Source organism: Hibiscus syriacus, unplaced genomic scaffold (genome assembly GCF_006381635.1).
Source record: "Hibiscus syriacus cultivar Baekdansim isolate YM2019G1 unplaced genomic scaffold, ASM638163v2 tig00112383_pilon, whole genome shotgun sequence".
NCBI lineage: Eukaryota > Viridiplantae > Streptophyta > Magnoliopsida > Malvales > Malvaceae > Hibiscus > Hibiscus syriacus.
In genome coordinates this window covers 3033003-3177181 of record NW_024063319.1, presented here as the reverse complement: position 1 = coordinate 3177181, position 144179 = coordinate 3033003, and the positions used below count along the sequence as shown (strand labels likewise).

The 144179-nt window shown below is 35.8% G+C and overlaps 2 protein-coding genes across 4 annotated transcripts; both read left to right on the top strand.

Annotated features, from left to right (window-relative positions):
- Positions 1-69117: 69117 nt before the first annotated feature.
- LOC120178932 (THO complex subunit 2-like) lies at positions 69118-132312 on the top strand. Of its 3 annotated transcripts, none has more exons than XM_039184690.1 (33): positions 69120-69459; positions 69546-69671; positions 70380-70421; positions 72437-72496; positions 72698-72760; positions 73042-73122; positions 77655-77726; positions 77803-77850; positions 77973-78041; positions 78140-78273; positions 78718-78793; positions 79100-79293; positions 85938-86018; positions 86231-86441; positions 86541-86783; positions 86873-86953; positions 87043-87162; positions 87249-87308; positions 87871-87998; positions 111684-111780; positions 111874-112002; positions 112605-112708; positions 113992-114172; positions 114289-114470; positions 114591-115197; positions 115363-115467; positions 116336-116491; positions 116581-116661; positions 129454-129897; positions 129985-130186; positions 130294-131132; positions 131511-131806; positions 131925-132163. In XM_039184690.1, exons 1-33 carry the CDS (start codon positions 69325-69327, stop codon positions 131962-131964), a joined length of 5487 nt encoding a protein of 1828 aa, XP_039040621.1. In that variant the 5' UTR covers positions 69120-69324; the 3' UTR covers positions 131965-132163. The 3 variants fall into 3 exon arrangements, with proteins under 3 accessions (XP_039040623.1, XP_039040621.1, XP_039040622.1); XM_039184691.1 differs by having other exon boundaries at positions 129985-130147; positions 131925-132162; XM_039184692.1 differs by lacking the exons at positions 85938-86018; positions 86231-86441; positions 86541-86783; ... (2 more) ...; positions 87249-87308; positions 87871-87998 and having other exon boundaries at positions 69118-69459; positions 131925-132312.
- A 4279-nt stretch (positions 132313-136591) lies between these two features.
- On the top strand, positions 136592-137932 carry LOC120178864. Its single transcript, XM_039184644.1, has 3 exons — positions 136592-136894; positions 137248-137406; positions 137506-137932. The coding sequence occupies exons 1-3, from the start codon at positions 136688-136690 to the stop codon at positions 137749-137751; spliced, it is 612 nt and encodes a 203-aa protein (XP_039040575.1). The 5' UTR covers positions 136592-136687; the 3' UTR covers positions 137752-137932.
- The last annotated feature ends 6247 nt before the right edge of the window (positions 137933-144179 follow it).

Sequence of the window (144179 nt, the reverse complement as noted above, 5' to 3'; positions counted from 1 at the left end):
CCCAATAAATTTTAATCTGATACCCATAAATATTCAATTAATTTTAAATACAAATAAAAAAAACTCAAAACAATTAAATAAAATATAATCCTAAAATTGTTAGAAAAGAAAAAAAATTCATTTACGTTCATTTATGTTCATTTATTGTGTTCGTTTACGTTCGTTTATTGTGTTCGTTTACATCCCTTTGTTTATGATCGTTCATTTGTGTTCGTTTATCATATAAATAAAAGAACATGAGCGAACACGAACAAGTTGAATTCCTTAATGAATGAACACGAATAAATTTTTTGTTCGTTTATGTTTGTGTTCGTTCATTTGTTCCATTAAAGTTAAACGAACGAACATGAACATAACCCGTTCGTGTTCGTTCGATTCGTTTATAGGCCTAACTACATGGTTAAACTCAACATTTGATTTTAAATTATACAATGTTTTATTTATCTGTTTTAAATCACGACATAAATTAAAACAAATCTAATAAATAAAACATGTCTGCTCCATATCTTGTTGGGATTAACAAGAGTGGTTTTTCTAAATCCTCTAGAAGTGAAGAATCCCCTGAAGATATGTCCTTGATGTATGCAGAACTACGAGGAATACAACAAACATAAGTACCCAAAATTATAAAAAAGAGTTGGAATCCTCTTCAACGTGATTATTCTCACCTCCTAAAAGTTGCATTTTATTGAAGCCACTAGGAGAGAAACTCCCGGACAACGTTGGCACTGATCATCACATGCCTACCACTGGTGCTTTAAATTAACAAGCAGATGTGGGTTTCTCGAAAGGAAATGCTTGTCGAGAAACCAATATGTTGAACCTATTTTTATACAACAAATTTAAAGGTAAAATGTTTTTGGATTTGATTGAATTTATTCAAAAAATTCAAAAATAATTCAAAGTCCATAAAACTTGAATTTGAACACAAAACCATTTTTCTGGGTGAATAGTACCGATATTGTTCTTATAATATCGATACCGCATGAGCAATATCGATATTGTTCTTGCAGTATTGATATCAAAGGTAACACAGGTATCGATACTCTCATGACAGTACCAATACTTCCTTGTGTCTTCAAATGTGTTCAGATTCCAATAAGCAAAAATGGTACTAATACTCAAAGGAGTATCGATACTAGTATCGATATCATAACCACTTTATCAATACTCACTCAGCCCAACGATAAAAAATCACTAGTTTTTTAAAGGTTGTACCGATACTCATTACCCGAGTACCAATACTCTCTGTTCTAGGTAGTTTTATTTTGCAGATTTTTAATCTCCAACGGCTAGAAATGGCTGCAAACTCATTCCAACATATAAAAACAAGTTGAGGACACTTTAAGAAGGTTACAACACGTATCCAAGCAATCCGCATCAAGAGAAAAGTTTTTTCAATCTTATTTTTTATTTTCTCTTGTACATAGAGTGTTTTTGTGAGCTTAAATTATAAACTCCTACTTTTTAGAGGTTTTCTTATTTACATTTCTTAATCTTTTTTAAAAAGAAGAGTGATTCTATCTTAGCCATTGAAAAGATAGGGATTTGTAAAAGGTTACTCTTGAGTCTAGGAAAAGAAAGAACAAATTAGTTAATTTGTTAGAAATCCTTAGTGTGGAGCCAAAGTAGTGAATGTAGACTTCATTTGGGGAAGTTAAACTACTCGAAAGACTTGGGCAAATTTTTCTATCATTTTTCTCCATACCCAAAATTTTCAATTGGCCAATTCACCACCTATTGGCAACTTATTCGATTGACCTATAGAACAACAAAAATCCTAACAACTAGTATTAAAAAGGGTCACAATCGACGATTTAACAATCTTGTGAAGATCCTTGAAGCTCTCTATTAATTTTCCTTTCAACCGAGAATACGACTTCCATATTCGATGCGTGCAATCTCGATGATTCATACTCCATCACTAGGCCACCTATTTCAATAGAGAAAATTATTTCTATTTGAAGAATATGATGAGTTTGTTCATCCAAGCCACTTATCTTACGGTATGGGATGCCATCATCGACGGTTCTCCCGTTCCTCCAAGAAATCGATCTGAATAGACAAGTGAAGATATGAAGTTTTCCCAACTCAATACCAAAGTCGTGCACATTCTCTTTTGTGCTATTGGCCCAAATAAACATAATAGAGTATCTTCATACTCTAATGTTAAGGAGATATGGGAGAAGTTGGAGGTTGTAACACCCAAATCCGATTAAAATGAAACCCGGTGGGTTTGAAAATTATATAGGACCACCGAAGTGTCTAACCCAAAATTTTTCTTAAAACATTCCAATTTCCAAATCTCAGTCCATCGCATTTAAACAAAATAAGATAAAATAATTAGGTTTACAAAATCGGGGAGCTCCCAAGAGTTATGACTCGAATACAAAAAATGGTTTATAAAATACATGCCCACTAAATAATCAAGGTATACTCTGCAACTACTGATATCTGAAAATCTGATTGGCTGGCGATAAGCTCCCAAATTCGACACCTACTAACCTACGTACAGAAACAATTCTGAACGCTGAGCTACAAGCTCAATGCCAAATAAACAACTTCACTGTACTACATGCATCCATTAACTACTAATGCTTAGCAAGTTAAGTCATGTTGCAACAAAATGCATCAAGCATAGATCATAGCATAATATCATGAAGCGATACATCACATGGAAGCATAATATGGGCTTGCTACTTAATCACAGAAGTGTCTTAGCACTAATACTAAAGTGTCTCAACACTAATACAAAAGTGCATTTGCACTGATACAAAAGTGTTATAACACTGGGGAGAGAATCTGGATATCACTATTTACATATTCGAACAGTACATGCATACGCTCAAGTAACTCGAGTGTCCTCGTCGTTTTTTGAGTGTCAAATAAAGACTAGTTTTTTGCCACATAATTTAATGTTGATGTTCATAAGGGTTTCGAATAATTCACTTGTAGTCGTATTTAAGAAGTCTTGATGCCCTCATTGTTGGAGAAAAGTCAAAAATGATGGGCGTAGAAATGGGGGGCGCAGGCAATACATTTTCAACAAAGATAGGAGAGAGGGGCACCGCCTATGCACATTTTCAACAAAGGGGGACGCACGTTTTCAACAATTCGGTGCCCCCAATTTTTAATTAAAATATAATTGGCATAATTGCTTTTTTAGTCGCTGCATATTTTAGGGTATTTACAAGATTAGTCCCTAAATTTCAGCTATAAATACCCTAGCTCATTTAGCTTCAAAATCATCCCAAAATCTTCCAGTTCTCTCTCAAGTGTGTTTTGTAAACACCTGTAATTTTTACTCTTTAGTAAAATATCTGCAGCAGTCCGGAGACATAAGCACAATTGGCTGAACTCCGTTATCAATTTTTCGGGTATTATTTTTCCGCTTTTATTTCGTTTTCTCACTAATCTGGCTATAGGGAAATTACTTGTTACTCATTTATTTCCCAACAACTAGTAATCAGAGCTTTTGGGTTGTGAATTTTGTCAATTTTTTGCGAGGTTACTATTCGGGTTACTATTCATATGAATAGTGAATTTCGTGAATAGTGAAATTTGGTCGGCGATACGAGTTTGTCAATGGAGGTGTTCTAATACACGACGGTTCGCAGAAATTGTCAGAAACGATCCAAACGAAGCCAGATTCGAGTGGGAGCGATGGCTGCAGACGAAGGGAATGTGAAAATTGAAAAGTTCGATGGTGCAGACTTTGGATTTTGGAAGATGCAAATTGAAGATTTTCTATACCAGAAAAATCTATATCAACCCCTCTCAGGAAAACAACCAGAGGGCATGAAGAATGAAGACTGGGCTCTTCTCGACAGACAAGCCCTCGGAGTTATCCGACTGACGTTATCCCGCAATGTTGCTTTCAACATAGCAAAGGAAAAGACCACGGCTGGTCTTATGACGGCTCTATTCAGTATGTATGAGAAGCCATCGGCCTCAAACAAAGTTCATTTGATGAGGCGATTATTCAATTTGCGGATGACGGAATGGGCATCGGTGGCACAACACCTAAATGAACTCAACACAATCACAACCCAGTTGAGTTCAGTGGAAATTGAATTCGATGATGAAGTTCGAGCTTTAATTCTCTTATCATCTTTACCAGACAGTTGGAATGCTACTGTTACAGCAGTCAACAATTTGTCGGGAAACAACAAATTAAAATTCGACGATGTTCGGATTCTGGTACTGAGCGAAGAAATTCGACGGAGAGAATCGAGTGAAGTATTAACCTCCTCAGCCTTGCACACGGAGTCCAGAGGGAGAACTTCATAAAGAAATTCAAATCGTGGCAGATCGAAATCTAGAAGGGGAAAATCAAGAACATGAAATAAAGATTTTACCTGTTATAATTGCGGCAAGAATGGACACTTCAAAAGAGATTACCGAGCACCGAAGAAAAATACCGGCGTACAGGAATCTGCCAACATGACGGAGGAGACAGGTGATGCCATGATTTTAAGCGTCAACAGTCCGATTGAATCATGGATTTTAGATTCAGGGGCATCTTTCCACTCCACGCCATGCCAAGAAATCATGGAGAACTATGTCAGTGCTGATTTTGGGAAGGTTCATCTTGCTGATGATGAAACCTTGAAGATCGTCGGAAAAGGAGACATCCGACTAAAGCTGCCAAACCAGACCACCTGGAAGCTGACAGGAGTGAGACATATTCCTGGTCTCAAAAGAAATTTGATTTCTGTATGACAGCTTGATGGAGAAGGATAATGTACAACCTTTTCAGACTGTGAATGGAAGATTACCAAAGGGGCACTCGTCATTGCTCGTGGTAAGAAGACTGGTACTCTCTATGTAACCTCAAATTTAGAGAATATCATTGCAGTAGCAGATGCTGATGGAAAATCAAACCTATGGCACCAAAGGCTTGGCCATATGAGCGAGAAAGGAATGAAGATACTTCTGTCAAAAAGGAAGTTGCTGGATCTAAAGAATGTAGATGTCGGACTATGCGAGGATTGCATCTTTGGCAAACAAAAGAAAGTCAGTTTTGAAAAGGTTGGCAAGACACCCAAGGCAGAAAGGTTAGAATTGGTTCATACTGATGTATGGGGACCATCCCCAGTTTCATCTCTTGCAGGCTCACTATATTATGTCACCTTCATCGATGATTCAACAAGGAAGGTGTTGGTTTATTTTCTGAAGAAGAAATCAGAAGTCTTTGATACCTTCAGAAAATGGAAGGCCATGGTGGAAAATGAGACTGGTTTGAAAGTTAAGCGGTTGAGGTCTGACAATGGAGGAGAGTACAGAAACAGTAGATTCAGAGATTTCTGCGCAAATAATGGGATCAAGATAGAGACAACAGTTCCCATAACACCTCAGCAGAATGGCATAGCAGAGCGCATGAACAGAACTCTGAATGAACGTGCCAGAAGCATGAGGATACATGCCGGATTGCCCAAATTTCTATGGGCCGAAGCTATCAACACTTCTGCTTACCTAATCAACCGTGGGCCCTCAGTTCCCTTGGATGGTGGAATACCAAAGGAAGCTTGGAGCAAGAAAGAAATAAACCTTTCACACTTAAGAGTGTTTGGTTGTATTTCTTATGTACACATAAACTCTGCTGAAAGAAGTAAACTTGATGCTAAGTCCAACAAATGTGCCTTTGTTGGTTATGGCAGTGATGAGTTCGGTTATCGGTTTTGGGACTACGAAAATCAGAAAATCATTAGAAGCAGAGACGTCATTTTCAATGAAAATGTGATGTACAAAGACAGGTCAACCGCAGAATCAAGTAATACCGAAGCTGAAACAAAGGAATTTGCTGAGTTCGAGGAGATTTCTGGAAATGATGTTCAGATAAGTCCTGAAGCAGTTCAAGAGGAAGAACCAGGCACACCAGAACTGAGATGCTCCTCCAGAATTCCTAAACCAACCCAACGGTATTTGCCTTCTTTGCACTACTTGTTGCTGACTGACAATGGTGAACCAGAGTGCTATGATGAAGCAATGCAGGTGGAGGATTCAGTCAAGTGAGAGTCCTCCATGAAAGATGAGATGGACTCGCTTATGTCAAATTAGACGTGGGAATTATCTGAATTACCACCAGGCAAGAAAGCGCTCCATAACAAGTGGATTTACAGGATCAAAGAAGAGCACGATGGGAGCAAACGCTACAAAACAAGATTGATAGTCAAAGGTTTTCAGCAAAAAGAAGGTATTGACTACAATGAAATTTTCTCTCCAGTCGTAAAATTGTCTACAATCAGACTGGTGTTGAAAATTGTAGCTGCAGAGAATTTACATCTTGAGCAGTTAGATGTAAAGACAGTTTTCCTTCATGGTGATTTGGAGAAAGAAATCTATATGAGGCAGCCAGAAGGCTTCATAAAGGCAGGCAAGAAAAACCTGGTATGCAGGTTGAAGAAGAGCTTGTATGGTCTAAAACAAGCTCCTAGACAGTGGTACAAAAAGTTTGATAGTTTCATGGGTAGCAGTGGTTTTACCAGATGCCAAGCAGATCATTGTTGCTACATCAAGAGGTTCGACAACAGCTTCATTATTTTATTGTTGTACGTTGATGACATGCTCGTTGCAGGCTCAAACATGCAAGAGATCATAAACTTGAAGCAAAAATTGTCGAAGCAGTTTGCTATAAAGGATATGGGCGCTGCAAAGTAGATTCTTGGGATGAGGATCAAAAGAGACACAAAGTCGGGGACTTTGATGTTATCACAGGCTGAGTACATCAACAAAGTACTCTCCAGGTTCAACATGCAAGATGTTAAACCAGTAAGTACACCTTTAGGTGTTCATTTCAGACTCTCCAAATAACAGTCACCAAAGACGGAGGAAGAACATGCACACATGGTGAAGGTGCCGTATGCCTCAGCAATTGGAAGTCTGATGTATGCCATGGTTTGTACTAGACCATATATTGCTCATGCAGTAGGAGCTGTTAGCAAATACATGAATAATCCGGGCAAGGTACACTGGGAAGCAGTCAAATGGATCCTCAGATATCTGCGGGGTACTACAAACAAAGCACTTTGTTTCAAAGGTGGAGATACTATACTAACAGGCTATGTAGATGCTAACTTAGCCGGAAATATTGACATTAGAAAGAGCATTATAGGGTATGTCTATACTCTAGGAGGTACTGCAGTGAGTTGGGTTTCTCAACTACAGAAGATAGTTGCTCTCTTCACAACTGAAGCAGAATATGTCGTTGTTACGGAAGCCAGCAAGGAGATGGTTTGGCTCCAAAGTTTCTTGGAAGAGTTAGGCAAGAAACAAGAAAACAATGACTTGTATTGCGCCAGTCAAAGTGCTATTCATCTAGAGAAGAATCCGTCTTTTCATTCCAGGACGAAGCACGTACAATTGCAATATCATTTTATCCGGTCTCTTCTAGAAGATGGGATTTTGAAACTTGAAAAGATTAGTGGAGCTCAAAATCCGGCAGACATGTTGACAAAGACAATGACCACAGAAAAACTGAAGTTGTGTTCAACTTCAGTTGGCATGCTAGAGTAACAAGACTAGAAAAGCTGATGCATTGATCGAGGTGTGAAGAAGGATTAAAATCAGTCTTCAAGTGGGAGATTGTTGGAGAAAAGTCAAAAATGATGGGCGTAGAAATGGGGTGCGCAGGCAATACATTTTCAACAAAGATAGGAGAGGGGGGCATCGCCTTTGCACATTTTTAACAAAGGGGGACGTACGTTTTCAATAATTTGGTGTCCCCAATTTTTAATTAAAATATAATTGGCATAATTGTATTTTTAGTCACTGCATATTTTAAGGTATTTATAAGATTAGTCCCTAAGTTTCAACTATAAATACTCTAGCTCATTTAGCTTCAAAATCATCCCAAAATCTTCCAGTTCTCTCTCAAGTGTGTTTTGTAAACACCTGTAATTTTTTCTCTTTAGTAAAAGATCTGCAGCAGTCCGGAGACGTAAGCACAATTGGCTGAACTCCGTTATCAATTTTTCGGGTATTATTTTTCCGCTTTTATTTCGTATTCTCACTAATCTGGCTACAGGGAAATTACTTGTTACTCGTTTATTTCCCAACAACCCTAGCTCATTTAGCTTCAAAATCATCCCAAAATCTTCCAGTTCTCTCTCAAGTGTGTTTTGTAAACACCTGTAATTTTTTCTCTTTAGTAAAAGATCTGCAGCAGTTCGGAGACGTAAGCACAATTGGCTGAACTCCGTTATCAATTTTTCGGGTATTATTTTTCCGCTTTTATTTCGTATTCTCACTAATATGGTTATAGGGAAATTACTTGTTACTCGTTTATTTCCCAACACTCATAACCCTATTTCCAAGCTTACGAACTTAGTAAACTTTTATGTCCAAATCAGGACATTAGTATCGATATTGGGCCTGTCAGTATCGATACTGGCCTTAAGATATCGATACTGATCCTAATATCGATACCAAATTTAACTTTGAAGTTTCAAATTAATTCCTAGTATCGATACCCTGATGGAGAGTATCGATACTCATCATCTAATATCGATACTCCCAAGAGTATTGGTACCAAAATGGTATACTGGAATCCTTAATTTGTCACCAGTATCGATACTACCCTTTGAGTATCGATACTGGACCCCGAGTATCGATAACCCTTAAAAGAGTATCGATACCTTCTTCATAAACCCTACGTTTTTACTATATACAAAAGGGAAATATCGGTATTTTTCTTTGAGTAACGATACCTGCTCAAAAATGTTCTATTTAGGCACGAAAGTAACTTCCAAAGGTTCGTCACAAGCCCCTTAAAAGCTACCAAATGTTTCTTAAGTTTTATGGTGTTTATTAGAATCATATAGACTCATTTAACACATCAAAAACATCAAATAAACATGATACCATTAAAACGAACCCATTAACACAACAAGCAAACAAAACATAGTTTCATGACCTACATATGGTAAAAAGAAGTTATCTATGTGTTACCTTAGCTCTAGTTGATGGAAGAGTCCACAAGGGTCACCTTAGCACAAGCTTCTCCTTATTCTTACTCTTGGAGCTCTTCCTCCACCTCTCTCACTAAAACAAAGCAAAGTAAAGGATTAAAACTCGTTTCAAAACTTAAGAGGAGTTAGAAACATGTTCCCAAATTCTTAAAAATGAATTAGGAACAACCTAGAACCATAAAAACTTAAACCCTCTAAAACCACCATTTTGACCACCATAACCAAAGCTTACAATGGTGAGCTTGAACTAAAGCTCTAAGGAAGGTGCTTGCCTTTCTTACCTTCAAAATCCCAAATAAAATTTTTAGAAAAATAAAACTTCCACCTTTGAAGCTTACAAGAGTGCAGACAACCATGTCCATCCGGATTGAATTTCATTTTATTTTATTTTATTTATTCTATTATTTTTATTTTTATTTTTATTTATTATTAACATAATATTGTTTATTATTACATTAGTATTTATTATTATATATTAATAATATTATTATGGGTTTTACAGGTTCAAATCATAAGCAAACCAAGGTGATCCTTCAACTGCTGCCATTGGTCTTCGTGTTGGAGGAAATATGGCATGTGCGAACTTCGCGCCTATAAACCACGTTCGACACATATGCCAGATGCACCCACGCGTTGATGATGTCATTTCTTCCCAGAAGTTTTTCAGCAAATTTGGCAAGAAGATCTATATTTACAGCAAAGCCGAAAAAAGGGAATCAAATATTTTAGAGAGATCTTTGAATCTCTTAATTGATTTGTAAAAAAGGATGATTTTACATATAAATCAGCAGCAAAAACACAAAAAATGAAGGGAGGAGGAATCATCGGCACTGTAATTCCAAAACTAAAGAAATAAAATTCAAGTTTGAATTTTTATACTTTCCATTCTTTTAGTCTTGTTTTCTTTACTTGCATGCTCTTCTTAGTTGTTCGAACACACTTCGGCGAAGTTTCCACTAACGAATCAGCAAAAGAAAGAAAATAAGAGTGTGAGTGAAACGAAACAAATAAAGTAGAAAAAGAGGAGGGAGGGGTTCTCAGTTTAAGAAAAAAGATAGAAAATAAGAATGATAATATTTTTCTTTAGGCCGGTTACATTTTCTGGCGATCGGAGTCGTTGTTCGTTAATCCGAATGGTGAGAAGCTTCATTACAGTGAGATGAGCAACATACTTTGAAACCGAAACGATCCAACGAAAAACAACAGTAGTTCGGAGTAGAAGAATCCGAACGGTTGATGACCTTTTTCAAGAAGTTAAAGATCGTTCCTCACAAAACGGAGGTCGGATTCGTATTCTTGACGTCAATACGAAGCTTTCCGTGAAATTTGGAGTCGAACGGTGACAGATGAACGGTGATTGACGGCGGCGTGTGGCGTCGGATTGTGATTGGTGACAAAATTGTGGCAGCACCATTGCCAGTTTCTTGGATTTGGAGCAGAGGAACAGAGAGAAAACTCTCTCTTCATCGACTTAAGAGATAGAAAGAACAAATGACCAAAATCAAATTTTTTTATTTTCAATTTCATTAAGCGTGTGTCAGACAATCTCAGGGCGTAACCCCCCTAATTTTGGAGAATTTTGGGTTAAATCATCTCTTCGGTCCCTACAGGTTTGGTCTTATTTTTTTGGTTCTCATTGCTTGAAATTCAATTTGATTTCTTGTAATTTGACCCTCCAATTATATTTTGATACTTTTTGTCCCTGATTCCATGATAATTATTATTTTTTATTTTGTTTTATATATTATTGTTTAATATGATATTTTTTGGCATGTTTAATTAATTTAGTTATTTTAAATTGTGTATCTCTTAGGTATTAAAGCATGATTGTTTAATTTTAAATTAATTCATTTCATATAGTATCTTTTTTTTATAGCATGATTAATTAATTTAATTCTTGATTGAATGATTTTATGAATAACATATCATTTTATTTTATTTTTTCTAAAACCATGATAATCTCATTTACATCATTTGACCTTTCAATAATTTAAAAGGCAATGCACATTTAATTTGAATTATCAAAGTAAATTACCCTAATCCACCTGGGTAGTTTAATTGAATAATTTAAATTGAACGAGAACCCCACAGTGAAACTAATAAGAAGGATTACTTTTAAAATTAATCAAGAGGGTAGAAAGGGAAATGTTCCTATATTTAGACTTATCAAAAATGAGCCTTTTGACTTTATTCGAAGTTTTAGGTTCGATACTTTTAAATATGTGAACATTCTCTATCTATCTTAAAGGATCGGTAATCTTATTAATAAAAATTTTGCTTGTTATACAACTTTAGGTAAGTAAATACCATGAATAATATATTTCTTATTTCCTTATAGGGAGTTGTCACTTTTCCTTATATTAGGTGGTGATTCCCTTTTGATTTGATACATTGGAATGTCAACTAAAGTTTTTGATGAAGGGATTAGTGATTGATCGATTTAATTAGGAATGAAATTTATGTCATTCTTCCTCATATAAGGTGGTTAACTTTCCCAGTTAAATGCTCGTTAATCCTTTTTCTTGGATTTTAAATATCATTGTATTTATTTAAGAAATAGGAGATCATTAACTAAATTAAGTACGTGTCCAAAAGTTCCATTGCAAAGATAATAATTAATCGACTAGGTATCAATTTTCGTGCGTTGTGGGGGTGCAAACCCTTCCCCAAATGTAATCGACTCCCGAACCTATTTTTATGGAAAAGCATAACAGAAATTTATTTTAATAAAGTAAGCTTTTGTTAAAATAATAAACCATTTTTGGGTGATCCAATCACACCCTAAACAAATATTGGTGTCGACTCCCTCGAACTATCATGATTTTTAGCCTAAAAGGAACCCCTTAAATTAAACCCTCGATTTTTTGAGACGTTGCGACAACATGACAACTCCGCTAGGGACTTTAGAGAATCAGACATTTAGTTGATTAATTATTGTCTTTGCAAAAGAAATTATGAATTCAGTTTTTTAATTTTTTTATCCCTTTGTTGTATTGTTTGTTTGCATTCATCCTTACAAAACCCTAGTGACATGTGTACTCTTGTGATTGATCGTACTGACATGTGTAGTCGTGAACTTTCAGATTATTAGGTTATGTAGATCTATTTTGTTCAAAGATTGTATGATTTTTGTATGTTACAGGTTGGTAGATTTCTCCTCACACACTCACTGCATATGCATAACATAAACCCTATATACGAGTTAACCCTTTTAAGTAAGGGTTAAAGCGACGTCTTCCTAAGATAGGTTTCTTCGTGTCAGGCCTAGCAAGTAATCTTTGGGGTTTATGCCTTATGCCTTCGTGGGATATGTTTCTCCATGTCAGGCATATGGAGTTGCATCATATCGAATTTAACTTGATCTATACTAGCTTATAATATGTCTAGGATCGAGGGTCTGGCTAGCCCAAGGGGGCACCAGCAAGGATAATTCGAGTACCTTTAACCCTAGAGTCGAAACCAATCATGTAATATACCTTATAAATATATCCAAATCGAAACCATGTCAAACCTATAGGAATTCCCAATTAGTGTACACAAAGGAGAAATTGACCTCTATCATTTCATTTTTATTTTTACAAGCACAAAACATAAAAACTAGAAATCTTACAGTTAGGATAAAGCATGGGGTAGAAATCATGTGTGGGTAAGATTTCATATTTACCATGACAAGGGTAGAAAACTTATCTTCTATTGTTTTACTAACTCATTTCCTTTTTGTTTCATTTGATTTGATTTTGTGAATTGTCTATTGCATCACATTAACATACTATAAGAGGTGTTGATCCATGAATATTCCATCAAATTAGAAAGATTTTGAATCAAGGGTCCCAAAAGCATCTAGTTTTATATTTAGAGATACGTGCTTGGTCAAAAATAATGCAACATGAGCATATAGATAGCCTACTACTAGATTGATTCAAAGGAATCCCCTCTTACAAAAGTGGCTAACATACTCAAAGAGAAGATTATGAGACCTCATATGATACATGAATCACTTGGCCCGATGAACAAGAAGGGATAAGTCATATCTGTAGTTGAGTAATCTGTGATATTTGGGACTTTTTTTTCCAATGAAAGTTATTCTATGATGGGGCATAGATTAGCGTCTCTTCTTGTATTTGCATCTTTGCATTCCATATTAGCATTTACACATGCAATTGCATCCTTGCTTTTACATTTTCACTTGCACTTGCAACTTTCCATTTGACATTTACATCTTTGCATACAAAACATTAAAAAAAATTATGAAGGAATTTCGTCTAGTGAATCTTATCACTCAATTCCTCACCTTCCTTATCCTAGAGATTTTGACACCACCAATAATTATAGGGCTTTGAAAACATGAGGACCAAAATTTGATCGAACCAAATATTGACCATTTAACGGGCCAGATCCAGAAGATGCCGATGTTCATTTGCCTTGAAGCTTTGTTGTAATTTTGTTCGAAAGTGTTTCCTTCTTTTCTTTCTTAAAAAAATTGTAAGTCACTTGACGTTCAAACATATCAAATAAAATTCTACCCTATGAGGTTATAAGCAATAAGAAAATTTTAATCTTTAAGTTCCTTAAATATCAACTGAATTAAAGACACTTTAAGAATTGAAGTTATAAACCTTTGACAAGTAATAAGATTACAACTCTCCTAAAAATAGATCCATTTGCTCTTTCACCGAAGACAAGATCCCTTGATTCTATTCCCAAAAAAACAAAACACTTGATGACTTCAAAGTTATAGTCCTAGCCTTCTCAGGAACAAATGAGGGCTTCATCCGATACAAGTTACAAGTACAATACATATCTTCCCGCAAATATGTAAGGTGGAGCATTAGACGTATACAATACTTCTAGACCATTTAGACTGTAGTTCTATTTAGGACGTTTAATGATGATTCATAATCCACACAATTGGAATGGTAGAGTAGATAATTTTAACTTAGGCCAGTTGGTTAGAAATTAAGCTCTACAGATGAAATTTCCTGACTTTCAACGACACCCAGGCTATAACAGATTCTTTTTGACGAGCTTAGAAAACCTTGAAATCAAAAGCTTAGGGAATAATGTGTGTAACACCCCCAACACGTATCCAACCGGATCTGAGTCCGAGGTGTCACATTGACTTTTCAAAATGTTTTTCTAAATTCCTTCAACTTATCAAACTGCACTCGTATCCATACACGTTACGATTCCCCTGTTTCAAATTCATAACTCTAGCTTCATATATCTGATAAACTTATCATCGAATACTTATTCTTGAACTTTTCTAAACTAATAACCACATCACTGAATCTTATATCATTCTCATGATAACATCTGTTCACTATACTTCAACTCATCCGCTTAGTAACTAAACTACTTCATCTAACTTCTCCACTTCAAAATAGTGAAGACCCTATAACATTATTCTAACATGTTTTCAATTTTTTGAAAACAACCTTTATTTTTCCAAAGCATTTCCTGAGGTGTCCACTCTTAATCCTGCTTGGCCAGGGCAGGTGAATTGCTACCACCATCAGGTTCACCTCTCACTTTCCTTCAGAAATTCTCATAATCAGATTTCTAATATATCATACTAATCTTATTCTATTAGCGATACAATATACTCCTTACACTATCAGAATAAATTTTCTACTTTGTGTTGGCATGTATACATTTTAAAACTCCTTTGACTTCATTTTAAGCCTAGAACCAGCTAAACCTTAGCTCTGATACCATTAAATGCAACACCCCAACCCGTATTCGACCCGGATCCGAGTCTGAGGTGTCACATTGACTTTTCAAAACGTTTTTCTTTATAAATTAGTTAAAATTTAAATCCATAATTCAGGAAAATGAATAATTTTCATTAATTAAGGAATTTGGTTTTACAAAACCTATCATAGCATATCCAATACAATTCTCTTAGTACATGACAACTACAATTAATATAACAATATACATAAAATTCAAAATACTTTTCTGATCTGAACTTCGTAAAGGAGATGTTGACCTGTCTTGCTCTTCTTCTTGCTTCTCAGAACCTATGTGTGAAACACTCACACGCTAAGTCGATGACTTAATGAGGCATAAATAAACTTACTATAACATATCATTATTAATTCCTACTATACACACAACATATAATCATATGCAACTATAACACAAATTATGCATCAAAACATAAATACATACATATACATATAATTTCATTGTCTTTATTATTATTCTTATCATCAATATCATTATTTCGTTATTAATTCTTAGTCATATGCTTTTGTATCGAACATTCTTAACCAAAACATATATATATCATCACATCACTTATATCATTCCACAATGAAACAAACATATAATCATACTAAATTTATTTATGTTATCTTTTTAATTAGCCCATGTACACTTGTAAGAACTAAAGATATGTGAGTACATTGAGGTTGTTTCACTTATTTCACATTATTTATATACTAAGTTAATCTATTTATTTATTTCAATTTCACATGACTTATATATCATAGTTTCCTTTAAGTATATAAATATTTCCTATATCACTTATCTTATAGGTTCGTATCATCTATTATGCTCAAGTCTCCTCATTAATATACTATTATCATATTATCCTATAGTTTAATCTTATTTAACTTATCTCACTTCTCATTTAGTCATATAATTCTATTATATTGGTTCATATAATTGATCACATTACTATAAACTTGTCCAACTCATGTTCATGTTGTTTATATAGTTTTTACACATGTTTACCTAGCTCATAATCACATACTTTATCTCATAATCATGTATTCATATAATCTCATAATTTATTATCATGTGGTTTATAGATTGTCCTCTTATGTTCACATATATCATATATCATGTATGGTCACCTATCATATTTTCATACAATTCCTTATGTCCCTATGGTCATATATATATATATATATATATATATATATATCGTATCGCATATATTCATCAAATTAACATGTATTCTCCCAAATCATGTAACAAATATAATCATATATATCACATATGCTCATATCAAACACATGCTCATGTTAATGAATTCATGCATACTACTATAAGAAATAGACTCATTACAAGTCCTATTTCCATTAAACATCATATACTACTAGTATGTGCTCACCTGGCCTCATTAGTTAATACCGTTCTCTTATCTTTTTCTCGATGCCTAATACTTGTCGACTTATCCGGACTTTACTCTCGATCGATATCTACACAATCATATATATTATATATATATCAGCATTCCAGTTATCATAATTCGATCCTTAATTTCTTATACCAAAAGAAAGGCTTAATTCCATTTCCACTTGGAGTAATATCGGTACCCCCTGTAGGGTATCGATACTTCCCTAGCTGTGGTATCGATACCAAGCCTGAGTATCGATACCCATTTTGCATTCGAAGTTCTCATTCCAAAAATGGTACCGATATTGTCCTTCTAGGTATCGATACCCCCTTGAATGTCTTTATCAAATTCAGAATTATGGTATCGATACTCATTCATATGGTATCGATACCCCTATACCCAATATCATTATTTTACTCTTGAAGTATCAGTACCTAATGAAGCAGTACCGATACTCATATCCCAAAATTCACTTCTTTAACCCGAAAATCTTACCAAACTCACTTAAATCCTCTACCATAACCTCTTTTTAGCCTTTTAAGCTTAACTACACTTATTCTAATCAACTTAGATCACTTTAATTCATCCTAATATCCAATATCCCATATACACTATTGAATTCAATAGTTAAGCCAATAATTCAACATGTTTCAAATTCACTCCTATTACTTCTAACTTCTATATTAGACCATTGACATCAACTTCAAAATCTATTAACTCATTCTTTTTCAATAATTCACTTTAAAACTCCTTTTACTTAATCTATCATAACTTGTTCATCTTTGAATTTTAAACCATTTAAAACTTCCCTTTAGCTTTCTTATCACTCTAAGAATCAAAACAAACCTTAAAATTAAAGAAACAATCAAGTTGAATCCAACTCACCTTACCATTGAATCCACGGGAGGAAGAAGATAACAAGCCTCCAGAGTTTTCTTTCCCTTCACTACAAGAAATTTCTACTATTGTGACAAATTTAATTTTCTCAAAATTAATTTTGTCACTATTAGTAGTTTTTTGGTGACAAAATAAATAATCGTCGCATTAAATTAAAAAAAATATATACAATTATGACAAAAGCTAAAATCGTCATAATAATTTGTCACAATTAACAAACATCTGTAACATATGGTGACAAAATAAATTGTATTACTAATTTTTGTCACAAATGTTTCCCTTCAATTTTTTGGTGCCAAATTGAAGGCATATAGTGACAACTTTTGTAACTAAAAGTTTTAGTAACTATGACAGAAAAAATTGTCACAACAAATAATGAGATTTAGATTTATTGTGACAAATTTTGTTTGTAATTATATATTTTAATTATAGTGACAAAATGTATACTCACAAATGATTATCTCCACTTTTTGGTAAAAAATAAAAATCATATAGTGACATGTTTTGTAACTATAAGCTATAATTATTTTTACAAAAAAAATTATCACAACAAATAATGAGATTCAAGTTTTTAGTAAAAAAAACAATGGTTGTCGTTATATGTTTTAATTATAGTGACAAAATATATTGTCACAAATATTTTCCTTCATATTTTTTTGCGCCAAAAAAATAATGATATTCACGTTTTTGTGACAAATTATATTTGTAGTTATAAATTTTAACTATAGTGATAGCATATATTAATTGGCATAACTATTTTTCTCCACTTTTTTGTTTCAAAAGTTATATTGATAATTTTTATAATTATAATTTATAGTTATTATTATAGAAAAAATTATCACATCAAATAATAAAATTCAAGTTTTTTGTAATAAATTATTTTTGTACTTATATATTTTAATCATTATGAAAAAATATACTATCAGAACCATTTCTTCATATTTTTTATTGTCAAAAATGTTATATAGTAACAAAATATATTGTCATAAAGATTTTCCTCTATATTTTTTTACACCAAAAAAATCATATAGTAACAATTTTTGTAACTATAAGTGTTTAAAATCATTACAAAAAACATTGTCACAACAAATAATGGTATTCACATTTTTGTGAGAAATTATACTTGTAGTTATAAATTTTAATTATAGTGATAACATATATTGTTATAAATATTTTTATCCACTTTTTTATTTCAAAAATCTATATTGATAAATTTTGTAATTATAATTTATAGTTATTTTTATAGAAAAAAATTCAAATCAGATAATAAAATTCAAGTTTTTTGTAATCAATTATTTTTGTAGTTATATATTTTAATTATTATGAAAAATTATATTATAAAATATTTATCCCTATTTTTTATGCCAAAAATGTTATATATTTCAGGGGCTTATTTATTTATTAAAAAATAATTATTCTAAATTTAAAATTTAAAATATACAAAAAATAAATATAAAATAATGAAAAGGAAAATTAAATTTCTAAAAAATTGAGCAATATATATTAACCAAAGTAGGACAAATTTCCTATTATGTTTTTTACATTAAGTTTAGGTGAAGTTTACTTCCGTCAATCATGTTATATTCACTACAAAGCTCTTCTTAGTTGTGTAATTACTTTTTAATATTTTTATTACACAGTTTCATAATGGTTAACGATAGAAACCATTGATTAAAGGGTCACATTAATTTGTTTTTCTAAATTCGAGGGTCACATTAAATGCAACAATAATTCGATTGTCCAATTGATCTTTTCACAAAAGTACAAGAGCTTTAGGTATCTTTTTGTTGGAAATTAAAGAAATAAAATAAATATTAATCGGGTATCGATAAACTGAAAAACAAATAATGGTACTGGTTTTATGATTACTCGACTTACAGGTACCCGCATATTACTGGCTAAGACATGGACCAAGTTTTTGGCACTCGAAAATCTCAAATACTTGAAAAGGCAAGCACATAAATATAAACACCCCTAACTAATACGGATGATAAGAAATTATGTATTTAATAAAATTTATATTTCATATTATTAAGTATAGTCAGATATTTAAAATTTATTATGATTATTTTTATTAATTATAAGACATCGAAGTTTAACCATAAATTGTTTTTAATACATGAATTTGATATATTATTTTTTATCATTCCTATTAATGTTATTATAAAATGGTTATTTATTTATATTTTAATATTATATGAATCTCATCATGTTCTCTAGACTAGGGATGGGAATGAGACCTGAACCCGACCCGATCGGGTCAGGTTTTTTTTTAAATATTCGGGTTCGAGTCAGATTTTTTTATGTAATGTTCGGGCTGGGTCGAGTTCGGGTTTAGGGTGAAAAATACTCGACCCGACCTGAAAAAATATATAATTTTACCTTGTATATTTAGGAATAATTACAATAATACCCCTCTATATATTATTTTTTCCAATTAAGTCATTGTTTTTATTGAATAAAAATAATATTTTTATTATTATTTTGGGTCGGGTTGGGTTTTTAAGTTATATATCGAGTCTGGTTCGGGTCGGGTGGAATCTCGTTTTGATCGGGTTAGGTCGGATCTCAGGTGGAGGGTTTCTTGTTCTCGAGTCGGGTCAGGTGGACCAAAATTCCGACCCAACCCATGCCCATCCCTACTCTAGATTATGCTTTAATTATTATTATTATTATTATTATTATTATTATTATTATCTTAAGAAAATATCCAAAGATATTTTAATTAATAATAATAATCGTATAACACTCTTAATAGGAGTCTGATGAGTCTGATTTTGTTTAATATTTAATCTATTGTTATAGCAATCACCGAAACGTTTAAACCCTACAAATTTCATAATTTACAAGTGTTTATACGAATGATAAAAATAACTGTTATTTCAAATAAAACTTTGGGATGATGGGTCAGTTAGGGTTTTTGACCTTCGCGACAAGGAGCACTCCACTATTATTTATGAGAGTTCGAAGCCCAATACTCCGCTTGTACGGTTGGGGTGGAACAAGTAGGACCCAAGATACATGGCCACTATAATTATGGACAGTGCTAAGGTATTTATTTTGGATATCCGCTTCCCTACACTGCCGGTGGTTGAGCTGCAGAGGCACCAGGCTAGTGTCAATGCCATAGCGTGGGCACCCCACAACTCTTGCCATATTTGCACCGTCGGGGATGATTCCCAGGCCTTGATTTGGGACTTGTCCTCCATGAGTCAGCCTGTGGAGGGTGGACTTGACCCAATCCTCGCCTACACCGCCGGGGCCGAAATTGAGCAGTTACAGTGGTCAACTTGACCCAATTGTTGATGTTGTGTCTAAAATCTCGAAACTGTTTTGGTTCTGATGCTTGGATAGTTGATTGAAAACATCTTCCTTATGACTATACCAATCTATTTAACCTGGTCTATTTTTGGTGTTTGCCTTTCCTTTACATCCAAAACTTTCCATGTTTTATTTGTAGTTATGAGAGCAAAAGAGTTGCAGATTCATTTTTTTAGAGCGCTTAGGAAACAGTGATTTATGGACCGTGAACTGAAACACAAGATCAAGACAACCACTCTTTGTGGTTTGGTTTACGCAACAAGATCTCTGTTGTTCTGTTGGACAAGATGAGAGTGATTTCAGTTTCTTTGGTTTTCTGCAAAGTTTAATTAGTTACTATAAATGTGATACACAATGGGCACGAAGATGGGTGGGGGTACCCTGGGCTGCTTTGAGATGCTTGTGTTTGTGTTAATGTTAAACTAGTTTTAGCCATAGAATTGTTATGAACATGACTAAGTTCCCGACTGATCCATGGAGAACCAAATCAGTTATAACCTTGCAAGTGGAACTTGGAAGGATAGAAGCCGATATAGCAATGGCATCAATGGGAAACTACATGACAAAAAAACAATGAGTTTTTTTATATATATATATTTGATCTAATCTAATATGATCTATAGTTTATGGTTATACTTGTATTGTTTTTCTAGGCAATCATGTATAAAAGCAAGAGAGTGAGAGCTACCTCAAAGACTGTGGTTGATACCCTCAAAATCCAATACAAATGATGAGACAATTAACAATCAATGTGAGAGAGATGATGTTTTTATTTTATTTTTAGATATTAATTTCAGCTTTTTTACCATGTTTTTTATAAGTTATTGGCAATCATTTGTTTCATTATGTAGTTTATGGTTTATCTCGACCTTCGGTTCCATTTGTTTGCTAATAATTCGTGTTATTGTCGTTCGTTTCCTTGTCGTTTATTTCATTCTGTTGGATTTCGATATTTATTTAGACATAATAACAATTTATAACAATTATTAATTTCTCAATATAAAAAATTATGAAAAATTATTATTTCATAATAACAAATTGTAACAAATTTATTTAGTTACAATAACGTAATAAATTTATTCAAAATAAAAATTTATGTCAAATTTATTTTGTCACAATATTTTGTCAAAATAAAAAATTCTGACAAATTTATTTAATCAAAATAATAATTTATAACAAATATTAATTTCTCATCATAAAGAATTGTGACAAGTAATATTCTTTCACAATAAAAAATTGTAACAAAATGATTTATTCACAATAACACGTTAAATTTAGTCAAAGTAAACAGTTATGTCAAATTTATTTCGTCTCAATATTTTGTCAAAATAAAAATTGTGACAAATTTATTTAATCAAAATAACAATTTGTAACAAATATTAATTTCTCATTATAAAAAAATGTGACAAATAATATTCTTTCACAATAACAAATTGCAACAAAATTATTTAGTCACAGTAAAAAAGTTATAAAAAATATTTACTGACGAAATAAAAGTAGTGAGAAAATAAATTTTGTTGTAATATGTCTTTTTGTCACGAAAATCTTTTTTGTTTGATGTTATAATTTAACTTAATTGTGAAAAAAAATTACTTTTTGTGATAAAATAATTATTTTATTTTAACAAATATTTTGTTTCTGTAAGTTACATTTAGTGACGAAATAGCAACTGTGACAAAATAATTTTTCTTGCCTTATGTATTTTCGTCACAAAAATCCTTTATATGTGATGTTTAAATATAAGTTAATTATGAAAAAATGTACTTCTCGTGACGAAATGGTTAATTGATTGTGACAAATATTTTATTGCGATAAGTTAATTATAATAACGAAATTTCATTATTACAATAAATATTATACTATGGTAACGAACACAATTTTGTCACAATATACTTTACATGACAAGGTTGTTCTAACAAACATGGTAACAAATAAAATTGGTCATAATAAATATATCATGAAAAATTTAGTACTTTTAGTGATAAATAATTTTGTTGAAATAATTTAAATTTCTTGTACTTCTTCTCTTTTTCCACGTGATTCATTCTTTTATAAAGGGAAAATAAAAAATCTTTCCTTATCAAATGACCATTTTACCCTTTACTTCATTTAATAATTACTAACAATCCTTCACAAAATATTTCCAAATAAGTTCATGAACTTTTTAATCTTTTGAAATCATACCTCAAAGTTTCAAAACTTCCATTTTGATCACTAGCTCTGATTTTGGGATGTTACAATGTGGCATTAATGCAAGATAATTTTAACATTATTGGGGTCACTCTGTTGAAAGTAGTAACCTGTTAATCTTCAGAAGTAATATTTAAAGCAACAATGGTGGTAATGTCTGAACTTTATGAAATGAGTTCCATTCGAGTTATCAAGTCGAAGACTTTTTGAAACTTGAATCCTCTAACAAGGGGTATTCCGCTAAAGTAACGGGTCATGTCAATAGCCCTAACTTTATGAATATGATTACATTCAGATCATGGCACTAGTCTCTATATGTCGAGATGAATCTCCCAACAAAATTAAAAGTGAGGATATCAAAGTTAATGAAATATAATTTGAAGAAAAGTGATAAGGAGATAAATATAGAATTGAGATTGAGTTTCGATGAAATGTGGACTAAGAGAGTTAAGAAACATCTGTTATAGTCGACTACATAAAAGCACTCATAAATTTTTCTTTTAGATCGATATTTCTACACTGTCTTTGCTAAAAAAGTCTACAAAACCTGAACAAATAGAAGATTTCAGAGAACTAAAATATGAACACTCTCTAAAATGTCTAGCACTACAATGTTGAAAGCACTTACAGGGACATTTCAAGCAATCATTGGATATTCTCACGGTCTCACCGGGAGGTCAAGGGGGCATCTCAAAGGTATACGATCACCAAACTAATGAACCCTAAAAAAAAGACCAATCTAAACCCTTCCCAAATCAACCTTTACCATTAGTATTGACACTTGTCAAAGAACTATAACTTTGAAAGATTAATAGAGCATTTGATTCTTTGATATTTAATGAACTCATGTTTTACAATTTGCTTCAATTATGAGCCTAAAACAAGGGGCGTAATTTTTTTTCTAACTTTTCACATTTTTGGGGAAAAAAAGAAAAATATTTTCAAACAAGATAATCTCTCTAGGGATTTCATTTTGAAAATTGAAATGTTTCTTAGACATGGAAACTCATGGTCAATGGTGGGGTAAGAGTTTGTTGAAGCATGAAGAACAATTTCTTTTTGCAAGCCAAAAATTACGGTGATAGACTCGACCGAGAACATGAGGAAGATTGAAGATTCGAGAATGAAGACTTTCCACACACCTCTGTATCTTTATTATTCATAAAAGCATGCACTTGCATCACTGACATATTTGCATCAAACATTCATCATTCATTCCTTAAGATTATTTTTCTCTCATGAGAATAGTTTCAAATTTGTCTTTCTTAATATCATTTATTTCCCTCTCTTGAGGACTCCACTGAAAAACTAAAAAAAATGAGTATTTCTTTAGACCACAAGATTATTTTCGCTCTGTTGAGAATATCTTTTAAATATTTCAAAAAAGGCTTTGTCTTCCTTAAGATCGTTTTACTTCAAATTTTTGTCTTACTCGAGACAGTTTCTCTCGAAACAAAATTCTCACTGGATATAGTTTTTCCTCAAAAATAATTTTTGTCTCACTCGACATGGTTTCTCTCCAAAAAAAATTCATCTCCCTTGAGATATTTTGCCTCAAAAAGTTTTTAGTCTCACTTGAGACAGTTTCTCTCAAAATAAAAATTCATCTCCCTTGAGATATTTTCCCTTGAAAGTTTTCTGTCTTGCTCAAGACAGTTTCTCTCGAAACAAAATTTCATCTCACTTGAGATATTTTTCCCTTTAAAACTTTTCATCTCACTCTAAACAGTTGTCAAAACAAAATTGTATCTTACTCGAGATATTTTCTCTTGAAAAAATTCGTCTCACTCGTGACAATTTCTTGACATGACTCAACTACGCTACATAGGATCATTTTATTCATGACTTTACACGTATGTGTATGATTTTACAGATTGTTCGACTCAGTTTCAACTTCACAACGAAAAATATAGAACTTGAAGCATCTAGGATTGACATAGACTTGCGAAGGGGAATCATCTAAAGAATTAGGACCGATTTAAATCGCGAATGAAAGTCGTCTTGTTTGGCCTAAACTCGCGAAGGAAGCCATCCAAAGAGTTCTTCACGTGGAGGAATCATATACAACTTAACTTAAGTCAAGAAAAGTTATTTGTTCGACAGCGTATTGATCGTATGGTATCAACGAGGAAATATATGCTGGTCAAAATTCAAACCAAGGTCCTCAAGTCTAGAAGAAAACCTACATCGGCTACGATTTAGCAATGAGGACTACTTCTCAGCCCAAATTTTGACATAGCTTAAGTCCAAAAGAGTTATTTGTCGACCAAAGTTTTCAAGTTCAATTCCACTCAACTCGAGAGCACATTGACCGTATGTTGCCAACGAAGAACAACATTCCTGTCAAAATTCGAACCAAGACCTTTAAGTCTATAAGAAGGCCTAAGATTGACTATGATTTAGCAACAATGAACTACTTCACAGTCTAATACCAACTCGAAATAGAGAGGTCATTCACAACATAGCTTAAGTCGAGAAGGGTTATATGCCAACCAAAGTGTTCAAGTTCAGAGCGTATCGACCGTATAACAATAGCAAAGAACTATCGTCCAACCAAAATTCTCGAAGTCAACTCCGCGGTAGAGGATATTGAGTTTGAGGACAAAATAAACTGTAGTATAGCAACGAGATACTAGTCTCTAGTCATATATTCTCAAAGTTAGAAGATATCCGACTTTGAGAACGATCATTTACAATTTCGACTCAGATATCGAGTTTGAAGAAACCTCAATTCAATTAGAAGTTTGATCTGTTTCCTAAAGAAAATCTAGACATCCCAAGAGCAAGCTCGCCTTCAAAATTCCCTTATTTTGAGAATCAGATGAAAATTTGTGTTTTTTTATCTTTGCCATATTATCGTTGCACGATAATGGACAAAGAGGGGCAGCTGTAGACAACCATTTTCATCCGAGATTGAATTTCATTTTCATTTTATCTATTCTATTATTATTTATATTTATTATTAATATAATTTTGTTTATTATTACATTAGTATTTATTATTATATATTAATAATATTATTATGGGTTTTACAAGGTCAAATCATAACCAAACCAAGGTGATCCTTCAATGCTGCTAGTGGTCTTTGTGTCAACATTATAATAGCAGAAGCAAAAGAAAAGAATTATGAATAATGCCTCGATAGCTTTCTCATTTCAATAAGGGTACATATACACATGAATAAAAACTAACTGTTGTAAACTAATAAGCTAATAACAATAAAAACTAATTAATTTCTGTTATGTACCAAAAATGTTTCTATCACTCCCCCTCAAGTTGGTGGTTGAAAGACGTCTTTAACCCCCAACTTGTTTATTAGATGTTCATGTTGAGCCACTCCCAAAGCTTTGGTCAACACGTCTGCTTGATGTTGTTTGGTCTTTACATGTACTACTTAAACCAAACCTTCTTGTATCTTGTCTCGAACAAAATAGCAGTCAAAATCTATATGTTTTGTGCGTTTATGAAACATCGGGTTGGACGCGATTTGCAAGGCATCCTTGCTATCGTAGAATATCTTGGTTGTACCCTTGTTTTTGACATTTAACTCAGTTAAAACACTATCTAACCAAATTAATTCAGCATTCGTTATTTTCATGCTTCGATACTCCGCTTATGCAGAAGACCTTGACACTATACCTTGTTTCTTTGATTTCCATAACAACAAAGAATTTTCAAGTTTAATGTTGTAACCTATTACTGGCCTTATTGTCTCGAGACAAGAGGCCCAATCTGAATAAAAAAAATGGGACTAATTGAAACTTACTCGATGCATCCAATAAAATTCCTTAACCAGGCTCCTTTTTATGTATCGAACCACTTATGGGGCTACTTCAAAGTGAGATTCCGTAGGCTGGTGCATGAATTGATTTAAATATTGCACTGCATAAGAAATATCGGGCCTTGTATGCGTTAAATAAATGGGCCTCCCAACTAGTCTTTGATACATAATTTTGTCCTGCAATTATGTGTCAGTTTTGTTGCCTTAAACCACATCTCTATAGACTGTTGAAACAAGTTTAATGTTCTGCTCCAAGGGCATAGAAATCGGCTTTGCTCCTCCTAATCCCACATCTTCAACAAGTTCCAGTGCATACTTCCGTTGGTTCAAGACAATATATTCTTCTGATCGCATCACTTCCAGCCCAAGGAAATACTTGAGTTCACCCAAGTCCATTTTGAAATTGTGATGTAAAATACTTTTGATATCATCTATTAGCTCTGCATCATTGCCAGTGATTAGGTCATTGACATATACAAGAACAATCACCATTTTCCCTTTTATTTGATTTATGAACATGGAATAATCATTTTTACTCTGACTACAGCCTGCTAATAAAAGCACATTTGTTAACTTAATATTCCATTACCGAGAGGCTTGTTTCAAACCATAGAGCAATTTTTGTAGCCGACAAATTATACGCTCTCCCTAACTACAAAAATCATCAGGCAATATCATGTAAACTTCTTCTTGTAAATCTCCTTGAAAATACGCATTATGAACATCCATTTGCCAAATTGGCCAATCAAAGATGGAGGCTAGAGCAAGAACAAGGCAAACCGTTGTAAGATTAACGACAAGGGAAAAAGTATCAACAAAATCCACACCCTCACACTGATTATATCTGTTATGATCGAAAAAGGCTCAATTCGAACAACCGAAAAATGTGTAAAAATGGTGAATTGATAAAAATTTGTTTAGGGGGTAAGGAGAGTAAAAGATAAGACAATTGACATAAGGATTTATAGTGGTCCGACTTCTCAACTAAGTCTATCTCCAATACCTTAGCTCCTCACTAAGGATTTTCTAACAAATTCACTAATTTGTTCTTTCTTTTTCAATGATCAAGAGTAACCTTTACAACTCTCTATCTTTTCAATTGGTGTTTTCAATTGGCTAAGATAGAACCAATCCCCTTTTACAAAAGGTAAAAAGAAGTAAACAATAAAACCTCTCAAAGGTATGTTGTTTACAAATTTAGCTCACTAAACACTAATATTTACAAGAGAGATAAAATAATATTGGAAAAATATTCTCTTGTGTTTGATTGCTGGGATAGGTGTTCTTACTCTTCTTCAAGTGTCCTCAACTTGTATTTATATATTGGAATGAAGTTGTGGCCGTTTATAGCCGTTGGGGATGATTTGGAACCATTTGGGGATGTTTTCTTTGCAAAATAAAATTGCCCAATACAGAGGGTATCGGTACTCCTAAAGGGAGTATCAGTACTATCTTTGTTATTTTTAAATCAACTAGCCGTTACTAGCCATTGGAGCCTAATGGTATCGATACTATGCCTATGGTATCGATACTACTTTACAAAGTAGTATTGGTACCCCTTTGAGTATCGGTACCATTTTTGCATTATTAAATTTGAGCAATGCTGGTAGTATCGACACTACCTAGTGAGTATCGATACTTCCCTTACATTTGGTATCGATACCGTATGAACAATATCGGTACTGTTCATAAGGTATCGATAATGTAAGAATAATATCGATACTGATTGTCCAGAAAATTATTTTGTGCTCAAATTCTTTTGTTAAAGGACTTTGAATTATTTTTTAAAACTTTGAATAAATTTAATTCAAGTCCAAAAACATTTTTCCTTTAAATTTTTATATCAAAATATAGTTCAACAATCTCCCCTTTTTTATATAACAAAACATTTGAAAAATTATTTTTTGCAAAACTCCTTGTTAATAAAATATTTAATGAAAAATATCAATTGTTGGAAAACATTTGAAAATATTCAGCTCCCCCTTTATCATTAAAAAATAAATTTTTCAAACCATACTCCTCCCCCTTTTTGTTATATAAAAAATAATTCAACTTAAAAGTTCTAAAATAACATTAGAGAGTAAATGATAAACTTGACAATAAAAACATTTGAAAAATCAAAGCTTCCCCTCAAAAAGTGCATTCCAAATAAAAATTTGACTTTTAAGAACTTGACACTTAAAATAAAATTGAATTTCAACAAAGAATAACAAGCATGTTAGTAGCACATGAAATTCAATATATCCAAATCTAAAATACTTTATGTAATACTAAATGTTGAAATTAAGTGCATATGCACAAAGCTATCCAAAAATGTTATGCATTTGAAAATTTTGATATCAATTGTTAGAGAGATATCATTAGTATTTTTAAATTACATGCATAAACATTTAACTTTAGGTGAAAAACTTATATTTATTTAAAATCAAAGCATTTTAAAAATTGATATCAATTGTTAGAGAGATATCATTAGCATTTAAATCCAATCTTGACCAAAATTCATTATGATGAACTAAAAATTATGAAAAAACATTAAAAAAAACTTTAAAATGTTCATCATAACACCTTTTTAATATACATGAGATAGAAAATCAACACAAAATCATTTAAGTTTAAAAACTCAAGCATGCATAAACCAAATGAGCAACCAATTATGCAAAATTAAAAAGCTTTTAAGCTTAGAGGTTACTCATTCCTTTTTAGTGTGGCTAGAGCATCTCGATTTCTTCATTTTTATCACCATTGCTCCCACACTTGTACAAGAGACATTTAAGTAGATTTTGGTATCCAAATTGCTTTGGATCCTTGAACGTTAGTTTCAATGCCCTTTGTTCCCTTAGGAACCCATACTTGTGTAATTTAAAAAAATATATATATTTTCTTTATAGGACAAGCATGTTCCATGTGACCATGAAAATGGCAGTGTCAACATTTTGCCATTTTTAAACATAATGAGTTGTTTTTAGAAATTAATTATTTTTCTTTTGTTAAGCTCTCAAGCTTAACTTTTAAATCAAAATTTTATTTTTCTAAATCATGGATTTTGACTTTTGAAAGTTCTAAATCATTTTTCAAAATTTTATTTTGTTTTTCAAAATCAATTTTTGCTTTCAAAACCAAATCATTTTCAACTTTAAGTTTTGAAATTAATTTCTTATATTTGGAATTCATAGTCTCAAATTCCAAATACAACTCATTATATGCATCTTGTAACTCATCAAAATAATGTGAATTTAAATCATTTGAGTTAGAATATACTATTGAATCTTCTTCGATGGTCATGAGGCATATGTTGACTACTTCATCTTCATCATTGGAGTCGTCTTCATCACTCTAAGCTGCCACAAATGCATTTTTCTTGGATGATCCCTTTTTTTTAGGAGGGGACATTCATACTTGACATGCCCTGTTCTTTGAAAATTAAAGCACACTGGGGGACTATTCTTGGAAGTCACGAATCTCTTGAATCTTTTGAAGAGCTTGGTCATCTCTTCTTCTTCACCATCGTCTTCATCCACCTCTTCATTCGAATCTTCATAGCTCTCATTAGTGGATTTGAAGGCAATGCCTACCTCCTCCTTCTTCTTGTTTTGTTTCTCTTCATCTTCTTCCTCTTCCTTTACCATCAACTCATGAGTGAGAAGAGAACCAATCAACTCATCGAAAGTGAGATACTTTAGATTCTTAGCCTCAATGATCATTGTCTTCTTCGATTACCAAGACTTTGGAAGAGAATAGATCACCTTCCTCACAAACTTCTCATTAGGGATTACTTCTCCAAATCCCTTTAGACCATTGGCAATCACGAAAAATCTATTCGTCATAGCTTTGATATCTTCTTCTGATTTCATCTTAAAATTTTCATAGATATGATTGAGAAGACTTATCTTAGTTTCCCTCACTTCATATGTTCCTTCATGAGCGACTTGGAGCTTATTCCATATTCATTTGGGCCTAATGAACAAAAGAGAATGTGCATAACCTTATTGAGTTGGAACTTCTTCTTCTCTCCATCACTCCATTTGTCCATCTCACCGGTTGGAATGTCGTATCATTTCATGATAGAGTTACAAGCTCCTAGATCATTTGCTTGAAAGAAGAGCATCATTATATTATTTCAATATACATAATTTGCTCCATTGAAGTAGAGTGACTTGTTGACCGGTTGAGAATCTTCAATGTAATAGGCACCGGAGGTTGAAGCCATCTATTTCTCAGTTACAAAGGGACTCGGTAGAGCTTCTTTGAGGATTATCTCAAGGAAATGAAGCATTCTAACGAGTCAAGCTCTTATATCAATTCTTAGTACTGAAGAGGCTCAATTTAAACAACCGAAAAATGTGCAAAGGGGGTGAATTGATAAAAAAAAATTATTTAGGGAGTAAGGAGAGTAAAAGATAAGACAATTGACATAAAGATTTATAGTGATTCAATTTCTTAACTAAGCATACCTCCACTACCTTAGCTCACCACTAAGAATTTTCTAACAAATTCACTAATTTGTTCTTTCTTTTTCAAGGATCAAGAGCAACCTTTACAACTCCATATCTTTTCAATGGGATAAGATAAAACCAATCCCATTTTACAAAAGGTAAAAAGAAGTAAACAATAAAACTTCTCAAAGATAGGGTGTTTACAAATTTAACTCACTAAACACCAATATTTACAAGAGAGATAAAATAAGATTGGAAAACTTTTATCTTATGGTTGATTGCTTGGATAAGTGTTATTACCCTTCTTCAAGTGTCCTCAACTTGTATTTATATATTGGAATGAAGTTGTTGTTGTTTATAGCCGTTGGGGATGATTTGGAACCTTTTGGGGATTTTTCTTTGCAAAAATAAAACTGCCCAGTACAGAGGATAGTGGTACTCCTAAAGGGAGTATCGATACTACCTTTGTTATTTTTAAATCAACTATCCATTACTAGCCTTTGGGGCCTGATGGTATCGATACTACTATACAAAGTAGCATCTATAGCCCTTTCGGTATCGGTACCATTTTTACATTTTGGAATTTGAGTAATGCTGGTAGTATCCATACTACCTAGTGAGTATCGATACTTGCCTTACCTTTGGTATCGGTGCCACATGAACAGTAACATTACTATTCATAAGATATCGATACTGTAAGAATAATATCGATACTGCTTGTCCAGAAAATCATTTTGTGCTCAAATCCATTTTTTGTAAAAAACTTTGAATTATTTTTGAAAACTTTGAATAAATTCAATTCATGTCCAAAAATATTTTACCTTTAAATTATTATATTAAAATATAATTCAACAATACCCGTTTACCACCAAATGTGTCATCAAACGCTCCATTTCAACTGAGGTTCTATATTTAATCTTATAAACCTACTTGAAACCGATTGGAACTTTCCTAGAATGCAAAGGTACAACAGTCCACGTATTATTTAACTCAAGTGATAAAATATCATATTTCATGGCTTTAACTCATTGAGGGTGTTGACATGCTTCTTTATATGAAGAAGATTCAAACAAGTGAGAAATATAAGGAATAAATAATTGTGTACGGTGAGGTAAATGAGAATAAGAAATATGATTTGAAATAAGATACTGACCTGAAATAGACGAAGTTGAATGGTAAGTTCAAACATAATCATCTAACCAATTTGGAGGCTTAGAATTCCTAGTAGACTTACAGGACACAAGAGGAACCAAATCTTGGGACGATTCTGCTGAAACAGTAGGCAAAAAACCAAACACCGAAGGTATAGAAGAATCTGTCGAATGTGAAGTATTTGGTGAAACTAAAGGTTGGACTCGAGGTCGTAATACTAAAAACTCAGCATAAAAAACAGTAGGTTGTGAAGGAAATTTTTTTTTGAAGAAGCAACAAGAAAACGAAAATGAAACATGTCTTCGTGAAACACAACATCACGACTAACAAAAAAAAGTTTGGTTTCAAGATTAAATAGAATGTAACCCTTTTGAGTAGATGAATAACCAAAAAAAGACATAAGGAAAATCTTTAGCAAAGAATTTATCATGATAATTGGTCTTAGTGGCATAACACAAGCAACCAAAAACACGAAGATGAGAAAGATTGGGTACTTTATTATACAACTTCTGAAAGGGTGTTTTCCAGTGCAACACAGACGAAGGCACACGATTATTAAGGTAACAAAAAGAATTAAGGCACTCACCCCAAAACTTAATCGGAACCTTAGAATGGAAACAAAGAGCTCTAGTAACTTCTAAGAGATGACGATGTTTTTGCTCAACTATCTCATTTTGTTGAGTTGTACAGACACAAGAACTCTGATGAATAACTCCAAGGGAAGAAAAGAAATCAGAACATTCATTATTGAAAAACTACGAACCATTATCACTACGAACAATCTGAACCGTGGCTGAAAACTGAGTTTTAACCATTAAAAAATGTTTAAGGAAAATGATAGAATCACTCTTCAATTTCAGCAGAAACACCCAAGACATTCGAAAGAAATCATCAACTGTTAAGGAAAACCTATGACCCCCATGAGTAGAAATATGATACATTGCCCAAAAATCAATGTGAATGAGAGAAAAAGCCTATCATAAGAAGTAACAATATCGGGAAAATGGAGTATAGTCTGATTAGCCAAGGGACAAATAGGACACTTATGAACATTATCATGATCAACATGAAATGAAAATTTACTCAATTTAGACAAAGATGCGTGCCCAAGTCGAGCATGCCAAACATCATTTTATTCAAAGAAAAAAAAGATATACATCCAGCATTAAAATCAACCAGTATACCATAAGAAACATCAGAAACATGAGAGGCACTCACAACTGACTGTGAAGTAACTGATTGAACAAATAAAGACCATTTGATTCCTTACCATTCCCCTTCGTATTTCCAGTAGAGGACCCCATAGAAGGAAAAAATCAAGATAAAATGTCACGAAGCAATTAAGTTCTCGAGTAAGCTTCAAAATAGATAAAAAGTTATTGGAAAAATTTGGAACAAAAAGGACATTTGAAATAATATGATCCTTACTCAAAGAACAAGAACCAATATGCTAGATATGAACAGAATTTCCATCAGGTAGTTGGACAGAATGGGAATTAGAAGCATATGAAATAGGAGATATTAAATACTTATAATCAGATAATATGTGATTTGTCGCACCAGTGTCCATAATCCAACTAAGGGAGTTAAAGGCAAGCAAACAACTTGATACAATACCTGCAAGATTCACAGCGGAATCAACCGAGGGTGGAGCTTGCAACAAAGATAAAATTTGTGCATATTGTTCAGGAGTGAAAACATTACCAGAAGGAACCCCCTCACGATCCGATTGAACCAAAGGAATATACGAATCCTCAACAGTTTAAACAACAACAGCCTGAGTGTCACGGACTTAGCCTAGTTGGTTCGGTTGCTAATCCGTGTGGCACTCGAAAGGGACGCTTCCCAACCAAGTCAGCCTTAATCTCGTAGATCTGATCAAGCATAAACAAACATTGCGTTAGATCGTTATAGCCACATAGTCCTTCGACCAGTAATCCGAGCCCGTGGGGCATAGCGGATGCACACCTCAACCCCCGGACTTCTCCGAGAGAAAAATGTTTTATTAATAAAAGAAATATCGGGTTACAGAAGACTCACCCACACCACCGATTAGGCCGTAGGGGCGGCCCTCGATGGTGTTCACAAGACACATACCTTTACCTGTGGATCAGCCCAAACTCTGCCGGCTGTCCACCCCCTACATATATGCGAAAAAAAAATAGTAGAAATGCTACCTATAGACGTTGAAATGCTCGAACAGGGGACAGTAAGTCATACCCCTACTCCCTACCTAAAACATTAAAATGCTTGAAAAGAGGACAAGCTTATTCTACCCTGCCACTAGGCCCTATACATGGTTGGCCTTGGCGTACCTACCCGGTTGTGGCCCCATAAAAGGGACGGTCACGACAATCTCCCCCACCTAATTTGTCGACGTCCTCGTCGACTGCTTGGCCTGAAACTCTTCAATCTGTTGCTTAAATGCCCTGAGATCATACTCTCTTTCCCAAGTGTTCTCTTCCTGATCAAAGCCTCCCCACTTGACTAGATACTCCCGTCTTTGCTTTCCACCCACCTTAACAATTCTCCCTGCTAGAATCTCGTCAACATGACGCTGTGAGGGTGGTTGTGTGCCGATTGACTCCCTGGCAGACATACTCTGATTATCAATATTGGGATCGGTGTAAAACGGCTTCAAATTGCTCACATGGAAGACAGGGTGAACTCTCATCCAAGTAGGAGGGTCAACTTTGTACGAAGCATTCCCCACCTTTGCTACTATTGAGACTGGACCCTCGTACTTACGCACCAAGCGACGATCCCTCTGGCGTAAAAATCTAAGTTGTTCTGGCATCAACTTGACTAGCACCAAATCTCCAACCTGAAAGTGTAGGTCTCTCCTGTTACGATCTGCGCATTTCTTCATACGCTTCGTTACTTTCTCTAAGTAAGCCTTGGCAATCTCCATATTCTGCTTCCACTCCCCCACAAAATTTGAGGCACGAGGGCATCTACCTTGAGAGGTCTCATCCACAGTGTGAGGATGTCTTGGCTGCTGACCTATCACCAGTTCAAAAGGGCTTTTTATTAGTAGATGAACTCTTTTGTGAATTAAAACATAATTGCGCCACATCCAATAATGGAGGCCAGTTCTTCTGATTGGCCTGAATAAAGTGCCTCAGGTACTCCTCTAAGAGTCCATTAAATCGCTCAGTCTGACCATCTGTTTTAGGGTGGTAACTCGACGAAAAGTTGAGTTGTGTCCCTAATAACTGGAACAATCCTTTCCAAAATTTCCCAATAAATCTTCCATCTCGGTCACTGACTATGCTCTGAGGAATGCCCCAATATTTCACCACATGTTTGAACACCAACTTAGCAGTCTCTTCCGCCGAACAATACTTTGATGCTGGTATAAAAGTGGCGTACTTCGAGAACCTGTCCACTACCACCAAAATTGATCCAAGATCTCCTACTCGAGGCAAGCATGATATAAAATCCAAGGAGATACTCTCCCAAGGTCGGGCGGGTACAGGTAGTGGCTCGAGCAACCCAGCAGTCTTCTGTCGATCTACCTTATCTTGTTGACAGATAAGACATGTCTTGGTGTAATCCATCACATCTTGGCGCATTTGAGGCCAATAATACCCTTGTCCCAACAAAGCAACAGTACGCCTCCAACCCGGATGCCCGGCCCATGGGGTATCATGACATTCCTTCAACAGCTTCTGTCGTAGATTTCCAGCTCGAGGAACAAACATTCGTGGCCCCTTTGTCATCAATAAGCCATTTTCTATCCAAAAACATTTCGAAACACCCTTTTTAACCATCTCCATCAGGGCCTCCACTTGTTGATCTTGCTTGGAAAAGTTCACAAGGAGCTGACGAATTTCATTGGACACTCTACTAGCGGATATAGGGGCCACACATCGGAGTGCTGCCAAATCTGCCCTGCGACTCAAAGCATCAGCAACCTGATTCTTTTTCCCCGCCTTATGCTCAAAGTTGAAGTCAAACTCGGCCAGAAACTCTTGCCATCTAGCTTGCTTTGCTGTTAGTTTCGGTTGTGTAAGGAAGTGGCTAACTGCTGTATTATCGGTCTTTACCACAAATTTGGAACCCAACAAATAATGCCTCCAAATCCTCAAGCAATGAATTACTGCGAGAAGTTCTTTCTCTGGAGTCGTATATCTCGCTTCAGTTTCATTTAGCTTCCTACTCTCAAACGCCACGGGATGGTTGTCTTGTAAGAGTACGCCTCCAATTGCATAGTCGGATGCGTCTGTCTCTACTACCAGAGGTTTTTCTAGGTCTGGCAAGGTAAGCACTGGTTCACTGATTACAACCTTCTTTAAATCGTCAAAGGCCTCTTGACAGTCCTTGGACCAAACCCACTCGCAGCCTTTCTTCAGCAAATCGGTGAGTAACTTTACTCTACGAGAATAACCTTCTACGAATCGTCTATAATAATTGGCCAAACCAAGGAAAGATCTAAGCTCACTAACATTTTTGTGGGGTCGGCCACTCCTGGATAGCCTTCACCTTCTCTTTATCCATACGAATGCGCCCTCGTTCAATGATGTGGCCCAAAAATTGGACTTGCGTTTGGGCGAAAGCACATTTCTCCTTCTTTACAAACAACCGATTTTCCCGTAATCTCGTCAGCACCAACCGAAGATGCTCCAAGTGCTCTTCTATCGAATTGCTAAAAATCATTATATCGTCCAAGTAGATGACTACGAATTTATCGAGATAGTCATGGAACACCTGGTTCATTAAAGTGCAGAAAGTAGCGGGAGCATTGGTTAGTCCAAAAGGCATAACGAGAAATTCAAATGCTCCATACCGAGTTACACATGTCGTCTTTGGCTCATCCCCTTCGGCCACTCTCACCTGATGGTATCCTGACCTGAGATCCAACTTCGTGAAATACTTAGCATTACTCAGCTGGTCGAACAAATCGGCAATCAACGGAATGGGATATTTATTCCTGACAGTCACTTTGTTTAATGCTCTATAATCAACACATAATCTCAAACTCCCATCATGTTTTCTCTGGAATAACACAGGTGCCCCGAAAGGTGACTTCGAGGGTCGAATAAATCCTGCTTGGAGCAACTCATCCAACTGTTTCCTCAACTCTGCCAACTCCGGAGGACTCATCCGATATGGGCATTTCGCAGGAGGTTTTACTCCCGGAATTAATTCAATCTCATGGTCCACCAACCGTCTAGGGGGCAACTCTTTCGGCAATTCACCAGGCATTACATCCTCAAAGTCTCTCAGCACTTCTTGAACATTCCTGGGCACTATGCCAAGATTGTCATCCTCTTTGGAAATTGGAAAGACTAAGAAGGAGGGCTCCCCCTTTTTCACCCCTCTCTTAAATTGGATAGCGGACAATATCTTCTTCCCAGGACGAGGGAGAATCGTAGCTGGTACCACACATGGCTGCTCCCCCATGAACATTAAACAACTTGATGCCGGAACAGGAATCACCTGGGATGCCATCATAAAATCGAGCCCTAATACCACGTCAAAATCATCCATATGGGAAACAGTGAAATCTACACTTCCTTCCCAAGACCCAAGCTTGATACTGACCCTCTTCACACCTCCATATATCATTGAAGCGGCAGAGTTAACTGCTTTCATTTGTCCCACCTCCTTGGTGACAATTAACTTACATCTCTCCGCTTCCTCAGGAGAGATAAACGTATCTGTGGCCCCTGTGTCGACTAGAGCTTTAGAGGTTTTCCCATTTACTGAGATGTCCACATACATCAATCCCCTCTCTGGTTCTTTCCTCAAGTTACTCAACTGAGACTGTAATGCAGTTATGAATCGGATGGAGCCCATTCTAGCCGGCTCAGGCTCAGTATCTCCCATCGGAGCGTTCACTCTTTCTCCGTCCTTTGTTGTTGCTACTATGGCATTAAAAGCACTTCGTTGTGGACACTCTGCAACCCGATGAGGTCCATTGCAAAGAAAACACCTTAACGAGGGTCTATTCCCTCCATTGCTCGATCCAGGACCAGTAGGGACTTTATTTTGAGCTGGGTCCCTTCCAGGGACTCTTCTATTTGCTCCCCAACTCGATGTCTTCTCCCCTCGAGCCAACTTGTTCCCACTAACCTGTTGGGTGTTAGCTCCACTCACAGAAGGCGTCTTGCGCTTTCCAGGATGATCGTTATAATCATTAAGGCACTCGGCAGCAGCTATCGCTACTGTCAGATCTTGAACCTTCTGTCTCTGCAACTCGAGTCTAGCCCATGGCTTGAGCCCTTCAAGAAAATGAAACAACTTATCTCTTTCTGACATATCCTTTATATCCAACATCAAGGTTGAGAACTCTCTCACATACTCCCGTATAGTCCCAGTGTGGGATAATTCCCTTAGCTTCTTACGAGCGTTGTAATCAACATTCTCGGGGAGGAAGGAGGTCTTCAACTCCTTCTTTAACGCATCCCAAGTCGTAATGGAGCACACTCCATCTTTGAACTTGGACCGCCACCATAACTTAGCGTCACCACCTAGATACATCGAAGCCATTGCCACCTTATCTTCCTCAGACTCCGTGCGCATAGCCCGAAAATACTGCTCTATGTCAAATAAGAAATTCTCAAGCTCTTTAGCATCCCTCGCTCCATCAAAGCGTTGAGGATCAGGGATCTTGGCTCGTATGCCCACTCTTTCAATAGGGTTCGTGGTCAAACTAGCTACCGCTGCCTGAAGCACACTGACTTGAGCCTTCAGCTCATCATACCCAAGTGGTATCACGCCTATGGCATCTCTTGCCTCATTGCCCAAATCAGTCACTGTCTCAAGCAAATCTTCTTGGGTCTCCTCTACTCTCCTCATACGATCACCAGATATCATATGAGCTCTAAGGGCAGCTAGTGCGGCTTCGATCTCTTCTAGCTTCCGTCGATCAACCGAACCAGTCTCTTGCACAACTGGCTCGGTAGCTTCCTGCTCTACACCTCTGTGAGAGCTTGTCGATCCGCCATTTCGTGTGCGAACCATTCTTGGTGCAACCGGCTCAGTAACTTCCTGCTCTACACCTCTGTGAGAGCTTGTTGCTCCGCCATTTCGTGTGCGAACCATTCTTTGTAACTCGCTGGCACCTCTATGCCTACAACACAAATAAGCACAATCGTGCCTAAATTAGGAAGGAAAAGAGCACCGCTGTGCTGAATCCATAGCACCTCTGTGCTAGAATTAACGATTGAGCACCTCTGTGCTTCAATCGAGAGCTGACACCTCTGTGTAGCCAAAAGTGATTGAGCACCTCTGTGCTTAATCGAGAACTGACACCTCTGTGCAGTTAAAAAAAAATGACTGAGCACCTCTGTGCTTCAGCCGGGAGCTGACACCTCTGTGTAGCTAAGATGATTGAGCACCTCTGTGCTTCAATCGAGGACTGACACCTCTGTGCAGCCAACTATGACTGAGCACCTCTGTGCTTCAATCTAAATTCTGGCACCTCTGTGCATCGGAATGATTGAGCACCTCTGTGCTACAATCTAAAATCAAGCACCTCCGTGCTTTTACAAATGACCGAGCACCTCCGTGCTGCGGCCTGAGGCGAAGCACCTCTGTGCTAGGTTTAGCACTTGTGCACAGCTGTGCCACAAGCAGGTAACAAGCACTATCATGCTTTACTCAACAAAATGAGTACCTCCGTGCTTTTAGTAAATGAACACGCACCTCTGTGCTCTGATACCAAGTGTCACGGACTTAGCCTAGTTGGTTCGGTTGCTAATCCGTGTGGCACTCGAAAGGGACGCTTCCCAACCAAGTCAGCCTCAATCTCGTAGATCTGATCAAGCATAAACAAACATTGCGTTAGATCGTTATAGCCACATAGTCCTTCGACCAGTAATCCGAGCCCGTGGGGCATAGCGGATGCACACCTCAACCCCCGGACTTCTCCAAGAGAAAAATGTTTTATTAATAAAAGAAATATCGGGTTACAGAAGACTCACCCACACCACCGATTAGGCCGTAGGGGCGGCCCTCGATGGTGTTCACAAGACACGTACCTTTACCTGTGGATCAGCCCAAACTCTGCCGGCTGTCCACCCCCTACATATATGCGAAAACAAAATAGTAGAAATGCTACCTATAGACGTTGAAATGCTCGAACAGGGGACAGTAAGTCATACCCCTACTCCCTACCTAAAACATTAAAATGCTTGAAAAGAGGACAAGCTTATTCTACCCTGCCACTAGGCCCTATACATGGTTGGCCTTGGCGTACCTACCCGGTTGTGGCCCCATAAAAGGGACGGTCACGACAGCACCCCGTTTCTTGGTAAACTTAAAATCAGAGGGGAAACCAATGAGCCTGTAACAATTCTCACGTTTATGACCCCAAACCTTACAGTGATCGTATATCCCATTAAATTGACGATGATAAAAACCTCCTATTACAGGTGAATAGAAAGCAGAGGACTCCAGAATATGGGAAATGCCCGAAAGATGAGCACGTTGAGATTCTTCCTACACTACTATAGAATAGGAACTATTGATAGATGGGAGAGGTTGCATAAGCAAAAGTTGACTCCTAACAGTAGAATAGAACTCGTTTAAACCCATTAAAAAATGAAAAAAATTTGTTGAGCAAGATTGCGAAGAATCTGCTGGGAATGATCACAAGCATAAGAAAAAAAGGGACAAGGGCATCATATTCATCCTAAAGAAGCCTAATCTTGGTAAAATAAGTGAAAATCGTAGCATCACCTTGAGTTAAAGTCTTAATTTCACGATGAAGAAAAAAATATGTGAGAACCATCCACTTTCACAAAGCGCTCATTGAGATCCTCCCAAACTAACGTCGCATTCGAAGCAAAAACAATATCGACTGACAACTCCTTGCTGACAGTGTTGAGGATCCAACAAATGATGATAGCATTACAACGGTCCCATTTAGACTTTAAATCGGTAGCAAAGTCATCTCAAGAATAACTACCGTCGACGAAACCTAGCTTGTTCTTGCCAAGAGTACAATACACATCGAATGATGCCACACATTATAGGTATTGATTCCAGTGAGTTGATGAGAAATCAGAAGCGTACCAGGAGTATCAGATGGGTGGAGAAAGAGTGGGTGATTGAAATCAATCGAAGACACCTCAAGCAGAGGCATAATAAACCCTAATTAAAAGAAATTTGGGGAAAATATGCATAGAAGAAGCAAAAACAAACAAGATAACAAAGGAAATAGTTGGCCCAAAATCCGTCTAAGCATGATATCATGTCAACATTATAATAGCAGAAGCAAAAGAAAAGAAATATGAACAATGCCTCGATAGCTTTCTTATTTCAGTAAGGGTATATATACTCGGGAATAAAAACTAACTGCTGTAAACAAACAAGCTAATAACAATAACAAACTAACTAAATTATGTAATGTACAAAAAGGTTTCTAACACTTCGTGTTGGAGGAAAGATGGTTTGTGAGAACTACGCGCCTATGAACCAAGTTCAACACACATGCCAGATGCACCCACGCATTAATGATGTCATTTCTTCCTATAAGTTTTTCAGCAAATTTGGCAAGAAGATCTTCATTTACAGTAAAGCCGAAAAAAAGGGGAATCAAATATTTTAGAGAGATCTTCGAATCTCTTAATTGATTTGTAAAAAAGGAGATTTTACATATAAATTAGAGGCAAAAACACGAAAAAAAGAGAGGGATGAGGAATCATCGGCACTGTAATTCCAAAACAAAAGAAATAAAATTAAAGTTTGAATTTTTTATACTTTCCATCCTTTTAGTCTTGTTTTATTTACTTGCTTGCTCTTCTTAGTGGTTCGAACACACTCCGGCGATGTTTTCACTAATGAATCTGCAAAAGAAAAAAAATAAGAGTGAGAGTAAAACGAAGCAAATAAAGTCGAGAAAGAGGAAGGAGGGGTTCTCAGATTAAGAAAAAGACAGAAAATAAGGAGTAGCACTTTTCTTTCAGCCGACAACATTTTTTGGCGATCGGAGTCGTTGTTCGTTAATCTAAACGGTAAGAAGCTTCATTATGATGAGATGAGCAACATACTTTGAAATGAAACGATCCAACGACGGTAGATCAGAGTGGAAGAAATCGAATGACTGACGACCTTTTTCATGAAGTTGGAGACCACCCCTCGCAACATGGAGGTCGGATATGTATTATTGAAGTCGATACGAAGCTCCCCGTGAAATTTGAAGTCGAACGGTGACCGATAACCGGTGATTGACGATAGTGTGTGGCGACATATTATGATTGGCGACAACCATTATGGCAGCTCCATTGTCGGTTTCTTGGATTTGGAGCAGAGTAAGAGAGAGAGAGAGAGAGAAAGTTTTCTCTTCATCGATTCTAGAGAGAGGGGGAACAAATGACCAAAATCAAATTTTTAATTTTCAATTTAATTAAGCGTATGCGTATGTCATACTATCTCCGGGTGTAACCAACTGTTGAGATTTTTGGAAGCTCGAATCGATAATCGAAATAGTTTGTAAAGAGTGGTCGGAACGGTTTTGTTTTTAGGGAGTAAGGAGATTGAAAGATAGAGAATTGCACAGCGATTTATAGTGGTTCGACTTTCTCAACCAAAGTCTACGTCCACTACCTTAGCTCCTCACCAAGGATTTTCTAACAATTTCACTAATTTGTTCTTTCTTTTGAGGATAAAGAATAACCTTACAAATTCCCTAGTTTTTCTGGGCTAAACTAGAACATTTCCCTAGCTTTTACACGGGCTAAGCTAAAACCTTTCCCCTTTACAAAAGGATAAAAAGATGTAAACAAGAAAATCTCTCTAAGGTAGGTGTTTACAAGATTGAGCTCACAAGAACAAAATATTTACAAGAGAAAAATGAAATAAGATTGAAAAACTCTTCTCTTGTGTTTGATTGCTTGGATAGTTGTTCTCTTGCTTCTTCAAGTGTCCTTAGGTTGTATTTATAGCTTGGAATGTGTTTGAAGTCGTATATAGTCGTTGGGGATATTTTGGAGCCGTTTGGGGATGAGAAACAATTAATAAAACAGCTTGGAGCGTGGGGGGAATCGGTACCCCCTCATGGGGAATTGGTTCCCTAAGTGAAATCTGTTTTTGACCGTTAGACAGGGGGGAATCGGTACCCTCTGGGGGGAATCGGTACCCCCTGGACAATCTGATTTTTCTTGGCTTTGAAACGGTTCGAAATACTTTGTAAAATTGTTTTAAAAATAGTTTAAGTATAAAACACAATTTTACATTTTAATAAGGATTAAAATGAACTTTGAAACACTTGGAGTAGTATTTTGATATTCGAATAATTACATCGAATATACTTAGAAAATCATTTGCAAAATCTTAAAATTCATTTGTTATATCGAAACATCAAAATGTTTTCAACAATCTCCCCCTTTTTGATATAACAAAACATTTGAGTAATTTTAAGATTTTGAATTCAAGTTTGAAATTACTCCCCCTTACTTTAACATTTCTCCCTTTTTAAAACACCTTAACACTTCTCCCCCTTTTTATTAAATCAAAAAGACTCTAATCTTTTAAAGTTCAAAATAACTTTGGAGAGTAAGTAGTAAATTTGACATTTTAAAAATCATTTGAAAAAATCAAAGCTCTCCCTCAATAAATGCATTCCAAATAAAATTTTGCTTTTAGGATCTTGACACTTAAACAAAATTGAATTTCAACAAAGAATAACAAACATGTTAGTAGCATATGAAATTCAATATATCCAAGACTAAAATACTTTATGCAATACCAATTGTTGAAATTTGATATCAATACCAATTGTTAAAATTAAGTGCATATGCATAAAGTTTTCCAAAAATGTTATGCATTTGAAAATTTTGATATCAATTATTTAAGAGATATCATTTTCATTTAAACCACATGCATAAACATTCAAATTTAGGTCAAAAATTTTAAAATTTGTAAAATCAAAGTATTTGAAAAATTGATATCAATTGTTAGAGAGATATTAATTGCATTAAAACCAATTTTGACCAAATTTTTTTTATGATGAACTAAAAATTCTTAAAAATTAATATAACTTTAAAATGTTCATCATAATCATCTTTTCAACATACATGAGATTAAAACAATGATGCATAATCATTTAAAAACAAAACTCATACATGCTTAAAATCAAATGAGCAACCAAATAACCAAAATTAAAAGCATTAAGCTTAGAGGTTACCGATTCCTTTTTCATGTGTGGCTAGAGCATCTTGAATATCATCATTTTCATCACAATTGCTTCCACACACCTATAAGAGACATTTAAGTAGATTTTGGTATCCAAATTACTTTGGATCCTTGGACGTTAGTTTTAATGCCCCTTGTTCCTTTCGGAACCCATACTTGCCTAATTTTAAAACGTTTTCCTTTCTTCAAAGGACAAGTATGTTCCAAATGACCATGATAATGGCAATGTGAGCATTTTGCCATTTTTAAACATAATATATTGTTTTTAGAAATTAATTCTTTTTCTTTTGTTAAGCTTTCAAGCTTAACTTCTAACTCAAAATTTTTCTTTTCTAAATCATTTATTTTGATTTTTGAAAGTTCTAAATCATTTTTCAAAATTTCATTTTGATTTTCAAAATCAACTCTAGCTTTCAAATCGATTTATTTTCAATTTTGAGTTTTGAAATTAATTTCGTATATTTGGAATTCATGGTCTCAAATCCCAAATACAACATATTATAATCATCTTGTAACTCATCAAAAGTAAATGAATTAAATTCATTTGAGTTAGAAGATACCTCGGGCTCTTCAAGAGCCATTAGAGACACCACCTTTGTTGGTTCTTCTTTCTTGTTTCCATGGATTTCATCGAGCTTATTCCAAAGCTCCTTGGTACTTGAACATGAAGAAACTCCTTCATAGATTTCAGGACCAAATGTACACAACACCATGTGCATGGCATTAGCATTAAGTTGAGCTTTCTTTCGTTCTTTGTCACTCCGCTTCTTCTCCTTCTTCTTTGGAGAAGAGTAGTTGTTCTCGATTATCTCTCATGCATCAAGATCATTGGATTGGATGAATACCTTCATTAATTTCTTCCAATGACTATAGTTATCTTCATTGAAGTACGAAGGCTTATCCGTTGGTAGGGAGTTTTCCATGTGGAACGAGCCGGAGGTGGAAGCCGTCTTCTCGGTTGTGTCGGGAATTGGTAGAGCGTCTTCTAGGATCGTCTCATGGTGGTTAAACCTTCTTAACGAGTTAGGCTCTGATGTCAATTGTTGGGATTTTCAGAAGCTCGAATCTACAACCAGAATGGTTTCTAAAGAGGGGTCGGAACGGTTTTGTGTTTAGGGAGTAAGGAGATTAAAAGATAAAGAATTGCACAGCAATTTATAGTGGTTCGACTTTCTCAACCAAAGTTTACGTCCACTACCTTAGCTCCTCACCAAGGATTTTCCAACAAATTCACTAATTTATTCTTTCTTTTGAGGATAAAGAGTAATCTTACAAACTCCCTAGTTTTTCTGGGCTAAACTAGAACCTTTCCCTAGCTTTTACACGGGCTAAGCTATAACCTTTCCCCTTTACAAAAGGATAAAAGATGTAAACAAGAAAACCTCTCTAAGGTAGGTGTTTATAAGATTGAGCTCATAAGAATAAAATATTTACAAGAGAAAGATGAAATAAGATTGAAAAACTCTTCTCTTGTGTTTGATTGCTTGGATAGTTGTTCTCTTGCTTCTTCAAGTGTCCTTAGGTTGTATTTATATCTTGGAATGTGTTTGAAGTCATATATAGTCGTTGGGGATGTTTTGGACCCTATATACGACTATATACAGCTTGGAGCGTGGGGGAATCGGTTCCCAAAGTGCAATCTATTTTTGACCGTTAAAGAGGGGGAATCGGTACCCCATGGGGGGGAATCTGTACCCCCTGGACATTCTATTTTCTCGGAGCCAAAAGCCTGCAGGGGAATCTGTACCCCCTAGACAATCTGATTTTTCTTGTCTTTGAAACGATTCAAAATACTTTGTAAAATTGTTTTAAAAATAGTTTAAGTATAAAACACAATTTTACACTTTAGTAAGGATTAAAATGAACTTTGAAACACTTGGAGTAATATTTTGATATTCGAATAATTACATCGAATATACTTAGAAAATCATTTGCAAAATCTTAAAATTCATTTGTTATATCGAAACATCAAAATGTTTTCAACACCCACCCATTTTGGATAATTTTGGATAATTTTAGGTCAAATCATCTCTTCATTCCCTTCAGGTTTGATCTTATTTTATTTTGGTTCTCACTGCTTGAAATTCAATTTGATTTCTGGTAATTTGGCCCTTTAATTATATTTTAATACATTTTGGTCCCTGATTCCATATTAATTATTTTTGTTTTATATAATATTATTTAGGGTAAACTACACGGGATACACTAAACTATGGTCAAAAATCAATTTGACCACTGAAGTTTCAATTGAATCAATCAGACCATCTAACTATTTAAATATTTCAATCAAGCCACCAACTGTTAATTTTTAACGGAAGTGGTGACGTGACCGTTATAACATTTTGGTATAATTCAAAATTGATCCCTATAACTTATATATTCTTTTAATTTGATCCTAATTTTAATAAATTAAAATAAATTTAACCATTGAATCAAGAGGTGCCACATGTCATTGGCGACACATGTCATGACATGTGTCTTTATTCGATTCGATGACTAAATTTATTTTAATTTAATAGATTTATTTTTCTCCAATCAGAGGGTGACACGTGTCACCCTCTGGTTGAAAGAAAATAAATCCACACAAAAGGTGGGTGAGAGGAATTAAACCCAGGTTGCTTGGTTAGAATACAACAACAACAAAACCTTATTCCCATATATAATAGGGTAAGGGGGAGGTAGGGTAGTAGGCTGCCTCCAACGCCAGGTTGAGAGCATCTTCCGTGGAAGACCTCCAGCAGTAAGAAACTTAAAGATAGAGATAAAATGCAATGCACGTATAAATAAATAAATACATAGTTGAACATTCTACATATGCAGTCTTTATATGCGTATGTAATGAGAAGTAATCCCTGCAAATAAATCCCTGCGTAAAAATCTCTGCATATAGATAGAAACGTAAGACCCGACTAAATTTAAAAAGAGGAAACCTGAAGAGAATGATACACATAAGTCAATGATAGCAGCTACGAGAAGGAATAAAGTCATATGGTTTAAAACCTAAACTAAGGCAATACTACTTCGATACCGTAGTTCTAAGCCTTCATAGATTCCATAGACATAAACATATAAAAATTAGAAGCCATGGAAATAACTACAAAAACATTAAAAAGAAGACAGAGATGTAACATCCTATGGATGTGACCCGCACTACTCGGCTACCCTGGTCTTAAGTCACCATACTTTCCTATCAGAGGTCATGTCCTCGGTAAGGGCTAAATCTTTCAAATCAAATCTCAAGCAGTATTCCCACTTCCGTCTTGGTCTTCCTCTCCTTCTGGCACCGTCGACTGTAATCGTCTCTACCCTCCTGACCGTATCAAACGGTTGTCACCTAAGGACATGCCCAAACCACCGTAGTCTTCCCTCCCTCAATTTTTCGGATACATGCACCACCCCAAGGATATCCTAATAGCAGATTTTGGTGTCATGTCCCACAGAGTCCTACCACATGTCCATCGAAGCATTCTCATTTCTGCGGCCTCCATCATCCTTACGTGATCCTTCTTGATTGCCCAACATTCTGATACATACAACAGCGCTGGTCTTATTGCCATTCTATAAAATTTTCCCTTAAGTTTTAGAGTCACCTTCTTGTCACACAAAACTCCAGTAGCAACCCTCCCTTTTAGCCATCCCACCTTTATACGGTGTGTAATGTCATCATCTACACCCTCATCTTTATGTATCATAGACCCTAGGTACTTGAAACAATCCTTTGTGGGAGAACGCGTCCCTCTATGCATACTTCTACATATTCATCGTTTTGGTTCCCACTGAAGTTTGAACATAAATACTCTATTTTTTCAATATTGATCCTTAGACCTTTTTCTTCCAAAGCAGTCTTCCAGGTAGTCAGTCTACTATTCAACTCAATTTTTGTTTCAGCAACTAGGACAATGTCGTCAGCGAAAAGCATACACCATGGAACACCGTCTGGTGTCGCACAATAGATGTTGTCCATAATCAAGACAAAGATGTAAGGGCTAAGAGCCGACCCCTGGTGGAGTCCGATTTCCACCGGGAATGCCTCAATGTCGCCAACTGTAGTCCTGACGTATGTAGTTGATCTATAGTACATATCATGAATTGCCCGGATATAAGCAGTTGGGATCCGTCTCGTTTCCAAGGTCTTCCAGATCGTATCGCGGGGAACATTATCATACGCCTTCTCAAGGTCAATGAACTCCATGTGAAGATCTCTATTTTTTCCCTATATTTCTCCATAAGCCATCGAAGTAGATGAATCGCCTCCGTAGTAGACCTGCCTGGCATAAAGCCAAATTGGTTTTCTGAAACCCTAGTAACCTGTCTCAACCTAGCCTCTATCACCCTTTCCCATAGCTTCATGGTATGACTGAGTAGTTTAATACCTCTGTAGTTGCCACAACGTTGGGGATCTCCTTTATTCTTAAAGATTGGCATCACCGTAAACTCTCTTCACTCCTCTGGCATCTTGGCAGTCTTTAAAATAATATTAAAGATATTGGTCAACCACTTAACTCCCTCTTCTCCTAGGGCCAACCACACAGAGATAGGAATTTGATCTGGGCCGACAGCTTTGTCCATCCCCATCTTTATAAGAGCCATTTTGACTTCCTCAAACTCAATCCTACTTGTAGGGTAGTCATTGGCCGTTGTATGATGGTCGATTGACCCATCAACGGTAATGTCTCTACAGGGAGAGACACCGTCATTAAATAAGCCAAAAAAGTAACTACCCCAAACCCGCTTAATATCATGATCTTTCACTAAAAGAACACCATTGTTGTCCTTAATAAACCTAAAGCAACCTAGATCCTTTTTCCTATTTTCCCTGGATTTTGCAAGCCTGAAGATGTCGTTTTGTCCTTCCTTGGTGTCTAATCTCTTGTAAATTTCATCGTATGCCTTATCCTTTGCTTTAACCACTGTTTTCTTGGCTTCCCGTTTTTCCTCCTTGTATCTTTGTTTAGCTCTCGATCTTTCTTCGTCATCATTGCATTGTAGAAACTCCTTGAAGCAAGTTTGTTTTATCTTCACCTTAGTTTGGACTTTTTCGTTCCACCACCACGATTCTTTATGTTCCTTAACCTTCCCTATCGACAACCCAATGGTGTTTTTGCCCACATATCTGATGGAATTTGCCATATTTTTCCATAACATATCTGCATTATTTGAGTTTGTAGTTCCAAAACCTATATTAGACAAAACCTTACTCCTAAAGTCATCAGCTATCGCTCCATGTAAGTTCTTCCAAATGATCCTAGGTTTACCAATTTTAGCCCTCCTATGAGTGCTCCGCTCGTGGACAACAAATAATATATATATATATTGTACCTTAATATATAAATGTTTTACTAAAAATCAAAGCATATTTTATATATCTTAAATTTTAAAATTATCTTTTGTTTTTGTTTTAACTTATTAAATATAATTTATTTTTTCTTAACTTATTAACTATATTTATTTTTATTTCAGTGTAAAAATATATATTTTAACTTTATCATCACTTAAAAATATATATTTTTTAAATATTTTAACTTAAAATATTCATTAATTTTGAGTAAAGCATTTATAAAATATTCTTAAAATGGATAACTTAGCTCAATGGTTTGATTTCTAATATTCTAGCCAAGCAACTTGGGCTCAATTCCTCTCACCTACCTTTTGTGCGGATTTATTTTCTTTCAACTAGAAGGTGACACGTGTCACCATTTGATTGGTAAAAAATAAATCTATTAAATTAAAAATAAATTTAGTCATCCAACCGAATAAAGACATGTGTCATGACATGTGTCACAAATGACATGTGGCACCTCCTAATTCGATGGTTAAATTTATTTTAATTTATTAAAATTAAGATCAAATTGATGGAATATATAAGTTATAAGGATCAATTGTGAATTATACCAAAATGTTTTAATGGCCATGTCACCACTTCCGTTAAAAATTAGCGGTCAGTTGCTTGATTAAAACATTTAAATAGTTGGGTGGTCTGATTGATTCAATTGAAACTTCGGTAGTCAAATTGATTTTTGACCATAGTTTAGTGGTCTCCTGTGTAGTTTACCCTATTATTTAATCTGATATGTTTTTTGGCATGTTTAATTAATTTAATTGTTTTAAATTGTGTGTCTCTTAGGTATTAAAGAATATTTTTACATTTTTAATTAATTCGTTTCATGTATTATCTTTTGTTATAGCATGATTAATTAATTTAATTCTTGATTGCACAATTTTATGAATAGCATATCATTTTATTTTTTCTAAAAGCATGATAGCTCATTTGCATCTCTTGAACTTTCAATAATAAATTAAAAGGCAATGCACACTTAATTTGAATTATCGAAGCAAACTATTCTAACCCACATGTGTAGTTTAATTCAATAATTTAAATTGAGCGAGCACCATCTAGTGAAACTAATAAAACATATCACTTTTAAAATTAATCAAGAGGGTAGAAAGGGAAATGTTCCCATATTTAGACTTATCGAAAATGGGCCTTTGGACTCTATTCGGACATTTAGGTTCGATACTTCTAAATATGCTAACATTTTCTATCTATCTTAAAGGACTGGTAATCCTATTAATAAAAATTGTGCTTGTTGTACAACTGTAGGCAAATAAATACCATGAATAAGATTTTCCTTATTTCGTTCTAAGGAATTGTCATTCTACCTTATATTAGGTGATGATTCCATTTCAGTTTGAAACGTTGGAACATCAAATAAAGTTTTTGATAAAGGGATTAGTGATTGGCCGATTTAATTGGGAATGAAAGAGATGTCATTCTTCCTCATATAAGGTGGTTAACTTTACCAATTAAATGCTCGAATCATTAATCTTTTTTCTTGAATTTTAAATATAATGGTATTTATTTATCATTTATTAAATTAACCCTAAATCCATAAGTTCCATTACAAAGACAATCATTAATCGACTAGGTACTAATTTTCTGGAGTTGTAGGGGTCCTAACCCTTCCTCAAGTATAATCAACTCCCGAACCTATTTTTCTGGAAAAGCTGACCAAAAATTTATTTTAATAAATTAAGATTTTATTAAAATAAAAAAAAACATTTTTGGGTGATCCAATCACACCCTAAACAAAGATTGGTGATGACTCCCCCGAACCATCGTGATGTTTAGTCGAAATGAACCCCTAAAATTAAACCTTCGATTTTAGAGATGTTGCGACTAAGAGAATGAATATGAGGAATTGGGAGAGGGGAAGAAGACAAATGGTGAGGAAAATGAGAGAATAGAGTTTTCAGCTTTTACTCCCGTTTAAGTCATCAAATCTTAATGAATTTTAGCCTTAATTCAAACAATGGTCTAATTGCTCCCTTAGTCCTCGTCTTTTTGCCCCAAATCAAAAATGTCATTTTTATCACCTTATGGGTTTTTTTACAAGCCTAATCCTCTTTATTTTTGACCTAATGATTAATTTAGTTTCATATAAGCACTTTAAGCCCAACGTTAATACCTGAAACTATTAACCTGGTTTTTAGGGTGTTACAACTCTACCATTCTAAAAATTTCATCCTCGAAATTTACCTGATCTGAATAAGTGTGTGTATTGTAGTTGCATGTCCTCTTCGGTTTCTCATGTTGCTTCTTTCACTCCATGATTCTTCCATATGACCTTAACTAGCAGAATTGTCTTGTTTCTAAGCTTTTTGACCTCTCAGGCCAAGATCTCTAACGGTTCTTCAACTTAGGACATATCTGGGCTCACTTTAATCCGCTCTAACGGGATCACGTGTGACAGATATGACCGGTACCTTCGAAGCATGGACACATGAAAAATATTATAAATATACTCTATTTTAGGCGGTAAAGCTAGTCGGTAAGCTACGGGACCTACTCACTTAAGGATCTCATAAAGTCCAATGAAATGCATAGTCAATTTTCCCTTTTGGCCAAATCGAAGAACCATCCTCTAAGGTAACACTTTAATAAACACCTTGTTGCCTACATTGAACTTGATGTCTTTTCGCTTCAGATCCGCATAAGACCTCTGTTTATCAAAACATTTCTTTAGTAGACCCTGAATCATTCATACCTTATCATCTACCTCTCGGATCAACTCTGGACCAACCAGCTTCTTTTCACTAAGTTCAGTCTAACACAAAGGAGTTATACACCGTCGCTCATACAACGCCTCGTAAGGTGCCATCTGAATACTAATTCAGTAGTAGATGTTATTGTATTTGAACTCGACCAATAGAATGTGATCCTCCCAACTACCCACAAGGTTAATAACATAGCATCGCAATATATCTCCCAGAATCTGAATCACCCTCTTAGACTGTCCATCCATCTGAGGGTGGAAGGTAGTGCTAAAATGTAACATAGTACCCAAAGCCTCGTACAATGCTTTTCAAAACCTCAAAGTGAAATGCGTGCCTCTATTAGAAATGATTGATGTGGGTACCCAATGAAGTCTCATAATCTCTCTGATGTAAAAATGAGCTAGCCTTTTCAAAGTGAAGTCCATTCGTATTGATAAAAAGTAGGCAGATTTGGCTAATCGGTCTACTACTACCCAAACGGCATCATGCTTTTAACGAGTTCTTAGTAACCTAGTAACAAAATCAATGGTTACCTTATCCCATTTACATTGAGGTATTTGAATCATTTGGATTAAACCGGAGGGAACTTGATGTTCCACCTTTACAAGCTAACAAACTAAACACTTGGATATGAACTCAGATACCTCTTTCTTTATACCCGATCACTAATACAGTTGTCGAAGTTCTCAGTACATCTTATCACTTCTAGGGTGCACAAAAAAGAGGAATACAATGGGATTCACCAAGTATTCAAACCCTTAATTATATATTATTTGGTACACAAAGTTGGTTTAAAAATATACAACACGTCTCTATCTCTTAACTCGATCCCAACAGCTCCCCTCATCGGATTCACTCTGCCCTAGCCATGAATCATTCATTTGTTGCTTGTAACTCCTTTACCTCCTTAACAAATTATAGCTCAACTTAAAGTTTTGCTACTAAACCTCTATTTGGGGTTAAGCTCATCCTAGCTAACAATGCTCGTAGATCAAACATCGACTTACGGCTCAACGCATCAGCCACCGCATTAACTTTTCTTGGGTGATAATTTATGATGCAGTCATAATCATTAAGTAGCTCAACCTAACAACGTTGTCTCTGATTCAACTCCTTTTAAGCAAGCATATATTTGAGGCTCTTGTGGTCAATTAAAATATAGCACTTTTCCCCAAAGAGGTAATGCCTCCAAATTTTCAAAGCAAAAACTGTTGGGGCAAACTCTAAGTCATGGGTAGGATAGTTATGTTCGTACGATTTAAGCTATCGCGAAGCGAACACCACTTCCTTTTCCACTTGCATAAGGACACATCCTGATCCATTTAATGAAGCGTCACTAAACATGTTTTATCATTTTTGGGCTAGGATTGCATTAGGACTTGTGTCTGAGTAAGAATTTCCTTCAACTTATCGAAGCTTTGTTGGCACTTTTCTTTCAAAATGAAAGGCTTATTTTCTGAAGAAGTTTGGACATAGGATCATTAATCATAGAGAATTCTTTCATGAAGCAATGGTAATACCCGACAATTCTAAAGAAACTACGTACCTTGAATACGTTTTTCGATGGCTCCTACTCTAAGACAACCTGGACCTTTTGGGATCTACTCGAATGCCCTTGAATGTTACCATGTGGACTAAGACTGATACCTCAGACAACCAAAACTCACATTTGTTGAACTTGGCAAATAATCTATGCTTTTTGAGCATTTGAAGCATAATCTGGAGGTAGTGGTCGTGATCCTCCTCTGACCGGGAGTAAACTAAGATGTCATCGATGAACACCATGAAAAATTGGTCTAAGTAAAGGTGGAACACTCAATTCATCAAGTCCATAAATATTGCAGGTGCATTAATAAGTTTGAATAGCATCACAAGAAATTCATAATGCCCATATCTAGTCCTAAATATCGTCTTGGCCACAATCATCATCCTTAACCTTTAAATGGTAGTAACCCAACCTCAAATATATCTTGGACAACACTCTGGCTCCTCTAAGTTGATCGAATAAATCATTAATCCTCAGAAGCAGATATTGATTCTTGATCGTTAACTTGTTCAGTTGACGATAAGCGATGCATAGCCCCATCGATCTATCCTTTTTCTTTATGAATAACACTGGTGCTCCCCATGGTGATATACTTAGGCGAATGAACCCTCGGTCCAAAATTTCTAAAATATGTGCCTTAAGCTCCTTTAACTCAGTCGGTGCCATGATGTATAGAGCAATGGACATCGGGGTCGATCCATGTAATACTTCAATGCTAAACTCCAACTCACGATATGGCGGTAATCTTGGCAACTCCTCTGAAAATACCTTATGAAAGTCTCTCACGGTACAAATTTCTTCGAGCGTTGGGCTTAAAACTCGAGTGTCTATCACATGGGCTAGATATGCCTCACAACCCTGACTGACAAACCTCTACGCAGCTAAGTCTGAGATAATCCTAGAGGTACCACAAAACTCGTCATTAGTCATTATTACTTTCGTACCATCCTTTTGTTTAAGTTTATGTTGTCTAGTCGTACATTTTAACCTCGTATCATGCTCGATTAACCAATCAATCCCAAAGATTGCATTGAACTCTAAAAAATATAGCATCATAAGGTTAACGAAGAAGACTTGACCTTGAATTACTACCGAACACCTATGGTGGACCTTGTCTACAAGCACATCTAGTCCTAAAGGGCACGCAACTGTTATATTAATCTTGAGGTCATCGATCTAAATACCCTACTCTTAGATAAGCTCATAAAACAAATATGAATGAGTAAAACTATGATCAATCAATGTTGTAATTAGGGTGCCATAAATTGTAAAGATACCTGAAATAATGTTTGTTAGGTCGCAGTCCTCCCTAGTCTCAGGACCAGCTACGGATCAAGTAGTGCCCTACTCTACTACCCTACATCTGAGCTACAACCTCTACGGACAGATCCCCGACCCCTTTGAACTAAATGGGTAAATCTCTAAGCAGCCAGTGGCACTATGTTTTCTGCCTCAGGGTAGTCTCGAACAAAGTGCCCTAGTAACCCAAAAATGAAGCAAACCTTCGTAAATCAGTAGAACTCCCTAGAATGCCACTTGCCTTAATGCTTGTATTGTGTGGGATGTGTTCCTCTACCAGAACCTTCGGTGCTCATCACTGAAGCCAATGTCAAAGGTCTCTTACGCTGCTCTGATCTCTGGAGGTGTCTAAAACTCTATCCAGTCCTCCTGGACTATGATAGTGGGAACCTCTCTCCTCCACAGTAGTCCCTGACCCTCTTGGCTGAAGACTAAGATAGCCCAATGAAATCTAGTGCTCTCTAGCTCTAGTCTCTCGAATCACTCATCAGACTGGACCTCCTCAAAAGAACTCTCTCGATCACCTTATCCTGGCATGTCAGTTCTATGAAAACTCACGAGGATCAGCGACCAACTGTGTAAGTATATCTATATGAAGCCATTCTTTGAATCTCCTACATCGACAGTCCTCAGTCCCTACCAACTCAGGCATATAACAACTCAAACGAAGGAGGTCATGCTCATACTCTATCACCGATCGATCTCCTTGGACAAGATGGGTAAATTGGTCTCTCAAGTCATCATTATGGAAGAATAATAGTTAGGTTTAAAAAATCGAGAAGCTCCCAAAATAAATATCAAAATATAATAATCCAAGAGTTATGACTCGAATATAAAAGGGTCTATGAAATACATGCCCACTAAATAATCAAGATATACTCTACAAATGTTGATATTTGGAAATCTGACTGGCTGGCGATAAGCTCCATAATCTGGCACCTACTAACCAATGAACAGAAACAATTTTGAACGCTGAGCTATGAGCTTAGTGCCATATAAACGAATCCACTATACTACATACATACATTAACTATGAATGCTTAGCAAGTTAAGTCATGTTGCAACGAAATGCATCAAACATAGATCATAGCATAATACCATGAAACGATACATCATATGGAAGCATAATATGGACTTGTTACTTAATCATGGAAGTGACTTAGCACTAATACTAAAGTGTATCAACACTAATACAAAAGTGCATTCACACTGATATAAAAGTGTTATAACACTGGGGAGAGAATTCTGATATCTCTATTTACATATTAGAATAGTACATGCACACGCTCAAGTAACTCAAGTGTCCTTGTCGTTTTCTGAGTGCCAAAAAAAGACTAGTTTTATGCCACATAATTTAAGTTTTTGTTCATAAGGGTTTTGAATAATATTCTCACTTGTAGTCGTATTTAAGAAGTCTTGATGCCCTTATAACCCTCTTTCCAAGATTACAAACATAGCAATCTTTTCTGTCCAAAATAGGACGTTAGTATCGATACTAGGCCTGTTAGTATCGATATTGTCCCTAGTATCAATACCAAATTTAACTTCAAAGTTTCAAATTAATTCTTAGTATCAATACCCAATGGAGAGTATCGATACTCATCCTCTATATGGATACTTCCATGAGTATCGGTACCAAAATGGTATACGAGAATCCTCAATTTGTCATCAGTATTGATATTACCTTTTGAGTATCAATATTGGACCCCGAGTATCGATACATTCTTCATAAACCCTACGTATTTATTATATACAAAAGGGAAGTATCGATATTTTTCTTTGAGTAACGATACCTCTGCTCGAAAATGCCCTGTTTAGGCACGAAAGTAACTTCCAAATGTCCTTCACATGCCCCTTAAAGGCTACCAAATGTTTATTAAATTTTATAGGGTTTATTAGCATCATATAGAGTTATTTTTAACACAAGAAAAACATCAAATAAATATGCTACCATTAAAACCCACTTTGCACCCATGAACAAAACAAGCAAACAAAACATAGTTTCATGACCTACATATAGTAGAGAGAATTTATCTATATGTTACCTTAGCTCTAGTTGATGGAAAATTCCATAAGGGTCACCCTAGTACATGATTCTCCTTGTTCTTGCTTTTGGAGCTCTCCCCCCACTTCTCTCACTAAAATAAAGCAAGGGAAATGATTGCTTAACAAACGAAAAAGAAATAATTTCTAAAAAAAATCATCTATTTTAGAAATAAAAAAATGCTTACATTGTCATTTTTAGGTTCATAATGTACATACATGTCCTATAAAGAAAAGAAAATATTTTAAAATTAGACAAGAATGGGTTCCCTTGGGAACTTGAGACATGTGAACTAACTCTCTAAGACCCAAATTTGGGTACTAATATCCAAATGAATGTTTTTACAGCTGCGTGTTGGAGAAATGGTGATAAAGGTAAAGAATCTTAAGTACTCTAGTCACACAAAGAAAAGGATGGGTAATATCTAACCTTAAAAAGTTTTGATTTTGTAATTTGATTGTCTATTCTATGATTTTTATGCATGCATGAGTATTGAGCATGAATGAGTAAATGTTGTTTGTTATCTCATGTATGTTGAAAATGTGTTATGATGGGCATATTTTAAAGTTAAAAGCTTGTATCGTTATTTAGTTCATCATAATATCTTTTTTTGGTCAAGTAACATTTTTATGATTTTTTTGAAAAAATTATTGACCTAAACGTGCTTTTATTGAAAATTGTTTTCAAAACAAGTGATGTCCTAAATTTATTGAATATTTTTAACATTTGGAATCACTTTAAGCTCATGATACCAAGCTTGATAATGTTTTAAAATCTTTTTCAATTGGTATCATTTTTAAAAGTTGCATATGTAAGAAATCTTAAAAAATTTCTTTTTACTTGTATATGCATTCTATTGTCTATTTGCATTTGTGTTCCTAATTTTTTTTTACATTCTTGATATTCAAATGAGATTAAATGTTCATACATATGTTCATAATTTTAAATAATATATTTCTAATAATTGATATATATATTAAATTCATGACATTATGTAGTAGTACTTTATGCATGTGTAATTCATTGTACTATTTCTTGATATTGCATAAAGTATGATAGTCTTGGATTTATTGAATTTCATATGCTACTAATGTGTTTCTCTCTTATCTTATTGAAATTCAATATTCTTCTTAAGTGCATAAGCTTTTTTGTGCCAAAACTTTTCGTGGAATGCTTTTATTAAGGGGAGCTTCTTTTAAAATGGTTTATATGTTTGATCTCTTTATTTTTTTTTATTTAACTTATTATCAATTGTTGAATTATTTTTAATATAATAAAAAGGGGTGAAGTAAGTAAAAATTAAATTTCTCAAAGAAAAAGTGGAAGCTTAAATATTTTTCAATAAATTCTCTTTTTCAAAATATAATTTTCTAAAGGGGAGCTTTTGTCATAAACAATTTTTCAAAGAAGTTTTATTATATCGAAAAGGGACAGATTGTTGAACTTATATTTTGATATAACAAATATTTGTAAAATTAATTTTGGACTTAATCAAATATTTCAAAAATAATTCAAAATCCAAAATATCTTGAAAAATATGTTTTCTAAATTGCTTTATATATGTGAATTGTTTTTTGTTAATTAAAATATGTTTAAAGTGTTTAAAATGTGTTTAAAGCTTTTAAAATATGAAAAACACTATTTAGTCATTATTTGACACTGTTCATACACATGTATTGTTCATAGTTTCAAAACTTTTGTAAGAGTTTCAAAAATTTGCCCCCTGAAACTATTTTAACGGCCTGAATTTCTTAAACGATCATATTTTTATGTAAAAGTTTCAAAAGTTTCGATATTTTGACAATAGTTTTGAAACTTAAATAAAAGTTTCACAACTTTCACCAAAGTTTCGAAACTTAATGTGCAGGTGACCTTAATTGCACGTTTTAAAGCTTCCAACAGCTATAACTCATCCCCAACGGTCATAAAAAGATAGAAGCACATTCCAACTGATAAAAACAACAAAGGGACACTTGAAGAAGGTGACTACACCTATCAAAGCTTAGAGATCAAGAGAAAAAAAGTTTTGATTCTTATTTCATTCACTTTTCTCTTGTACATAAGTGTATAGAGCTTAGTTGCCTATCTTTTGAATTCATTTTTGTGGGGTCAATTCTTGTAAACACCTATCTTTGTGAGGTTTTCTTGTTTATATATCTTATCATTTGTAAAAGGATAGTGGTTCTTGCTTAGCTTTTGAAAAGGTAGGGAATTATAAATGTTACTCTTGTGTCTAGAAAAATAAAGAACAAATTAGTGAATTTGTTAGAAAATCCTTAGTGTGGAGCTAAGGTAGTGGATATAGACTTGGTTGAAAAGTCAAACTATTATATATCGTTATGCCAATTTTTATATCTTTTATTGCTTCCAAACCAAAGATTTTTAAATGTCAATTCACCTCCTTTTGGTGGTTTTCGGTTGATCGATTCAAGCCTAACAACGAGCAATACGAGTCAGTTTGAAATTTGTGGGTAACGACGAAGAAGGCAACAACTCAATTCTTGGCTCGATTTCTCTTGCAAAAATTATGTTGCCCAATTTTAAATCCCAACAAACCAATTTCATATTAGAATAATCATTAACAACAAATAAAAATTATTTCCAACTCAATCGAGAAACTGACAGTGAGTTTTTGATCTTTAACAAGGGCTATCGGTATAACATATGGGATTATTGGAGACGAGCCTGTACCGACAGCAGTCTCAGGGGTCGAGGACAACACGATCAACCTTTTTGTGGCCTAAAACGACCGACAGAAGGGTGGTATAGAACCGACAACAACTAAAAAGACTCCCACATAGCTTATGGAGGACACCCTGACGAAACATCGACCAAATAGGCCTTCCCCACGTGAACGAAAACATCGAAAAGGCCATAAATGGTTGGTAACTAAAGAATTATGACTAATGACTTACCTATGATCAAACGATGGTACAACGACAAGAGGAAACGAGCGATGCTTCTAGTGTTTGTTAAAAAGGAGAAAAATAAGAGAAGGGGACGTTAAGAGGGACTTTTAACATAGAATAAATAGTCTTGTATTAAAATATAAATTGGAATAATTATGGGGTTTGTACTCAGTATGGTTAGAGTTTATGAACTAACTCTAAACTTTAAAATTCTTACGATTTGGTCATTCAAATGGATTTAGGGAATTGGGGGGAAATTCACAAATCCAATGGTTCTAAGTTAGGGTAATTTAGGGGGTGTTACATTTGATATTTCCTCTAACATCGTAGCAACCATGTCAGCTTAGACCCATCAGAGAGAGCTTCCATCGAACATAGAGAAATGTACCGTAAAGGCGGTGATCAACGTTGTTTGAGTTCCTTCTTTGCTTCTACTTTTGAACCCAAGAGGGAGAAACATTATTTGCTAAGTTTGATGTTATTTTGTGGATGATGCGTTAAACTTATATTTTAAATTGTTTTTTATATTTTATGAAACACATGTTTGTTTATTTTATTGTGTTAATGGATTAATGTCTCTTGAGTTTAATATTTAGGGTTGTTTTTATAAAAACAAACTGTCCAATAATACGTTGACATACAAGTTACATCCTATATAACATTAGTATTGTGAGAGCATTGTGTAACACATTTGAGATTTGTGATCAACGAATGTTGTAGAATGTTGAGTGATTATATTTAGGTTGAGATGTAGAAATACAATCTGCCTTGTATGACATTTTAGAATCGTTCGACGCACTATTATGTCACCATAGAATTATTGACTTGCATGTGTCGTTTAGCACTTCGTGATTTTTGGTACCAAAAACATGCTCCATCGATGATTACTATAATCCTCGTTTTCTTTAATCTATTGTTAGTAAGGGTGTTCACTATTCGGTTTTAACCAAATTAACCGATCAAATTTAATTAATTCAGTTAAACAGTTGACCACCGATATTAACTCAATTGGGGAACAATTATTTTTTTTCTTAGAATTCAGTAAACGGTTGATTTGGTTCGAAAGTGGTTAATTAACCAAATTAATCAAATTAACCAAAATTATATAATATATATATATGAGTTCAGGCTTTATCCCATACCCGTTTAAATATTAAAACCCAAATGAATTTTAAACCTAAACCCATTAGTATTTTTAAGACTCAATGATTTTTAAACTCGAATAAAAAAATTGCTCAGATTAATATAATCTAATTAAAGAAAAACTAAATGACCAAACCATAAATTTCATATGGAAAAAATCTATCCATCGATTCTTCGATTTATGTTGCTAGGTTGGGTGTTTTCTCTTATTTTTCATGCAGGGCATTGAATTCCGGAAACTAAGCTAAAAAGATGAAATTCTACAATTTTTCTATTTTTCTAGAATCATGTTTGGATTAGTGGGCATGATTTGGGGCATGACTGCTGATGTGGCGATGAGTCAGCATCTTCTGGAAGGTCTAACTGGCAAATACGTGTGGACAGAACACTCAACACAGATCAGACTTGAATTTCGAAAATTACTTTATTTTGGGATTTAATTTGAACAATTATGGAATTTATTTTTTATTACATTTGTTAGGATTCAACCTTGAGAACTATAAATACACCTTTGGGGTATGCTTGAACACATCTCTCATATCCAAGATTGACTTTTTCTTTCTTTTCTCTAGTTTTTATAAAAGTTTTTCTTTGTTTAATTTATCTTTCTTTTACATTTCAAGTTTTAGTTTTTATAAAAAATTCTAAGCAATGACTGAAGCAATGACTCAATTCCTAACATGAGAATTTAAAAGCACCTCATACGCTCCTGAGTTAAATTTCTCAATTTTCTAAAAACAAGATTGGTATATAGTCTTTCTTTAAATCAAAACGCTTTTATTTCGAAAATAGATTTTGGCTTAGTTGTTGTTATGGTTTATCGTTGGGAATATAGAATCAATTGATTTGAATTCCCTCAGACACACTTAGCGATTGCATGCTAAGGGAAGATTGGGAGCGAGTTCGACTTTCATAGAGAAAGCATAATTCGAGTCGTCTTTTCAAGCGCTTTTAAATTGTTTTGAATTGACAACTATAGTCGTGGTTATTCTAAACAATGATTGAGATTTCTAAAATAGATTTGGGAAAATCAATCACGAAAGAGAAAAGGGAGCTACAATGATGGTAAGGACTACGTCAGCGGTGGTGGTCATAGTCGGAGAGGGCGGTAATTTTGGATTAAGGTTAGGATTTTGGATTTCGGGGTTGTTTTATAATATAAGAAAAGTTAGGTTTTTTTTTATAAATATAATAATAATTTTAATATTTTTTAAAAAATAAATTTCAAAATTACCAGTTATGACATTTGTCACTTAACGGAAAAAATTAACATCATTGACAGTCCAAACACTTAAAGTGCTAACGTTTGTAACGTTAGGCACCCAGATGGGCAAAACAATGTAGGCACTAATTTGGCATAAAATATATAATTTGGACACTTATTTAGGCATTAAGCCTTTATTTATTTAATAGTTTAGAATGATTAAAATATAATATTCGATAAAAATTCTTTTTACTAATTGATAATATTTTCTTCTATTAGTTCATTTAATGAGTTCAATTTTATTTATTTGATTTGAAGATATACAAAGTTACGTTCTTTATATGATCCTAACTAAATTAAAAATAAAGTATTATATATACATTTAAAGCGTAATTAAAATTTTCTATGTATAATTATATTAAATTTAAATTTATATAATAAATTACTTATTAAATCAAAATTCATGTGAAAAAATTATACTTGTCGCCTTTATACACTTATAAGTGCACCAAATATAGAACTAGCAGTTATTTCATTAATTAGATTATTTAAGAGATAAAAATATATTTTTAATTTAAAATATAGAAAAGTATATCTAAAATATGTAAAAAAAAATTTAGGGATGGTCCATTAAATGGTTTATTTTATCAATGTACATATGATTATTATAGCTTGACAGGTTAAAGGGTTTTTTTCTCAATATTCCAAGTGGGTAAATTATTTGGTTTTTTTGCCCCAATAGGGTACCCGAAATAATTACTTGGCCCAATAGGCACCTCAAAAATTATTTTGGAATCTATGATATTTTCTATAGTGCACGGTAAACTTGTCATCTCGAGGTGACTAGTTCCATGGGATATTATTTTTTATTATGGGCTTGATATTTTAATATTTCTTGTGCTACAAGTTTCATTAAAAATTACTATTATTTTTTCAAAATTTTAATATGAATTTAGTTTTAAAAAAATTGTGATGTGATCCTATCTAGCACCAACTTTTTGCATGACATACTCACATCATTGAAAATCCATCAAGCTCAATATAAGAGAGTTTTACCTTATTTTATATTATATTTACTCATTTATGCACTATATATTATTATGAGCATACATTTTCATATTAGACTATGCTTGAATTATCATAACATGTGCATTCATTCATTATGTCCTATGGTTTGCATCATTGATTGATATTCATGCATATAATCTATAGTTATAATAATAATATTATCATATGATGCATGAGTTATTATTATAATCTATAGTTCACATCTTTATAATATGCACATTCTTATTACTTTATAATAATTCATATACTTAGCTTATATTATGCTTTCTTTTGTAGGTGCATGTTCGACCATATGATGGGAGTTGACTTAAAGCTAGCATTGGAGTCCAAGAGCTATGGAAACTTAACTAGGACAACTCCGGGATAGCTCAAGAACATTTTGGGACAAAGTTGCCAGTTGACCCCCGAGCTCATAGCTCACTTGAGCTGGACTTTTGAGCTAGCTAGAGACCTCTTTTCAGCTGGAGAGTTGCACCGTCATCTTCACCACACATAACACTTCAAATACGGTCTATGTCAATTTTTGTGGATTCGTACCTTTTCGCGAATAGTTGTCATTCCAAAAGGTGCCTTTTCATAAGGAGCTGACCCATGACTCATCTTCATGTAATTCATCTATGGCCAGCTCATCTTCAGCTCAAACACTTGTAAAGTAGCTCAAATGATGAAAGGTTACCTTCCACATAATGTGACCTTTCATGACAAGTTGCTGCCCATTGAAGGACATGACACCTAGATGCATGTTGGAAGCCAAGTCACGCCTAGTTGCTGTCATATTCATTCCATGGACTTCAAGACACCATCCTATGGTTGTAACATCACCAAAGCCTTGCAAGAAGACCCATGTGCGTTCAAGTAGGCTGCCATGTGCATCATTCAAGCATGTGGACTCCATGTGACATCAAATTGGCGCCAAAACACCAAGGAATGCTTCCTATTTGGCCAAAGACTCTTTCCTCTTTATTTTGGCGCCCAAATAACTTCCAAATGCATTCAAATCAAACTTAGGGCCGAACCAACACATAACCATTCAGCCAAGAGCATGTATCTTCATTTAAATCATGTATTTTCATCAAAAAATCATGTATTTTCAAATGGGTTTCAACCTAGGCCGAACCATCAAGTATCTATTCGACCTAAACCCTTTGAAAACTATAAATAGGCTATTTCATTTCATTTGTAACAGAAACCTTTTGATCAATTAAAAACTCTTTGTGAGATATTTCTCTCTTCAAGTTATTTTTAGAACTATATCGATTAAGTAAACTTTCATAGTTTGTGGCGTCAAACCCCTTTCCTGGATACTTCTGGTTCCTAGTTCTTATAACTAGAGGGTCAAAGTCCTTACTACCATCCCTTATAAGACTTATAAGAAACGAGTCTTTGCTTCTTTATAGCATTGGTTCCTTCTTAGTTTTATAAGATACAATCTGCTCATCACCATCTTCCATCACCATTTTTCACGCCTATAACATCACCGTAGTCCATCACCTTCACGCCAATTCCATTGCCATCTTCATCTTTTCACCATTAAATTATCCTTCAATCATCATCAAGGCATTCGTCTATTAACATTATTTGGAGGCCGAATTCATCTATTCTTGAAGGATTCTTTTATAATACTTCCGCAGCCATCTTTGATAACATTTTTATCCCTTTCCTTTCCTTTTCTTATCATTTCCTTTCTTCTTTCATATTCTATTTTAATCATTTCTTTCTTTAATTTTTTCAGATTACTTCCAATTCAACGTGTAGCATTTGGTGTCTCTCCTAGATCGGGAAACAACAAGGTAACCAACTTCTCCATTATTGAAGAAGCCTGGTTAGCCTTACATCAAATTGGAACTTGTTCCTTTCGGTGTAACAATTTTTTAAGCTTCGAAATGTCAACACATTTCACTACATTGCCTATGTAAACATATCAAATTTTGGTATTGGGTAAAATACATGTTTAATATATAAACTATCATTTTTGTTTTCTTTTGGTACCTAAATTTTTATTTTTTTCCAAAATTATACCTAAAGTTTACTTTTTATTTCATTTTGGTACCTCGTTATTAAAATTAAATTTAAAAGATAGAGTGATTAAATAAGGAGTAATTAGAAAGTTATTAAATTTATTTTTTTTTATTTTAATTATATATTAATAAATTAATAATAAAAATATGATGTCACAAAATTTAAAAAAACTCCAACGACTAAAATAAGAGTGAGAAGATAGTTGAGTGATAAGTGATGTAATTTACTCATAAAAATGTCATGCTTGTTCCGCTAAGCTTTTAATAGCAAGGTACCAAAATGAAATAAAAAAGTAAACTTTAGGTATAATTTTGAAACAAATAAAAATTTAGATACCAAAAGAAAACAAACACGATAGTTTATATATTAATTGTAGTTTACCCATTAACAAAATTTGATATGTTTACATGGGTAATGTAGCTGAAAAAAAATTGTTACACTAAAAGGAACTCCTCATCTCGAGGTGATGATTTCCATTTAAAAAAACTAAATTCATATTAAAATTTTGAAAAAATAATTTTTTTAATGAATCTCGTTAGCTCGAGGTGACGAGTTTTATAAAAAATATTAAAATATTGGGTTCGGAATAAAAATAATAATATCCCATGGAACTTGTCACCTCGAGTTCGCTCTGCACTGTAGAAAATGTCATAGATCCCAAAATAATTTCTTGACACTCATTTTTCCCTAAGTTTTGGGGCCCAAGGTAAATGACCAAAAAAACAAATTATTTAGGGTGTTGGGCCTTCCCGTACTTTATTTTGGAGATACGACATTCTCTATAGTGCACAACGAACTCATCACATTGAGATGACGAGTTCCATCAAATATTATTTTTAAATGGTTCTCGAGAAGTGGGCCCTACATGGGTCATTATTTTATTATTGTTAAAATGACTTGTTACGCCGAGGTGACGAGTTCATTAAAAATATTTTTTTAAAAAATAAAATAAAATAAAATTATAAATTATAAATTTTAGAAAAAATAGGTGGAACTTGTCACCACGTGACGAGTTCCTTCAAATTCAAAAATATTAGTTGTTGGTTAACGGGCATATGAGCAACGTTCATAGGGGTAACAGTCACTTGAAACTCCTCACCTCGAGGTGACGAGTTTGGCCGAATATTCAAACACACTAGTCGTTTATAGTCGTTTGAGGTAAGGTTATAAATAGGATTTTGGGTTTTGGTTTTTCACCAAACCTATAATCCAAAAAATTACAAAAAAATCATACGTCCTGTCAAAAAATCAAAAAATGATAACTCGAGAATATATCTTGCGCCTGGATAACATCTATGTTTCATTGAACCAATGCGAGCTAGATGAAGAATGAAATATTCGTAAGCGGGTGATGACAACAAAAAGCTGCATCAGCGGATGATGACATATATATATATTAATCCGGTCTATTTCATGCCATATTTTTTGTGGCTTCAAGCTGTACCCGACGTTGATTGAGGTTCTGATCAAACGTTGGTGACCTAAGACACACACGTTCCATTTACTGAGTGGTGAGCGACAATTACTTTGGATAACGTCGCTTACTAACTCGATGTTCCTGTGGATGGAGACCTCGTGGTGAGGCAGAACATGTACGACCTCACAACGTTGATCTACCAAGTTTTGGGAAAATGACCATCATCTTACGTCATCAGGGGCTATTGGGTATGGTTGGAGTCCAAATTCAAAGTGATTGCTGAGTCGATAGAGGCAAATGTTGTTTTCGCGTCCCGAGCAGTATTTGCGATATTTGGAAGACTTTGATATGTGTCGTAATACCAGTTGGGGCTCGGAGATTCTAGCATTTCTATAGCGGGAGATTTGCAAGGCTACAATGATCCAGTCGGGTCGAAATGATAATGTAGATGGCTTTTTGGTACTGCTACAATCATAGGCTTGGTATCGATTCCCATTTTTTACGCCGATTGCATCAGCCCCAATCGAGTTTCTGTTTGGCTGCAAGGTAATTGTTTAACTTCATTTATTTAACTTTTTTGAATTTAATAAATGTAATTATTTTTATTTGTTTATAGTATTTTTTTATTTTTAAATACTTTAGATGACATCATAAAATATCCGAGACGAAGTTGGTGGGTATCACTTCACGAGACATACGGATGAGGGTCGATATTGCCAGTCGATATGCGGTATGACATACGAAATTATTATTATTTTTTGAATCTTTTTAACTTAGTAACTTTGATATTTAATATTTATAGTTCTCTTGGCTTATGTATGTTGACAACGAGATCAACCAGTTATTGCCGGCGTGATTTTTTGAGGGGTCCCACTTATGGTGTGTCGTGCCGCCGTTATTGTATTATGCGATTATTGAGTGGCACGCCGCTGATAGAGTGATGCGTTGGTTTATGTCGCACCAGTTGATTCCTACGCTTATAGTTGAAATGGACATGCTCCATACAATTGATACGTGCGGGAAACATACCGAAAATTGGCCGGTGAGGCACGCTTTCTACATTGAGTAATGTAATCAGCGTGACCAATCGTTTTCCCCGTGTCACGACATTACACAGTTGGAGTTAGATTTCAACCATTCTCCCTATCTCCAAACTTACAAATCAAATGGAAAACCATATATGAAGACACTGGAAGAGATGAGAGAATGGAAACATCATCATGCCACATTCACCAAGTCCAAGAAGAAAACATCGTCGTCGTCTTCTTCCGCTTTAGCATCTGTAGCTGAAGAGTATTATTATGCATCTCAGCCTAGTTTCGATTTCTATCATCCATTTCATACTTCAGCTCAGACTCGATCGAATTGGGTTAGAGGTTCATGGGATGCACCACAATACACACAAACATCTTCGACAGAACATGCAGTTGTGGGTAAGTGGGACCATATACTATATGGTCAATAAAGTAGCAACCAAGTCGAAGCAATTACGACAATAATGACGTCAAATGTCATAAATCCATCACTGCATTTCGAAGGTGGATCGCAAAATGTGTTGAGTACACCTCCTCTGTAAGACGACGACGACGACGACGGTGACGACGACGATCAAGGCGTACGACCCTGACGAACTTGACAAGCCCCGTGCCATTATCATTCGACAACTCCTTGGCATCGTTAAGAACTTAGGAAATATATATAATTTTTATTTTGTAATTTTTCTATAAATAATTTATTTTTTACAACTATTTATTTACTTTGTATTTTTTAAATATAAATAAAAATATTTTTCTTTTAATTTTATTTTTTAAAATTTTATCCGACTGTCACCTAGAGGTAACGAGTTCCAAGTGACCGTTGCTGACCGTTGCCCCGTCTACCTATTGACCAACAGCTAGAAAATGACTAGTATTTTTGAATTTGAAAGAACTCGTCACCTCGACGTGATGAGTTCCACCTATTTTTTTTAAAAAATTATAAATTTTATTTTTTATTTTAATTTTTTTAATAGAGTCGTCACTTCAGTGTGATGAGTCATTTTAATGATAATAAAATAATAACCTATATGAGACCCATTTCTCGGGGATCATTTTAAAATAATATCCGATGAAACTCGTCACCTCGTTGTGAGGAGTTCATTGTGCACTATAAAAAATACCATATTCTCCAAAATAAAGTTTGAGTAGAGCCAAAACCGTAAATAATTTACGCGCTTGGTGTATTGGGCCAAGAAAACCCAGATTAAACACTAAACTAGTAGTTCGGGCTCAACCTAAAAATATTTCGATCTAGATTGTGGATCGGACCGAGAAATGGAGATTCGGTCCAGAAAAACGAAATACTAAACCGGAAGAATCAGTATCATCTTGGAAATCCATTCCCCAAATCTCAAAACAGATGATTTTGATTTGAATTCTTTGATTTTCCTTTCTCCTCTTTCTCACATCCCCCCACGGAAAGCCCATTTAATTGCAACCCAGCCACTCCCCAATCCCCCCTCTTTCTCTCTGCGATCTGAAACCCTTCCCCTTCTTTCATTCTCTTTAGGGTTTGCATAACTTTTTTTTTGGGAAGCAAAAATAAAAAACAGAACAGAAAAAAAAAAGAATGTCTCTCCCTCCTATAGAGTGTAAATACATAACAGAGGAAATCCTTCGCGAGTGCAAAAATGGAAACTCAAACTTCTCATTCTCTTCACCCGTTCCCATGCTTCGCTGTCTCTACGAGCTCTGCTGGACCATGGTATTTCTTTTTTCTTTTTGTATAAATTTTTCTTGCTTTGTTTGTTCTTTTAGTTGAAAATTTTGTTGTTGCCGTTTAATTATCAGGTGCGCGGGGAGTTGCCGTTCCAGAAGTGTAAAGCGGTCTTGGATGCGGTGGAGTTTACGGAGAGAGTATCGGAGGATGAGTTGGCCTCCTGCTTTGCTGATATCGTCACCCAAATGGCTCAAGACGTGAGTTATTTTTTCTCTCTTTAGCTGGCGTTATACTGAAGCATGTGTAATAAGCAGGTAGAAATAGAAAAGAAAAATAAAGTTGGACGCTTGTTTTTGTTCTATTTAGCAAATGGAACGAAAGAGTTCTTTTTTATCCAGCTTGGTACATTGTTGAAATCCTTTTGATACTATTTGTAAGCATGTTTAGAATGATGGGTCAGTTATACTGTAATTCATACTAACCCATTCCGAAATCAAGTTTTTTTTTTTTATTTTTTTTATTTTTTTGAGTAAAATCCAACTAGTTTGCAAGTACAAGTGTCTTGTTTACACCCCTAGTTGGATGAGGCTCCCAACCTGGGACATAGAGACTGAGATTGAGTTCTGGGTTGTTCCAATGCTGTTGTTATTAATAGGTGTTGAGAGGAAGCAGGGGATAGAGGAAGGGATAAAGAATGAGAGAGAGTGAGGTGGAGTTCTGGATTTTGTTAGTCCTTCGAGTGTGGTTTTATTCTTATCTAGACTTCAGTTTTTATAAGTTGGGCCGGTCAGGCAGTTTTTTTACTGTTTTGTGTCCAACTTCATCTTTATGATCTGCAATGATGTTTTTGTTGATTCACTTTATACCTCATTTTATTGGACTTATTATAAACAACCAATTTATTTATATTGAATGTATTGCTTGACATGATTGATTGTAGCTTATGAGTTTCTTCTTATTTGCAGTTTACAATGGCCGGTGAACACCACATTCATTTGATAAAATTGGTCAGTATATAGTCTAAAATGCATATATGTATTTGTATGCAATTTGCTTATGTTTATTAATCCTTTTTTTTTCTGTTTCTCTTTACATTTGAATGTCATTAATGTTGTACTTCTTGATTTCATTGAAAATTATGTTTCTTGAATACAGTCATATAGGAGCTCTAATAGGAACTCTTTATAGTAAATACCTTTTTGATATATTGAAAATTTAGGCGAATAATTTAATCTTAAATGAATGCTTAATGCTGCAAGCTCTTCAGTTACTTAGTGTTATATAAGTGAGCAATAACCAATAAATAGGTTCTTCCAGAACTACTGTAGTGATTGATGGAACTTATTAAGGTTCCTATTTGATCCATATCCTATAAAAAGCATACACCTAAAAGGTTTAAATTTACCTGCATTGTAGAAAGGGTCATAACATGTTTTGCATGATTTTTCAATTCCCAAAAGATGTTGCAATTGAAGCTGCCAGCCTAGAAAAGGTTTCACTCTTGAAGAGTGCCAAAGGTGTTGAGAATTCGAGTAACAAATTTGGTGAGGGTGATCTAATTAAAAGCGGGTCTATCGGTGTTGGGTTAGGATTGCCTCCATCCCTTTATTCAGATTCAGGGTTTCATTCAACGGAGGTTTTGGATCATTCAGACGTAAATATTGTGGAGCATCTAGTTGATAAATCATTTGACCCTTCTGATGGAGTCAGCCCCCGGGCCTCGAAAGATGTTATTGTGATGGGTCTCTTTCCTTCTAATGGTCTGCCCGGTGATGCAATACAATTACAGGAAGATACCTCATCAATGTCCCCTTTTTCTGGGAAATTAAGTAGAAATTGTGTGGTGAAGAAAGGCAAGCAAAAGAAATGAGTTTTGAATAAAGTTGCAAGGACATATTGATTGTTGGGAAGGAAGTTTGGTTTTGTTCCATTGAAGATTTCTTTAGGAACTGAATTCATTTTGGTGGCATTGGATCGTGATGGTTCGTTTAGGGGAGTTCTTTTCAGAGGCAGATGAATTCGTTTTAAATGGTTGCAGGTGTTGTACTACTGTTTTGTTATGTCCTTAGGTGTTGGGTGGTTTTTCTTTTGCTGGAGGTGTAACTTAGGAATAGGGTGATTGTCTCTGGGGCTTCGTGGTTAAGGATGTGAGAGTTTTAGGTGATTCTGGTTTTTTGTACTGGTATCTATACCTGCATGAGGGTATTCTGTGTTTTCAAATGTACTGGGTGTTTTATTTAATGAAATATAAGGTACTCTTTTCTTCATTCCAATGTTCGTTAACTTACTTGTTAGTATGTGAACGAATACGAAGAAAGTTTTTAATGAGACCTCCAATTTTTATATAAAAAAAAATACTTGATTCTTATTAGTTATTATGTATTCTGTCTGATGAGGATGTGAGAAGCATGAAACTTATCATGGCAATGATTTTATTCTTCATACGAGGTTCTTTCACCTTTTGCTTAATTAAGTGAAGAATTAGTTGTTAGGGATTTAAATACTTGTGAAAGTTGACTTTGATGATATATCCATTGAATTAGGATAGATTTCGAAACTTAACTGAACCAAGACTAGGATATTGTAGAGTGAACTTTGATGTAGAATTGAATAAGAAAATAATGACTCTAATAGTTGAATGATTGATATGGCAGAAAAAAGTAGGCGAGTTGCCTATTTCTGTGTAAGAATTACTTTAAATATTTAAATTAAAAATATTAACTTTCAAATAACTTGGGACTTGTAAGGTGAAAATTTAAGGCAACCAATAAAATTTATTTTGAATTTATTATTAGGACCTCTGTGAACTACTTGAATCTCATATGAGTGAAGGAAATGATTTTTCTTTAATTTTTATCATATCTTATTGAATTCTAATAGTATTTTATTGTTTCACGTTCATATATTTGTTTCATTTATGATCTACAATCGAACATGTTTCCCATTTCATAAGACCTTTGTGATTGTTCATGAAGAGAAACTTCCTATTGCTTATTGCTGGGTTTATGGTCTTTTGTTGTAGGCAAAGTGGCTGCTGGAGTCTTCGTTGGTTCCACTGAGGCTTTTCCAGGAGCGTTGCGAAGTAATATTCTCTCTCTCTCTCTCTCTCTATATATATATATATATATATACACACACACACACATGTTATGTTGTTGGTCATTTGGCCACATGTTTATTTCTTGATATAAGACCTTTGGGTTTCTTTGAATGGGTAGATCTCTGTTGACATTTTAACTTTATAGTAATGCAAAAATACCTTAATTTTCTTGTTACATTCCAGGAAGAGTTCTTATCGGAGGCGGAGATGATCAAGATAAAGGCTTCAGATTTGAAGGTTAAAGAGGTAAGCAAATTTAATGATATGTACATAATATCTATTGATGTAGGGTTAATTTTCTGGTTTGATGTTGAATATTTCAACTATTGACTCATAACAAGTTTGGAAATACAGATTGTTTAGCTATGTGGATTGTATGTTTTGCTCCCAAGAGCTAGTCTAGGAGTCGTGTATCTTGGCTTGCTTAACTGATTAAATCATATTCTTGCATCAGTATATGTGACGAAGTCATGTGGTTGAGGTAATACTGACATTTCTCATTTGATTTTTTTCTGTGTTGATTCCAGGTCAGAGTAAATACGCGGCTTCTTTACCAGCAAACAAAATTTAACCTTCTTCGAGAAGAGAGTGAGGGCTATGCTAAGCTGGTAGGACAACAATTTGATAAGATTTTTGGAATATTTATTTTTCTTATGTATTGCCTTTGGTTATATTTTCTTGAAGATGTGGGTTCATTAATGTTTATAGCCCGTCTGTGGAAGAAGAGAAGGCCAGTTTCTTTGAAGAATTGGGACAGTTTTTAAATGGGTGCAGTTTGCCTTTATGTGTGGGAGGGGATTTCAATGCTTACTTAACAGAGGAGGAGAAGGATGGCAGGTCTCAAAACAGAAATTCAATGGAAATTTTCAATCTGTTCATTCAGCAAACGGGGATGATTGACTTACCTTTAATAGGGGGGAATTATACATGGAGCAGTAATCGGGATTGCCCCACTGTTATTAGGCTGGATAGGTTTCTGGTTAATGTTAGCTTCCTTTCTAAGTTTTTTGATATTACCCAATCGCTGTTGACAAAGTCCATTTCTGATCATAATGCTATTATTTTGGAGAGTGGGGAAGACAATTGGGGCAAGAGGCCGTTTAGGCTGTTTAGCTATTTGATGACTGAGGACGGCTTCCAAGAGAAAGTTGCAGAGTCTATTAATGAGTTCAAGAGGGTCAGAAAAAAAGCAGGAATTCTGAGCATTCTTAGAAATACTAAGTTTGCTATAAAGACTTGGTCTGGAAATAGGAATCAGTTTCCTAGTAAACAGATTTTTGCTATTGAAGACAAGATCCATCACCTAGAAAACTCTTTTCAGAAGAATCGAGTTTCAGGAGTTATTGATAGTTCATCAGAGCTGAAGTTACTGAGGGATGAGCTTTGGAGACTTTACAGAATTGAGGAGCAAATATGGTTTCAAAATTCAAGAGAGAAGTGGGTTAAAGATGGTGATCGGAATACTAAATTTTTTCACACTTGTGCTTCCATTAGGAGGAGGAGGAACGCTCTAAATGCTATTTGTGTTGATGGGGTTATTATCAGGGACCCGGTCCGGTTAAAGTCTGCTGTCAAAGAGCATTTTTTCAAAGCTTTCAATAGCCGCACTACCTTGGAAGTGGAGGATATTAATTTAAATTTCTCAAGAATTTCAATGGAGCAGAGTCTTATGCTAGAAAAGGAGTTTACGGAAGGTGAAATTTTTGAAACCTTGAATTCGTGTGATAGTAACAAAGCTCCGGGTCCGGATGGGCTGAGTATGGGTTTTTTCAAAAAACTTTGGTTTTCATTGAAAGCTGATATTATGAATTTTTTCAATAACTTTTACTTGGGAAAGGATTGGGAGCATGGCATTAATCATTCGTTCATAACTCTAATTCCTAAGGGCTCTAATATTGGGGGTCTAGATGATTTCAGACCAATTAGCCTAGTAGGTGGGATGTACAAGATTCTTTCCAAGTGCCTTTCGAGAAGGTTGAGGTGTTGCATGGATGATGTTGTTAGTGATTCACAATTTGCCTTCACTCAGGGTAGACAAATATTGGATTGTTCTTTCATCGCTAATGAAGGTATTGATTTGTGGAGGAAGAAAGGATTGAAGGGTTGTGTGTTGAAGGTGGATTTCAAGAAGGCCTACGATACGGTAGATTGGGATATTTTATTTAAAGTTATGGTTAGAATGGGATTCCGATTAAAATGGTGTGGCTGGATTCGGAAATGTGTGTCAACTGCCTCGGTTTCAATGCTAGTTAATGGGGTTCCTACGGATGAATTTCCTATGGCTAGAGGTCTTAGACAAGGGTGCTCCTTGTCACCTTTGCTGTTTAATTTCATTGGCGAGTTACTTAATCTACTGATTCGGAAAGCAGTATCTTCGGGCCTGTTCAGTGGTTTGATTGTTGGCAAGGATGATACAGCTCTTAATTTGTCACATTTGCAATTCGCAGATGATCTCATTATCTTCTGTATGGCTTCGAAGACAGATTCTAAATGTCAAGAGGGTCTTAAGGGTCTTTGAAGTCATTTCAGGACTGCAATTAAACCTCACTAAGTGTAGATTATTTGGGATTAATATCAGTGAGGAAGAGGTGTTGCAGTGGGCTAATACTATTGGTTGTGTAGTGGGACATTTTCCTTCGGAATATTTGGGATTACCGCTTGGTGCTAAGAGAAATTCTATAGCGTTGTGGGATCCGATAGTGCAGAAATTTAACAAGAAGTTAGCCAGCTGGAAGGCGAGGACTCTGTCTGTGGCAGGAAGATTAGTGTTATTAAAGGCTGTTTTATGCTCATTACCTACCTATTTCATGTCCCTGTTTAAAATACCCTCTTCCGTGATTGTTAAGCTAAATTCCATTATGGCCAGTTTTCTATGGGGAGGAGGGGCAGAGGTTAAAAAAATCCATTGGATAAACTGGTCGACAGTATGTTCTGCAAAAAGTGCGGGTGGTCTAGGAGTTCTAGATCTTAATTACATGAATAGAGCACTCCTAAGAAAGTGGTCTTGGAGGTTTGCGAATGATGGAGGGTCAGTGTGGAAAAAGGTTATTTGCAGTAAGTATAATCTGGACCCTAGCTTGTTGATTTTCAAGGAAAAACTACCTGCTTTTTCTTCTTGGATTTGGAAATCGATAGTCAATAATCATTTCAAAGAAGACCAGTTCGGAGCTAAATTTCGAAGTCTGTTAGATGTTCGAGTAGGCAGTGGGGACAGAATCAGTTTCTGGTCTGATAATTGGGCGACTGTTTCCCCTCTTAAAGAGGTCTTCCCCAGATTATTTGTTCTGTCTGTAAATAAAAATGGGAAGTTAAAAGAGTTTGGTGAGTTCAAGTCCTCAGTTTGGTGTTGGCATGTTCAATTGAGAAGGAGTTTGAGTGACTGGGAACTGGTTCAATTCTGCGATCTGATGACCTTAATTCACAATATACCTCTGTCCAAGGATCTGTCTAATGGGTGGGTTTGGAGAGGAAATGGGGATGGGATCTATTCTGTTAAGACCAGTGTCAAAGCTTGCAGTCCTGTGTTGTCAGTTGATTCTTTTTGGATGAAATTCATTTGGAGGGGTTTGGTGCCTCCCAGAGTGGAGGTCTTTTTGTGGCAGGTTGTGCATCATAGACTGCCAGTAAAACAGGAACTACAAAGGAGAGGAGTTTCAGCTGTTATAGATGTGTCATGTCCCCTTTGTAAAAAAGAGGTTGAATCCTCTTTGCATTTATTTTTTACTTGCCTTGTGGCATGGGCATTGTGGATGAAATTTTTGAAATTGTGGGGTGTTAGTTCGGTTTTGTAGGCCAATGCTCAAAGTTTTCTGATAGCATGGGAGCATTTGGTCCCTAATTCTAGAATTTGGTCATATATTCCGGGTGTGGTGCTATGGACTATATGGAAATATAGGAATGACATTGTGTTTGATGGGGGTAGGCTCGATCAGATCGATCTGTTTTTTATGGCAAGATGTAGGCTGGCGACCTGGTTCATAACGAATACCAAGGATGTCTCTATTCTAAAAGACTCTCTCATCTCTGATCCTACTATTGGGGATTATTGCTCTAAGTCAAGGTGTTCGATCATTGAAATTGTGTCTTGGTTTCCTCCTCCAAAGGGTTTTATTAAACTTAATGTGGATGCAGCAGTGACTGGTGATTGGAGGAAGAGTGGTGTTGGGGGAATTCTTAGAGATGAGGATGGCTCGGTGATGGGCTCTTTTCAAGAGCCTTCTGGTCCAGGTCCTCCGGCGCTGATTGAGTTGTTGGCAGTTAAGAGGGGCCTAATTTTTTTTGAGCCGTTTCATCAGCAGATGAAGGAACGTTTATTGATTGAATCTGACAGTAAACTTGCAGTAGAGTGGGTCAAGAATTTTGATCTTTGTCCCGGTGTATACTCTAATCTAGTAAAAGATATTGTTACTAAGTTAAGGGAGTTGAATGGTATTATTAGATGGGTTGCTAGGTCAGCCAATGTTGAGGCTGATAGTTTAGCCAAAGCTGGTATTGGCTAGTTTTACATTTGTGATTTGTTTTTGTAGTCTTTGGGGTGGATTATGTAAAGGGAGTGTTTATGTGTTGTTAAACATTATGTATATTGTGGTTTTTAATGAATCCTAAGGCATTCTTTTCCTCCTTCCGCTGATTGAGAAACACTTAGTGTTCCATTAATCATGAAGGGGGTTTTTAACGAGGCCTACATTCCTATCAAAAAAAAAAGATGTGGGTATGAAAATTTTTCAACGGCTTATCAGTTGATCTGTCACTGCCTATTACTAAATTTGTGGTGTGGCATGTTTTATTCTCTGACCTGTTTACTTGGAGGCCCTCTTATACCTATAGGAATTTTGATTATTTTTCCTAGCATTTTGATGGTTTTTTTAAATTACGGTGTGGTTGGAGTCAACATATCAGGTAGACCATGGCGACTTACATTTGGCATATAAAGAGAAATGCTTATACAGGAACTTGAATTGCTTTTAAAAGAACCAAATTAGTTCAGATAGGTGACTGAGGATCAACTTTGTAGTTTTCATAAGATTTTTATTAGGCTTGGATTTGGACAGTTGGATATCTAGCTTGGATTAGTGCTAGAGGCCCATGTCGTTACTTTAGAAGTTTTTGCACTGGGAATCATTTTTGTGCGCATCTGTAGGTTACTCTCCTTTGCCGAGGTTCTGAAGATTCAACTCAAAATTCGTCAACAGCTAGGATAGGCATAATCAAGGTTTGACTTGTCTCTATTTACTATTTCTTTAATTTTAATTGTGGCTTGCATTTTGTAATTGGTGTAATTTCTGCAGTCATTAATTGGGCATTTTGATCTGGACCCGAACCGTGTTTTTAACATTGTAAGTTTCTTTCCCCGATCACTGATGACAATCTTATTCCAATCTTGATTATTCATCCTATTTTGCCGTAAATTAATTCTGTTGAATGAATTTGTTAAGACAATAATTTGCTGATTCATTAGGTGTTGGAGTGTTATGAATTGCAGCCAGATAATAATGCTTTTTTGCAATTGATTCCCATATTTCCAAAGGTAAACATCACACAGTTCTAACTGTGACGAATGATAATTTATGTTATCCTGGATATCAAGAACCTTTGAGTTGCTTATTTATTAATGATTTCCTGCAGTCTCACGCTTCACAAATTCTCGGTTTTAAGTTCCAATACTATCAGCGCTTGGAAGTAAATACGCCTACCCCATTTGGGCTCTATAGGCTTACAGCAATTCTAGTGAAGGAAGATTTTATTGATCTTGATAGCATGTGAGTTATATAAGATCCACTGTCTAATCTGATGATTCCTTTTGTTCTAAGTTGTTTTGAACAATCTATAGGCTAATCTAATATTTCATTTTCAGAGCTGTATGTATTAAAGGAACATGTTTTTCTTGCAATGGATCAAATTGCTATTGTTTTTCTTGCGATGGATCCAATTGCTATTGTTTTAGTTATCATTTTTTCTTTTGATTTTCCATGTCTTTAAGCGGGAAATTGTTTTATTAAAGGCTTACATGCAATGTATAATGTGTTAACATTGGAAATTTGAAACTGATCTCATGTGATGTGACTTGTTCCATGTATTTTCGTTCTTTTTTTTTAATTTTACATTTTAACAATTTACGTTTCCCTATTGATGGCTTATATAGACATTTCAATTTGCTGTTCTTATCTACAATTTTTCTAGCTTGTCTTTATTCATCTGTGCAGCTATGCTCATTTACTTCCAAAGGATGATGAGGCATTTGAGCATTATAATGGTTTCTCTGCAAAACGACTTGATGAGGTAGTTTTATTGTGTTGTCCTCCTTTTCCCCTTCAATGATGATTATTGCAATTTTATGCACAGAATTTCTTGCCTGTATAAAAGAGTGGTATTTCCTTTTCTTCTAATTTTTTTATCCAAGTCACTCTCATAATGTTCACTATTATTTGTTGAGGCATTGATAGCTGATAATTCTCGTTTCCCCTGCCCCCTTCAGAGATTGGTGAACACCAATAAATTGTGATTAGAGCTGTATAAGTATCCTTCAAATATTAATAACATGTTTCATCCTGTAATTCACATATGATTACACCTTAATTTCTGCAGGCTAACAAAATTGGAAAAATAAATCTTGCTGCCACTGGTAAAGATCTCATGGAGGATGAAAAGCAAGGAGATGTAAAGATAGACCTTTTTGTTGCTTTAGATATGGAAAATGAGGTTGTTGATGAAAGATCGTCAAAGCTTGAAAATAGTCAGACTTTAGGCTTGTTGACCGGCTTTCTTTCTGTAGATGATTGGTAAGCTTGATTGTAGTTCACAATTTTTTTAGGTGGCTATTGTATTCTTTTCAGTGTCCGTCTGTTCCTAGCCCCTCTCCCTCTAACACTTAACTGATTATTTTGTTCTTGTAAGATTAAGACACGTCTTTACTGATTTCATTATTCAAGCATTAAAATACTGAAAAGGTGAGGCTGTTAAGATGAGTGAGAGAGTTAGAGACGTAGAGAGAGAATTTGAAAGGCAAGGTTTCTTTCGAGATAGTATGGTCAGTGTTCGTTGATAATCTAAGTAAAAAAGTGTCTCGTCGAGAGTTAAGGGAGTTCTTCTCAAAGCAGGGTCCGATTATTAGAGTGTTTATTCCTAGAGAAACTAGGAATCCAAAATACAAATTTCCACTTTCGCTTTTGTTCATTTTGATAATGAGGAAAGTCTTTGAAGAGCTATCTATAATCTGAATGGCTCTATGGTTGATGGCTGGAGAATCAAAGTTAGTGCTGCAAGGTTTAAAGAAGCTCGGGCGAGGCCAGGAGGGCAGATCAATTCGTTGGCGATGACTTCAAATATGATCTCTGTTGATCCATCAGGGTCAAATCAGAAAGTTGTTTTTAACAGGAGTGTCAGGGATGGAAGATCTTACAAGGATGCCTTATTGTCTAAAAGACTGAAGAATTATGTATCGGACCAGAAGGTAAAAGCAAATGAAGAATTCAATAGGAGGAAAGGGTTGAAAAATTCTTGGGAAATGTACATTCCCTTAGAGAGTTCCAGCTGGGTGAAGAGGTCTTTAACGGGAATCATTAAACATTCTTTTGAGTTAGAATCAGTCCAGAAGGCTCTATTGCTTGCAGGCTTTGAAGTCCAGATTGGCAGCTGGGGTTATGTCTGGAACTCTTGTGTTCTGACTTTCAAGTCGAATGCCCTTTCGATGTCCCTGAGGTGATATCTATTGATTCTTATGGAAGATCTTTTAAAGTTAAGATTAAGCTGGGTTCAGTGCTTGATTACTCCTAAGTGTTTCCTTGCAAGTCGCCGACAGGTAGTTCCGATGCAAGTCCAATTGGTGATAAGTTCTCTGAACAGGATGAAGATAAGTGTATGTCAGGTAATAAGGAAGTTGGGTCCTTGGTGGGCACGTGGCTTCAGCAAACACAAGATAGTGGGCGGAATATAGGTGGCGGGGAATATTCTGGGGAAAAGTCCTTCACGAAACACAACATGAATGGGCTGTCAGGAAAGTTGGAAACTGATTTAAATAATAACAGGGAGTATGCGGGTATTGGGCTGCGAGAGGTAGTGGCTCACACTTCTTCAGCCCAAACTGTTTCTAATTGGGAATCCAGTTCCCCTGTTTCTAATTCTAGTCCTGGGCCTGCTGTTAAAAGTATGGGGGATGGGCTAGATAACTCTAATAAGTTCCGGACTTCTTTAGAGTCTTATGAGGAGGAAAGAGGCTTACTAGATGAAAAGGAAATTGTGGGCACCCAGGAAGTTGATGGTTATGGAACAGGTAAGGAGGTTAATGGTAAGTTGTTACAGGAGGAGAGTGGAAACTGCAAGGAGAGTCTTAATCGCTGGAAACTGGGTTTTCCGATTTCAGCTGGTTTATCAATTAAATGTATTGGTTGAAAGAGGAGCAGTGGTCGCTATTTAAGAGTATACAGAAGATCAAGAGGTAGAAGAATTTGGCTAAGATCGAGGAAGGAGGATTCTAAAAGTTGCTGTCAGGTTATTTTGAATAAAGATCATAATGATTCTGAAGGTACTATTCAGCTGATTTCTTCAGAAATCAGGGGAACTGAACAAGATGTTGATGTCTCTTGTTCTGTTAATGATCAGAATACATTGTTGGTTCCTTTATCTTGTAATAATCATTATGAGGATCGGACTTCAATCTTACTTTCTGCTTCACAGATATGTAGGAATTACAGAAGGGAAATGAGAGTTTTAACCAGGGAAGCTGTGGACCTGATTAATATTTATACTGTCTTTTCTCAGTTTTCGAAATTGGAGGAAGCCATGGCAACTTGGGAAGTCTGTCAGTTGCTAGGAATTTCTTTCAAGGAGGGGAAGAAGACTTTCATTGAAAAAATTATTAGTCTTGAGTATGGCTCGGAGGTTGTTAGGGAAGGTTGATCTCTAAGGGAAGGTTGATTTCTCGGGGAAGATTAAGGGGGATTATTTTGGTTTTTCTATGATGAAGTTAAAGTTATCTATTGTGACATGGAATGTCAGAGGTTTAGGTAGAAAAGAGAAGCAAAGGGTTGTGCAGAGATTAGTGTATAATCACTGCTCTCATTTTCTGTGGTTGCAGGAAACTAAATTGAAGAAAATTTAGAAAACTTTTATTAGGTGTGGTTTAAACAACTTGCAAGGGTTTATTGAGTCCCCTTCGGTTGGTGCTTCAGGGGGTTTACTAAGTTGCTGGAATGACAATATTTTTGAGATGGAAAATCAGTTTATTTCCAGTAGATTCATAGCTATTACTGGGAGGTTTCGTGCCAATAATTTCAGATGTAGGTTCATCAATGTCTATGGTCCTTCTGTGGAGGAGGAGAAAGGAGGCTTCTTTGAAGAGTTAGGCATGTTCATTGGAGGCCACAGTGATCCTATTTGTGTTGGAAGAGACCTAAATGTTTATCTTCATGAGGTCGAGAAGATGGGTAGAGCCCAAAATAGGAATCCAGTAGAGATTTTCAGTCAATTTCTACTCATCACAGGTTTAATTGATCTGCCAGAGTGGGGGTCGGTTTACTTGGTGTAATAACCAAGATTCACCAACCTATGTTAGACTGGACAGATTTTTGGTTGATAGCCAGTTCTTGGTTGCATTTCCAGATTTAATTCAATCTCTACTGCCCAAGTCTGTGTCTGACCATAATGCAATATTTATTGAAAATAGTGGGGTTAATTGGGGTAAGAAACCTTTTAAACTTTTTAATTATCTGATGGATGAAGTTGGATTCGAGGATGTGGTCAGCTTCTCAATTCGAGATTGTAAGAAAAACCAGAGGAATGCTAGAATTTTCAGCATTCTGAAAAATACCAAAATGGCAATAAAAAATTGGGCAGGGAGGAGAGACAAGTTTCCAGGGGATATGATTTCAGATCTTGAATCGAAGATTCAAAAGCTAGAGGTGGATGTTCATCAGAGACTAATTGGTTACAATTCTGAGATAGCACATGAGTTGAAGGTGTTAAGATCAGAATTGTGGAGACTGTATAAGATAGAGGAGCAGATTTGGTTCCAGAACTCAAGATCGAAGTGGGTAGAAGATGGTGACAGAAACACAAGATTTTTTCACACGTGCTTCAGTTAGGAGGAAAAGAAATGCCTTGAATGCTCTACTTGTCAATGGCAACTTTGTTCATGACCCGAATGTTATTAAATCAACAGTCAGAGATCATTTTTTCAAGGCTTTCAATGATCAATTTACCCTTCAAGTGGAAGACATTGGGCTGGATTTTTCTAGTATTTCACTCGAATAGAGTTTGAGATTAGAGAAAGAATTTACTGAGGAGGAAATTTGGGAGTCTATTGAGTCTTGAAATGGGAATAAAGCTCCTGGACCAGACGGTCTAAATATGAGATTTTTTAAAAGATTTTGGAATATGCTGAAGGGAGATGTTATGAAGTTTTTCAATAATTTCTATTTGGGAAAAGAGTGAGAACATGGTATTAATCATACATTTATTACTCTTATCCCTAAGGTATCTAATAGTGGTGACCTCGACGACTTTAGACCTATTAGCTTAGTTGGTGGATTATATAAGATCCTCTCCAAGTGTCTTTCGAGGAGGTTGAGGAGCTGTATTTCAGAATTAATAAGTCCCACACAATTCGCTTTTATACCAGGTCGTCAAATATTATATTGCTCATTAATAGCCAATGAAGGAATCGACTTTTTGAGGAAAAATGGACTCAAAGGCTGTGTTTTCAAAGCTGATTTCAAGAAAGCTTATGATTCGGTGGATTGGAATATTCTGTTTTTAGTTATGTAGAAAATGGGTTTCGGTTCCAGGTGGGGAGGCTGGATCAAAAAATGTGTTTCCACAGCTTCAGTTTCTGTTATGGTTAATGGAGTCCCTACTGAAGAAATTCCTATTAGAGGGATGTCCTTTATCCCTTTTGCTGTTTAATTTTATTGGTGAACTCCTTAATTTACTGATTTTAGAGGCTGTTTCACAGGGGTTGTTTTATGGATTGGCTATTGGGAGGGATGAGGGGTCTTTTAATCTATCTCACTTACAGTTTGCGAATGATCTCATTATCTTTAGTGGTGCTTCGAATATGCAAATTCTAAATGTGAAAAGGGTGCTTCGAGTGTTCCAAGTTATTTCGGGTTTACAACTCAATATGAAGAAATGCAAGCTGTTTGGTGTGAATTTGAATGATGAGGAAGTGCATGAGTGGGCTAATACTATTGGTTGTTCAGTTAGAAGCTTTCCTTCTGAATATCTAGGGTTTCCTTTGGGGGCTTCTAAGAATTCTGCTGCTATTTGGAATCCTGTGATCAGTAATTTTTCCAAAAAATTAACAGGATGGAAGGCTGCCTCTCTTTCTTTAGAAGGGAGATTGGTCTTGGTTAAGTCGGTTTTATGTTCGCTTCCTATTTATTACTTATCTCTTTTTAAGATACCAACATCGGTTCTTAAAACCCTGAATTCAATGATGTTAAATTTCCTATGGGGTGGGGGAGTTGATAAAAGTAAGATCCATTGGGTTAGCTGGCCGAATATATGTAGATCAAAGATGGAGGGGGGTTTGGGTGTGCTGAATCTGAATTTTATGAATAGAGCACTACTTGAAAAATGGTCTTGGAGGTATGCAAACGAAAGGGGGTCTGTTTGGAGGGATTTTATTTGTTTTAAATATAATTTGGATCCTTCTTTGTTATTGTTTGACAGTAAGACTCCACATAAAGTATCTTGGATTTGGAGATCAGTGGTTGATAACCACTTTAAAGATGACCCTATTAGCTCAAAGGTGAGAATTATGTGCTCCATTTTAGTTGGAGATGGAAAATTTATTCGGTTATGGCAGGACATTTGGGCTTTGGATTATCTACTTTTGCTTATTTTCCTTGGACTTTTTTCCATTTCGATCAACAAAACAGATAAATTATTTGAGTTTGGGGAGTATAGCACTTCCAGCTGGATTTGGGATGTTCAGTTTCATAGGAATTTAAATGACTGGGAGATAGAGTAGTGGGCTAATTTGATGGCTGTCATCTCGGCTTTTGCTCTTACTATTGATAGTTCGGATGGGATGATTTGGAAAGGGTCTGGGGATGGGGTGTTCACTATTAAATCTGCTGTTAATCTATGCTCATCAGGTTCGGATGAGGCCTACTTTTGGAATAAGATTGTTTGGAGGGGTCAGCTGCCACCAAGAGTAGAGTCCTTTATGTGGCAGGCTGTTCTAGGGAGGTTGGCTGTTAAAACAGAACTGGTGAAAAGAGGAATAACAGGAATTTAGAACCTGTTATGCCCACTTTGCATGATGGAAGAAGAGTCCTCCTTAGGGGACGCTTGTTCCATCCATTCTAATATGATTGTGTCTACTATTCCTTGGCATCCTCCTCCTATGGGTTTTGTGAAAATTAATGTTGATGCAGCTACGTCTAAGGATTGGAAGAAGAGCGGTTTAAGAGGAGTTTTAAAAGATTCCTCTGGTTCTACATTAGGGTCTTTCAAGGAGCCTACTGGTCCGGGGCCTCCAACATTTATGGAGTTAAAAGCTATTCAAAAGGGGCTACTATTCTATGCTGATTTTCGAGAAAGGATACAAGACTGGTTGATTATTGAAAGTGATAGCAAGATGGCAGTGGATTGGGTTAAGGGGGTTGAATTCTGTCCTGATGTTTATGCTTATTTGGTTAGAGACATTGTTCACTGGCTTTATGTGTTCGAAAGTGTGGTTAGATGGGTAAACATGACAGCCAATTTAGAGGCTGAAGCCTTAGCTAAAGAAGGAATTGGTTGATTAAATGTTGATGTATATGGGTCACAAGGTTGACTTGTGTTTACCTGCCTGTGTTTAGTGCACTTATAGGGATGTATCTTATGTATATTATTGTTATGTTCAATAAAATCCTAAGGCACTCTTTTCCTCCTTCCGCTGATTAAGGAGCTTACCTACAAGCACCTTTAATCAAGAAGGAGGTTTTTAACGGGGCTTGAAATTCTTATAAAAAAAAGACATGTCTTTACTGCCTTTCAATTTGTTTTTCTTATAACCTTTTTCATGTTCGTTCTGGATGGCATTCTGGCATTTGGCTGAAGTTTTATTCTATTTTCAATTTGTTGCAAGTCAATATTCTGCTTTTCTATAACCAGCAGTGAGCTTAGGTCAGATATTCTCATATTTAATGCCAGGATTCACGCATCACCAGGTCATCCTGTGACAGTTTTGTTGCTAAAAGCTCCGAAAAGTTTACTTTGGCAGTAATTATGTTGTGTGTGTGGACAATATCATAATAGTGTTATTATTCTTGCCAATTGCCCACTGTTTGTTATTTATTTTAAAAAAATTGGAAGTGGCAAAGTGCTTACATAAGCAATAAAGTATAGAAAATTGATGCTGTTTTTGCTTGTCCTCTGTGTGTGAATTTTGTGACTTTTTTTATATTTAAATTTTTACTTAAGATGTTATATTTCTCAGGTACCATGCTCATATTTTGTTTGATCGGCTTTCACCTCTTAATCCGGTAGCACATGTTCAAATCTGTAAAGGGTTATTCAGGTAAATTCTAGGTCCCTTCTTTCTTTATCCTGGATGGCGGCTGGATATATGTTGTAAGAATTTTGTTAGCTGGTTGGATATTTGTCATTTTCTCTGAGTGGTTCTGATTAGACTAGTTCTAATTGTTTAGGCACTTCAGGAAGCTTACATTTCTTTTGTTTCATATTGGTTTTCTATTTGTTTGTAACTATCATATTCATATTCATATTCAGGCTCATTGGAAAGTCAATATCTTCAGCGTATGATGTTGTTCGTCAAACTCATCTCCAAAGCTTTGCATCTACATCGGGTTCTGGTATTGATAACATGGATACAAGAGGTTCAACAGTCAGCAACCCCTTTATTGATCTTCCTAAGGAACTCTTTCAGATGCTGGCTACTGTTGGGCCTCAACTCTATCGTGATACTCTACTGTTGCAGAAGGTATTATTGTAGTGTTTCCAATGTGCTCAGTATCTACTTTCAATTCTATTTTGTTCCTGGAAGGGCATTGGTGATTATATGAACCTTTTTTTTTGGCAGGTGTGTAGAGTATTGAGGAGTTACTTTTTATCTGCCCTTGAGCTCGTAGCTAATGCTGATGGAGCCTTGGATGGGGAAACGGTTGCCAGTGGATATCGAAATCCTCACCTTCACTTGAAGGAGGCAAGGACAAGAGTAGAGGAAACTTTAGGAGCATGTTTACTTCCTTCTTTGCAATTGGTACTTGCAAATCCAGCAGTTGGGCAAGAGATTTGGGAATTAATGAATCTCCTTCCCTATGAGGTTGGCTTTCCATCAGTTATTTCATGCTTCCCTCTGAGAATTTATTAGACATGCTAGACAATATTGCATGATGAACCTCATCTGCTTAGGTGCGATATCGGTTATATGGCGAGTGGGAAAAGGATGATGAGCGGAATCCTACCATATTGGGTGCAAGACAAACTGCTAAGGTAAAGTAGCATATCTTCTGAATGGTGTTCTTATTTCTTGTTGAAGTTTGGTGCCTAAAGATTTGCTTTGATCCTCTGCTTTTCTGTAGCTGGACACTAGAAGGATTTTGAAACGGTTGGCTAAGGAAAATTTGAAGCAGTTAGGTCGGATGGTTGCAAAACTTGCTCATGCTAATCCAATGACTGTACTGCGAACCATTGTTCACCAGGTCTTGTGTTCTTTATCATTGATTATTCTTGAGTTTTATGCATTGTCAAAAATTTACATGGGTCCATTACTCTTTTGAAGTTTCAGATTGAGGCATACAAGGATATGATAACTCCAGTTGTTGATGCATTCAAGTATTTGACACAGGTCTGCATCTATTGTTCCTTTTCCTTGTGGCTTTTCTTCTATTATGTTTCCTATTTTCCTTTTTTCCTTCTTGTTGTCATTAAAGGTGGTGAAAAAGGAGAAAAGAATGGAGAAAGAATTGATTGAAACATTGTAGGAGCAGGGGAGGAGGGAAAGGCGGAAATTCTGTTAGCTACATTTCCCCTTTAAATTGGATTTAATTCATAAATGATCAGTTTCTTTTGATTTAGCCAATGTATAGAAGGAATTTTATCAAAGGTTAGTAGTTAACCTAATTTTAATATGATTATATTGCAATATGAATCCAAGCTTAAATCTAAATCATAGTAATTCAAATGAAAATTAGTTTTGTTTAACCCTAAATTTCTAAATCTAGACTTTATTTAAACATTTCTTTGTTCAAGATTTTGAAACCCAAATTGCAATTTGTAATTCCATATTCAAGTACACAAATCCAAACTTAACTGGACCCAAACTTCGATTGGGATATTCTTTGGTCACCGTGCACCATTTATATAACATTGTTTCTTGATTTTGATTTTAATTCTTTTTTTCCATGCAGCTTGAGTATGACATTTTGGAGTATGTTGTGATTGAGCGACTTGCACAAGGAGGGCGAGATAAACTGAAGGATGACGGCTTGAATTTGTCAGACTGGCTTCAATCTTTGGCATCATTTTGGGGGCACCTGTATGTATAATTATCTCTTTGCAAAAGTCTGCTGTTTTTAATGCAGTTTTCTTTTTGCTAAGATATATTACATTTCATGTCTTCCCGTTAGAGGAATATTCTCTAAATTAATTGCAGACGAGTCTTTTATCATGTGGTTTAAGCCATTTCTGTTGTTGTATTGTCCTCCTGTTTTTTAGTGTCTTCCTTTAAAGGGAATTTCTAGTTGTTTGTAACTGTACCAATTCTTGCCTTGCCTACATTTTTATATATGATCTTTTTGGTGTTTTTGTTGATGAATTTGTTTGAATAACTGAAGTACGGGTTGCTATCTATATAGAATTTAATTATATGTTGAGATGCTTTACTTCAGTTTCCAGGTTTCAGATTGAGCTGGGAAACGCAAGATGACTGGATCTGGGGTTTGGTGGACATTACTGATTTTGACTCCTTTGTTTCTGATGGCTGATAAGTTTCATCATCGTGTCTTGCCAGTTAGTCAAGCATTACTTACGGAGCCACTTAAAATTCTGAAACTGAGGTTTAACTTTGAAGACCATTAGTTCTGGAAAAGATGATATAATTAAATTGTTAGGTTTTCCATTAGTATCTTCTTCAGTTTCAGCGGCAATTGAAATGCAAGCTAATGAGGAAGGCACCCTTTAGAGCATTCAAATGTTAAAATCTGGACCATGAATTATGTTAAAGGAAAGATTCTGTCTTTGAAATATACTGGTATAATGGTTCGTGTTCTCTCCCATTTGTTAGTGATGTTTTGCAAAGTTGTTAAGTGAATGGAAGATGTTGGTGGTTAGAATGCAAAGGAGTTGTTGGTTAGCAATTTGGAGCTTATATTACTGATTAATTGAAAGATCGTCACAAGTTATTTTGTTTATGCGGATAAGGTTTAAGTTTTAGCAGAGATGCTGGTTAAAATTCTACTGCTGCCAAAGTGCAAATTTCCATCTTTTCTGCTAGCATCTAAATGATTAGAAATGGATTTTTGTTTTAACAATCTGGTGTTATGAAGAACCTAGACATAGGTTGGAGCTTACCATAGAATAAGCTGTTTCTTTGGGTTATTTTTTCTAATACCTCTCTCCTTTAAGTTGTTCGTTCTGGTTATTGGTTGGATATGTCCTGTCGGTAGCAGATAGAGTCTTCCCGGGAACTTATGTTGGGTCAAAGTTGATTCTTATTGGAAATTGCAGCAATAATTAGGTTGCAAAAGGGGTTGTTCTTTCGGGGTAGATGTTGATGTGCTTATCAAATGTATAATTGTTCAATGGTTCTAGCTGCACTAATTGTTGTTTTGGATGGCGGTTCATTGGTATTTCATGATTTTTTTTGGGTCCTCATAGTTGTCCAATGCTTAGTATGGCTGTTTTCCTGTCATTCATAAGGTAAATGTTGAATACGGTACACAGCAGATTTTGAGGAAAAGGAAAAACTCCAAAATGTTTTATTAGAAAAAGATAGATCTTAATTTATACACAAAGTTAGAGATAAGTTTCCTAGTAGAAGCAAACTACTTAGAAGTTATCCTTTCTAAGAGTTAGAATTCTATAAAGTTACAAACTAATATACATTATAGTTATATCGTATAACCTACACTCCCCCTCAGGCTTGGGAGTAAATCTTGAAAAGACCCAACTTGGATGTAATCTCATCAATGGTAAGTCTTGGAAGCACTTTGGTGAGAATATCTGCTAACTTTTCCTTTGTTGAGACATAGTTGAGTTTTACCGATCCACCATTTATCTTTTTAGAGATAAAATGTATGTCGATCTCCTTATGCTTCATCCGATCATGATAAACAGTATTCTTTGCAATACTTATTGCAAATTTACTATCACTCTAAAGTTCAAAACACTTGTAACATAATCTCAACTCAGTTAACAATCTTTGTAACCAGATTCCTTCACAAATTCCAAGTGCCATTGCTCTAAACTCTGCTTTTGCACTACTTCGAGATACCACAACCTGTTCTCCAAGTGACCAGATTTCCCTATACAAATGAACAATAATCAGTTGTAGACCTTCTATCAGTTAACTCGCCTGCCCAGCTTGAATCTGAGAAAATCCTTATTGTTCTGTCATCATTATTTCTGAAAATTAACCCATGATCTGGTGTCATTTTCAAGTATCTTAGAATTCTATTCACAACCTCTTAATGTTCTTCCCTTGGATCATTAATATATTGATTCACTATGCTGAGAGGAAATGCGATATTAGGTCTAGTAAGTGATAAATAAATGAGTTTACCTACTAGCCTTTGATAATGTTCTTTGTTCGCTGGACTTCCCAATTCTTCTCTCCTTAGTTTAAGGTTTGCTTCCATAGGATTTTTTGTCGATTTGCATCCCTTCAGTCTAGTTTCAGATAATAGATCAATGATATATTTCATTTGATTTATCACTATCCCTTCTTTTGACCTTGTAACTTCCATCCCTAGAAAATATCATAGAGTACCCAAGTCCTTTGTTTCAAATTCTTTTGCTAGTAGCTTTTTCAGTCTTTCTATTTCCGTAGAATCATTACCTGTTAGAATGATATCATCCACATAGACAATTAAAATTGCCTTTTTGTTGTTTGAGGTTGTTTTGACAAATAAGTTGTGATCCGACTGACATTGCTTGTAACCATCTTGAATGATTACCTTTGTAAATCTGTCGAACCAAGCTCTTGGAGATTGCTTAAGAGAGAGAATGAGTGCGCTAGGTAGATAGAGAATTATAGAAAATTTGAAAAAATCCATTCCTTCCGTTGAGGAATGGACTGTGTTTATTGATAATCTTAGTAAAAAGGTTTCTAGACGTGTGTTAAGGGATTTTTTTAGTCCTTATGGTCAGATTCTGAGAATTTTCATTCAACAATTTTTAGATAAATCTAACTATAAGTCCTCGATGTTTGCCTTTGTCCAATTTGCTGACGAGGAAAGTAGAAAGAAAGCAATCCAGTTTGTGAATGGTAAGTGGTTTGATGGGAAGAGAATTTCTGTTGGGGCTGCTAAGTATCTAAAGGATAAGAGGAGGGAAGAGGATATGGGGAAGAGAATGGTAGAGTTCAAGTTAGGGGGAAGGGATATTTCAAAAACTGGAAGGAAGTTTGAGTCGGGTAGAAGTATGAGAGATGGTAGATCATATAAGGATGTAGTAAATTCTGAATGTAATTTGAGAAGAGAACTGGTGTCAGGGGCTAACTTGGAGGGTGTTAAGAAGAATGCTCATGTTGTGAGGAACATTTGGGAGATGCATATGCCATCAGATAACTCAGAATGGGTGAAGAGATCATTAACAGGGATAATGAAACCTTCCTTTGATCTCGTTTCGTTAAAGGAAGCTTTGGAAATGGAGGGGATTGAAGTTCAGATTGCGAGATGGGGTTACATATGGAATGTGTGCATCATTACATTCAATTCAGTTGAGGAGTTCTCTCATGTATGGATGAATAAGAAGAAAGAGTTGCTCTTGTGCTTAGACTGGTTGGCACCAATATTGAACAAGGATGGAGTTCCGATGGCACTTTGTCAAATAGAGTTGTATGGAGTGCTATTGTTATGTTGGAATGAGTCATTCATGAAAAAACTTTCGGGGAAGTAGGGTGATTTTATTTGTTTTAAGGAGGAATCAGTGACCAGATTGGACCTGTCGTCGGCGTAAGTTTTGCTCAGGGTAGAAAGTCCTTGTGATGTCCCTGAGACGGTAACGATTGGCTCTTATGGAAGATCCTTCAAAGTTAAGATTTTGATGGGTTCTGTTTTGAAAAAACCAGAAGAAGCGGGGAGGAAGACGGTGGAGAAAATTTTCAAAAAAAATGGAACAGTGGTTATGTCGTGTCTAGGGAAGGGGTTGGTAGATGTCCTTCTTTGGAAGCAGATGGGGATGAGTTCTCAGACGATGGTACATTCAAAGTCTTATCTTGGCTGAGTAATGGGCAGAACAGTGGTGTGAATGGAGTTTGTGGGGGACAAGTCCCATCGGGTAAGTCAACAGCAGATAATTCTAATTGTGGGCAGTCAAGTTTCTTGGAAAATAGGACTAACCAGATGGGAAGTCATGTGGGCCTGGGATTGAGGGTTTCAAATGAGCAGGTTGACTTTGGTCAGTCAGAGGATAATGAGGTAGTTGTTTCACCAATTAAAAATCTGATTCCTAATGGGCCTGCTTATAATATAAAATGGGTTGAGAAAAAGTTTATTCTACAACCCAATCCCTTTTCTGAAAATTCCTTGAATGTTGCTGACGAGGGAGAGGCTAGGGTGATTAAGGAGAATACGCAGGGGGAGATAGAAGTGGTTCCAAGTGAACAGGATGTAGAATTGGAGAAAGTTCAGTCTGCTGGCCAGAGGAGTCTGGATGGAGATCATGTATGTAGCTTTCAGACCCACAAATATGCAGAAAGGGATATAATGTTAGATGATCAAGTGGATGGATTAAAGAAGAAGAAAGTTATGGAGGATAAGAAGTGCAGTCATAATGAGGGAAGTGTATCAAGTTAGAGTGTAAGGATCAGGAATTATGAGAATCAAGAGGGAAGTACTTCAAAACTAATGAGGGTGGGTCAAATTATAGCAAAGGAGGATCACCTAGTTCCAGTTAACAATCATGTGAAGTGTAGTTCTCGATCTAAAAGCCTTAAGAATCAGAGGATACTTCCTACCAAAAAGAAGATGAATAAGAGGATATTGAGGATAGCTCCTCATCGCTCAGGGAGTGTGTGCTCAGATAGTGAAGTGGCTATCAGTTTTTATAACAGAGTCTATAGAAGGGTTGTTAGAAGGATGGTCAGGGATTCGGTGGATCAAGATAGGGAGTCATCTCAACCTTTTGTTAAAGCTAGGAACGAAGCTGCTGCTATTAGAGAGATCTGCGATTTGTTGGGAATTACTTTTAAAGGGGGTCAACATCTATTAGAGGAAGAGATATTTAAGATGGAGATGAAGGGGTCTTCACGGGGAGCATGATTGTTTTTGGTTTGTGTTGGTGTACATGACAATTATTTCTAATGTCAGATTAAAATAATAACATGGAACGTTAGGGGTCTTGGAAGAAGAGAAAAAACCAGAGCAGTGGCCAGACTTGTTAATAGAGAGAAGTCGGTTATTCTATTACTACATGAGACAAAGCTGAATGTTTTCCATTCTGGTCTATGGAGGAAGTTAGGGGGTAATTTTTTGAAAGGTGGTAGCTTTAATCCTGCCGAGGGCTCGGCTGGTGGACAGTTATTTATGTGGGATGAGAATATTTTTGAGGTCACAACAAAACATATCCAGAACAGATTCATGGCATTGTCAGGGAAGCTCAAGTTGCTTAACTTTGAGTGTGTTATCATTAATGTATATGGTACATCAGTAGAGGCGGATAAAGAGGAGTTTTTCAGGGAATTGTTGTGCTTTGTTCAAGGTTTAAATCTGCCAGTTTGCATAGGGAGAGATTTTAATGCGTATTTAGATACTGAGGAGAAATGTGGAGTATCTCAAAATTGGCATTGCATGGATTTGTTTAGATCCTTTGTACAACATACTAATCTTATGGATCTTCTGTTAGTTGGAGGAAGATTTACTTGGTGCAACAATAGAGATTCTCCCACTTGGGTAAGGCTTGACAGGTTTATAATTAGCAGTTCTTTCCTTAACAAATTTCCAAAAGTGGTACAGAAAATGCTTCGCAAATCCCTTTCGGATCATAATCCGGTAGTGTTAGCAGAAGAATGCAACAATTAGGGACCGAAGCCTTTTAGATTTTTCAATTACCTGTTAGAGGAAGATGGGTTTGCTGGATTGGTTGAAAAGTCTTTGTCTAACCCTATGATGGACAATGGTAGAAGGGGATTGTTTTATTTACTTCGAGGAACAAAACAACAGATCAAGAAGTGGCCCAATAGGAATTTGAGTGGGATATCTGAAGGGATTTCAAAATTAGAAGGTAAGATAAATGGTTTGGAACTGAAGTTAAAAAACGGTGGAATTTCAATGCAAGAACGGGATATGCTGATAATGTCTAGAAACGAATTGTGGAAGATGCACAGAAGAGGAGAGAGTATTTGGCTACAGAGATCAAGATTGAAGTGGAGCAAGGATGGGATAGGAACACGAGGTTTTCTCACTTAACAACAATGAATAGGAACAGAATAAATTCTATTTCGACATTGAAAGTTGCTGATGAAGAATGTTCAGACCCGGATCAGTTGAAAGCCTTTGTATATGACTATTTTAAGGAGAATTACAATTCTATAGCTACGTTAGAGGTGGAAGAAATCAATTTCAATTTCCTAAAATTAACAGAGGAGCAGAAGAATGGTCTGGAGGTTCAATTTTCAGAACAAGAAGTGTGGGAAGCAGTTTTTCACTCTGACAGTGCCAAAGCTCCGGGTCCAGACGGTTTCACGATGGGCTTTTTTAAGAAATTCTGGCCTTGAAGGATCATCTTATGAAGTTTGTGAATGATTTTCATAGAGGGAGGAGTTGAGAGCATGGGGTCAATCATGCTTTTATTACATTGATTCCCAAGAAACTTAATCCAGAAGGTATTGAAGATTATAGACCAATTAGTTTGGTTGGTACCTTATACAAAATTATTTCCAGAATCTTATCGAAAAGGATGGTTTCAGTTATTAAAGATATTATTAGCCTCTCGCAGTTTGCCTTTATCCCTGGTAGGCAGCTGCTTGATTGTGCTTTTATGGCAAATGAATCCATAGACTTTTGGAGGAAAAAAGGAAGGAAAGGAGTTGTCTTCAAGATTGATTTTCGTAGAGCTTATGACTCAGTCGAATGGCCAATTATATTGAGATTATTGAAGATCATGAATTTTGGGGAGAAATGGATTTCTTGGATTCGGTACTGTATTTCTTCTGCTTCAATTTTAGTTCTCGTTAATGGTTCTCCAACAACAGAATTTCAGGTGGGCAAGGGGTGGAGGCAAGGTTGTAGTTTGTCCCCTTTGTTGTTTAACATAGTTGGGGAACTCTTGAATTTAATGCTGTGTAAGGCTACGAATCTGGGTCTTTTTGAAGGGTTTAGTATCGGTAAGGAGGATAATTCCTTTAATTTGACTCATTTACAATTTGCAAACGATCTAATTTTATTCTGCAGAGATTCTTCAAATCAAATTCTCAATATCAGGAGAGTTTTGAGGGTGTTTAGTCTAATTTCAAGGCTTCACCTTAATTTGTCTAAGAGTAAGCTGTTTAGAGTTAATTTGGAAGAGGACATTGTGAAAGATAGGGCATCAGAAGCAGGTTGCGGCAGGGATTCAAATTGCAGTCGCGGTCGCGTTTTCGGTAGCGTTGCGTTTATCGCGGTCGCGGACGTAACGGAGGCTATTGCGGTCACTGCGGGTGTCGCGGTCACTGCGGGTGTCGCGGACGTGAATATTTTTAAATTCGCACAACTTATTATAAAATATAGTAATTATAATAATAATTGTAGAAAATCACTTTTAATGATTTTTAAAGTATTTTGTAACACTTATAGATTTTTATTAATACATAAACATAATTACCATCATTAATTATTTTTGTATTTACTTATAAATTTCTTAAGAATATTATATTAACTCATAACAAATAAAAAAATAAAAAAATATTGAGTAAATAATAAGATTTAAAATATGAATGTAACAGCTAAGATAATGATCAAATCTACTATCGACACTGTCCTTCGGACCCTCCTTAAATTCCCACATCTAATAGTTCGGCATCAAACCCTTTTCCCACGACATTTACCCAAATTATGTAATAATTAAAACGAGAAGCATCCACATAACAGTTGGTCCGAACTGTTTTGAATTGCAATTGGTCCTTGATTTTCACGAGAAGCATTTGCAACTACAAAATATTTTACACACTCTTTACTATTACCCACTGTTGGATCTTTTCCAAAACATCCTGTGCTAATTCAACGGTTTAAGAAAAGTTAAAAACATGAGAGTTTTATTATGTTTAGGGCATATCCACATAGAAAAAGGGGAACCAAAGAGGAAAGTTGTTTCTGTTCATAGGTTCACGAAGCTTACTCCCTCGCACTTAACAGAGAAGCAGATGAAGCCAACGCCTTCCGGAAGTATCAGCTCCAGCGGTGGTAGTGGTGGTGAAGGGAGTCAAGCTGAACTTACCCGCTTCCGTTCAACGCCAACCACCTGGTTGGAAGCTCTTCTCGAAGAAGACAAAGAGGACCCATTAACGGGGATTAACGGGAAAAACGGTCCGTTATAGCCGCGATCGACCTTTACCCGTTAAATTACGGCCGTTATGGGTGTAATTCCGTTTCACCGTGATTTCGGCTGATATCGGTAACGGGAGCCGCCGATACCGCAATATAACGGTCGTTATACCGTTACACGGCCGTTTTTTGAATCCATGGGTTGCGAGGTGGGTTCTTTTCCTATGACTTATTTTGGTATACCAATAGGTGCAATCAAAAATTCAAAAATATTGTGGGAGCCAGTTCTGCAGAAAGTGCACAGCAGACTAGCAGGTTGGAAAGCTTCCTCTCTATCGATGGTTGGGAGAGTGGTGTTGGTGAAATCAGTGTTGTCTTCTTTACCTATTTTCTACCTTTCTATCTTCAAATTACCGTTGAAGGTAAATCAGAAACTAAACTCTATAATGGCTAGATTTCTTTGGGGTGAAGGACAAGGCAAGAAACGAATCCATTGGATAAATTGGAATATGGTGTGTCAACCTTATGACGAGGGTGGCTTGGGAATCTTGGACTTGAGATTGGTTAACAGAGTTTTGCTAGGGAAATGGGTCTGGAAGTATGCAAATGAGAAAGAAACTCAGTGGAAAAAATTACTGTGTTGCAAACATAATGTCAGCAATCTTTCCTTATCAATATGCAAAGCCGTTTCTCCTATAGACTCATGGATATGGAGAGGTATTTTGAATAGTTATGAGAAAAAGGATTAGATAGGGGAGTGTTTGAGGTCCAATTTGAATATTCAAGTGGGGAATGGTAGGTCAAATGTATTTTAGAAGGATGTTTGGGTCAATGGCTCTTCCTTAAAGTGTCAGTTCCCTAGGATATTCGCTCTATCAAACAATAAAGAAGGAAAAGTGGCAGATTTTGGTTGCTTTGAAAATAATGGTTGGGTTTGGAATATTCAGTTAAGGAGGAACTTATGTGACTAGGAATTGGATCAGTGAATGTCATTAATGCTTTTGATTGAAAATTTTCGCCTGTCTGAATCAGTGGATGATTTCCTTGGGTGGTCAGGGAATGGTGATGGTTTGTTCTCGGTTAAGTCATGCAAAATGGCTCTTTCAAGCAGAAATGGAGATACTTTTCAGTGGAAGAAGTGGGTTTGATCTGGATTGGTACCTCCTAGAGTGGAAACTTTCCTATGGCAGATTACTCATAGGAAAGTGGCTGTTAGAGTGGAACTTAAGAAAAGAGGAATTAATCTGGAAAATGTCCAGTGTCCATTATGTCATAATTTTGAGGAATCAATTCAATATCTTTTCATATCATATTCGGTTGCAATGGAGCTGTGGAATAGATTCATAAAGTTTTGGGATATTTCTACAGTTTTGCCCCAAGATCCTGCTTCACTACTTTGTTCTTGGTCTTATATTAGGGAGTACTCTACCATCTGGAAGTTTATCCTTGGAGTAGTTTTCTGGTCACTATGGAAAGCGAGAAATTCGGTGGTGTTTGAAAATTGGAATTTTGATAGCTCATCTCTGTTCTTTATAACCAGATTTAGGCTTGCTAAATGATTTTTAGCTAAATTCCCTCTAGTTAATATTCAGGCTGATTGATTAATAGGGGATCCATCGCTTGCACACAGTATCCCTACTAATTTATCTAAGAAGGTTATTTGTTGGTCTCCACCCCCTCGTGATTTCTTTAAATTCAATGTTGATGGAGCGGTGAGAGGGGATGGGCTGCAGGGCAGAATTGGAGGAGTTTTGAAAGATTCCAATTGCTCTATTTTAACCTCTTTCTCTATGGCTGTGGGACCTGGTCCTCCTATGTTTGCTGAGTTAAGAGCTATTAAGCATGGAATTGATTTATTTCTTTCATCGGATTGGGCAATGAATGGAAGACTTATCCTTGAGAGAGATTGCAAAAAAGCAGTGGATTGGATCTTGATACCTTTTTCTGCCCTAACGTTTTTTAGTTCTTTGGTTGAGGAAATAGGGGTCTATATATCTGCTAGGGGTATTATTATTAATTGGATTCCAAGGAGTTGTAATTGAGAAGCAGACAAGCTAGCAAAAGAGGGGATTGGTTGAGGTGTTGTGTTTTGTTGTTGTAGTGTTATGTATTTTATCTAGCGATGTTTATTATGTAAGTTGTATCTTATGTAATAATGGTTTATTAATAAAATGAGGCACTCTTTTCCTCCTTCCGATAGTTGCCTCTTTCACAAGAGCCAACTAAGAGGGAGGTTTTTAATGAGGCCTCCTATTCCTATAAAAAAAAAGACTTCAATAGTCTGCATGCTTTTCTGTATTACTCTTTACACCAGGTGGAATTTGCATATACACTTCCTCCTCCAAGTTCTCATTTAAAAAGGCATTTTTGATGTCTAACTGATATAGTACCCAATTTTTCATTTATTGCCAATGACAGTAACACTCTCACAGTGTTAAGTTTTGCAACTGGAGCAAATGTTTCTTGATAATCAACTTCAAAGGATTGACTAAATCCTTTTGCCACTAATCTCGCCTTGTATCTTTCAATGCTGCCATCGGCTTTGTATTTCACCGTGAACACCCATTTGCAGCCGACTAGTTTCTTATCTTTTGGAAGATCAACTACAACCCAAGTATTGTTGTTTTCCAGTACTTAACTACCTCTTCTACCGCCTTTTCCCACATAGAATCTTTCAATGTTTCCTCCATTGTATTTGGAACAGTAATGCTATCTACACTTGCTTCAAATTTCTTAAAACACAGCATGAGCTTTCCATATGCAACAAATCTATCAATCGAATACTTTGTGCATTTTCTTACTCCTTTCCTTTGAGCAATTGGCAAGTCGTAATCATCAATTAAAACATTTAATTCAGTGGAAGAATTCTAAATACCTCTGTCATTCTCTAAAGGATTCTTGTTCGGTTCCGGTTCATGACAATGTCTATGTTGTAAGGGAGACTTAGGATTTGGTTCAGGTATTGGTTTGGAAACAAGCCTTTTTCGTCTTGTGTAAGTCAATAATTCGGTCTGAGGTAGTGGAAGTAAGCTTGTTTCAGTGGGTTGTTTTGGTAGCTGTGAAACAGTTGTTCGGTTCTGTTTGGGTGATTTTGAGGACTGATTTGGTTTTGTTTGGGTGATTTTGAGGACTGATTTGGATGGATTAACTGGTTCAGTATCAGTGGTTGAACAAACGGAGCTGGCTGCCAATAATCAAGAGACAAAAATTGTTGTGAATCCGCAGACTAATATTCATTATATGACTTCTTCTGAATATCAGTTTTACGGGAAAAAAGGTGTCTTTTCATAGAAGGTAACATCCATGGTTACAAAATATTTCTTAGTATTGGGACAATAACACCGAAATCCCTTTTGACTCTACGAATAACCCAAAAATATACATCAGAATGCTTGAGGATCTAATTTGGACATGGAAGGAATATTATTATGAACAAATACAATACATCCAAAAACTCGAAGGGGGTAATAAAGAGGTCATCGGTGTAAAAGCAAGAAAGAACTGAAGAAACATATCTCTTGGACATTTAAAATTCAATGGTTTACTAGGGAGACGATTAATCAAATAAGTGGAAGTTAAGAGGGTAGCTCCCCAAAACTAACGAGGAACTTTGGTGGAAAAGAGAAGAGATCGTGTAACCTCAAGGAGATGTTGATTTTTTGCTCAACAATCCCTTTTTGTTGAGGGGAATTAACACACGATGCGAGGTGAAGAATCCCTTGTTCATGGAAAAAAGAATCCAAAATAGTGGTAAAATACTCTCTACCATTGTCAGCATGAAACATTTTGATAGAAGATTGAAATTGAGTTTCAACCATCTTATGGAATCTTTTAAATATGTCACAGACTTCAAATTTATGTTTCATAAGAAAAGTCCAGGTCGTACAAGTATGATCATCATAAAAAAGGAAATAAACCAACGAAACCCATAGACTAATGCAACCCTTGATGGACCCCAAATATCACTATGTAGGAGCATTAATGATTTGGATGGTTTATACAGTGATGGTAGATAAACACTTTTAGTTTGTTTAGCAAGTGGACAAATATCATAAGAAAAAGATTTAGGGTGTTTATTGATAAACAAATGTGGAAACAATTTTGCAAGATAAAAGAAACTAGGGTGTCCTAAACGAAAGTGTAATGACATAACATCGGTTGAAGGTTCAAGGAAAGGAAATTGTTGGATGACATTGAAGGATGTAGGTGTTGGGGAAGTTGTCGAAAGTAGATAAAGAACCCACAAAGTCTAGCACTGCTAATCATCTTCCCCGAGCTCGAATTCTGAAATTCACACAAATAAGAGTTAAATGTTGTGGTACAACATAAAATCGACAGATAACTTGCTAATGGATATTAAATTGCAAATGAGATTGGGAACATTAGGGACATGAGATAATGAGATGTCCTGATTTATTCGAACACACCCATGATCGACAACACTAGAAAGAGAACCATCTGCAACCTGAACATTAGAAATAGACGAGTCGACATGAAAAGTTTGAAAGAGCCAAAGATCACCTGTCGTATTGTCATTTGCACTAGAATCCATAATCAAAGTAGGAGTATTGGAAGTGTGAGCTAAAGTAGCAGAAAATAGTCTACCTTCAGGAGAGGTCGTAGGTACGGATTTGGAAAAAGTGTGCAAATGAGTAAAAAACTGTTGCATTTCTTTCATTTGTTGTTTAGTTAATGAACTGCCTTGCACACCAGTATTCACAATGCAATAGCCACGAGTATCACGTTGTTTCGAATACTTTCCATCAGAAGGCTTTTCATGTAACTTCCAACAAGAATCTTGCACATGGCCAACCTTTTTACAATAGTCACACCAAGGTCTGTCCTTTTTGGGCCGAGGAAGAGGTTGAGAGTTGGTAAACAATGCGGATCATTCATTGGTTTGTATGACAAACTGGGTGGAAAGCTTCTTCACTATCCTTAGTTGGCAGATTGGTTCTTCTGAAGTCGGTATTGTCTTCTCTTTCGATTTTTTTCCTTTCTACTTTCAAATTGCCCAGTAGAGTTTGTCAGAAGCTAAATTCGTTGATGGCTAGTTTCTTGTGGCGTGATGGATCATAGAAAAATTGCATACATTGGGTGAATTGGCAAACAGTTTGTCGTCCGATTGAGTATTAAGGACTGGGGGTTTTGAATATAAATTTAACTAATCGAGCTTTGTTGGGGAAATGGATTTGGAAGTTTGCAAATGAGGAAGACACCTTGTGAAAAAATATGTTATGCAGCAAACACAATGTAGACAGTTTGTCGATGTCAGTTAGCAGGGTGTATTCTCCTCAATATTCTTGGATATAGAAAGGAATTGTCAGCAACTTCTTAAAGAATTATTCGGTTGGAGATTGTTTAAGATCTCACTCTAGGCTTCAAATGGGGAATGGTAAGTCAATTTCCTTTTGGGATGATGTTTGGGTTGACAATTCCACTTTGAAATCTCAATTTCCTAGAATTTATGCATTATATTCTAATAAATTGGTTAAGGTAGTTGATTTTGGTTGCTATGATTCTAATGGATGGACTTGGAATATTCAAACAAGAAGAAATTTGTGTGACTGGGAATTGGAACAATGGTTGGACCTAATGATCAAATTGAACAATATAAAGTTGTTTGAGAAAGTGGATGATTTTCTTTCTTGGAAAGGGAAGGGTGATGGGCTGTTTTCAGTGAAATCATGCAGATTGTCTTTAACTAAAGATCATGTGGTTAACCCTTTTTGGAAGAAGTCCGGTTCCTCCAAGAGTTGAATCCTTTCTTTGGCAAGTATCACACCAAAAATTGGCAGTAAGATCATAGTTGAAGGAAAAGGGGGTGCCCTTAGCAGCTGGTGATCTTTGTCCGCTATGTAAATAGAATGAAGAATCTGTCCAACATTTGTTTATTTACTGCACAGTGGCTTGGGAGATTTGGAACAAGATTTTCAGGTTTTGGAGTGTATGTATTGCTTTGCCTTGTGATATCCCTTCTCTTATTAGCTCATGGCCTAAGCTGATGGCAAAATCTTCTATCTGGAAATTTATTCCGGGTGTGGTTCTCTGGTCTATTTGGAAGCATAGAAATTCAATTGTTTTTGAGGATCAAGTGTTAGATAGGTCTTCCCTCTTCTTCATTGTCAGATTTAGTTTAGCTAAATGGTTTCTAGCCAAGTTCCATTAAGCTTCGATCTCGGTTGACATGTTAATTGCATATCCCTCTCTAGCAGACCGTCTTAATTGCACTAAGGCTCAGTGTGGGGCTTTACAGAGATGGCTTCCTCCTCCTGTGGATTTCTACAAGTTCAATGTTGATGGGGCTGTTAGAAAAGATGGGTTGGCAGGTGGTATAGGGGGTATTCTTAGAGATTCAAAAGGTTTCATTCTAGAGTCGTTTTCTGAAAGTGTCGGATCTGGCCCTCCTCCATTAGCCGAATTGAAGGCAATTAGGAAAGCAATTTATACTTTCTTTTTCTCAGTTTGGTCAATTAAAGGTAGAATGATTCTGGAAAGTGATTGTAAATCAGTTGTGGATTGGATTCAGTCGCCTACTTCTGCTCCTATTTATTTCAGTAATCTCATAAAGGAGATTGAGTCTTTTGTATTGAATAGGGCAGTGATAGTGAGGTTAATTCCTAGAGGATGTAATTGGGAGGCTGATAAGTTAGCTAAGGATGGGGTTGGTCAACTGTATGGATTTTTTAGGATGCTTTCTGTTTTTCTTGAGGATAGTCTTTTATGTTGTATTGTAAAAGATTTTTTTGTACTTAAGTTTTATCAATAAAATGAGGTACTCTTTTCCTCCTTCCGCTAGTTGATCCTTTCCTCTAGGAAAGGGTTAAGTATGAAGGGGGTTTTAATGAGACCTACTTCTGTAAAAAAAAAAACAGGAAGCATAGTTGAGCGACGACTCTCTTCACGACGAACTTTCGAGAAAACCTCTCGGATTGTAGGAAAAGGTCGGAGTCCCAACAAACGACCATGAACAGCATCTAAATCCTAATGTAAGCTAGATAGAAATTGGAATATTCGTCGTTGTTCAACAATCGTTTTGAATAGACGAGCATCGTCTACACACTTCCATTCATGGGATTCAAAGAGATCAATTTGCTGCCATAATCGCGACAGTGAGGTAAAATACTTAGTAATGGTCAGGTTATCCTGTCTGAGATATACAATTTGACATTCAATTCCAAAGAGGGCAGCCTTGTTGTCCAGATTCGAGTACGTTGTCTTGACAACACTCCAAATTTCAACTGCTGTTTCACACAGCATGAAGTTCTCCCCAACGGCAGGAAGCATAGAATTAATGAGCCATGAAATGATCATGGTATTCTCACTGAACCAGGTCGCATACTCTGGATTCGTCGCAGTAGGAATCGATGTGGTCTCCAGCAGATAGTGCTGTTTGCGCCAAACGGTGACATGTGATGGAAGCAGAAGAGACATCGGAGAAGTTCAAGATAGACGATGGAGGTAAGGTTTCTGAGGTGACATCCGATGTAGAAGAGGCGGAAGTCATAATCGACAGTTAGGGTTGTGGGGGACCGATCACCCAACTGATACCATGTTGAATACGGTACAAAACAGAGAGAGAATGAGCGCGATAGGAAGAGAGAATTAGAGAAAATTCAAAAAAATCCATTTCTTCTGTGGAGGAATGGACTGTGTTCATTGATAATCTTAGCAAAAGGGTCTCTAAACGTGTGTTAAGGGATTTTTTTAGTCCTTGTGGTCAGATTCTAAGAATTTTCATTCCAAGATTTTTAGATAAATTTAATTATAAGTCCTCGACCTTTGCTTTTGTCCAATTTGCTGAGGAGGAAAGTAGGAAGAAAGCAATCCAGTTTGTGAATGGGAAGTGGTTTGATGGGAGGAGAACTTCTGTTGGGGTTGCTATGTATCAGAAGGATAAGAGGAGGGAAGAGGATAAGGGGAAGAGAATGGTGGAGATCAAGTCAGGGGGAAGGGATATTTCAAATACTGGAAGGAAATTTGAGTCTGGTAGAGGTATGAGAGACGGCAGATCATATAAGGATGTAGTAATTTCTGAAAGTAACTTGGAGGGTGTTAAGAAGAATGCTCCTACTGTGAGGAATATTTGGGAGGCATATTCCATCAGACAACTCAGAATGGGTGAAGAGATCATTAATAGGGATAATGAAACCTTCTTTTGATCTCGTTTCGTTAAAGGAAGCTTTGGAGATGGAAGGGGTGGAAGTTCAGATTGCGAGATGGGGGTACGTATAGAATGCGTGCATCATTACATTCAATTCAGTTGAGGAGTTCTCTCGCGTATGGATGAATAAGAAGAAAGAGTTGCTCTTGTGCTTAGACTGGTTGGCACCAGTATTGAACAAGGATGGAGTTCCGATGGCTCCTTGTCAAATAGAGTTGTATGGATTGCCTTTGTTATGTTGGAATGAGTCATTCGTGAAGAAACTTTCTGGGAAGTGGGGTGATTTTATTTGTTTTAAGGAGGAATCAGTGACCAGATCGGACCTGTCGGTGGCGAAAGTTTTGCTAAGGGTGGAAAGTCCTTATGATGTACCTGAGATGGTTACGATTGGTTCTTATGGCAGATCCTTCAAAGTTAAGATTTCGATGGGTTCTGTTCTGAAAAAACCAGAAGAAGCGGGGAGGAAGATGGTGGAGAAAATTTCAAAAAAATGTAACAGTGGTTATGTCTTGTCTAGGGAGGGGGTTGGGAGATGTCCTTCTTTGGAAGCAGATAGGGATGAGTTCTCAGACGATGGTACATTCAAAGTCATATCTTGGCTGAATAATGAGCAGAACAGTGGAGTGAATGGAGTTTGTGGGGGACAAGTCCCATCGGGAAAGTCAACAGCAGAAAATTCAAATTGTGGGCTGTCAGATTTCTTGGAAAATAGGACTAACCAGATGGGAAGTCATGCGGGCCTGGGATTGAGGGGTTCAAACGATCAGGTTGACTTTGGTCAGTCAGAGGAAAATGAGGTAGTTGGTTCTCCAATTAAAAAACTGATTCCTAATGGGCCGCTTACAATATTAAATGGGTTGGGAAAAGGTTTATTCTATAGCCCAACCCCTGTTATGAAAATTCCTTGAATGCTGCTGATGAGGGTGAAGCTGGGGTGATTAAGGAGAATATGCAGGGGGAGATGGTGGTTCCAAGTGAACATGGTGTTAACGTGGAGATAGTTCAGTCTGCTGGCCAGAGGAGTCTGGATGGAGATCATGTATGCAGCTTTCAGACCCATAAGAATGCAGAAAGGGATATAAGGTCAGATGATCAAGCGGATGGACCAAGGAAGATGAAGAAGGTTATGGAGGATAAGCAATGCAGTCAAAATGAGGGAAGTGTATCAATTCCAAGTATAAGGACCAGAAATAATGAGAACCACGTGGGAAGTTCTTCAAAACTGATGAGGGTGGGTCAATTTTTAGCAAAGGAGGATCACCCAGTTCCAGTTATCAATCATGTGAAGTGTAGTTCTCGATCTAAAAGTCTTAAAAATCAGAGGATACTCCCTGTCAAAAAGAAGATGAATCAGAGGACATTGAGAATAACTCCTCATCGCTCAGGGAGAGTGTGCTCAGATAGTGAAGTGGCTATCAGTTTTTATAACAGAGTCTATAGAAGGGTTGTTAGAAGGATGGTCAGGGATTCGGTGGATCAAGATAGGGAGTCATCTCAACCTTTTGTTAAAGCTAGGAACGAAGCTGCTGCTACTAGAGAGATCTGCGATTTGTTGGGAATTACTTTTAAAGGGGGTCAACATCTATTAGAGGAAGAGATATTTAAGATGGAGATGAAGGGGTCTTCACGGGGAGCATGATTGTTTTTGGTTTGTGTTGGTGTACATGACAATTATTTCTAATGTCAGATTAAAATATTAACATGGAACGTTAGGGGTCTAGGAAGAAGAGAAAAAACCAGAGCATTGGCCAGACTTGTTAATAGAGAGAAGCCGGTTATTCTTTTACTACAGGAGACGAAGCTGAACGTTTGCCATTCAGGTCTATGGAGGAAGTTAGGGGGTAATATTTTGAAAGGTGGTAGCTTCAATCTTGCCGAGGGCTCGGCTGGTGGACAGTTATTTATGTGGGATGAAAACATTTTTGAGGTCACAGCAGAACATATCCAGAACAGATTAATGGCGTTGTCAGGGAAGTTCAAGTTGCTTAACTTTGAGTGTGTTATCATAAATGTATATGGTCCATCAGTAGAGGCGGATAAAGAGGAGTTTTTCAGGGAATTGTTATGCTTTGTTCAAGGTCTAAATCAACCAGTTTGTATTGGGGGAGATTTTAAAGCATATTTAGATACCGAGGAGAAATGTGGAGTATCTCAAAACTGGCAATGCATGGATTTGTTTAGATCCTTTGTACAACACACTAATCTTATGGATCTTCAGTTAGTTGGTGGAAGATTTACTTGGTGCAACAATAGAGATTATCCCACTTGGGTAAGGCTTGACAGATTTATAATTAGCAGCTCTTTCCTTAACAAATTTCCAAAAGTGATACAGAAAATGCTACCCAAGTCCCTCTCGGATCATAATCCGGTAGTGTTAGCAGAAGAATGCAAAAATTAGGGACCAAAGCCTTTTAGATTTTATAATTACATGTTAGAGGAAGACGGGTTTGCTGGATTGGTTGAAAAGTCTTTGTCTAACCATATGATGGGTAATGGTAGAATGGGGCTGTTTTCTTTACTTCGAGGAACAAATCAGCAGATCAAGAAGTGGCCTAATAGGAATTTAAGTGGGATATCTGAAGGGATTTCAGAATTAGAAGGTAAGATTAATGGTTGGGAACTGAAGCTACAAAACAGTGGAATTTCAATGCAAGAAAGAGACATGCTGAGAATGGCTAGACACGAATTGTGGAAGCTGCACAGAAGAGAAGAGAGTATTTGGCTACAGAGATCAAGATTGAAATGGAGCAAGGATGGGGATAGGAACACGAGGTTTTTTCACTTAACAACATTGAATAGAAACAGAATAAATTCTATTTCGTCATTGAAAGTTGCTGATGAAGAGTGTTCAGACCCAAATAAGTTGAAGGCCTATGTTTATGATTATTTTAAGAAGAATTACAATTCTAAAGATACATTAGAGGTGGAAGAAATCAATTTCAATTTCATGAAATTAACAGAGGAGCAGAAGAATAGTCTGGAGGTCATATTTTCAGAACAAGAAGTGTGGGAAGCAGTTTTTCATTCGGACAGTTCCAAAGCCCCGGGTCCAGATGGTTTCACGATGGGCTTCTTTAAGAAATTCTGGCCTTTCTTGAAGGATCATCTTATGAAGTTTGTGAATGATTTTCATAGAGGGAGGAGTTGGGAGCATGGGGTCAATCATGCTTTTATTACATTGATTCCTAAGAGACTTAATCCAGAAGGTATTGAAGATTATAGACCAATTAGCTTAGTTGGTACCTTATACAAAATTATTTCCAGAATCTTATCGAAAAGGCTGGTTTCAGTTATTAAAGATCTTATTAGCCCCTCTCAGTTTGCATTTATTCCTGGAAGCAGCTGCTTGATTGTGCTTTTATGGCCAATGAATCCATAGACTTTTGGAGGAAAAAAGAAAGGAAAGGAGTCGTCTTCAAGATTGATTTTCGTAGAGCCTATGACTCAGTCGAATGGCCAATTCTTTTGAGATTATTGAAGATCATGGGGTTTGGGGAGAAATGGATTTCTTGGATTCGGTACTGTATTTCTTCTGCTTCAATTTCAGTTCTCGTTAATGGTTCTCCAACAGCAGAATTTCAGATGGGCAAGGGGTTGAAACAAGGTTGTAGTTTGTCCCCTTTGTTGTTTAACATAGTTGGGGAACTCTTGAATTTAATGTTGTGTAAGGCTGCGAATCTAGGTCTTTTTGAAGGGTTTAGTATCGGTAAGGAGGATAATACATTTAATTTGACTCATTTACAGTTTGCAGACGATCTTATTTTATTCTGCAGAGATTCTTCAACTCAAATTCTCAATTTAAGGAGAGTTTTGAGGGTGTTTAGTCTAATTTCAGGGCTTCACCTCAATTTGTCTAAGAGTAAACTGTTTGGAGTTAATTTGGAAGAGGACATTGTCAAAGATTGGGCATCTGAAGCAGGTTGTGGGATGGGTTATTTTCCTATGACTTATCTTGGTTTACCAATAGGTGCAATTAGAAATTCAGAAGTATTGTGGGAGCCAGATCTGCAGAAAGTGTATAGCAGGCTAGAAGGTTGGAAAGTTTCCTCTTTATCGATGGCTAGGAGGGTGGTGTTGGTGAAATCGGTGCTGTCTTCTTTACCTATTTTCTACCTTTCTATCTTTAAATTACCGTTGAAGGTTAATCAGAAACTAAACTCTATAATGGCTAGTTTTCTTTGGGGTGAAGGACAAGCCAAGAAACGGATCCATTGGATAAATTGGAATAAGGTGTGTCAACCTTATGACGAGGGTGGCTTGGGAATCTTGGACATGAGATTGGTGAATAGAGTATTGCTAGGGAAATGGGTTTGAAAGTATGCAAACGAGAAGGAGGCTCAGTGGAAAAAATTACTGTGTTGTAAGCTTAATGTCAGTAATTTATCCTTGCCAATATGCAATGCCGTTTCTCCTGTAGACTCTTGGATTTGGAGAGGTATTTTGAATAATTATGAGAAAGAGGATCGGATAGGGGAGTGCTTGAGGTCCAATTCGAAGATTCACGTGGGGAATGGTATATCAATTGAATTTTGGAATGATGATTGGGTCAATGGCTCTTCCTTAAAGAGTCAGTTCCCTAGGATATTCGCTCTATCGAACAATAAAAAAGGAAAAGTGGCAGATTTTGGGTGCTTTGAAAATAATGGTTGGATTTGGAATATTCAGTTAAGGAGAAACTTATGTGACTGGGAATTGGATCAGTGGATGTCATTAATGCTTTTGATTGATAATATTCGCCTGACTGAATCAGTAGATGATTTCCTTGGGTGGTCGGGGAATGGTGATGGTTTGTTCTCGTTTAAGTCATGCAGAATTGCTCTTTCAAGCAGAAATGGAGATACCTTTCAGTGGAAGAAGTGGGTTTGGTCTGGTTTGGTACCTCCTAGAGTGGAAACTTTCCTATGGCAGATTTCTCATAGGAAAGTGACTGTTAGAGTGGAACTTAAGAAGAGAGGAGTTAATCTGGAAAATGTCCAGTGTCCATTATGTCATAACTTTGAGGAGTCAATTCAACATCTTTTTGTATCTTGTTCGGTTGCAATGGAGTTGTGGAATAGATTCATTAATTTTTGGGATATTTCTACAGTTTTGCCCCAAGATCCGGTTTCCCTACTTTGTTCTTGGTCCTATATTTGGGAGTATTCTACCATCTGGAAGTTTATTCCTGGAGTAGTTTTATGGTCACTATGGAAAGCGAGGAATTCGGTGGTATTTGAAAACTGGAATTTTGATAGCTCATCTCTGTTCTTTATAACCAGATTTAGGCTGGCTAAATGGTTCTTAGCTAAATTTCCTCTTGTTAACATTCAGGCTGACTTATTAATAGGGGATCCATCGCTTGCGGACAGAATCCATACTAAGATATCTAAGAAGAAGAAGGTTATTTGTTGGTCTCCGCCCCCTCATGATTTCTTTAAATTCAATGTTGATGGGGCGATGAGAGGGGATGGGCTGCAGGGAGGAATTGGAGGAGTTTTGAAAGATTCCAATTGCTCTATTTTAGCCTCTTTCTCTATGGCTGTGGGACCAGGCCCTCCTATGTTAGCTGAGTTAAAAGCTATTAAGCAGGGAATTGATGTATTTCTTTCATCGGAGTGGGAAACGAAGGGAAGACTTATCCTCGAGAGTGATTGCAGGAAAGCAGTGGATTGGATCTTGATACCTATTTCTGCCCCAATGTTTTGTAGCTCTTTGGTTGAGGAAATTGGGGCCTATGTATCAGCTAGGGGTTTTATTATTAATTGGATTCCAAGGAGTTGTAATTGGGAAGCAGACAAGTTAGCAAAAGAGGGGATTGGTTGTGGTGTTGTGTTCTGTTGTTGTAGTGTTATGTATTTTATCTAGGGAAGTTTATTATGTAAGTTGTATCTTATGTAATTATGGGTTATTAATAAAATGAGGTACTCTTTTCCTCCTTCCGCTAGTTGCCTCTTTCACAAGAGCCAACTAAGAGGGAGGTTTTTAATGAGGCCTCCTATTCCTATAAAAAAAAAATACGGTACACAACAGATTTTACCCAACTGATACCATGTTGAATACGGTACACAACAGATTTTGAGGATAAGGTAAAACTCCAGAATGTTTTATTAGAAAAAAATAGATATTAATTTATACACAAAGTTAGAGATAAGTTTCCTAGTAGAATCAAACTACTTAGAAGTTATCCTTTTTTAGAGTTAGAATTCTATTAGGTTACAAACTAATATACAATATAGTTCTATCGTATAACCTACAGTAAATGTAATGAGTGCTTCAACTAACATGTGAGATGGAAGAGTTTTGCTACTCTTTGAAGTAAACTTCAAGTTCTGTGGAGGCAACAATCAGAATCTTGAGGGGCACATTTAATTGTCAAGGTCTGTCCGTCTGCGCATGCGCTGTTGTCAAGGCTAGTCAGTTACAATAATTTGGCTAGTTCTTAATGGAGCTCTGAAACATTCCCTTGCTATACCGTTGCTCTCTTAATCTGTATTGAACAAGTGCTATGGTATTCTAGTTGTGTCAACTTCTGTCTTGCACGTTTTAATGCCACCTATCTCCCTTTCCCTCCCTTTTTCTCATATGCTGTCGCTATCTGAAGGATGGTCTATTCTTAGTGCAGTTCAATAATTGCATTGATGGAAGCTTGTAAGCATGATGAGCCAGTTGTCTAAGTTGCCTAAATTGTTCTGAAATTCTGCTCTTAAGGTTGTCTGTTTGGGTGCTATGGTTTCATTGTGAACCTGAATATGAGAGTTATTTAGTTTTTTTTTTGTTTTTTTTCTTATTTTCCTTGAATTAAGGAGGTGGGAGGATTAAATTTTGGCTCTAATTTCTGACCTGAATAGAAAGAATATCATGATAAGCTGGTGACCGACTATTAACAGATCCTCTGGCTGTTGGATTCTTTATTATTAGCAAGATTAGGATCTTAAGTTGGTGTCTCATCTACTCTGTCTGCCGATTTTTTTCAATGTGTTGGAATGCAACATTTGCATGGTAATCCTAGTTTCAGAGGGTTTTTATGCATTTTTTCCTATTTTCTACTAATAGTTCCATCGACACACGCATGCATCCAAACACACTTGTATAAACTGAAAATGAAGTGGATTTCCTAGATATCTTTGAATTCCAGTTGTCTTGAAACCTTTGTCTTTATAGATAAAGCTGTTGTATTTGTTGGAGTTTGGAGTGTTACCCTTAAAATTCATGAGATGAAAAAGTCCTGGAATCCTTTTCTATATTTTCTTCATGTTGTTTCATGCAATTCATTTTTACTTCTTTTTTTTCATTGAACATCGGCTATGATGTATATGATTTTAAATTTGAGATATATTCATCATTTCTCTTTTTGAGATTTCACTACAGTTATTTATTTCATTTTTTTATCTTTTTGTAGGTGTAAGAAGTACCCATCAATGGAGCTGAGGGGCATTTTCCAGTATCTGGTTAATCAGTTACAGAAGGGCCAAGGAATTGAACTTGTTCTCCTGCAGGTTCATACTACACAGAGATCGAAAGCTTAAAGATTTTTCATCGTTAAGCCTGAAAACTAAAATTGCTAACTGGAAGTTTTATGATCGAGGCAGGAGCTTATTCAACAAATGGCAAATGTACAATTTACAGAAAATCTGACAGAGGAGCAGTTGGATGCAATGGCTGGAAGTGAAACTCTCCGATATCAAGCGACTTCGTTTGGCGTAACTCGAAATAATAAGGTGATCATTTAAAGGTTGATATTACGCTGGTTCATTAAGCAAAGATTGATGTTTTAACTTTTTTTTTTCTATAAGTGGTGTGTTCGATTTTTGACTAGTTAGAAGAAATCAGTAAACACAATCCTCATTTTTTTGTGGAATAAATGTAAGGGTAAATTACGTGTTTAGTACCTAAACTATCAGTTTTGGTCCGTTTTGGTACCGAAACTTTCAATTTTTTCAAAACCATACCTAACATTTAGTTTTTGTTTCATTTTAGAACCCCTATTCAAAATTTAACGTTAATTTTTGAAAAAAAATTGGAAGTTTAGGTACCAAAACTGATAGTTTAGCTATTGAACGCATTAAGTTTTTAATGGTGGGAGTACTAAAATAAAACAAAAACTAAACTTTAGGTATTGTTTTGAAAAAATTGAAAGTTTAGGTACCAAAACGGACCAAAACTGATAGTTTAGGTACTAAATGCGTAGTTTACCCTAAATGTAATCAGGAACTATCATCTACGTATTTGTGTTTGAAAATGTTCTACCCTTTTATTTTGTCCACAAACTATCATATCTGTCACAACATGTTTTTTTATTGATTAAAAACTGTTTATGCAGGCACTGATCAAATCCACTAATAGGCTCAGAGATTCATTGCTTCCAAAGGATGAACCTAAGTTGGCTATTCCACTTTTGTTACTTATTGCCCAACACCGTTCTTTGTAAGTTGTACAACGATTTGTGTAGTTGCTCCTATAATGGTTAGTTGTAGATATGCTTGGGTGTTGGTTGTTGGTTATGTAGGCCGTTGTGTGTCCATACATGTAGGTCGTTGTGTGTCCATACATGTTATAATGTTCTCTATAATGCTTGGGAGTGGTTCTGTGGTCTATTTGAAAACATAAGAATTCAATTGTTTTCGAGAACCAGGTTCTGGACAGGTCTTCCCTCTTCTTCATTGTAAGATTTAGATTAGCAAAGTGATTTCAAGCCAAGTTTCATCAAGTTTCGATCTCGGTTGACTCGTTAATGGCTGATCCCTCTCTAGTAGACGGTCTTAATTGCTCAAAGGTTCAGAGTAGGGCTGTACAGAAATGGTTTCCTCCTCCTGCAGATTTCTACAAGTTCAATGTAGATGGTGCTGCCAGAAAAGATGGGATGGCTGGTGGCATTGGGGGTATTCTTAAAGATTCAAATGGTTCCACTCTAGCGTCGTTTTCAGAATATGTTGGATCTGGCCCTCCTCCATTGGCAGAATTGAAAGCAATTAGGAAAGCAACTGAATTTTTCTTTTCCTGGGTTTGGTCTACCAAAGGGAGATTGATTCTGGAAAGTGATTGCAAAACAACTGTGGAATGGATCCAGACGCTTTCTTCTGCCCCTGTTTATTTTAGTAATCTAATTAAGGAGATAGAGTATTTTGTATTGTCTAGGGCATTGATAGTGAAGTTAATTCCTAGGGGTTGTAATTGGGAGGCTGATAAGTTAGCTAAAGAAGGGGTTGGGTTACTGTGTAGTTTTATTGAGGATGTTTTCTGCATTTTTAGGGATTAGTCTTTTCTATTGTTATGTGAAGGTGTATGGTTGTAAGAATTTTATATCAATAAAATGAGGTACTCTTTTCCTCCTTCCGCTAGTTGCTCCTTTCCTCTAGGAAAGGGATAATTATGAAGGGGTTTTTTAATGAGACCTACTTTTATCAAAAAAAATAATGCTGTTTGTAAATATTTCTTGAACTTGTTATTTCATTTCTATCCACTGTTGCTTGTTTATTATTAGGTATCATATGTTTTTACGGATGAGAGGAAGTTTCAAGATTTCAATGTTTGTTGGAAACATTTAGTAATTTGTTTTTCTGTATGCATATATCTGCTCACTTTTATTTGATTTCTTGATGATTGTAGTTAGATTTCAATTCTGCCTAAATAAATTTAAAGGGAAGGTGTCTATTATAAAGTGACTGTTGGAATAAGTTGTTTAACCTCATTTCTATTACCACCTACAGGGTTGTCATAAATGCAGATGCTCCTTACATTAAGATGGTTAGTGAGCAGTTTGACAGAGTCCATGGAACTTTTCTTCAGTATGTAGAATTCCTATGTAGTGCAGTGATACCACCTGCTGCTTATGCCCAACTAATTCCCTCACTTGATGATCTTGTGCATTTGTACCACCTTGATCCTGAGGTATGTTTAGTTCTCCCCGAGCTCTTCACTCTCGCTGCACCATGTTAGAGGTCTGGGAATCTTGACATGGTTAGATAGAACGAGGAAATTTTTTGAGGTTATTTTTCTCAATACAGGTTGCATTTTTGATATATCGTCCTGTGATGAGGCTCTTCAAGTGTCAAGGGAGTTCTGATGTTTTCTGGCCTTTAGATGTTAGTGAAACTGCAGATATTGCTATGACATGCTCAGAGTCTGACAGTAAAGATGATTCTAGCCGTGTGATACCGGATTTGGGTCCTCCTTGGAAGCCTACAATGTGATAATATTATTTTTCGTCCTCTGTACATTGGACATTTTCGTGTTGCTGAATAAACAGCTCAACAGTTTCAGAAGTGCTCCCCTCCTCTGATTGCTTTCAATAATCGTTATTTTGCAGGTGGTCTGAACTTCTTGACACTGTTAAAACCATGTTGCCTTCTAAAGCCTGGAATAGTCTCTCTCCTGACCTTTATGCCACTTTTTGGGGGCTTACACTATATGATCTTTATGTTCCTAGAAACGTGTATGAGTCTGAAATTGCTAAGCAGCATGCTGCTCTTAAGGCTCTGGAAGAGCTTCCTGATAATTCCAGTTCAGCAATTAGCAAACGAAAAAAGGACAAGGAAAGAATTCAGGAAGCTTTAGATTGTCTAACTAGTGAACTTCATAAGCATGAAGAAAATGTCTCATCTGTCCGTAGGCGACTTACTCGTGAAAAGGACAAATGGCTGAGTTCCTGCCCTGATACTCTAAAGATTAACATGGAGTTTCTCCAGCGTTGTATATTTCCTCGATGTACCTTTAGCATGGCAGATGCCGTCTATTGTGCAATGTTTGTGCATACTCTCCATTCTCTGGGCACACCTTTTTTCAACACTGTGAATCACATTGATGTTCTGATATGCAAAACCTTACAACCCATGATATGCTGTTGCACTGAGTATGAAGCGGGAAGACTAGGGAGATTTCTGTATGAAACACTAAAGATTGCATACTACTGGAAGGTAGACAGTATTCCCATTAAGCTTTCCTCGTATTACCCAATGTTGATCTATTTACTGGCACTGCTTTGATACATACTTTAATATTTCAGAGGAATTTTTATGTCAACTGAAACATTTAGTTTGATTTGAATGGTTTTTTTTTGTTGACCACTGCTTCCTTTGCAGAGTGATGAGTCCATATATGAGCATGAGTGTGGAAATATGCCGGGCTTTGCTGTTTATTATAGATATCCAAATAGCCAGCGTGTTACATATGGGCAGTTCATAAAGGTAAGTTTTTATATATTTTTGTTCCTTATGATATCCTTTTGGTTGATAGCGAGGTTGAGGCCTACACATCTTGTACAAGAAAACAGATGTACCAAATTGTTGTTGTAATCTTCTCAGTGCACTAGGTTCATTTTGAGGAAACATTTACTAGTTTGGTGTGTCTGTTTCAATTTGCAGCTTGCAACCTGTGTGGCAAATATAAAACATCTTGTCTGAGGAAATATATAATATATGTGAAACTTGATATTGATTTAAACTGTCATGGGCATTTGCTTAGTTATGTGGTCTGACTTTGACACTTCATCTTGTTAAAACTGATGATCTGTTGGATTGGCACCTTTTAAGCAGTTTTGCCTTAACGTTTTTATTGAGTGTATAGACATTGGGATTTTACGTGCACTCTAATTCTGTAAATTGAACATGAAATAAAATTTCTTATATCTTGAGAGTATTTCTATTATTATCTTCGAAGGATTCAATGTGATTTTACTTTTTTGTGGAATTTATCTGAAGTAAATTAATTATTCATGTGAAATTTGCTCATTAAACATGTTCTGAAACTTTAGATATCTGCACGTAATCACTGGTAATCGTCTGTTTCTGGAATGTAGTCTGTGATGCTTCTGTTTGACATTATCTAAGCTTATCTTTAATTTCTATGCTAATTCTTCTCTGTGATTAAGTTTTTATTTCTTTTATTATTATATTTTTATGAAAGGTACATTGGAAATGGAGCCAAAGGGTCTCTTTCTGGAATGCAGCCTGTGATGCTTCTGTTTTACATTATCTAAGCTTATCTTGAATTTCTATGCTAATTCTTCTCTGTGATTAAGTTTTTATTTCTTTTATTATTATATTTTTATGAAAGGTACATTGGAAATGGAGCCAAAGGATCACAAGATTGTTGATCCAATGCTTGGAATCAACTGAGTACATGGAGATTCGTAATGCTTTAATAGTGTTGACAAAAATTTCTATTGTTTTCCCTGTTACCAGAAAGAGTGGAATTAACCTAGAAAAACGGGTAAGAAATGTGGAGAATCATCAGTTTCTTATTTGATTTGTTTCTTTAGATTTATTTATATGCTCGTTTATTTAACCTCTTGGGTACAGGTGGCCAAAATTAAAAATGATGAAAGAGAGGATCTCAAGGTGTTGGCAACAGGTGTTGCTGCTGCTTTGGCTGCGAGAAAGGTAAACTGCTTTATCAGTTTTCTGCCTAGGAAGCACTGATGCAAGCTTGAGATGATATGGGTACCACCAATACATAAAGAAAAAACACGGTTAAATGAGTTATGGATAAGCATATAAAGATTAAACGTTTGGCAAAATAAGTTTTGAGGTTTTTTTTTTGGTTTTGGCTTATGTTGGTTGATTTTTGCCTTCTTTTTCCTTGCTTAAACGCAAGAAAAGGGAAGTAAAAAAGCAAAATTAGATATTTAAAAGTTTAGCTAACAGCTAAAGTGGGACACCCACCTAAACACAATAGTTTCATGAAAATAAACCATTCATTTTTTTCCCTGAAAAGTTATAATTTTTAAAATTTTTGTTTTTCAAAAATTATTATTAGCTTTTTATGGCAAATTGTCCAAATACTTCTCTGCATCTATTTGGTAATTGATAAAATTGGAGGGAAAGAAGCAAGGAAAACGAACATGTTTCTGTTTATCCATTGTACCCACACAATGCCGAAAACATGTCAAAGATTTTGGTCCTTGTCAAAAAACATTTTATGTTTTTTTCTTGCTGGGTTGCTCTAGATGTGATAAATCAGAGTAATTCTCTGTTATTCTGTACTATAATCAATAGGATTTGATACATATTTATATCCAATATCTCTATCTAAGGAATTTTTTTAATAGGAATTAGGCCTCATTAAAACCCTTCATAACTATTGAGTTTTGTAGAACTCCATAGTCATTGGAAGGGGGAAAAGAGTGCCCAGAATTTTATTGCCAAACATAAGAAATATAACCAAAACCAACCAAACAATCCAAAGACATCCATTACAACAACCCACCACCCCCATTCTCACCAATCCACAACCTAACCTCTCACTAACCTATTCCTAATTTAGCTAAACAGTCAGCTTTCCCATTAATACATCTGTTAACATGCCTAGTAATAACATTAAAATGCAGCACAATCTTCTGAATATCTCTGACCAAATCAACATAGCAAACAGGGCAAAGATCCGGGTTGTTGATCCACTTCAAAGCAAGAGAGGAATCACTCTCTAAAATCAGAATCTCCTTATCCCTCCAAACCGAATCAAAAAACAATTCTAACCCTGCTTTGATCGCAAAACTCTCTGCAAGAATCAGAGGGCAAGGTCCTGTCGCTCTAGAGAATAAATTCAACCTCTTATTATCAACATCCCTTAGGACTCCTCCAATACCACTGCTTCTCCAGTCAAAATTAACAGCCTCATCAACATTCATCTTAAAATAACCCGGTGGTGGAAGACACCACTTTAACTTAGATATACCAATCTTAGAAGGGGAACGATGCACATCCGCCAAGGTTAAGTCACCTACCAGGCTGTCAACCTATATAGAGAATTCACTGTTTTTAGCCAAAAACCATGAAACCACCCTATACCTGACCAAAAAGAATAGATTAGCTTTATCCATCTTGCCATTCTCGAACACTATCTGATTCCTGTAATTCCAGACTGTCCACAAAACGGCACCCGACAAAAATTTCCAAATAACCGAATTAGGCCTCAACTCCAACCATGAAAGTAAAAAACCTTTAGGATTATTGGGCAGTACTAAAAATACATTCCACAATTGAAGGAATTTTACCCAAATCTCCCAAACTTGTTTATAAGAAAAGAACAAGTGACTCACCGATTCAGGCTCCAATCCACAGAACGTGCATTTTGAATTCTCAATACTTTTTACACCTCTGCTTAGTAAAACGGTCTTGACTGCCAACTTCTAATGAATAATTTGCCAAAGAAAGACCTCAACTAATTATAGGGAAAAATATAATCCCTTAAAGCAAAGGGTTGTATCTACAAGAAATATTCACAAAATCCTATTAAAAGCATTCCTAATTTAATCTATTTCCTGACACGTATATTCCTACACTCCCCCTCAAGCTGGAGAATATACATTGCATAATCCCAACTTGGATACAAAATTATCAAATACATGTTTTGATAAGGCCTTTGTAAACATGTTTGCTAACTGTCCTTCTAAAGGGATGTAAGATAGAGCAACTATCCCTTTATTTACTTTCTCTGAAATGAAGTGCCTATCAATTTCAACATGTTTTGTTATATCATGTTGAACTGGGTTTCTGGCGATCTGAATTGTGGACTGATTATCACAAAGAACTTCAAAGTAGTATCTAGTTCAGGGTATAATTCTTTTAGCAGCTTAAGTATCTAGATTCCTTCACACTTTTCGAATGTCAAGGCTCTAAATTATGCCTCAGCACTACTCGATACTTCTCCAAGTAACAAGGTTTCCCCACACAAATGTGCTATAGCCACTAGTAGATCTCCTTTCTGTTAGGTCCCCTGCCCAGCTAGAGTCTGAAAAGACTTTCACAGATCTGTCTTTTGACTTTTTGAACATTAAATCATGTCCAGGAGTTTTCTTCAAGTACTTCAGGATCCTGTTAGCTGCTGCCATGTGTTCTTCATTGGGATTAGCTATGTGTTGACTAATTACATTTACTGAAAAAGCTATATATGGCATGGTTAATGACAAGTAGATTAGCTTTCCCACTAACCTTTGAAATCTATCTTTATCTGCTAAGGAGCTTGTTGCCTCCTTGTTGAATTTCAGGCTGGCTTCCATTGGTGTATCTGTTGGCTTACACCCTACAAAAGCTGCTTCATTGAGTAAGTCAAGAACATACTTTCTTTGGTTGATCACGAGCCTTTCTTTAGATCTTGCAACCTCTATACCTAGGAAGTATCTCAACTTTTCTAACTCCTTAGTTTCAAATTCCTTATTTAGGAGTGTTTTTAAACTGCTAATTTCCTCATCATCATCTTCAGTTAGGATTATGTCATCCACTTACACAATTAGGATAGCTCTTTTGTTCCAATAATTTTTCTTGATGAAGAGTGTATGATCGGCAAGGGATTGCCTGTAGCCATTTTTTAGGATTGCTTTGGTGAACCTTTCAAACCGGGCCCTAAGAGACTGTTTTAGCCCATATAGTGACCTATTAAGCTTGCACACTTTCTGATTTCCTTCAATAGACTCCAAACCAGGTGGTACCTTCATATAAACCTCCTCCTCGAGTTTGCTATTGAGAAAGGCATTTTTTTATAGGAAATATACCTCATTAAAAACCCTCTTCATATCCTACATGTTATAACAGTAACATGAAGGACATAGGAAGGAGGAAAAGAGCACCTCTAAATTTTATTATTCTGAATCATAACGTACAACCAACTCCTAATAATATACTGCTTTACATAAGATTTACACACATGATACAAATAGCAGCAGTATAACTAGAACCCTAACCGAAATAATACAAGACAGAAAACACAAAAGGACTGAAAACAGAATTCCCTACATAAATGGAAACAATTCCAACACCTCAACACAGCCACCACAAGACAAATAATCAGTTTATCCCATCTCTAGCCAATTTGTCAGCTTCCCAGTTGACAGCCCTCATGATCTGCCTTAAATAAATATCCATCCCTTCATAGTTGTAAAAAGCGAGCCTGAGGCGCAAAAGCGCAGAGGCTCACTGGACGGGGCTTTTTCAACGCTGGCGAGGCACGTAGCCTAGGCACACCTAGGCGCAGCGAGGCTTTGAGGCGCGAGGCTCAGTCGAGGTGCAATTGAGGCGCGATGTGGGCTTAAAACCTTGTAATTATTACTGCAGGGCCTTCTCTTCTATGCATACATGGTTTGCAAAAATGATCGACCATTTTCGTTATGTTGTTTCAAACAAATAAGCTTTGTAATCGTTTTTGGTCCTTTCTTCACCTAAGTTTATTTATCTATCAGTATTTGATATTTTCTTTTCCACTTATCAAAATTTGTGACAGTCTAAAAATTAAGCAAACCCATAATAGGTTGATGAGGAGGAAGATGATGACATACCACTTGACGATGATGATGAGGATTAGTTTGATGTTTGATGATGATTATCAGTGACTTTATTTGATGTTTTGTTTTTGCATGTTGAATTTTTTTGTTAAACTTAGTACTTGATTATGCTTGTTGATAACTTTTATAACTTTAGGTTGGTATTTTGAATTTGAGAATAAACTCTATTGAAGCCTAATATTGGGTATCTATGATATTTGAGTTTGATTGCATTAATATATACATGTGTTATAATTTTTTGGATATCATGCGCCTCGCGCCTCAAGGCTCCAGGACACTTTGCGCCTCGATGCGCCTTGAGCCTTTGATAACTTTGCATCCCTTTAACCACAATAGAAACCCAAAAATCAACCTATACCAGCTTTTGCTAATTCATCCGCTTCCCAATTTGCAACTCTCGAAATATGCCTTATGATAATACCCTTCCTTTCCACACGAGTAGCTATATCCCTCACCAAGGATTTAAACAAAGAAGTACTAAGCTCCGGATTTTTAATCCACTTTAGAGCTTTAGTCGAATCCGATTCCAAAATAATCCTCTGACTTGGAATGTAACCAACTTCCTCGAAAAAAAATCAACCCTCGTTTGATCGCCAAAAGCTCTGTAAGTAAAGGAGGACCACCCCCTACCTTCTCTGAAAACGCCCCAAGCACCGAACCACTACCATCCCTAATCAATCCTCCTATTCCCCCCTTATCCCAACCTTTGACCATTGCACCATCTACATTTACTTTTAAAAACCCTTCCGGAGGAGGACTCCACTTAGAAGGAGGAGCCCTCTTTTTCAGATTACCATTCAAGTCTGCTAGTTTTAAATCCCCCATCAAGGAATCGAAAGGAATATGGACATCCTTAAATGAAGTTCCAAACCAAGAAACAATTCTGAATCTTGTAATGAAAAACAACAGCGCAGAATCAACCTTCCCTTGCTGGAAAATCACCTCATTCCTACATTTTCAAACCGACCACAGCACAGCCCTAGGGATAAACTTCCATATGAGAGATCTCGAAACTAGCTCATCCCATGCAATTAAGAATTCCATCAACTTGGCCGGGATCACAAAGCAAACATTCCAGTACTTTAAAAACTTGGCCCACAAGTCCCACACCACATCACAATGCAGGAACAAATGTGATACCGACTTATTACACTTCCTGCACAAAGAGCACACAGAGTCTTCCACCCCAGTAACTCCTCTCTTCAGCAGTTCCTCCTTCACTGCTACTCTGTGATGAGCATGCCAAACAAAGGTTTCCAGTCATGGTTGACAGCAAGACTTAGTAGTACCTGAACTGTATTGAGTTTAGCCACTGGAGCAGAAGTCTGTAAAATCTACCCTATAGGTTTGTGTATATCCTTTAGCCATTAGTCTTGCTTTGTATCTCTGTACATTGCCATTAGAATTATATTTCACAACAAATATCCATTTACAACCAATAGGTTTTTTGCCTTGTGGAGGGTTTGATATAGTCCATGTAGCATTTTTCTCAAGTGCACTAATTTCCTCTTCAAAAGCCCTTCTTCATTTAGGATCCTTTAATGCTTCATCAATATTTGAGGGGATTTGTTCTTCATTCAAGCTAGCTGTAAAGGCTTGGAAAGACGTCAATAAAGAGTTGTAACCAGTAAATCTTTGAATAGGGTGTTTCGTGCATTGCCTTACTCCCTTTCTAATGGAAATAGGAAAATCATCAAGATTAGGAGAAGTGCACTTACTGTACTCATTTCCTTCTTCCACATTAGCAGCTGGACCTAAATCCAACTCTCGGCAAGTGTCAGATTGCAGAATAGCCTTAGGTATAGTTTTCTTTTTTCTTGTGTAACACAGAAGCTGTTTAGGAGATGTAGTTTTGGAAGTATCAGGATGATTATTAGGAGTGGGTGTAGAAGAACCTGAAGGTATGGAAGGAAAGGTAATAGGTGTAGGTAACAAAGGTGGATTTGAAGGTGACAAATTTGAAGGTATTGAAAAATTAAGAGAGGTTATCTGATGTTGAGGATAAGGTTGAAAATCATTCCATGTCTCCACCTGAATTTCAGCTTTAAGAAAATAGGGGTCTGCTCAAAAAATGTGAGATCCATAGTGACATAAAATCATTTAGAAGGTGGATGATAGCATTTATAACCCTTCTTTAGTGAAGAATACCCTACCAGAATGCATTTTAGGGATCTAGGATCGAACTTGGACCTATTAGGAGCAGAATTGTGGATAAAAACAATGCAGCGAAAGACTTTAAGAGGTAAAATAGAAGAAATAGGCTTGAAGTGGGGGTAACTCTCCAAGAAAATGGATTGAGGAGTATGGAAATTCAAAACCTTACTAGGCATACGGTTTATCAAATATGTGGCAATTAACAAGGCCTCTCCCCACAAGTACGTTGGAACGTTGTTGGTGAAGAGAAGAGAACGGGTAACATCGAGGTGTCTATTTTTCCTCTCGGCATTGCCATTTTGCTGTGGAGTGTCAACATAGGAACTGATTTGAACTATGCCTTTGGTTTTGAAAAAATCACCCAATGATGTAGCAAAGAATTCACTGCCATTATCAGAATGAATATGTTGAATTTTGGAATGAAATTGGGTGTCAACCATGGTATAAAATCTCTCAAATATGACAAGTTTCAGATTGGTCTCTCATTAAATAAGTCCAAGTTAACCTACTATGGTCATCGATAAATGTAATGAACCACTTACAGCCATTAGCATTCTTCACTCCAGAAGGGCCCAAATGTCACTATGGATAAAAAAAAAGGGCGTGAAGGCTTATATTTAGATGGTGAGTAGGATGCTTTGGTATGTTTAGCAAGAGAACAAATATGACATTTAAACAAATGTGGCTTTTTATTAATAAAAAAAGAAGGATATAACTTTGTTGGAAATTTGGTCATTGAAAGCCTTGATTTAGTCATAATCTGTGAGATATTCTAGGATTTGTTTTCTATATACATCAAGAAAAAGTAGGAAAGTAGAAGCTGTCAAATATTGGCTCTAATTAGTTTCTTTTTTTGTTGTAATTTCCCTCTGTATAAAAGGAGTCTTGTACTCATTCAAGAAATAAGACATTATTTCTTTATTCTTTTCTAATTTGGTGTCAGAGCCATAATCGTTTCTTAACCTTAAAACACAGCAGTTCCAAAATCACTGTAGCCATGTCGGAAATCACCTCAACCCCTGCTGCGGCCACTCCGCAACACCACTCCAATTCTCATTCTGTCCAAATCACCACCATCCGCTTAAATGGTGACAACTTCCTCCGATGGTCATAATCAGTCCGGATGTATATTCGTGGACAAGGGAAAATCGGTTACATCACTGGTGACAAGAAGGCTCCTGCTGTTGGTGATCCGCTGTACGCTACTTGGGATGCTGAAAACTCCATGGTTATGACATGGCTGGTCAATTCCATGGAGGACATAAGCTCCAATTACATGTGCTATCCTACTGCAAAAGAATTGTGGGATAATGTTAGTTAGATGTATTCTGACCTAGGCAACCAATCTCAGGTTTTTGAGTTGACTTTAAAATTGGAGGAGATTCGTCAAGAAGATAATTCTGTCACCACATATTTCCATTCGTTGAAAAGGCTGTGGCAAGATCTTGATCTCTTCAACACATACGAATGGAAAAGTATTGACACTGTAATCACCATAAGAAAACTGTAGAAGATAGTCGTATTTACAAGTTTCTTGCCGGCCTCAATGTTGAGTTTGATGAAGTATGAGGAAGGATTATTGGCAGACCTCCTCTTCCATCCATTGGCGAAGTATTTGCCGAAGATAGAAGAGAAGAAAGCCGAAGGAATGTCATGCTCAAAAAGAAGAGTACTGGTGAGTTAATTGAAAAATTTTGCCTTATTGAGTGATGTTGCAGCCTACAAGGCAGCAAACTACCAGCGCAGGTCTGATGATAAACCACGGGTCTGGTGCGATTTTTGCAACAAACCCCGCCATACACGTGAGACATGTTGGAAAATTCATGGCAAACCTGCTAACTGGAAAAGCAACAAGCAAGGAGAGAAGAATCGTGGAATTCCTACTGCAAGTGAAGTTGACTCAGGTCCCTTCAACAAAGAGCAGATTGATCAACTCTTGAAACTGATAAAATCTAATTTCTCATCCGGTATTCCTAGTGTTTTTTTGGCACAAACAGGTAGTAATCCTAAAGCCCTTTCTTGTCCAAATTCCTCTCCGTGGATAATAGATTCCGGAGCCTCAGATCACATGACTAGTTTTCTCATTTATTTAATACCTATTCACCTTGCCCTGGAAATAAAAAAATTAGAATTGCCGATGGTAGTTTTTCACCTATTGCAGGAAAAGGACTCATTAAACTAACAGAGAAAATTAATCTCAATAATGTTCTTCATGTCCCTAAATTAGCCTGCAATCTTTTGTCTGTCAGTAAACTATCTAGAGATTCTAATTGTTGCATTACCTTCTTTGAATCACATTGTGAATTTTAGGACCGGAACTCGGGGATGATGATTGGACGTGCTAGGATGATTGAAGGTCTTTATTACTTTGATGAAGTATCTATCAGTAATAAAAAAGTTCAGAGCTTTAGTGGTACTAGTTCAATTTCTATTCGAGAAAAAATAATGTTGTGGCACTATAGACTAGGACATCCTAGTTTTCTTTATTTGAAACACTTATTTCCAGAATTATTTAAAGGGATTGATTGTTCTTCTTTTCATTGTGAAAATTGCATTTTTTTTCAAAAAACCGTCGTTCCCCTTATTTACCAAAAGATTATCAGGCCTCCAAACCTTTTTATCTGATTCATAGTGATGTTTGGGGCCCTTCTAAAGTTATTACTATTTCTGGTAAAAGGTGGTTTGTTACTTTTATTGATGATCACACACGGTTATGTTGGATTTATCTAATGAATAAAAAGTCTGACGTGAAAGATTTATTCAAAAAACTTTACACTCTGATTGAAAACCAATTTCAAACCAAGATTAGTATTTTACATTCTGATAATAGAACATAATATTTTAATGAGCACTTGGGTGATTTTTTGAAAGAGAAAGGGATTTTTTATCACTCTACATGTCGGGATACCCCTCAACAAAATGGCATTGCAGAACGAAAAAATAAACATATACTTGAAGTAGCACGTGCCATAATATTTTACATGCATGTTCCCAAATACTTATGGGGTGAAGCAGTTTTAACAGCCGCTTACTTGATAAATAGGATGCCTACTAAGGTGTTAACATACAAAACACCACTCGATTGCCTAAAATCATCTTTTTCCTGGAACAAGGTTGTTTTCTGAGTTACCTGTCAAAGTTTTTAGATGTACTGTCTATGTTCATGTTCCATGCCAATTTCATTCAAAACTTGACCCACGTGCTATTAAATGCATTTTTTGGGGTACTCTTCAAATAAAAAGGAGTATAAGTGTTTTGATCCTCAAACAAAAAAATTTCATGTGAGTATGAATGTGTCGTTTTTGGAAACAAAACCTTATTTCACAAAAAAAATTCTTCAGGGGGAGACAAGTGATGTAGAAGACAATTTTTGGGATATTTCTATCCCACTACCCAATGTCATTTATCCTACACAAAAACCACGCATTTTTAAGAGTGGTTGCTTTGAAAATCCAAATTCAAGGGTTTCTAATAATGATTGCCTAGGAGAACCAGGTTTGTTGGTGCCTAATGAAGGAGATTCTCGTTCAGGGGGAGAAGTACTACAAACTAATCAACGTGATTTGAATTCTGAGCTTCAGTTTTATACTAGGAAGAGATTTCATTTGAGAAATAAAGACTCAAATATCAACCCTGCACGAAACCAATCTGAAGATCTAAGTTCTGGTGTTGAAACTTCAGGTAATCCTATCCCTACTAAACCTTTGATTTCCTCCACTTTGTCCAACAATTCACCTAGTATTCCTTATCTTGATGTCCCTATAGCACTTAGGAAAGGTGTCTGAAATTGCACTCAACATCCCATTGCAAAATATCTTTCCTATCACAGACTATCAAAAAACCATAAAGCTTTCACATCTAGGATTTCACATTTGTTTGATCCAAGGAATATACAGGAAGCATTGGATGATCCGAATTGGAAATTAGCAGTCATGGAGGAGATGAATGCTCTAGGGAGAAGTGGTACATGGGAGATTGTCGATCTACCCAAAGGAAAGAAAATAGTCGGGTGTAAATGGGTGTTTACAATAAAAAGTAAAGCTGATGGAAGCGTTGAGAGATACAAGGCGAGATTAGTGGCTAAAGGCTTTACTTAGACATATGGGATTGACTACCAAGAGACTTTTGCTCCTGTTGCTAAAATAAATTCTATTAGAGTGTTGTTATCTCTTGCAGTGAACTCCGATTGGCCTCTACATCAACTTGACGTTAAAAATGCATTTCTCAACGGTGATCTGGAAGAGGAGGTGTATATGAGCCTACCGCCAGGATTTGACAAGAAACTTGGCAGTAACAAAGTATGCAGATTACATAAGTCACTAAATGGACTCAAACAGTCACCAAGAGCTTGGTTTGACCGCTTTGGAAAGACGGTTATCAGTTATGGCTTCTTGCAGAGTCAAGCTGATCATACAGTATTTTATAAACATTTAAAAGATGGTAAAGTTGCAATTTTGATTGTTTATGTTGATGATATTATTCTCACTGGTGATGATGAAACAAAATTAACTATTCTGAAGAAAAGAATAGCAAAGGAGTTCCAAATTAAGGACCTGGGAGCTCTTAAGTATTTCCTTGGAATGGAATTTGCAAGATCTAAGGAAGGCATATTTGTCAATCAGAGAAAATATGTTCTTGATCTCCTTGGAGAAACAGGTCTACTTGGTTGTAAGATGGTTGAAACTCTGGTTGAGCCAAACTTGAAGTTACAAGCTGCTAAGGTTGAAGAAGTAAAGGACAGGGAACAATATCAGAGACTTGTAGGGAAGTTGATTTACTTGTCTCATACACGGCCTGATATTGCTTTTGCAGTTAGCATGGTAAGTCAATTCATGCACTCACCAGGGGCGGAGCATTTCGAGGCCGTCTATAGGATCTTAAGATATTTGAAAGGAACTCCAGGAAGAGGCTTATTGTTCAAGAAACATGGACATCTTCAAGTTGAAGTCTACACAGACGCAGATTGGGCAGGAAGTGTTATAGACAGAAGATCAACGTCCGGATATTGTTCCTTTGTTGGAGGAAACATAGTTACATGGCGGAGTAAAAAACAAAATATGGTAGCTAGAAGTAGTGCTGAAGCAGAATTCAGAGCCGTTGCCCATGGAATCTGTGAGGAGATGTGGATAAAAAGGATTCTTGAAGAATTGAAGTTTTCTTACTCGACTCCAATGAAGGTCTATTGTGACAACAAAGCTGCTATTGCTATTGCTCATAATCCAGTTCTTCATGATCGCACGAAACATATAGAAGTGGATAAACATTTCATCAAGGAGAAAGTCAATGTGAGAATAATATGCATGACATATCTTCCAACTGATGAACAATTAGTTGATGTACTAACGAAGGGACTACACAAGAAGCAATTTGGTAATCTGACTAGCAAGCTGGCTATGGAAGATATCTATAAACCATCTTCAGGGGGAGTGTTGGAAATTTGGTCATTGAAAGCCTTGATTTAGTCATAATCTGTGAGATATTCTAGGATTTGTTTTCTATGTAAATCAAGAAAAAGTAGGAAAGTAGAAGCTGTCAAATATTGGCTCTAATTAGTTTCTTTTTTTGTTGTAATTTCCCTCTGTATAAAAGGAGCCTTGTACTCATTCAAGAAATAAGACATGTTATTTCTTCATTCTTTTCTAATTAACTTTGCTAGATATTGAAAACTAGGATGGCCTAACCTAAAATGCCATAACATAACAGTATCAATTTTTTCTAAGGCTGTGAAAGAAGTAGGAGGTGTCTGTTCGAAAGCAGAAGGAGGGCCATTTAGGATATAGACGCCATTGTGCAAGCTGGCATTGCCAATCATCTTTTTCATGTCTAGTGCCTGTAAAGTACATCCAGATTCATTAAAACTGATAGCACAATTTAGATCCTTTGAAAGTTTACTGACAGATATGAGGTTGCAAGCAAGATTAGGTACAAAAAAGACATTATCAAGAAGCAGATTATTATTGAGACAGATAGAAACATGTCCATGAATCTGAGAAAGGGAACCATCTGCAGTTTTAATAGCCCTGCCAAATGTAGCTGAAAAAGTTTTAGACAATGTCCTGTTGCCAGTCATGTGATCTGAAGCCCTGGAGACAAGGACCCAAGTGGGGGTCAACTGTTCAGAAAGAAGGGCTGTAGGAAAAGTTTTACCTTCTGGTTCAGCCATGGCTATATTACCCGCTCGAGGCCCTGCTAATTGACGAAACATCCTCTGAAGATCTGCAATTTGTTCCTTGGTGAAATTAGAAACAGTAGTGGCAGAAGCTGAGGTGGACTGAGTAGAAGAAGAGGAGGTAATCTCAGTAGAAGAAGAGGAGGAGGCAGAGGAAGAAGTATTGGCCATCGATTAGGAATTAGAATTGTCGAAACCTAATCTGATACCATGTGATAAATCAAAGTAATTCTCTGTTATTCTGTACTATAATCAATAGGATTTGTTACATATTTATAAACAAGCTATATCTCTATCTGCAGAAACTTTAAGATAGGAAAGATATAATCCCTTAAAGCAAGGGATTGTAACTACAAGAAATATTCACAAAATAATATTAAAAGCATTCCTAATTTAATCTATTTACTGACACCTATATTCCTACACTAGATGCATTTGAGGCGCTTCGGAGTCTGATTTTGATGGAGTACCAGGGACATTTCTGTTTCGAGTTTATTCTTACATTTAAACCATGACGTCTATTCCTCCTGTTTATTCATGCACTTACATATGTGTTATTCCTATACTTTGCAGTCATCATGGGTTACTGATGAGGAATTTGGAATGGGATATCTTGAGCTGAAGCCTGTGCCACCACTGGCTTTAAAATCTGTTCCTGGAAATGCAGTTGCTGTACAAAATGGTTCATCAGTTAATGTTAATGAGGACTCTGGTGGCGGGGCAGTTGCCTTAGGAACTCAACAATTAGATGCGAATTTGGTCAAGGACCAGGTTCCAAGAACAAAATCTGACGGCCGGTCAGAAAGAGCAGAAAATGCCCCTCTCGGTAAATCTAATTCGAAAACAAAAGTTAGCATATCAGCCAATGGTTCTGATGCTGTGTTATCTGTTCCTTTACCTACTTCACAATCTGGGGCAGCAATATCTCTTGAAAATCAGAAACCGCCAGATGATTCTTCTAATAAATTGGATAGACACGCAGCTAAAATTCCTGCAAAGAACTCTGCTGAATTAGAGGTATCTAATGCTCCCTTATGGATGATTTTGGCACTTTTTGTATTTTTCTTTGGTGTTTTCACATTTCAAATTTTTGTTCTTCATCAGTCAAAAGCCTCTGCCAAACGCTCTGCACCTACTGGATCTCTGACAAAGACACAGAAGCAAGATCCTGGAAAAGATGAGGCCAAGTCGGTGAAAGCTGTTGGAAAAACTTCTGCAATTTCTGCCACTGACAGAGATATTCCCTCTCATATAGAGGGCAGACAAGGTGGGACTACAAACGTTTATTCAGCTATCATTTCCAATGGTAAAGCAGTTTCTGCTCCACCTAAAGGCTAATCGGAATAGTATCCATGGATGAATTAAATACGGATATTGTTGTTTTTAAGCTTGCTGACTTAAGTTTTTCTACAGGGAAAGATGATGGCTCCGAAGTCCCTGATGCATCAAGGCAATCTTCTCGAATGGTTCATTCTCCTAAGCATGATGGTTCTGTTGCAGCTTCAAAGTCCATTGATAAGCTGCAAAAGAGAACGAGTCCTGTGGAAGAGACTGATAGGTTAAGTAAGCGTCGTAAAGTGGATATCGAGTCGAAAGATCTGGATGGTGAAGTTCGATTATCTGACAGGGAGAGGTCTACAGACCATCGATCAGCTGATTTTGACAAGTCAGGGAACGATGAGGTGGCAGGCTATAGGAATGTGAATAAGCCTTTGGATAGATCGAAAGATAAGGGAACTGAGAGACATGACAGGGATTACAGAGATAGATTGGAGCGCTCTGAAAAGTCTCGTGCAGATGATATTTTGACTGAGAAATCAAGAGACAAATCAATAGAGAGACACGGAAGAGAGCGCTCTGTGGAGAGAAGCACTGATAGAAATTTGGATAGAGTTGGTGATAAAGCTAAGGATGAGCGCAGTAAAGACGAAAGAAGTAAAATACGGCATGCTGATACAGCCATAGAAAAGTCTCATGCAGATGACCGGTTTCATGCGCAAAGCTTGCCTCCACCGCCACCTTTACCTCCTCATATGGTTCCTCAATCTGTTAATGCTACTGGCAGAAGGGATGATGATCCTGACAGAAGGTTTGGTAGTACAAGACACACTCAAAGACTCTCTCCAAGACATGAAGAGGAGCGGAGGCGGTCAGAAGAAAATTCCTTGGTTTCCCAGGATGATGGGAAGCGCAGAAGAGAGGATGACTTTCGAGAGAGAAAGCGAGAAGAAAGAGAGGGGTTGTCATTGAAGGTATTGAAATGCTCTATCTTTATTGTTATATTATTTTTGTTGTTTAGCAGTGTTATCCCACATCCATTAAGTCCTTGTTTCCTGTGCTCATTTATTCAAGTTTAGCCTCTCCTACTATTACCAATGACTTTTAGGTCGCATATTAATGTCTCTGTGTTACGTACTTTCTGCATGATCCCACATTCAAGTGTTAGATTTTCTGTGATCTTATATTTTATGCTTAGACTCTTGACTTCGTAAATTTTGGCTCTGAATTGTTAAGCTAGAAGAGAGCAAAATGACTTCTAAATGGCTCATTGGGTGAAAATCAGGGCGTTGACATCATATTGGTATTTTTATTTTGGGCGAAGGTTTTTGCTTAAATTTGTGTCTGTGTAGGTGGAAGAGAGGGAGAGGGAGAGAGAGAAAGCAAATGTTGTGAAAGAGGATGATGCTGATGCAACTGGTGCCAAAAGGCGGAAACTCAAGAGAGACCATTTGCCATCAGATGCTGGACAATATTCTCCTGTCGCCCCTCCACCCCCACCTCTCTCTACCGGGATACAATCATATGATGGAAGAGAGAGAGACCGAAAGGGTTCCATGATGCAGCGTGGGGATTACTTGGAGGAACCAGGGGTGCGGATTCATGGTAAAGAAGCAACCAGCAAGATGACTCGTCGCGACACAGATTTGTATCCTTAAAAAATGCAGTGTAAATGCATATTAGCCCGGTACACATTGCCCTTGCATAAACTATTGTTCTATTGCAAATAGAAAAAAAGGTGGTATATTTCCTTAATGGAAGTTCAGGATGTACGGACCTGAGCAGAAGCGGAGGCACCGGAAGTAAGATGTGGAATTCACGGAGAAACAAATTTCATTTACAGAGAGTTGATGGTTGCTTGCTGTGAGGTTCTTTACCACTCCTTGTCCATATGGCTGCCTTCAATTTTTCTGCTTTTTGGTCTCTCTTTGGAGACGAGGGTTTCATGATTGTACAATTTCTTTTGGAAAGATATTGTAAATTCGTCAGCATTCTGTACTGTAGTAGTGTAACTATAATACGCTTTTTTTTTAAAAAAACAGTTTTGCTTGGAAAATGTAAAAGCTTCATATTTTTCTGCATAGTAGCTGAAGCTTGAATTAGGCAAAGCAAACTGAGTTGGAGCTTATTTGGCGAAAGAGGTTCTTTAGTTTAATTAGTTTATTTTGACTCGAAGTATTCTACAGAAAATAAATGGGTTTTTTGATGTCACTGTAAAAATACAATGACGGTCCACTTCACCTTACACAAGAATCAATATTTATTTAGTAGTTTCTCTTATTAAATTCAACGGCGACCAAGTTTAAGACATCATTTTTAAATTTTGGTTTATAAAATAAAGGGAACTTGAGGTATTTTTTTAGATACTTTTTTTACATTCAAGGTGGGTTTCAGACTCCGAAAAAGAAGTTGATGTGGCCTTTTAATCAATGGTTTTTGTTGTTGATTGATGATATTGATGTGATATTTAACAGTGTTGGTGTGACAGTCTATGATATTGATGTGACAATCTACGATAACTAGTGATCTGATTGATAGTATGGTGGGTAGGCTAATTTCTTTTTTAAATTTGAAGGTCAAATTAATTTTTTTAAAAGTTCACGGATTTAATTGATTTATAAAAAAACAAATATTTTAAATTTAAAATAAAAATATATCATTAATTATTAGTATTATTTGTTAAATAAAAAATTATATTTAATTTCAAAATATTATTATTTAATTTACTATTTTATTTTTCATTGAAATTACAAAATCTTTCCCTATATAAGTTATGAATTCTTGACTATATTTATTAAATACTCAATTAATGGTATTACGGTACTTTCAAGTAGCTTAACAGCCTCGTAGAAAACACCGACATAAACTCCTCGACATTCTTTGCTCTACTCAAATATTTTGTTCTATAAGCAACCGAAAGTTGTTTAGCACAATCCAAACAGAATTTTTACAAAGAGAAACTAAGCCACATTTAAATAGGGAAGTGCATTTCCTATTGGACGGGCTGCCACTCGATAGGTCTCATATAACAACTTTGTATATGTCTTGGAATAAATTGAGTTTTTTTTTTTTTGATAACACGAGTAACAGTAAGATCAACTAAACCTAAGTAACTTCTGCGTCTTCATGCAGCACTCCTAAGATCGCTTCTGGGTACTAGAAACTTCACTCCCTCCGGTTTATTGCTTTCAGCGAGCGACGCCAGACCATCCGCAACACGATTACTTTAACGAGGTACGTGTTGGACTTGAACAATCCAATCCCGGTTCATAATTTCAGCAATATGCTGCAACAATGTGACTCGAGCTGAGCCTTCACCAAGCTGCTTGACAGCCATGACCGCCTCTAAGCTATCGGATTCCAATATAATCTCTGTTACCAAGCTCCCAAGCAAAATTAAGGCCTAAATACATACTTCATGTTTCAGCTTCAAAGACCGAGCAATTTCCAAGGAATCTTGAAAATCCTACCTGCCATTCACCCCTCTCATTTCGAGCCACACCACCACAAGCAAGGGCACCATTCGCTTTGTGTCTTGATCCATCAGTATTTACTTTGAGCCACCCCGCCGGAGGATGCACTCATCGAGCCTTTCTATTTTCCCTTATCATCGCTGTTGTCATGCAACTCCCTCCTTCTCCATCGTTCTAACCATAATATCAAACCATTGTCTACTACAATCAAGTACCGTCCTTGTATCTGTCATCGGATTATCAAAAGCAACCGCATTCCGATGAAGCCAAAGATTCCAAACAATAATTCCAATAATATATCCCAATGCTCCCCATTCCCGTCGATTCCTTTCGGGCTGCCTAAATTCCCGATAATCCAATCTTTCAGATTCATGGTTAAAAAACTAGATAATTGGTTCTGTTGTACAATCACACTCATTTAAAGGACAAAGCCTCGGCAGATGATGTTTTCATCTGGTGCCGCACATAAAGGACAAGAACCATCGACCGTAAAATGTCTCCGTTTTCTGTCCGCATTCACCAAGGCTCTATCGCGGCTCACATTTAAATAGGGAAGAATTTTGTAATTTCAATGGAAAATAAAATAGTAAATTAAATTAAATAGTAACATTTTAGAATTAAATATATTCTATTTTTATTTAATAAATAATACTAATAATTAGTGGTATTTTTATATTTAACTTTTTTTAATACGTTAATGTTTTAAATTTAAAATATTCGTATATTTTTAGAAAAAATCAAATGAACCCTTAAACTTTTATAGAAATCAATTTGACCCTTAAACATGAAAAAACCAATTTAGTCTATATGGCATATTATCAGCTATCGTGGACTTTCACGTCCGTACCGTGGATATCCATATTAGCATCGTGAAGTGTCACATCAATATCGTAACAATCAATGACGGAAATCGTTAGTCAAAAGGTCACATTGTGTTCTTTCTCTTATTCAAAGGATCATATTGTGCTTTTTTTCAAGTTCGAGGATCATCGTGAAGTGTAAAAGAAATTCGAGGTACATATTGATTTTTTTTTGGGAAAAATACAAACGCCTCATATCATGTACCCTTTTACCTAAAATAAAATACAGAAGAATTTTGGTATACAAAGTATGTCGGGGTATATTTCTTATTAATCTATCGGTCAAACTCAATTGATTTTTTTCAGGAAAACTCGACAGGAATTTTTGTGTAGGATAAAAATAGAAGGTTTATTTGAAATTGAATTTAGAATTAAACGTTAATAAACATAAATTAATATCTTTTATTAATATATCATAAATTTAATATCTTAGTAATTTGATTAATAATTTTTTTATTATTCTTTATTTTTATGCTTTAAGTAAAATTTTAATAAAGTTAAAGTTTAAATATTAACATTATAAATAAAATAAATTGAATTCTTTACAATAAATCTATGCAATACTTTATTAGAATTAATCGGTTAATGAATGAGATATCGATGATTATAAATTAAAAAAAATCTTTCCTCTTTTTTAATGAAATTCAATTATTATTTTTTTGTAAAAAAATTCAATGATATTTTAAAACATAATTAATGGAGAAATTATTGCAATCTAATTTTGTAGTTTTTGTTTCATAATTTTTTTAGTTTTTTATTTAATCATTTTCGAATATGCACCATTAATTAAATTGAATTGTTTTTTTATAAATATGGTTGAATATTATTTATTTAAAGATTCTCAACTCTCGTATAAAAAAAAGAATCAACTCTTTGATAATAAACACTTGTTTGTCTATATATAAGGTGTTTTAATCCGAAACTTCAATTTAATTTACTTTTTTTAATAGTACAGGTGATTAGATTTCGTTTATTATTTTCAATTGTACATTGAATAAAGTTTTACCATGAATAATAATTTTGTTAACAAAATCTTTATTGTAACTCACATCTACATGCACCAATTATTTATTTATGAAATATCATTTTTATTTATTAATATATAAATTATTTATATTGATTTTAAAAAAAAATGTCATACATTAATAATATATAAATTAATTATATCGATCTAAAAAAATCATACATTAATAATATAGACTAATTATATTTATTTATTTATTAGTAGTTGATGAGAATTACTAGTTTTTGGTTATTTAATCATGATTTCTATCATTCAATTTTTTTAAACAAATTAATAATAGCCGTCGGATCAGTTTTAACTGTCCAATCAGAATGATTTATTTCCTCACCAAATGGCACAAAATTACTGTATTTTTTATTTTATTTTTCACTGAACATTCCTTAGAATATCACTTTCTCTGTTTTCTCTCCCCAGTTTCCACATTCTTACAGTCTCTCTTCTCCTTCTTTTTTCCTCAATTTCTCTTTGCAAATTGCATTCATATGAGTATTGATCAGAGCAAGTGAGAAAGTATATAATCCAATTCAAAGCGAAGAAATGGTGAGAATTCTGCCTCTTTTTTGTTTTTCTCTTTCCGCCGATGTTAATTCTGAAGTGTTGAATGACGCGTATTTGTTTATTGGTTTTCGGTCTTTGTTTTACTTGACTATCAGGGATAAAGGACCTGTTTGGTTTCCAGGAAAATTTAGATAAATACAAAGAAATACAATCTTTTTTCAATATTGTATTTATTACAGCAATTGTATACTCGCGGAAAACAGACTGTAAACTTTCTTGGGTTGATTTAATTTTGTTGAAACTTTCAACCATCTTCATGAATTCAGCTACTTTATTCTTGGTGTTTGAAATTTTGAATCTTGAATACTGTAGTTTATTAAAATTTGAATGAATTATACGTCTAGTCGGTATATTCACATTGAAAGTTGAATCTTATGCATTGTTTATTAGCTTCACCATTGTGTTTCCATTGATTTAAACTTGGATTAGTTGTTATAATTTCAAAAGAAAAAAAATTAGAACTTTATTTCAAGGCTCATTTGATATTTAATGAATTGAATTTGGTATTGTAGGTTGGTTGTGTTGTACATTAATCAGAAAACAGATTGGCTTACTACCCTTCTGGAAAATGACTTCTTTGGTCTTTACTTTGATCACCAAGACCTAAGAAAAAAATGAAAAAAATGTGTTCCGCATCAACTGTTGTCTCGAGTTTTGCCGGCATTGCAAGGCTCATAGCCAGCACCAGTCGCTTCAGATCTGCAAATACGTATACCAAGATGTCGTTCGCCTTCAAGAAATGCAGAAGCATCTCAACTGTTCGAAAATTCAGGTTTTCCATACCTCCACTACTCTTGAGGTTTGAAGTTTTCATGATAATGGTAATCAATGAAGTAATTCTTCATGTTTTTCGGGATAAGTAGTTCTTATTAATTTTTTTTCTCCAATTGTTACTGATATATGCATAGATGGCCACGAAATTGTGATGATCAAAGATTTGAAATCAAAGAGAGAAGATCTTCATATCATTATGTTTGCTGAAACATCCAAATTGCTTTTCCCTGTTCTATTACTGAATTGCTTTCTAATTATTTTGCACATTTTCAACTTCTAATTTACTCAAGTGATTGCTTTGATTGCCTTTTACTTTTTCTCTTTTGATGAACTTTAGTTGAATAGGAATGATCATCATATACAGTTTTATTTACTGGAATGTGTTTTAATTATCTGACAGAGATACAAAGTCAATGGTGAAAAGGCTGTACATTTGAATCCAAGGCCTCAACCCAAAGGCGCCAAACCATCAACGAAATCGAAATCCGGTTCAGCCTGTGAAGCTTGCGGAAGATACCTTGAAGACCCACCTAATCGTTTTTGTTCCATTGCATGCAAGGTATAAAAGTTAGCTTTGGGTTTCATTTCTTGGAACTCAAATTTTCCACTTTAATTCCCATCTAAAACTGAGACCATAACCTAATCAATGTTTTTTCAGGTATCAGCTGTTGATGTGAAGCCTAATGGCCAAAGCCATAAAATGGGATTACAAATACAGGAAATTCAGAATCTTTCATTAAAAGAAAATCAAAATTCCGGATCAAGTTCGGAGGGAAAGGAATCGACGCTCTCGTCGACGGATCTTTCGGAAGAGAAGACCAAAACACGAGTGACCGAAAGTTTAAAGCCTCAAAAACAGTTGAACAAGAGGAAAGACACTCCTCAAAGGTCTCCCTTCAGCTAATACTCAAAACAAAAGTTACTTGAAAAGAAAAGATGCTACATTTCAATGGAGTTTGAAGAAGATTAGTCCCGACCATTGTCATGATCTTAGAAAGTGCATTAATTTTCTTGAGATTGTACAGCATATACAAAGGGGAGAAAATATGGGAAGCCAGCAGTGTTTTGAAATGGATTTTGAGCTTTGTATTTGACAGGTTTTACTTGATCTATTATATATTTTTTTTCTTTAGGTGAAATGGTTCAATAGGATGTTCTTCAGACTTCACTACACCCCAAACATTGTGTTTCTTTTATACTAGAAATTTTCGTATCCTTTAACAGTTTTAAATTTGAGGGCAAACTGCACTGGTAGTCCCTAAATTTTTAGGATGCTTGCATTTTGGTCACCAAGCTTTTAAATTTTGCATTACAATTGTTAAAGTTTTAATATACTTTTTTTTATAACATTGGAAGAAAACTAGAAAGTTATAAATTTCTACATAACATGAGCTTTTAACATATCTCGAATATGTTGATGCAGTCCATAGCAATCATCTTGTAAAATTTGAACAATCATCTCAGGCGGAGTATGAAACAAATGATATCCGAAAGAGAGGTACCAAGCTAACTTGGCTAAACCATCAATCGATATGTTACTTCCACTACAAAAATGATTAAAACATAGTTTTCACTCACGATTTAACAACTCACCCGTGTGTGACAGTAACGATGAACTAGTATTATTCAAGATTGTTTACTCTAGTAGTCTTATAGCTTTTAAACTGTCCGTTTCAAAAGTTTAGTGATTAATCTAATAATGATTAATTTGCCTGTGTTACTATCACTACCATCTTTATATGAAAGTTTGGTGATTGTAATGTAAGTTTTAAAAGTTTGATGACTAAATGTAAATGCTTTAAAAGTACATGGACTATCAGTATAGTTTACCCTTTAATTAATTTATAGCATTTGTAATAGTTTAATATGAAATCTACTCATATATGGCCTTAATAGAATTTAATTGCTATGGGACCTTAATGTTTGTAATTGAGTAGGCAATGGCATTCGTAACTATGTAACAGTGGTAGGAGTGTTTAATAGGTAGGTTCCGTAAATCGATCAAACAAACTTCTAAAAATTCATTAATAAAATTTTTATTAATAATTAATTGAACCTAAAAAAAATCAAAATAATTAATCGAATCGAACGAAGTTCTGTTAATCGGTCTGTTAATTAAATTAATCAAAATTTCTTAATAATATATAATATATATCAAATATATAATATTTTCGATTAATTCAGTTAATTTGGTATGTTGATTCGGTTAAAATTGAAGTTTAAATACTCTTAATATTAATGAGCTGAGCTGACCCTTATTCCCATATGTAATAGGATAAGGGGAGGTAGGATAGTAGGCTGCTCCCAACGTCAGGTTGAGAGCAGCTTCCGTGGAGACCTCCAAATTATGAATTGCCCCCCGTGAAACTCGATCCAACGACCCCAAGAGTAAAAGCATTGTGCTCTACTAACTAATTGAATCTAAAAATAACCGACCAATTAATCGATTAGATATTTAATCATTTTAATTAATTAATCGATTTGGAATCGAATTAACCAATAACTAAAGTTTAAAAAAATTATTAATTATTAACTGATTGAATCTAAAATTAACCGACCAATTAATAATAAAAAACTTGGATTCGATATATTAAATCAGTTAAAACCGAAAGTTTGGGAGAGGTTGTTCTCAATTCAATCAAGCTTTGTCAGTAATGGTATATTATTTTCGTGTGATCTTGGGTGAGACCCGTTCTCCTCAATATGGCATCAAGGCCTTGTTTATAGTTTTTATCTGCATATAAACATGGGTAGTTATGTTTTACGGTAGTCTTAATATGCAATTAAGAAAATGTTTTATCAGAAATATTAATATTTTTTTAATATTTTCGGTAAAACGTTATCTAAAATATTATTTTTTACCGAAAATATTAATTTCTCGAACTAATTTTTGGTAGAACCCAATATTAACATTTCTGGTAGAAAAAAAATAATATTTTAAGTAATGTCCAATATTAACATTTTCGATAGAAAAATAGTGTTTTAAGTAACGCTTTATTGAAAATGTAAAAAAATATTAATATTTGCGATATTGTATTTTTTTAATCGTATATGAAGGCATCCTATGAATGTGGCAGACAAAATCAGCTGTAAAAATTCAAAGATGTGTTTGTGAAAGGAGCTAAAAAAGTCTCGTTGCTTGTTCAACTTGACAACTTTTAGGGGTTGTCTTAGGAAAGGCAAACTAATATACGAATAATATACGGCGTTATCAGATACATTTTAAGATATTTAACAAATTCGGTTACTGCTACCAGAAATGTTGAGTAATAATAATGTTGTAGGTAGAAATCATGAAGAAATATTAAAAAAATTGGCAACCAGAAAACTTAGCTTGTCGGTATGTATCGATACAAATAAAAATATATCGATCCATAACAATATAACATGTAAAAATATGACAAAATCGGTTTCATTATGACAAAACCGGTAAAGCGCTACTGGATATGTTGAAAGTATCGATTCCATTGAAATAAGTATCGACACTTTTGGAATTTAAAAGATAAGCAGTAATAGCGTCTATAAAGTGTCGATACTTTATAAAAATGTATCGATCCATAACAATATAACATGTAAAAATATGACAAAACCGATTTCATTATGACAAAACCGGTAAAGCTTTACTAGATATGTTGAAAGTATCGATTCCATTGAAATAAGTATCGACACTTTTGGAATTTAAAAGAGAAGCAGTAATAGCGCCTATAAAGTGTCGATACTTTATAAAAATGTATCGATCCATAACAAAATAACAGGTAAAAATATGACAAAACCGGTTTTATTATGACAAAACCGGTAAAGCGCTACCAGATATGTTGAAAGTATCGATTACATTGAAATAAGTATCGACACTTTTAGAATTTAAAATAAAAACAGTAATAGCACCTATAAAGTGTCGATATTTTTAGAAAAACGTATCGATACATAACAATATAACAGGTAAAAATATGAAAAAATCAGTTTCATTATGACAAAACCAGTAAAGTGCTACCATATATGTTGAATGTGTCAATACTTTAATAAGTACGCGTAATAAATTATCGATACTTTTAAAAGAAACATGTAAATATCCTATCGAAAGTATTGACATCTGACATAAAAGTATCGACACTTTGGTAATTGTATCGATTAAATATAAATAACATATCCGGTTAAAATATAAAAGGCATAGCTAAATTTCTTTTGAAAATATATAAAGAGACGGCCGAGTTTTTGAAATCGAAGCGTAATTGTTGCTGCATTTCAGAAGGCGATTTTAAAGCGAATTTTGTTTGTTTGTTGCTACAGTCGAATCGAAAAGTACGTTGTCGAAACCCTAGTTTTTTATTATTACAATAATCAGAAATAGGGGTTTTATTTGTTGTTTGGGGTTTTTAAAGTAAAGAAGCATTTGAGACCGATTACAGGTAGAAAGTGATATTCTAGGTAGATAATAAATATTGATACTTTTATAAAATATTATAGGTAAAAAATGATAATGTAAGTTGTATAGAGTATTCTCATTCGTTTGAAGAAAATAGGGATTAGAGTTTTTGGGTTTGATTTGGGGATTTCAAAGCCAAGAAGGATTTGGGACCGATTATATAATATTATAGGTAGAAAATAAATATTGATACTTGTATATAATATTATAGGTAGAAAATGATATTGCAGGTGTATAAATGTGTCGATACTTATAGTAGTGGCCATTTAAAATCTTTTGAAGGAAACCATTTTACTACAAGAGTAGTTATCGATATTTGCATATTGAATAAATTGTATGTAACCAGTATTTGATTTTGATTTGTGTAAACTGATATATGAAGGAACAATGAAGTCAATGGATCTTGCAATTGTTGATCGCGAAGATGACTTTGAAATTGAGGCTAAGAGTTGAAAGCAACCAAAGGCTGGATATATGTACTTCTAGTAAGTATCAATGTATTTTTGTTATTATTGTTGAAATGGTAATTGGATTAAAGCATTTAAGAACTTTAAATTGATTACAAATTTTAAATGTTGACAGTATGACCGAATGCCAAAGGATGAAGGAAGCTGGCAATCACATCGATTCGGTATATAAAATGAAATTGACATTGAGTATTATTTAGCGTTAATGCATTGATTAAGAAACTTTTATGCTTAATTTTAGGTGAGAAATTATGTGTTGGAGAAATGGAAGTCGATGACTGATGCTGAGAATGAACCTTACTTGACACGGTCAAATATGGATAGACAAGAATACAAAGCTTGAAGGAAAGCACATGAAAAGAAAGTATTCATTAAACTTGTAAATACTTTGATAAAAGATATATAAGAACAATAACATTATATATTTTTAAAAAAATGTAGGAAGTGTCGACAAGGTGCATCATAAAAATAGTGAATTCATTAATTGAACACCTTGAGGAAAATGAGCAATTGAATGTGCTGAAAGAAATGAGGTTTGAATCTTTGATAGGAGTAAGGGATCGACCAATTCAGAGGGAATTGTTTCGATCCTTGGTGGAGCAATTCGATGTCCAACAATGTATGGTTAAATATGGTGATTATTCATTTTCTCTGGGGGTCCCATATGTTGCAGTCGTCTTGGAGTTAGAAAATAAAGGCAAAATTGTTATAGAAGTCAGTAAGACTAGTAAATGGAAAGCACTTGCCTCTAAATATGATTTGAAGCACAAGGTGACATATACTGAACTTAAAGAGGAAATCAAAAGTGGATCTTACGAGGGGGATAACCTGAAGTCCCGAGTTCTATTGTACCTTGTCGAGATCTTTCTTTGTCCAACGGGTGATACATCAACGAGCAAGGACAATATGAAGCTAATTTGCGATGAAGGCTTGAAAGGTGAATTAAATTGGGATGAATATGTCTATTCGAGATTGATTAAATCAATAATCAGCTTTCAAAAGGGCTACTAGAGATACCTCAAATGGTGCATAGTAATCTTAGAGGTAAATGAGTTGAAGAACGTTTTTGTTTTTTTATATAAAATGATAGTATAGTTATTATATAAAATGATAAATTTAATTATAAAAGCATGTTACACTGTTCGAATTTTGGTCGGACCTTAATAGTGTGTCGGTATATGAAAGAACCAGAGTGGCACACATCCGTGCATGCGGGAAGGAAGAGGTGGTTAAAGTGATGGCGAAGTTGAAGTTGGATAGACTGAAGAAGCAAGAAAGGGTAATAAATGTAATTAAATAATATTAAGAAAATCAACAAAATGTATTAATATTGTAATTTAATTTTGAAGGTTATTTGTAAGGAGACAGTGGAGGCAGGGGAGAAGAAAGAAGAGATGGTATTAGGGGGATGACAGTGAGGGAAAATAGAGTAAATTCGACATTTTGATGTCTGAATTGGCGGATGTAAAAAAATTCCTTTTTGATATTTTGCAAAGACAATCAAGAGTCGAAGAGGCAATTGAGAGGCTTAAGGGGGAAGTGGGTGGAAAATAGATGGAGTGGTGAAAGAATTTGTGGAGTTGAGGGGTGAAGTTGAGATGGTGATAGGTGGAAAAATTGATGGAGTGGTGAAGGAATTTATGGATTAAAGGGGTGAACTTACAGGGGTAAAGGGAGTGGTTGAGAGAAAGTTAGATGAAGGGGAAAAATGAAGGGTGAAATAAAAGAGATGAAGAGTTATGTAGAGGAAAAATACGATGAATTGAAAAAATATAAAGAATAAAAGATGGAGGAAGTGAGGAGGAAGGATGTGGATGTGATTTATACACCAGAGAGTGTTATAGATGCAGATTTGGATTCAGAATGTCCTTCACCCAATAAGAATAAGCAGAAGGTAAGTTGAATAAAAAAAACTTAATTTGATTTTTATTATGTTGTTGTGACAAAAACTTGTATGCAAAATTATAGGTTGAAAAGCGGAAATTCCAAGCGGAATTGGTGATTACGAAGCTGCAATGTGTGATTATTTATGGAATAGTGAGTTAGAATCGTCGTAAGTGAAATATATTTCTTTGTGAGTGATATTTAAATATTTCATGAAAAAATATTAATCCTAATGCTTCATACAGATATGTTGTAATCGCAATGGGAAATCAATTTGCTACTGTATCCGACGTTGAAACGTTGAAGCCTATGGAATGGGTTGGTGGTGCGGTAAGTAGAAAGTAAAAAAATGTTAAAACCTAGTGAATATGTTCTGATTGTGTAATTAATTTTATTAGGTTATTGATTTGTTCGGTTGGACATTATGTTACGAATCGAAAAAGTTACGCGGGAAGATTGGCTACATTCCATACCACTTAGCGGTGAGTTAAATTAATAAATGTTGAAAAGTAGTGTTATAGACGGTAAATTAATAATGATTGTCGCCTAAATGCAGCA

Bases quoted from the DNA above. Each gene is read 5' to 3' on its own strand.
- LOC120178932 (XM_039184690.1), top strand. From the start codon at position 69,325: ATGTCTCTCCCTCCTATAGAGTGTAAATACATAACAGAGGAAATCCTT. The intron at 73,123-77,654 runs GTAGGACAACAA...GCGCATCTGTAG, and splicing joins GTGAGGGCTATGCTAAGCTG to GTTACTCTCCTTTGCCGAGG. The intron at 86,019-86,230 runs GTAAATTCTAGG...ATTCATATTCAG, and splicing joins ATCTGTAAAGGGTTATTCAG to GCTCATTGGAAAGTCAATAT.
- LOC120178864 (XM_039184644.1), top strand. From the start codon at position 136,688: ATGAAAAAAATGTGTTCCGCATCAACTGTTGTCTCGAGTTTTGCCGGC. The intron at 136,895-137,247 runs GTAATCAATGAA...ATTATCTGACAG, and splicing joins TTGAAGTTTTCATGATAATG to AGATACAAAGTCAATGGTGA. The intron at 137,407-137,505 runs GTATAAAAGTTA...ATGTTTTTTCAG, and splicing joins TTTGTTCCATTGCATGCAAG to GTATCAGCTGTTGATGTGAA.